The 132,677-nt window shown below is 41.3% G+C and overlaps 1 long non-coding RNA gene across 5 annotated transcripts; it reads left to right on the top strand.

Moving 5' to 3' along the window:
* Nucleotides 1-75,600: 75,600 nt before the first annotated feature.
* On the top strand, nucleotides 75,601-126,850 carry LOC118152787 (uncharacterized). Of its 5 annotated transcripts, none has more exons than XR_004741622.3 (4): nucleotides 75,601-75,688; nucleotides 76,529-76,648; nucleotides 76,858-76,932; nucleotides 124,990-126,850. It is a non-coding gene; the product is annotated as an uncharacterized LOC118152787 (long non-coding RNA). The 5 variants fall into 5 exon arrangements; XR_004741620.3 differs by lacking the exon at nucleotides 124,990-126,850 and adding an exon at nucleotides 83,578-90,577; XR_013534749.1 differs by lacking the exon at nucleotides 124,990-126,850 and adding an exon at nucleotides 77,164-90,577.
* Nucleotides 126,851-132,677: the final 5,827 nt, after the last annotated feature.

Genomic DNA, 132,677 nt, shown 5'->3' with positions numbered 1-132,677 from the left:
TTAAAATTACTTGAGCACACAATTTGAGACAATGTAATTTGTTTTCACTCCATAGGGACATTCACAGAAGCAAGGTAATAGTTTATAAAATAAACACAAAGACCAAAGTTGTTTGAAATTCAGACTGATGTTTCTATCTTTTTTGGGGAGGTAGGGGGAGGTTGTTGAAAAAGATAAACCTTTCATTCATTTTTATTTAGGGCCATTCTTGCCAACAAGGGAAATTTAATCCATTCCAACCACCAAATCATTGACTGTACATTTATTCATTAAAGTAATCAATCAGTAGGAACAGGGTTTCCTTTCTTTTAATATATTAAATGGTAAAAATGATGGGTTCATAAAAGTGTCTAGGAATTTTCATTTCTTATCCTAGGTCAGCTGTCTGCAAAAGTGTAATCTCATCCATGGGAGTTTGACATAGCTTGCCTGCTTTTTCAGTTGTTTCATGTGCACATGTACCATACATGTAGCTTTCTGTATGCCTCTGTGCAAGAAGAGAGTGCTGGCAACAGTAATTCAGAGTAAGGGCACGAGGGAGAACAGAAGCGTTAGAATTTGCACATATCTGGAGACAAACACTGGCACCCTGGTCAGGATGCTGATGCATTCCTCCACCAGCCCCTGCAACTGCTTGCTTCTGGTGTTTGTGACTGACAAATCCACTCATAGCCTTTGAATTTCAAAAGCAGAAATAAAATGAATGCAATCACACAACTACTATTTTTCTGTCTTCATAATTTATGAGGATGGTCTTTGATATTTTTAAAGATGGTTGATATTTTAAAGAAAATAGCATCTTTGGCTGGGTGCAGTGGCTCACACGTGTAATCCCAGCACTTTGGGAGGCTGAGGCAGGCAGATCTCCTGAGGTTGGGAGTTCAAGACCAGCCTCACCAACATGGAGAAACTTCATCTCTACTAAAAATACAAAATTAGCTGGGCATGGTGGCAGACGCCTGTAATCCCAGCTACTCAGGAGGCTGAGGCAGGAGAATCACTTGAACCTGGGAGGCGGAGGGTGTGGTGGTGAGCCAAGATCGCACTATTGCACTCTGGCCTGGGCAAAAAGAGCAAAACTTCATCTAAAAAAAGTATGTATATATGTATATGTGTGTATATATATGTAGCACATTTAAACTTTTTTTTTTGCTGCACAACTTGTACGCAGAAAAGTGTTCCAATTGTAAACATACAGCTCAACAACATTCATGAATAGAACATACATGTGTAGCCAACATCCAGATCAAAAAGCACCATCTCAGGTACCCCTTTCTAATCCTTTCAGTTACTGATCCTAAAACTAACCACCACCTTGACTTCAAATACCATGGATTAGTTTTGCCTGTTGCTAAAACTTTATATAAACACAGTTATATGGCAAGTAGCCTTTTTAAAGTATTTATTTTCAAAGCTTCGTTCAGGCCTGATGTTGCACAATACATTCCATATATTTAAACGATACAATTTGATGAGTTTTGACATATGAATACACCCATGAAACCATCACCACAATCAAGATAATGAACATATCCATCACTCCCAAAGTTTCCTTATCTACCCTCTCCCTGCCCCTCCTCTACTCTCCCCAGGCCACCACTGATCTGCTTCTGTCACCATAAATCATTTTGCATTTTCTAGAATTTGATGGAAGTGGAATCACAGGAAATGCACTCTTTTTTTGGTCTTTCACTCCCTATAATTATTTTAAGATGTACCTACACTATTTTGTGTATCAGTAGTTTTTTTTTTTTTATTGCTCATTAGTATTCTGTTGTTTGGACACGCCACACTTTCTCTATCCACCCCTCTGTTACTAAGTACTTTTTTGCATGTGGCTTCTTTGCTTAACACTATGCTTGTGAGATTCATTCTCAGTAACACATTTATGGAAGAAAAGGGAAAGTTACTAGGTAACATAGCAAGGGATAAGACTCTGCACCAGAAAAGATGAATCGATCTACATTTGTGAGGTCATGGTCAACCTTAAGTCATTCGTATATTAGTTCAAAGCATTTACTGAGCATTTACTTGGTACAAGATATGTGAGGCATTGAGCACATAGGGAAAGGATAGATTGTATTATTGTTCCTACTTGTTTTCTGCCTTCCTTTGTAAGGAGATTATACATCCCTGTCTCTAGCCATGTGGCTTACAGTACATCCCTATATTTTTTACACTTTTCTGCCCTACTTACGTCAGGGGTGGGAAGTTGACTTACTTTGGCTCATGAAATGTGAGAAGAAGCTTGAAGAGCTATTGGGTGGTTTGGCCTTAGCCCTTTTTTCTCTGCCACAAGATCATTATGTCCCCAGATAGGGATTGGGGTGGGGGTTCTTCAGCCTATATTTGAATGAAGGCACACAGAACAGAACAACTGTTGAGACATGGCTTATATAGTTGGTGAGCAGGAAATCTTTGTTGTAGGCAATAGTTACAGATAAGAGCTTGGTCACTCCACACATGAGAAAATAAATTCTTAAATTATTCAATAATTAGTTATGTTTTGATGATAATACAACATACTAATGCACTTACATTTGTTTTTTTTTAACTTTATTTATATTTTTTGAGACAGTCTTGCTTCGTTGCCCAGGCTAGAGTGCAGTGGTGCAATATTGGCTCACTGCAACCTCTGTCTCCTGGGCTCAAGCTGTCTTCCCACTTCAGCCCCTTCCCGAGTAGCTGGGATCATAAGCGCATGCTACCACACCTAGATAATTTTTGTATTTTTTTTCAGAGACAGTGTATTGCTATGTTGCCCAGGCTGGTCTCAAACTCCTGGTTTAAGTGATCCTCCCACCTAAGCCTCCCAAAGTGCAGGGATTACAGGCATAAGCCACCGCGCCTGACAGCACTTTAAATTTTTAAGACTTTTTCAGTTTTAATCATCGCCGATTCTTCTTTTACCAGTATATTTTCTTTACCTTTAAAAGCAAGTTTACCTTTAATTAAGAAATAATTTCCTGCATGCCTCATTTATCTCATTTAATACTTGGTCTCCTATACAAGTGGCCAAAAACATATGAAAAATGTTCAATGTCTATAATCATCAGAGAGATGCAAATCAAGACCATGATGAGATACCATCATACCAGTCAGAATGGCTGTTATTACAAAGTCAGACAATAATAGATGTTAGTGAGGTAATGGAGAAAAGAAAATGCTTATACACTGCTCTAGGGAATATAAATTAGTTCAGCCTTTGTGGGAAGCAGTTTGGAGCCCTCTTTCTAAAACTAGAATTACCATTCAACGCAACAATCACATTACTGTGTATATACCCAAAGGTACATACATATACCCCAAAAGACACCTGCACATGTATGTTTATCACGGTGCTGTTCATAGTAGTAAAGACATAGAATCAATACAGGTGCCCATCAATGGTGGACTGGAGAAAGGAAATGTGGTTCATATATACCATGGAATACTACACAGCCATAAGAGAGAATGAAATCATGTCCCTTGCAGCGACATAGATGTAGCTGGAGGCCATTAGCTTAGGTGAATTAATGCAGAAACAGAAAACCAAATACCACATGTTCTTATTTTTAAGTGGGAGCTAAACATTTGGTATACAAAAACACAAAGATGAGAACAATAAACATTGGAGATTCCAAAAGGGAAAACGGATGGAGGGAGGGCAAGTATTGAAAAACTACCTATTGGGAACTATGCTCACTACCTGGGTGATGAGATCAATCATACCCCAAACCTCAGCATCCTGCAATATACTCATGTTACAAACATGCACATGTACCCCCAGAGCTAAAAGAACAAGAACTTGGCCGGGCATGGTGGCTCACACATATAATCCCAGCAATTTGGGAGGGGAAGGAGGGTGGATCACCTGAGGTTGGGAGTTTGAGACCATCTTGGTTAACATGGTGAAACCCTGTCTCTACTAAAAATACAAAAAATTGGCCAGTTATGGTGGCGCGTGCCTGTAGTTCCAGCTACTTGGAGGCTGAGGCAGGAGAATCACTCGAACCCAGGAGGTGGAGGTTGCAGAGAGCTGAGATCACGCCGCTGCACTCTAGCCTGAGTGACAGAGTAAGACTCCATCTCAAACCCACCCCCAACCCACTCCCCAAAACCCCAAGAACTTGGCCATCTGATTTGTTCTCCTGAGGATACTAGGAGGTTTTAGGGCATGCATGGTGGTGTATGCCTGTAGTTTCAGCTACTTGGGAGGGTGCGGCAAGAGGATCACTACAGTGCAGGAGTTCAAAGCCAGCCTGGGTGACACAGGGAGATTTTTAAATCTTTGAGAAATATACTAGGAGATTTTAGACTGTTTCTTGGAATCCAATGAATCCAATGATCCCAAGAATTTTCCACAATTCCCTCTTTACCCTCTTCAGGTTATGAGCGCGATACTCTCCATTCTTCTTTCCCTACCTGTCAACTCCCTGCTCCTGCATTTGTATTCTGCTTCAATCACAGAATCTCCCGTAATATTAAGAAAGATGGCTGGGCATGGTAGCTCACACCTATAATCCCAGCACTTTAAGAGGGCTGATGTGGAAGGATCCCTTGAGCCCAGGAGTTCAAGATCAGCCTGGGCAACATAGCAAAACCCTGTCTCTACAAAAAATACAAAAATTAGGTGGGTGTGGTGGTGCACACCTGTAGTCCCAGCTACTTAGAAGGCTGAAGTGGGAGGATCACCTGAGCTTGGGAGGTCAAGGCTGCAGTGAACCAAGATCATGCCATTGCACTCCAGTCTGGGTGACAAAATGAGACCCTATCTCAAAATCAAACAGAAAAACAAGCAAAAAAACAAAAAACAGACAAAACCCGCAACATTAAGAAACTACCAGCACCTGGTTAAAATTCCTACCAAAAGGTCTTCCTCTGTTAATCCAGTGAAGAAGGAGGTCTGTACTAAGACAGACTCAAGTATATTTTCTTATGACCACACTACTGAATGGTTAATTTTCTTGTATGATTGTTTTACGCTGGGCCTAGGCTAACTGAAACAGTTGTGAACCTCTCTAAAAGGAGCGCTTAATGTCTTCATACTGTCTGAGAATCCATCTTACACTGTGCTGCAGACTCTACCCTATATTGTAAATTAAAATTTACTCATGAGATATGAAAGTCATGCTCTTTATTTGGCCTCACGATCATGCTTGTCCCTGGATGGTTTAAAGATTCCCATTTCTGTACCGCATGTTCTCACTCATAGGCGGGTGTTGAACAATGAAAACACATGGACACAGGGAGGGGAGCACTACACACTGGGGTCTCTTGCGGGGAATAGGGGAGGGACAGCGGGGGGTGGGCAGTTGGGGAGAGATAGCATGGGGAGAAATGCCAGATATAGGTGAAGGGGAGGAAGGCAGCAAATCACACTGCCACGTGTATATCTACGCAACTATCTTGCATGTTCTTCACGTGTACCCCCAAACCTAAAATGCAATTAAAAAAAAGATTAAACAAATTCCCATTTCTGAAAGCTTACTTCCAAACTTGCACTGACTAACACTACCTGTTTGGAGGAATCATTATAAAAGACTCTGAGAATGTAGCGTATGTGCAGGTGTCGGAAAAATACATTTACCTGGTGATCCTTGGCTTCAAGTCTGGTTGGATATGGAGTGATTTTGTGTGCTTGAGGTGCTCTATCTTTGCTCTATCCTCAGTTGGGACCCAGGAGCAGCACGGCAGATGGGGCAAAGCCAGGCATCCAAGGCCAGGCTCCCTGCGGGATTCCCTTTTCTATCACCTACTGGGAGTGTAGCCTGGATGAAGCTACTTCATATCTCTGTGCGTCAGAGTTTCAACTGTAAAGTGGACTATTTCTTTATTTTTTTCTTTCTTTTTTGAGAAGGAGTCTTGCTCTGTCCCCAGGCTGGAAAACAGTGGTGTGATCTCGGCTCACTGTAACCTCCGATTCCCTGGTTCAAGCAATTCTCCTGCCTCAGCCTCCTGAGTAGCTGGGACTATGGGTGTGCGTGTGCGCCACCACGCCAGGCTAATTTTTGTATTTTTAGTAGAGACGGGGTTTCACCATGTTGGCCAGGATGGTCTCAATCTCCTGACCTTGTGATCTGCCCCTCTTGCCCTCCCAAAGTACCGGAATTACAGGTGTGAGCCACCATGCCTGGCCAAAATAAACGATTTCTAAAATAGTTCTACATACCTCTTAGGTTATTCACGAGGGCTAAAGGAGTTAGTAAGAAGAGCACTTAGCATAGAACCTGGCGCCTAAGAAAGTGCTGTAGAAATGTTAGCATTGTTAGTGGGCTGGATCAGCCCCCTGTCTCTCCGTGGGGTGAGCATCCTGTTGGGATCTGCTGGGGCAGTCCTGTCCGCAAAGGGAATTGTGAGGTGGTTCAGTGATGCTGCAGTTTCATCTAATTCCTGAATAGGACTGGCACCAGGCCATGCTGAGCAGTGAAGTTGGTCTTCAGCAGTATGTGGTTCTCCCCATCAGTTTTTGTCTCATTTTTCTCTTTGTCCCAGTTGGCCAGTGTCTTGTTGATCCAGATTCTGACAACAATGGCAATGGGATGGGTTCACTCCTATCAGAACCAACTCATACATATTTCCAGTTTCTCATTATATGTTGTTTTTTGAGGTGGGGTCTCACTCTGTCACCCAGGCTGGAGCAGTGGCATGATCTCGGCTTACTGCAACCTCCACCTCCCAGGTTCATGCGATTATCCTGCCTTGGCCTCCTGAGTAGCTGGGACTACAGAAGTGTGCCACCACGCTGGCTAATTTTTTGTATTTTTCGTAGAGATGGGGTTTCACCATGTTAGCCAGCACGTCTCATTATACTTTAAATGTATCCAACCAAAGATCTATCCATCTACCCATCCAGCTAGGCAAGTTCAAGGCATTGGGATATTCCAGGAAATGACATAATTTCTGTCTTCAAGAAGCTTGAAATTGATATTGGGTTAACCCAGAGGAAATGACATGGAATGCCAAGAAGTCTGGCATTTGGATAGGCTACTGAGATATTTACATTTTTTTTCAGGGACTATTTCAAAACCTTTATAAGGTTTTGTAAAGCCTCCTCTTCTTATTTAGAAGACGTGATTCCTTATGTAGGTATTCAAAAAGAGCATGAAGTTGGGACTTTCTGACAGCCAAGAAGTTAGGAAGGCAGTGAAAGGGGATTAGGCATTGTAAATAAAAGTTAGATTTTAGGTAAAAATTGTGTGTCATAAGCTTTGCAGTTGGGACTTACCTGCCTTGCCCAAAATGGGCTAGTAGTTGTGCACGGAGGCTCATCAGGACAGCATGAGGACGAGGTGATGATCAGATCCTTCTTTCTGGCTGCAGGACTAAGGATGCTGTTGCTGCAGCTGGCGAGGATGATTACAATGTGGTCCAGACATCTCCAACAAGTCAGGTACCCATCCAATGGTGCTGCAATGCTCATTCTATTTCCAGCAAGTTATGAGAAAAATGTGCGCAAGCATTGTGTAAAATGCCAGCAGTTACCTTTGTGTGGTTTTTCTCACTTGAGATCTCAAAGTCAAGTTGAATTTTTTTTTTTTTTTTTTTTTTTTTTGAGATGGAGTTTCACTCTTGTTACCCAGGCTGGAGTGCAATGGCGCGATCTCAGCTCACTGCAACCTCTGCCTCCTGGGTTCAAGCAATTCTCCTGCCTCAGCCTTTCGAGTAGCTGGGACTACAGGCGTGTGCCACCATGCCCACCTAATTTTTGTATTTTTCAATAGAGACGGGGTTGACCAGGATGACCTTGATCTCTTGACCTTGTGATCCACCCGGTCTCCCAAAGTGCTGGGATTGTAGGCATGAGAAGTTGAAATTCTTAAGTGGCTGTCCCTGTCCTTGGTAGCTGGATATTCACCTCGTTCAGTCCAATGTCTCCCACAACTTCCCAATGTGTGGCTTGGCTCTCGTTCTTGCTCACTAAAAATGATCCCATTCCCACTTTGAGGCTTTTACTCCCCTTCTCACCCTTGATTAGATAATTCTTTTTACTTTCTGCCATACTTTTCTGGCTCCACTTAAAAGTTCTTCAATGAAGCATTCCAGATTGCTTTATATTTTTAACAATCCCTATTTCCCCTGTGAATTTCCAGGCTACTGTGCACATAATTTGGATTACACAATCTAGTCTTTAATTACCTATTGCATTGCAGTGCTGGCTAGTTGTTTTGTGTGCTGGTGTGATTAATTGATCAAGTAGGAAACTCCTGGAAGACTTCCTGTTCCTTACTTGGGCATATCCCTGCACCCAGCACAGTGCTGAGCATATAGTAGTTATCCAACACTTGTACCAGCACATACACTATATACAGTATTGCAGGTATGGATCCCAGCCTTTTAAAGTCTGAAGCTCACACAATTTAAAGAAGCCTTTTCTTTAAAGGAGAAGACTACAAGACTATGAATACAAAATCAGGAGCCAAAGTGGATATTTACATAAATACATCCCTAGGGCCCCATTTTGGAGGAAGAAACCTTCATAGGAGAGAGGCTCTGGAGCTCCAGCAGCCCCAAAATGAACAAATCTAGAGGTGTTTTTGGCCTTCCCAATGCACCTTCTCCATCTGTCTCATAGAAATTGAACCTCAGGCCTCGTTGTCTTTCCCACTGGCGCACCTTCCCTACCTTGGTAAACCGGCAAGGACCTCCCCTGATTTAGTCTGTGCCAGCTAATAGGGCTGGGTGTGTAATTGCTAGGGAGGAAAACCGTGGTTGACAATTAAGCATCAACAGTGTCACTGATCTTTCGGAGAAGAGAAAAGGTGCTTCTAACAGCCAAAGTATCTACACATTTATGTATTTTGTATTTATTATATAAATGTATTTATGCCTTCTATGGCATATGTCATTTAAATTGGAACAGGCAGAGTGTCAAGAGGCCAGGGCTGTATATTTATCATCTGAGCATGGTAGAGCCATTTCCTCTCCACCTAGGCTGTTGTTTGGAATCTGACCAGCTGGTGTCACTATGGGACCATGGATACAGGCATCTTCAGCGCCCTTGGATTCGAAGAATTTTGGATTGGAGTTGTAACCCTGGGAAAGATAACCTTCCTCCCACCCAGCGCCAGCCTCCGCCCGACCTCCCTCTCCCCCTGCCTGTATAGTTTATAAAATTGAGAACTAGCTGACGGATTTAATTTTGATGGAGAATTACCTGTAGGCAAGAGGGCAATCAAACCCATACTGTTAAGGGGCGGTGGGGCGGGGGCAGACAAAGGTAATGAATCTCTTCTGTACATTTAGCAAATGGAGAGTGTCAGGCTAATACTCCGTCAGTTTCTTTTTCCTATGCAATAAGCTTCAGTTACATCTTGTACAAAAGCACTATCTATAAGGGGCTGATTAACCAAGCGGTGCCTTTCCCAAGCTTCTCATTTCCTGTGTCCTTTCTGCTACCTGCCCTTCATCTATTTGGACCATCAAAGAGTCCCAGGTGAAATGGGGATTTCAAATCAGTCTCTCAGTCACAAACTTTGAGCAAATGATGGAGGTTTGGTATGGGAGAAACTCGAGAATAAAAGCTAAGAAGTGCTTTGGAATTCACTGCAGGTGGAAGTCATTTCTGCCTGTGTTTCTTGTCACTGCTGCGAATCATGTACAGTGTTTCACGGACCACGGGGGATCAGATAAAGCTTTCTGAGTTTAAATTTTGTTAAAGGAAGAGTCCTACTGACTCAGGGTCATTAACTGGATAGCCCCAGTTTGCCAAGGCTGCTATAATAAAGTACCATACATCAGGTGCTTCAATAGCTGACATTTATTTCCTGACAGTTCTGGAGGCCAAAGTCTGAGAGGAAGGTGCAGGCAGGACTGGGTTCTGGTGAGGGCTCTGTCCTTGGCTTGTGAATGGCACCTTCTCACTCTGTCCTCACATGGCTTCCCTCTGTGTGCTCCCATCCCTGCTACCCTTTCTGTGTTTACATTTCCTCTTCTTATAAAGACACCAGTTAGCTTGGATAAGGGCTCACCCCAATGGCCTCATTTAACCTAATCACCTCTTTAAAGGCACTGTCTTCAAATACATCTCATTCTGTACTAGGGGTTGGAACTTCAACATAAGAATTTAGGGGAAAAATCGTTTAGCCTCTACCCCCGTCTCCATCCCTTCACTGGTCTGGATTGAAGTTGACCAATCCGAGATGCTGATTATCTTTATTATTTTTCGAGACAGGGCTGGCTCTGTTGCCCAGGCTGGAGTGCATGGTGCGATCTTGGCTCACTGCAGCCTCCACCTCCTGGATTCAAGTGATTCTTGTGCCTCAGTCTCCTGAGTAGCAGGGACCACAGGTGGGCACCACCATGCCTGCCTAACTTTTCGTAATTTTTATAGAGATGAGGTTTTGCCATGTTGTCCAGGTTGGACTCAAACTCCTGGGCTCAACCAGTTCACCTTTCTTGGCCTCTCAAAATGCTGGCATTCCCCTTAGCTCTTATATGCCATTTTGAGTAGTATGGTTCATACTTGCCAACAGTCTGTGGTCTGCCTCTTCAGAACCATGAGAACATAAAGAATTTCTTCTCAATGCCCAGAAAGCCTCCTGGAAGATCACAGAGCCTGGGAGGACAGAGGGACCTGCTCCAGTGACAGGACCCAGGGCCTTGCCCGGAGTTCCTAAAGAGTTTTTGATTGATGCCAGAGTTCCTTAGCTTGGCCTTCTTTGTTTTGTCTTCAGGCTTTTGCTAGAATGCGGTGGTGCGATCTCAGCTCCCTGCAACCTCCGCCTCCTGGGTTCAAACAATTCTCGTGCATCAGCCTCCCGAGTAACTGAGATTACAAGCGTGTACCACCACACCCAACTAAGTTTGGTATTTTTAGTAGGCATGGGGTTTCACCATGTTAGCCAGGCTGGTCTCGAACTCCTGGCCTCAAGGATCTGCCCACCTCAGCCTCCCAATGTGCTGGGATTACAGGCGCGAGCCGCTATGACTAGTCATCAGGCTTAAGATATGCATTTAAAGAAATTCTTCTGCCAAGATGTTGTAAAGTTAACTTATTGAAAATAGAGTTGATGCAAAAACTAATTGAATTGACAATGAATTTTTGCTATGCAGTACAGAAAGTTTTCACCTTTTACCACATAAAAATAAAGTGACATGAATTAAAATAATGTGCAGATGTTACTCTCTTATCAAATTAGCAAGTAATAATGTTCATGTTAGAAAGTATAAATAAACAAAAGGAAGAAAAATCAATTATATACAGATCTTAACATCCAGTTATTTGTTTTTACTTCTCTTTAGGTATTAGCATATTTTACAAAAAAAAAAAGAGAAAGATTACACTATACACTGCGCCCCCACCCCCCGCCTTTTTTTGAGATGGAGTCTCGTTCTTCTGTCCCCTAAGCTGGAAAGCAGTCGTGCCATCTTGGCTCACTGCAACCTCTGCCTCCCAGGTTCAAGTGATTCTCCTGCCTCAGCCTCCCGAGTAGCTGGGATTACAGGCAGGCACTACCACACCCAGCTAATTTTTGTATTTTTAGTAGAGATGGGGTTTCGCCATGTTGGCCAGGCTGGTCTTGAACTCCTGACCTTAGGTGATCCCCTCTTTGGCCTCCCAAAATGCTGGGATTACAGGCATGAACCACTGCATCTGGCCAGTTTTAAGAATATTTTAACTAATTTATTTCATGTCTTCAAAATGCATGCAGAGCGGTGATACATGATAAAATCTATCCCCAGTCAAGTCTAAAAAAGCTCTTTTAATGAGCACAGAATGATTGCTCATGTAGTAAGAGGTGTCCTGGTTGAGTTAGTGGTGGTTTTTCTTTTAGTATATATAAAACGTGGCTGCACGTCACAACCCACAGTGTCTTAGATTTTTGCAAAATATGGTGGTCCATTAGGCAGTGGTAAGTTGCTCAGGTAAATTTAAGGCAAACTCGGAAGCACCCAGTTGGACAAAGTGATGTGCATGGCGGGATGTGGAACTCAGCTTCGGGTCTGCCTGCAGAACCAGGAGCACTTGTGTTTTTGTCCTGGCTCTCCTGTGAAGTTCCTGTGTGATTCTGGGGAAATCCTTTAATTTCTCCCAGTCTCAAGTTTCCTCATTGGCCAAGTGATGTTATCCTGCTTATTTGGTAAAGGATGTAATGATGGTCACATGATTTATAGGTAACAAAGGTCACCTAAGACCATCCTGCAGGTCTGTGCTTGTCTCTGGGAAGCACTGAAGAAGGCTGAGATAATACTGCTCTTTCGGGGGATAACATTTGATGAGATACTGACCCAGTTTCCCTCATTTATCCAGGGGACCTTTTCTGATTCTTTCTGCTTTCTCTGCCCGACTAATAAAAAGTAATGTGCAAAGTGTCAGGAAGTGTGCGAACATTTTTCAGCAGTCGTTTAAGCCATATTTAAAAGAAACAAGTAGAGACTATTAAATTGGTTTTAAGACTTGAGAATTGTTAAATTCTTTTAACATTTGTATTGGACCTTAGCAAAAATGTAAAACAAGAGAAGCTGACCTTCAGAAGGCCAAACATCATTTTGGACATGTTTCCTCTTAGTGTTGTAGATATAACCTTTTAAGGATCTAGTGCCTGATTCCTTCACCCAATTTTTCCCCTGCTCTTCCTCCATCTACACATTTGTGTTTCCTTTTTCTTTTTCTCTCTCTCTTTTTTTTTTTTTTTTTTTTTGAGACAGAGTCTTGTTCTGTCACGCAGGCTGGAGTGCAATGTTGCGATCTTAGCTCACTGCAACCTCTGCCTCCCAGATTCAAGTGATTCTCCTGCCTCAGCCTCCTGTGTAGCTGGGATTACAGGCGCCCACCACACCCAGCTAGTTTTTGTATTTTTAGCAGAGATGGGGGTTTTACCCTGTTGGCCAGGCTGGTCTCGAGCTCCTGACCTCAAGTGATCTGTGTGCCTTGGCATCCCAAAGTGCTGGCGTTCCAGGCATTAACCTCCGTGTTTTCAAATTTTGCTTTTAGGAGCTAGCTTATATTAAATGGTAAGCGACTAATAAAAGCCTTGAAGCACACTCTTCTAAAATGTTTTACATTTTAACTGGGATCAGTGGTTTGAGGTAAATATATATTACGTGGATTTCAGGTCATAATCCTTAAAGAACTTGATTTCCACGCCCCTCCTCCATCATCTTTCCTCCTGAGGGCTGTGTAGGAATATTTAAACTATCACAGTTATGATTGCTTACTTTGCTTTCAATTAAGGTTGCTTCTATTTAGGAGGAAATTTTGCTGTTTTTGTTGTTCTATTTATTTCTTATTACAATTAATTATCAAGTGTCTCTGAAGCTCAAACACATTTTTAAGGAAAACCTCTTTCTTAATGGCAAGGACCCTAAGTCTTACCCCAGAGAGTTATACTTTGTATTTGATTTCTTCCAATGCCTCTTATCTATGTGTTGGAATATGCCCTTGCATTAAAAAAAAACATAAGAATAATACACATGTAAAATAACATATTTTATTGATATTCCTAATTCTTATGTCTGATTCATTTTATTTAAGGAAAAAAAATTTGCGATTTCTTGATTTAACCCTAAGAGTGGCCTCTTTTTGAGTTTAAAAGAATTTCTTTCTCTCTTTGCTATTAACACCATCTGACAGGATTGTAGCCAACAAGCAATGCCTGTCATCTTGAGCAGTGATGGATGTTTGTTATAGCCCAGGCTTGACTAATATTATCTGTGCAGCTATGCTTTCATCATCAAGTCAGCCTAATTTGATGTGATTTTTGGGAAAGAATGTTCTCAACACTGAATGGCCAAATAAAACCACTTTTATTGGGTTAACCAAGGTTTAATCAATAAACACATCAGCATCGCATTTGCTGCCCTGCCCTGTGCTGTAACATGGTTGTTCCCTCTCTCTGGTCATGCATTTTGTACTTATGGAATGGAAAGTTGCTGTGCACAGCAGCTCTATGGCACTAGGGAGAGAGAGGCACATGGATAAAGGCCTCTTTTTTAGCTTGAATTCTAGGGACATTGAGCCAGGTTCTGTCTTTGCTCTATGGGCTTCAGTAAAGAGGAGTGGTTGGGAGAAACAGTCCATCTTTGCTGATCATCCTGCAGCTGAAGAGGGATGAGAGCAGGGAGAAAGGAATCAAGAACTGTCCTTCCTATGGAAACACTAACCATTTCAACAGCCTGAGCGTCACAATGCGATCCGGGTGGAAGAAGCCATTGCGTTAACAGATAGCAATCCACTTGCACTCACTTCAAAGTGATTTCTTTTTCCTCTTGGACTCCCATCGGGGAGCAAAGAGTGAAGGGACTTCAGATTCATTTAATGTTTACTATGCCTCAAGCGTTTCCTTTGATGTCAGTCTCATTTCTCTCATTTTACAACCAAGAAAATACTGGGCTTAAAAGGGTTAAATCACTTGTCCAAGGTCGCATAGATGTCAATAGAAGAATTGAGCTTTTGATTCCTAAAATTATATATTTATAATTTTCTAATTATTATATGTAATTGAAATATAAATATATATAATTTTAATATAATATATACAAATACACATTTGTATATGTAAATATATATAAAAATTTATAAATAATAATAATATATACAAATAATTTTCTAATATATAGGAAAACTATATATAGCCATATATCATTTATATATAATTTTATATATAATATATAATTATATTTAATTTTCTAATTATATATGTTATATACATATAAAATTATATATATAATATTCCTATATATATTAGAAAACACGCTGCTTATTTTGTATAGATAACAGTCCATATTTGTTGAACTTTAAATCTTGTATTATATATATTTTTTGAGACAGAGTCTTGTTCAGTCACACAGACTGGAGTGCAGTAGTGCAATCTTGGCTCACTGCAACCTCTGCCTCCCGGGTTCAAGCGATTCTCCTGCCTCAGCCCCTGAGCAGCCAGGATTACAGGCATGAGCCACCATGCCCGGCTAATTTTTGTATTTTTAGTTGAGATGGGGTTTCACCATGTTGACCAGGATGGTCTTGAAATTTTGACCTTGTGATCCACCTGCCTTGGCCTCCTAAAGTGTTGGGATTACAGGCGGTATTATTGGCTTAAAAAAAAAAAAAACCCTACATGCCTTAAAGGCAGAAGTTACTGTTACAAACATTTGGAAAAGTGGAAGACGAGTGGCCCTTGTAATTAAACATCACTGGGCTTGAAGCCCACAGGTGTGACCTCATGTGACAATGCTGATCTCTCCCCCCCACCTCACATTCATTTATAACAGGGGAATGCTTCTACTGAGAAACTGTGGACGCTACAAATGTTACCTTGGGATAATTCTAAACATATCACATAAATTGATCGCAATGAAGGAATTTTTTAAAAGCATGTTGAATAGTTCTTTAAGGTGTTAATTAATTTCCACACTCTATAATGTTTATGCAATAATAATTTGGGCAGAGAAGTCGAGTTGATAATTTGCCCTATTAATAAAACAGGGTCAAAATTAATAGGCTATAATGTAAAGATGAAAACATTTATAGTTTTCCTTATTGTTTTTACTTGAACGTGCGTAACTCTTGAGTCTCCATTCTCATAGACGCCAGAAAGACACTTACATTTGACAAGTAAAGATAATGGTCTTTTTCTCTTTACAATAGTCCCTTCCAGATACATTGGTTCAATTAATAAACTTCGAATTTCCTAACAGGGTCTTTCCTCCCACTGATGCTTCCCACAATGTCCCCTGAATGAAAGGAGATGCTCATGAATTTCTGGGGAGCTGAGATGCCCTCTTCCTCCTGGGCACTTTGTACCCTGCACAGGGACCTGCTGAAGTGTGATAGGTCCCGAGTGGCATCCTCCTGGTGCCTGCTGGGGAATTCTGTTCTCCCAAACTCTGAGATGTCTTTGGATTGATCCCAGACCTCCTCAGGCCATTGTTTCCTCAGCACTTTCATTTGAAAGTCTGTGGAGGGAAGCAGGGTAGTTAAACAAGCCATGAGTACACAGCATCAGAAGTGCTATGATGGAGGAAGCACTCAGTGCCAGGAAGCACCATTTCCATGAAAATAGAAAGTCGAAAAGCGGTCATTATTTTGCTTTTGCAGGAACCCAGGTGAGTTCTGGCATCAATTTAGAAATCAGGGTTGCTGACTCAGACTCTCCTTTCTGAGAAGGGCTTCCTGTGTAAACTAGGTCTCGAGCTGCAAGTTGAAGGAGATGCAGGAGGCAGCGGGCCAAACTAAGGGATTTGAGAGCTGGGGATGGAAAGGAGGAGCGCACTTGTCAGGTGGAGGCTCTGCCATGTGAGAGGGCCCAGTGGGAGGCTGTTTTGAGAAATGGAAAGGTGGGGGCTGGTGCGGGGGCTCACGCCTGTAATCCCATCACTTTGAGAGACTGAGGCAGGTGGATGACTTGAGCCTAGGAGTTAGAGACCAGCCTGGGCCACATGGTGAAACGCCATCCTTACAAAAAATTTACAAATTAGCCAGGTATGGTGCCATGTGCCAGTAGTCCCAGCTACTTGGGAGGCTGAGGTGGGAGGATCACCTGAGCCCAGGAAGTCAAAGCTGTAGTGAGCCATGATTGCTCCACTCCAGCCTGGGTGACAGAGCAAGATCCTATCTCAAAAAAAAAAAAAAGGTGGGGTAACATGTGTATGATGGGTGGAGCTGGAAGCATCAAGCAACCAGGTTGAAGGAGGAAGCTGGGGTCAAGTTAAGAAAGGCCTTGGTAACCAGGGTAACATTAGTCACTGTAGCCAGTCACTGTCAAGAGCACTGGGAAGCCACAGAAGTCCTGGAAGCAAAGGAATGACATGATCCGATTTGTGGGAAGATGATTGAGCTGTATGTCCACGATGGATCTGAGGGCCTGTTCTAAGACTCTTGGAATTTATTAGAAGGAAGATATCTCATTTTTATGGCATGGATTGGCATGAATGATCATGACACAGAATTCCCCCCCTTTTTTTTTCTGGAAAAATAGAAGTCACCAACATTACACTAAATATTATCAGAAGAGTACTCTAGTTCAACAAACAGATACTTTTATTTTCTATATATTCCATACAATATATTCTATACTTCATAGCTTCTTTCCATCCACACTGCATTGAAAATAAATTATGATACTAAAAAACTCAATGAATAATAACTTGGAGATGAAAACACATAGGCTTAAAGTCTTGTCAACTGGTCCATTACTGTAGGAGCTCTTATTAAGGTTAACATACATGCACCATCTTTCCCAGGCTCAGATCATAATCCCCCATGTTTATGTGACATGTTTTGGACAATAAAAATGATCAGAAGAGGGCCTGGCAAAGTGGCTCACGCCTATAATCCCAGCACTTTGGGAGACCGAGGCAGGCAGATCACGAGGTCAAGAGATCAAGACCAGCCTGGCCAACATAGTGAAACCCTGTCATCACTAAAAATACAAAAAATTATCCGGCGTGGTGGCACATGCCTGTAGTCCCAGCTCTTCAGGAGGCTGAGGCAGAAGAATCGCTTGAACCTGGGAGATGGGGGTTGCAGTGAGCCGAGATCAAGCCACTGAACTCCAGCCTGGGCGACAGAGTGAGTCTCTATCTAAAAAAAAAAAAAATAAATAAAAAGATCAGAAGAGACATGTGATGCTGTAAGACACTGAGATTTGGAGGACAGTTTGCTGCCCTAACATAACTTGGTTTGTTCTGGTGAATATAACTCTATTACATCATAAAATAATATACCAAACATGGATTTTTAAAGTATCTCAATCTCTTATGAAAATGGAAAATCTGAAAACAGTAGTTAACTTGCTTTGACTGGCACCCAGGTAAGTTCTTGATGAAAATGAATGCTTCCTAGGCTTTAGGTGTGCCAGCGATGGGAAAACTGAGGATGATGAGGAAGCGAAGGAAAAAAAAAGAATAGAAGTCTTTCTTCAGCCCTGGCTTGGGATCTTCCCATTATCCCATCCTTCTCCCTTCCCCAGCTTCCAATCTCAATCTCATTAAGCTCAGCAGGAGATATATTGGAAGAATCTCCCTTGAAGAAATATTACTTGCTACTTTCTAGTAAATGGACTAAATGGATTTAGCACCTGGGCAGTTTGTGCTAAGATGCTTATCAGCCCGAGCTGATCTGTTCACAGGTTCTGAGCTCTTTCCAAATCCTGTTTACAGGTGCTTGAATGACAACCGTGAACAAAAATTTCAGTGGAAGTGTGCAAAAGTCAAGCTACAAAAATGCATCTTTGTTTTGATAGTACTGTATCAGTAATTTTGCCCTATTTAAGTCATTATAATATTTAGATTCTGGTATCTCATTGTATCAAAATGCTTTGGATGCCTGTTCATTAAAATTCCCTGAATGTTATTCATCAGTATCCTGTATGAGTTGGTTCTTGGTAGTGATTTTAACATCCTCCATCCTTATTTCGTGTTCTTTTATCCTTTCCCCTATATCCATGTGTTGCAAGGTTTTATCTCTAAAATGCTAATAGAATTGTTACTGGAGGAAGCAGCAGCTATAGAAACAGGCTCTGATCTTTTGCTGCAGCTCTAGTTTCTATGCTGGCAACAGTTGAAAAACTGGAAAGCAAGCTCTGCACAACTGATGACTTGATGATAAGCACAGTGCAAAGACAGTCACAAAACAGGCCAAAACATTTGCTGCCTCAAGAATAGAAAAGAAAAATAATAATACCAAAAAAAAAGAAGAGAAAAGATTTGAGATCAGGGGTCTTTCATCTAAGGAGAAAAGTTCTCTTTTCTGCAAACTTCACCCATCACTGACATTGAAAGCGATAAGTGACATTTAGTAAAATAGTAAATGAAGGGAATGAAGCTTACGGTTGCATGTTTCTTACGATTATGTAGATTATAAGGGGAGGTTGGATGGTTTCTTTAGATCCTTTGGAGGGAAGTCTACAGTCAAGTTAATGAAATGGAAATATAGCCCACAAGGAAAAACCTCTCCTACAGCACAGGGAGGCGTGTTTCCTACTAGAAATCTGCTTCCTGTTTTTCACATTTTTAGCCATTTTATGGAACTATTCATTTATCATGCCCAAATTTTTTGAAGCAGTTTCTGAATATTTGCCTCTTGGATTAAAAAAAAAACCTGCATGGTCATGAAATACAAATTATTATTGAAAATCCTAACTTTTCAGATTCATTCCTACCCTGCTAAACTTTAGCCACTCAGTTCATGTACAGAGATACATTTTTATTTTATTTATCTATTTTTTGGAGACGAAATCTCACTCGTTGCCCAGGCTAGAGTGCAATTGCATGATATCAGCTCACTGCAACCTCCACCTCCCAGGTTCAAGTGATTCTCCTGACTCAGCCTCCTAAGTAGTGGGATTATAGGCACTGCCACCACGCCCTGGAGACTGGGTTTCGTTGTATTGTCCAGGCTGGTTTCAAACTCCTGACCTCAGGTGATCCACCCGCCTCAGCCTCCCAAAGTTCTGGGATTACAGTCATGAGTCACTGTGCTTGGCCCAGAGATACATTAAATATCTCTTATTAATATCATTGGTGTTTGTCTATAGTTATTATCCACAAATGAAACAAGCCAACCACTACCTTCAAAAGGCAGGATGTCTTACAATCGATTCATCAGAATCCCAGTTGGAGTGGCTTAAGATTTTTGTACTTCTCTTTGTTATGTAGCATCAAAGACGGGACACTGGGCACTGCTTGAGATAAAATACCCTGGAAATGGTTTTGGTTTATGCAGAGATAAAGTAGTGTTACTTGGGCTTCTCCCGGCTGTGGGGGACCTCCAGGTCATCTTTCCATACTGGAGAGAAAACACAGTTACTGCATTCAGGTTTATGCTTTTGAATCTCCTTTTCTTGAGATAACTCTGTGAGACTGTCACTGCTCCTAATGGAAGTTGAAGCCCCGCCATATTACACTAGGGAGCCATTGTACCATGCTGGCCTCTGTGAGCGCGCAGTCCCTGTCCAAGCTGCTGTGGTGTTAGATAGCCTTCCAAGTTTCGGGCTTAAGCTTTGGATGTACAAGCATGTTTCCTTTGGAAAATGACTTTTTTTCATTACTGAAATAAGATTGATTTTCCTTCTGTATGTTAGTTACACTTATAAACACAGCTTTAACCAAATTTTAGGGTTATTCAAAATAAGTCATTTCTACAATTTCTACAGTTAAAAGTGTTATGTTAACTACTTTGCAGATGAACACTTCTTCTATCATTTTTCCTTCCCTTCCTACATAAAAGCAAATAGAATCTTTTTTTGGGGGGCGGGGGGAAGGAGTTTTGCTTTTGTCGCCCAGGCTGGAGTGCAGCAGTGGGACCTTGGCTCACTGCAACCTCTAGTCTCCTGGGTTCAAGCGATTCTCCTGCCTCAGCCTTCTGAGTAGCTGGGATTACAGGCGTCCACCACCACGTCAGGCAAATTTTTTGTATTTTTATTAGAGATGGGGTTTCACCATGTTGGTCAGGTTTGCCTTGAACTCCTGACCTCAGGTGATCCTCCCGTCTCGACCTCCCAAAGTGCTGAGATTACAGGTGTGAGCCACTGCCTGGCCGCAAATAGGATCTTTATATGTTCTCTGGAGAAAAGGCAGAGGTTCTGTCCGGGTATGTGTGTGTTTTCCAGAACGTTCTTTTTCATAGCAGTCTCTATGAACTTCCAGATTTAAAGAGTCTGTAAAGATGAAAGCAAATGTAAAGAACATTGTTTCGTTTCCTTAGAAGAGAGGTGCAGAAAATGTGTCTGGTTCTGTTACTTGGATAATAAAATAAATCTTTGGGATTTTGAGCCTCTTTTTTTTTTTTTGAGACGGAGTTTCGCTCTTGTTATCCAGGCTGGAGTGCAATGGCACGATCTCGGCTCACTGCAACCTCCGCCTCCTGGGTTCAGGCAATTCTCCCGCCTCAGCCTCCTGAGTAGCTGGGATTACAGGCACGGGCCACCATGCCCAGCTAATTTTTTGTATTTTTAGTAGAGATGGGGTTTCATCATGTTGACCAGGATGGTCTCGATCTCTTGACCTCATGATTCACCCGCCTCGGCCTCCCAAAGTGCTGGGATTACAGGTGTGAGCCACCGTGTCTGGCCGAGCCTCTTTTTAGAACATGTTCTGCGTTACTCCAGTTAGCAACTTGCCTTTTTTTGTTTTTGGCAGTTTGGTACAGGAAAGCTTATATAGTTTGGTGTTAGAATAGACAAAGCAAAAATTCCTTCCTTTTTTGAGGCCCAGTTCCTCGACTGAGGTAATATGAGCTGCCTCACAGTATTTTGTGAGGGTTAAATGAGATAATGTGTGAAAAAAATAGCATCACATCAGTCACTTCATAAATATCCATTGCCTTTCATTTTATTATCTGACATTCTCTTTCCTTAAGGAAAATCTTACATTAGCCTTATAGTCAATGAGACAAAATGAATGAAGGATGGAAAAAGGAAGGGAGATAGAGAGGAGGCCCGGTGAGGTGGCTCACACCTGTAATCCTACCACTGTGGGAGGCTGAGACAGGGGGAATCACCTGAGGTTAGGAGTTTAAGACCAGTCTGGCCAACATGGTGAAACCCTGCCTCTACTAAAAATACAAAAGATTAGCTGGGCATAGTGATGGGTGCCTGTAATCCCAGCTACTTGGGAGGCTGAGGTAAGAGAATTGCTTGAACCCAGGAGGCAGAGTTTGCAGTGAGCTGAGATTGCGCCACTGCACTCTAGCCTGGGCAACAGGAGTAAAACTCCACCTCAAAAATAAAAAATAAAAAAAAGAGAGAGAGGAATAAAGAATAAAGGCATGGTATCAACATCGCATGAAAACCAGTTCAGAAGCAAAATTTTAGTTAAAATGACTAGTTGGTATCATGCTAAACAAAGTAATTGATTCAGCCTTTAAAGAAAAATTGGTTGTATAACCTTTACATAGCACCTACTAAGTGCCAGGTACTGGTTTAGCCAGTAGGTAATAAAAGGTGAGCAGTTGGGTTCCAGCCCTCTAAGAGCTCAAGTTCTATGGAGAAAGAGACACAAAAATTAATAGCTTCAATACAATATGCCAAATTCTGTAATAGAGAAAACGCTGCATGTGGGTGATGTAGTTAGATTTAGTGCCATGAGCTCCAGTCGTCTCTAGCACATTACATATATTCTGATGCACAGGTTTTCCCTTGTGAGAACTCCTTGTCATTGGATGGATAGTTAGGATAATTTGTTGCTCAGACTCAACTTATTTTGGCTTCTATAAAAAATTATCTGAGCAGTGAGGCAAAACACTTGAGTATTAGGGATAGCCGTACACATCCATTTCCTCAAGGGGTAAGAAATTTTATCATTAATGTTTTCCTTTGAATCAAAAAACACAAACGCATAAAAGATCAGGACAAAAATGAAGCATTTCACCACCTGGGCCTCTAAAATAAGTTGGCAGCTCCAACAAGAAGGTGAAGGTTGAAAAGAGGTCCATCTCTCTCATAGCTTTAAGCAGACCTGACAGTTTCTTATTTAGAGAGAGAGTGTTCCTTAGTTGACATGAAAAGTTTTGATGACACACCGCGCTAATTATCCCCTACTCTCTGGAAGAGCTGAATCCACAACCCAATTCTGGGTGACATGTTTTTGTCCTTCTTGCTATTATCAGTCTCCGCTAACTGGTCGTCACTTCAAGTTAACCTGCAAATACAAACTCCTGAGCCATTTAATGAGACCCCGATCTATGGCCAACTTGAGGCCTTCCTTGCCCATCTCTTCCTCCAATGAACAACAACATCAAGTAATGCTTCCAATAACATTGATGCATCTTTGTTAGAGATGTCAGGTTTAGGGATGTCTGGCCTCTGAAGCTGGCTAAGGCATGAGTCCTTTGCTAGGACAAGGTAGAGGGCTCACAGGAGTGATTAGAGCAATTATTCAGAGCTACCTGTCATATTGAATCAGCTCTGGCCCATGTGGTGGGAAGAGGTGACCTAGACCTGCCTTTTCAGACCAACTATTGCTATTGGATGCAATCTTTGCTTTTAGCATCTCCTTAGATATGCTCGAGTTCCAAACATCTATTGGCAAAACTCAACTTTCTTGCATTTATTTTTTTAGTCTATTTTAATACCCCTGTTACTCAGAGGAGGTCATCTGAGGCTTGTTATGATTTATTTTTCTTCTGCAATTTCTCTTTTATCCTGCCTGACATATTTTATTGCTATGTTCCCATTTGATAAAGCAAGAGTTCTTCTGGGTTATGGAAAACTTCTTACTCCCTTTCATCCCATCAAATCATCCTGAAGAGCAGATAAAAGCCTTTTAGTGAAGCCTGGTATTACTGAAGAAAACAAGAAATTCTCCAACTGTAGAAAAATGGCTTAGATCTGGTGCAGAAGTTATTGATGAGGCAGACTTCATTGTTAATCACTCTGAGCCTTATCATTATCATCATTGTTACCAGCATTAATTCTTGTTTTCACCTCCATTAGGTACTTGTGTGTATGTGAGTAGCACCAGAAATGCCATAGAAATGGAATTGTGTGTACAGTCCTGCCTCTTTCAGCCATGCAATTTAAGGCAAGTAAATTCAAACATGCATTAAAAGCAACGCATTACATTTTGAGTAAAGAACCAACAAGAGCTTGGACTGTAAAAATAATTGAAACATTGCCTTTATGTATAACATTTTATTTTTTTTAAGCGTGAGAAGTGAAGGAAAACCACAAATGCTATACATGTCATCCAGGAGAATGTTTTTACCCCCTTCTTTAATTTCTCAGAGGGGAAATTAGGGCAGAGATGTGACATTATATTATGAATTTATTTAGAAAAGGGAAATAGAGGTCTTGTGTGGCAGGGCATTTCAGCCATATTACCACCAAAATTAAACTTAGGTATCTTGGTAATTTTTTACAAAGTGAGATTATTTTCTTTGGCTGAGGATGAACAGCAGTCATGACAAGATTGGAATAGCCACTCCTTAGTAATCAGAAATATCCTTGATATATGACAAAATATTTGAATCAATCTCAAATATTTGACCGAAACTTTTCTCTCCCTCTGATTTCTATTCACCATAAGTACCAACTCACTCTAGAACTCTGCAGAAACTTCTCTTATTTATGGCCCAGAAACAGCATTTAATAGTTGCTATTATTGCTTGCTGTCATTCCAAATCAACACATTTGTAAGCAGAATTGAAGCAAGATCCTCTGCCAGGATGGATCCAGGAAATAACCACTCATGAGGGTCATTGTTCCTGCTGTTCACCTTGCCAAGGGTAGCTTTTTGGAGCACGGTCATTTACGGAAACCAGCTTTCCTATTTGTGTTAATCCATTTTGCATTGCTATAAAGAAATACCCGAAGCTGGACAATTGATAAAGAAAAGAGGTTTATTTGGCCCAAGTTTCTGCAGATCATACAAGAAGCATGGCACCAGCATCTGCTTCTGCTGAGGACCTCAGGAAGCTTTCAACCGTAGGGGAAGGTGAAGGGGGAGCTGGCATGACACATGGTGAGAGGAGGAGCAAGACAGAGGGAGGAGGAGGCGTGTCACACTCTATTGACCAGATATCTCATGAACTAATAGAGCAAAAACTCATCCTTTACTGCAGGAATGGCACCAAGCCATTCATGAAGGATCATCTGCCGTGACCCAAATGCCACTCACCAGGCCCTGCTTCCAACATAGGGGTCACATTTGAACATGAGATTTGAAGGGGACAAACATCTGAACTGTATCAGCATTTAAGAAAAGCTAGGAGAGGATGGAAATGCACTCAAGCTATGCCTACCATACTTCTCCTAGGGGTATTGCTGTAGGAAGCCAAGACAGTGTCTCATTTCAGGTGACTGAATCATCTGTGCTTTTTCACAACTCAGTCAGGATAGAGCTGCTCCTTCTTTGCCACCCATGATAAATAGGAAAATATTTGTTTGAGCAATCAGGGGATTCAATTTCTTCCAGTACCCTAGAAGTAACTGAGATGATGCTACTATTCTTAAAAAAGACAAAAAACTTCCTTCTTACTGCTGTTTATTCTTTATTTTTATTTGATTAGTGTCTTACATTTGAAGGATATTTGAGTTCTTTTAACGTTTTGATATTGGAAATGATGAGCTTCTTATTTCCACATTTGGAATGACTTTTATTCCAGATAACTGCTTCAAATGATTGCTTCTATTATTTTGTTTTGGTCTTCTGCCTAAAATGTACCTGAAAAATTTTTCAAAAATAAGTTTATTTCTTTCCACAGCCATAAAAGTACATTTTGTGGTAACACTTGACATGCTATTTGCTAATACAGATGCTCTTCTACTTATGATGAGGTTCATTCCTGGCAAACCCATTTTAAGTTGAAAATATTGAAAGTAGAAATTGCACTTAATACACCTAACCTACTGAGCATCGTAGCTGGGCCATCCTACCTTAAATAGATTCAGAGCATTGCAACTACAACCAGGCTTTTGTGGAGTGAAGGAAAAATAAAAAAATAAAATAGATTCATTTTATCATATTGCATGTCACTAGCCAGGGAAAAGGTCAAAATTTAAAATTCGAAGTGTGGTTTCTGCTGAAAAGCTTACTGTTTTTGCATCATGGTAAAGCGGAAAAACCCTAAGTCAAGTCACCGTAAGTCAGGGACTGCCTGTCATTGTCAGCTTATGACTTGAAAGTTCTAGATTTCATAGCTCAAGGCCGGAAGCCCACTTTCTTTTCTTGTCAGTCAGTTTTGAATCCAATAATTATGTACCAAGAAGGCATTCAAGAATGTTAATTTACACTTTACTTACTTTTCTAAAAAACGAAACTTTAGCGTAAATTACGTTTGGATTTATAGTACACGGGATAGAAGACACACTTCCTGCTTTCTTTCCTAGAGAAGGCAAGTAGCCTACTGCATAGTGATAAGACTGCTACCCTCATAACTTCGCATTTGAAACGAAATCTCCATCTCTTTTAGTTCCACACTGTGTGCCAGCGACAGAGATGGAGGCTATTGCTCAAGGTCCTTGCGGACCCACCCACACATTCTTCATAGAATCATGGCTGACAAAGTGACATGCTATGTGTTTTCACAATGACATAGAGATTGAAAATGGAAAAGTCAAATATAAATCTTCATGGAAGTTTTGGTAATTTTTAATAATTTGTTCTTTTGTGGCAGGCATGTGTGAATGATATATTTGTCCTAGAGCAATGCGAATTCATTTCCCCACATCTGTAATATCTGCAGTAAGCTAAATTAAAAATGCATTTGTACTTGTACAGTTAAATGATCATATTTAATGAAATGTCAGAGATGAATCTTAGCAAATAGTCAGGAAATTATTTCAGGGAGTGCAGCATTTCATTACTAGCAGTCAGAGAAAAGCAAAGTGATTAAACAAATGGTTTACTGCTCTAAGGTGATGGCTGTCCAAGAAGAACAGAATGCCAGTGCGTGGCGGTGATAGATACGTGCTGCCTCTTCTGTGCCCACCCTCTGTCTTCTCTGGTCCCCCTCTACCCCCATGGAATCCTGAGTCTGATAGTAACTCAGAGTAGGGGCTTTGGAGACTTTTCAAATGCAATGAGGGGAAAAAGCCATTAGGAAATGGCTATCGTGTATGGGAATCACCTCACATGAGGTCCAGGACCAAGCTTTAGCACTCAGAAAGAATGAATGGTAGCCTTGGTAAATGCTTATCTGTTAGACCTTTTAAGGTATAAGACTCTCAGTCAATCTTTTCTAGATCTGGATAAGAGGGGCAGGTCTCAGAGAAAGCTTATTGGCATCTGTTGTTTACTTCATTTTATTTCCTCTACAGCTGTAACCTTTCCCCTCAACAGAAAGCTTTGCAGGGCTGTTCTTGTGTTTGCCGGCCCTCTGTATAGCCATCTCAAAATATGACAAATGGCTTATTTTGAGGTAAAATATGTTCAGTCTCCTTTAAATGTTTGTATTTCCTTACTGATTTTCTATCTGGCTGGTGTATTTATTACTGAAAGCAGGATATCAAAGTCTCCTACTGTTTTTGTACAGCTATCTATTTCTTCCTTTAATCCATCAATATTTCATTTATTTTGAAGTTCTGATGTTTGGTGCATATATATTTATAATTGTTATATATTCTTGGTGAAATCGCTCTTTATCATTATATAATGTCCTTCATTGTCTCTTGTAACAGTGTTTGACTAAAAGTCTATATTGTTCTCATACTAGTATAGCTATTTTTGCTCTTTCTTGGTTACTATTTGTATGGAATGTCTTTTTCATCCTTTTACTTTTAACCTCTGCATGTCTTTAGATCTAAAGTGAGTCTCCTATAGGGAGTTGAGAGTTGAGTCTTTTTTAAAAAATCCATTATGTTAATTTATGTCTTTTCATCCATTTACATTTAAAGTAATACTGACATGAAAGGACTTACCTTTGTCACTTAGTAATTGTTTTCTGCATGTCTTATAGCGTTTTTTCCCCATTTCTTGACTTCCTTAGTGTTTAGTTGATTTTTTTGTAGTGACATATTTTCATTCCCTTCTCATTTTCTTTTGTGTATATTCTATAGATGTTTTGTGTGTGGTTAACATGGAGATAACTTACAATATTCTAACGTTATAACAATCTCTTCAAATTAAAACCAACTTAACTTCAATTGTATATAAAAACTCTATTCTCTTACAGCTCCACTCATCTACTTTATCTTATTGATGTCATCAATTACATCTTTATGCAATATGTACCCATTATCATTCACAATTATTTTTATGCATTTGTTTTCTAAATTCTATAGGAAACAAAAGGTGAAATTACAGCCAAAATTAAAATAATACTGTTTTTTATATTTGTTCATATATTAACTTTTGCTGGAGGACTTTATATTTTCATATGGCTTTGATTACTGTCTAGCATCCTTTCATTTAGATTTGAAGGACTTCCTTTGGCATTTCTTGTAGGGCAGGTCTAGTGGTAATGAATGACCTCAGCTTTTTGTTTATCTTGAAATGTCTTGATTTTTCCTTCACTTTTGGAGAGCAGCTTTGACAGATACAGAACTTTCAGTTGATAATTTCCGCCCCTCCAGCACTTTAAATATATTGTACCACTACCTTCTCGCTTGCAAGTTTTCTCTTGAGAAATCCACCAATAATTTTATTGAGGACCTCTTACATATGATGAATCACTTTTCCTTGCTGCTTTCAAGATTCTCTCTTTCTCTTTAGTATCTAAAGTTTGATTATAATGTATTTGAGTGTGGGTCTTTTTGGGCTTATTCTAGTTGGAGTTTGAGAGAGTCTTTGTAACTACATGCATTTTCTCAAATTTGGGAAATTTTAGCCATCGCTTCTCCAAATGATTTCTGCTTCTCTCTCTCTCTTTTCTCCTTCAGAACTTTCATACTTGTACTCTTGATGGTGTCTCATATGTCCTTTTGGCTCTGTTCACTTTCTTCATTCTTTTTTCTTTCTGTTCCTCAGACTCAATAACTTTAAATGTTTTGTCTTCAGGTTTGATGATTCTTTCTTATGCCTGGTCAGGTCTGCTTTTGAACTTCTTTAGTGAATTTTTCAATTTAGTTATTTTAGTCAGCTTCTAGTTTTTTTTTTTTAATTGTGCTGATGCCACTCTCTCCTTAATAACTTAATAACAATAGATGATAAGGACTAGGTAACAAGATTGGACTCGAAACAGGTGTGTAGTTCAACCCTGTGGTCTGTCATGTTGGATAACCTGCTATATTGTCATCATATGAGTTTTGTAGAAAACACTTGTATCACTGCAGTAGAGTTTAGGGTGCACTCTAATGTCCTGGAGGGCAGAATTGACAAACTGATATCAGCCATTAAATCTCTTAGGGGTTTACCAGTATAAAGGTGACTTTCTTTCAAAATGCTCTATATTTAAAACAATCAGCTTTCAAAATATTCTTATACAATGGAGAAAATATTGTGCCCTGAATTTTAAAAGACAGGCACTGCCAGGTGCAAGGTTTTGTTAGAGGTTACAGAACAGGACAGGTTAGATTTTTGGCTGGTAGTGTCTTCGTCATCAGAATGTGACATTCTTCCCTTATGCAAGATGCATAAATCATAATACATCTGTGAAAAACCTCACAGTTCTGTGATTCTCTATCAGTGGGCTGTCTCTAAATCCTGAACAAAGTGGCAGCCCGAGTAATAACACATTAGGTTTAGTTTCTGTGTCTCAAGACACAGACTTTGCACGGCAAAGAGAAAATATATTAAGGCAGGGTGCAACCATGAGGCAGCATTGACCTTACACATAACTTAGCTTATTCTTTGCATCGTCCTTAGTAAGGAGTTTGCTTTTTTAATTTTTTAATGAGGACTGGCTCTGTTACGAGGCTGGAGTGCAGTGGCATGATCTTGGCTCACTGCAACCTCTGCCTCCTGGGCTCGAGCAATCCTCTTACCTCAGCCTCCCAAGTAGCTGGGGCTACAAACTCATGCCACCATGCATGGATAATTTTTGCATTTTTTTGTAGAGATGAGGTTTTTCCATGTTGCCCAGGCTGGTCTTGAACTCCTGAGCTCAAGTGATACACCTGCATTGGCCTTCAAAAGTGCTGGGATTACAAGGGTGAGCCACCGTGATTGGCTTATTAGCTTTTTTAAAGTGCTAAAGATTTCTAAAAAGCTAAACAAATTTTAGAGGATTTATAGAAATACATTTTTAGAAAGCTGGACTATTTAGTTATGTTTGATATGTCATTTATATGACCCTAAACAAATTAAAAGAGAAAAAAACTTTAGTCAATTCACTAGTGTACACAAAGACAGATTATATTTTTGATACATTTTCCACCATCAAATTAATGAAATAACTAATTACTTTGATTTCTGTTACACAAAGCCCCAAAGCTGTCAAATGCTAGAAAGTAGTACAATTGAATTTATTTGCTTTTTACAGAAAATGAGGGGCCTTTCAGTATTCCAAACATTCAAAGCAGGTATTGGATACTGGGTTGGTCCATTCTCAGGTTGCTATAAAGAAATAACTGAGACTGGGTAATTTATGATGAAAAGAGATTTAATTCATTCACAGTTCCACAGGCTGGACAGGAAGCATGATGCTGGCATCTGCTTGGGTTCTGGGAGCCCTCAGGAAACTTACAATTATGGTGGAGGGCAATGGGTAGCAGACATGTCACATGACTAGAACAAGCACAAGAGAGAGACAAGGGAGGTGCCACATACTTTTAAATGATGAGAACTCACTCGCTATTTTGAGGACAACACCCAGGGGAGGGAGCTAAAGCTTTCATGAGGCATCCATCCCTAATGTCCCCATGTATCATCACCAGGCCTTACCTCCAGCATTGAGGATTACAATTCAACATGAGATTTGGTGAGGACACAGGTCCAAACCATATCAGGTACCTTCTTAAACTTGTTGGGGAACACCTACAAATAATTTACACATGTGTGGTAAAATGGAAGAAGACAGAGACTCTGTTAAGACAGAGAGTGCAGATAGTTAATCTAAATTTCTTATTTGTTAATTGAGCATAGATATTTCATATATGTTTTTCTTTGCATGCATATAATTTGTTATTGATTTATTTACTCAAAAATATTTTTCAGGTGCTTGAGATGCACCAGGCCTGTAAGGCACTGATTATGAAAGAAGGTACAGATGGAGACTGCACCCTTAGAGAATTTACTTTTGGGGGGATATAGGCCTTAGAGCTGTGATGACTGCAAACATGAAGTGAAGAGCTACAAGAAGCTCAAAGACAAAGGTTAGGAAGTTCAGAAAGGAGTATTGTTTTTTTCTGGGCAGAAGGGTGGCTTTGTGGGAATGACGCTGTTTAACTTGAGTCTTGAAGACTGGGTAGGATTCAGATATTTAGGGATGGAAGACAGCACTGCAGGCAGAATGCACAGAGTGAGCGCAGCCAAGGTGCGATGGGGCGCCCTTCCGAGGGGCGCCCTTGGTTTGAGGTGGAATGCAGGATAAAAGGATGCGAGATTTGGAATCAGGCTAGAAAAGAAAAAAATGTTTGAATTTATTGAGTGCCTGCTTTGCAGCACGCATTGAGAGTTGCTTGTGAGAATGTCACAGTTTTCAACCCCTAAAACAACTGTCTCTAAATAAGTTTATTTCCCCCTTTTGCTGTTTTCTTTTGTAAAGTGTTATTGTTGCTTTTTCTCAGTTGGGGAAACTGAGGTGTAGAGAAGGTAAAGGGCTTGCTGGAGATTGGCTCTTACTAAGTGGCAGGACCAGCATTTAAATCTAGTTTCAACTGACTCTTAAGTACGAGCTCTAGCTCTTTCCCTGCCTTGAGTGAAATCCTAATAAAAAGGAAGGTGAGAAGTCTCTGAACCTCTGAGGACTTTTTTTTTTTTTTTTTTTTTGAGATGGAGTCTTGTTCTGTCACCCAGGCTGGAGTGCAATGGCGTGATCTTGACTCACTGCAACCTCTGCCTCCTGGGTTCAAGTGATTCTTCTGCCTCAGCCTCCCAAGTAGCTGTGGTTACAGACAAATGCCACCATGCCTGGCTAATTTTTGTACTTTGGTCAAGATGGGGTTTTACCATGTTGGCCAGACTGGTCTCAAACTCCTGACCTCAGGAGATCCGCCTGCCTTGGCCTATCAAAATGCTGGGATTACAGGCGTGAGTCACTGCGCCCGGCTCCTCTGAGGTTTTGAGCAGATGAGAGGCACTGTTAGGGGTCCTTGTTTAGAAAGCTGGTGCAGCCTATAGCCTGGGCTGGAGGAAACCTGGTTTTTCAGTTTTATCCTCACTGAAGAAAGGTACTAATTTGTGTTTGAAGAAAATTTAACTTGATAATACACCTTTTTTTAGATGCTACTAGGCTACAGTGATCCCTGGGCACCTGAGTACAGGATTGCACTTACAAAATTGTGAAACTTTATTGAGTGTGGTATCAATTGCCGTGCTCAGTGCATTAACAGACATTAAACGATGAGTAATTATAACAATCTGAAGCTTGGTGTTATCATAATTTCACTGAAAGGAAAAACTGAGGCTTAGACAGTTTTTTCTAAGTTAACAAGTTAAGTCACCTGTTCAAGAGTGGAGCTAATCAGTGGCAATGTTCAAATCTAGGGTTGTTTCCATAATTTTGTACTAGTCCCCTACTATTTGCCCAGAAAAGCAAAGGAATATTAATTTAAAAAATGGGTCGGGCGCGGTGGCTCACACCTGTAATCCCAGCACTTTGGGAGGCCAAGGTGGGTGGATCATGAGGTCAGGAGTTTGAGACCACCCTGAACAACATGGTGAAACCCCATCTGTACCAAAAATACAAAAATTAGCCAGGCATGGTGGCCATGCCTGTAATCCCAGATACTTGGGAGGCGGAGGCAGGAGAATTGCTTAAACCCACGAAGCGAAGTTTGTAGTGAGCCAAGATCATGCCATTGCACTCTAGCCTGGGTGACAGAACAAGATTCTGTCTCAAAAAAAAAAAAAAAAGAAAGCGATGACTGCACTCAGTTCTGCCACCTGTGCAGGTAGCCTCCTTTTGGACTCCAGATGCCACCGAGATTATGTCATCCTGACCCCACTCTGGGATCTTCCTGTCACCAGCCATCCCTCTCCTCTTGTCTTGGTTCACTCCTGAGGGCTTCTTGTGTCATCTTTTATGGCCACCCTAATGTACACAAATCACTTTCACAGACAGCGTCATGAAAATGAGGTGAGCAATTCATCAATGTCTACATATCCTTGATGAACGGTGGTTTGTCTTTGCAAGGCTGGAAAGTGTCCAGTGAATTTCTGTTTGCTGTGGCTTGCTGGGGATTGAAGGGATGATGGTTGATGAGAGGTTTGAAATTCAATCAGCTTGTTATTAGTGGGGGCACATGAAGTTTGAAAATCTTATTTGTCTTAATCTTTCTTTTCCTTTCTTACTTTTTCTTTCTTTCATTCTTCCTTTAATCTTTCCCTCCCTCCCTCCCTCCTTTCTCTTTCTTCTTTCTTTCTTTCTTTCTTCCTTTCTTCCTTCCTTCCTTCCTTCTTCCTTCTCTCCTTCTTTTCTGTCTCTCACTCTCTCTTTTTAAATGTAAGGGGAAAGGGCACACTGGTCAGGCATGCAATGAACTGGTGGTTGGTTTTTGTCACAAGTATTCATATGTCCACTTCTGTTTTTTCCCACCTGATAGTTATCCCAAACATCTAGTTTTTACTCCCTTCTCAAAATATATAATTCATGTAGGTTCAGGGTGTTTATTGACTACTATGTGCAAAGCGTTGCTCTAGGTGTTCTAGTACTAGTGTAAAGAGTCATTCACATTAAGATGGAAAGATGATGACTAAGTGAATGAACAAGATTGAGACGTCTTGCCTCTTGCATTTTTCACATAGGTATTGGTTACTTCAAATGACATGAATGAAGGTTCTCATGTAAAGCTGTAGAAGAGCCAAAGGAAGTCAGTTGCTTTAAGGTATGGTTGGTACTTGATAACTCATAGCACTAATTACAGCTGATATGAAGACTACAATAGATTTGTTAGAAGCACCTGTAATTCCTCTTTATCATGCTTGAATGATATTCTATATGGTTTGGACAGCTTACAGTCTCTCAAGGCCCATGGATAATATACATACATCTCTACACATAACACTTCTTTTTGTCAATCTGGGAAAGAATATAGTGAGAATTGACAATTATGTTGTTATAAAATGAGCCATCTTTTCTCATTCTTGCCAAGTTCCCTTTGTCAACGGGCCCTAGTGACGAGGGAGAAATCTGAAATAGTGATTTTTCCAGTCTATCTTTTGAGTTTGAAGAAACATCGCTATTATTATTAATTTATCCTAGGAAAATTAAACAAAATGATAGCTTCACAGAAAATTAAGCTTCAGAAAATTTCCTTGTCAGATGAGAATAGGCTGAGGATGGTCTTTATTTGGTTTCAGTGATTGTGAGTGAGTGTGTGGGGTTTTTTTTCCTTCCCTGGGGCTGTATCAGACTCTGGGTCCTCAGATATTTTAGGCTTCTTATAAAAGGCAAGACTTTTAAAAAATATTGATGAACTTTGGACTAGAATGAACTTCATGTTTTGGGTAACTTTGGGATTTTGGTGGAGGCTGTGATGGGACAAGGCTGATTCTGGAGTTGTAAACACCTAGGATTTTGTTGTTGTTGTTGTTGTTTGTTTGTTTGTTTTTGTTTTTTTTTGAGATGGAGTCGCACTCTGTTGCCCAGGCTGGAGTGCAGTGGTGCAATCTCGGGTCACCGCAACCTCTGCCTCCTGGGTTCAGGCGATTCTTCTGCCTCAGCCTCCCGAATAGCTGGGATTACAGGTGCTCGCCACCGTGCCTGGGTAATTTTTTGTATTTTTAGTAGAAACGGGGTTTCATTCTGTTGGCCAGGCTGGTCTCAAACTCAGATGATCTTGGGTTGTATCAGAACATCTGAATTCTCTGTACTGGGGAGCACAGCTTTGACTTGGACTCCCTAGGACTGGCTGCACCCAATTGGCTTTGAAGGAGTGGGTGGGAGGTTGAAAGGTGTTTTCAGAATGTTGCATTATTTGACGACATTTTAAATACATTAAACACAAATCACCAACATTGACTGACATATTTTCATGCATCAGGCATTGTGTTAGAGATGAGAACCAAAAAAAAAAGATGTGAACCATGAAAATGAATTACCCAAAGCCACTCCCCAACATTCCTTAAATTTTCTTTTATGTTGTACCATACAGATTATTTTGAGTATACATTCTTAGTCACCAATTTATCTGCCAAGGCAAATAGCTGTAAATGTCCACTTACTAACTTTTCACTTTTAGTTTAGTATTTGAAATATGGTGTCCCACTGAAGCACACAAATTCATGCCTTACGAATTGTTTTAAGAGGATTTGCAGGCAATGAGAAGAAAGCCATTTCAGAGAAGAAGCTAATCAGAATATCTCATAATTGTGTGGGCATTTTAAACACTTTGCAAGCGAGAGTATAAATGTAGAAGCAGCGATCAAAAAATTCTGCTTCATTTCAAGCAGGTGACGTAAGAGAACTAAAATCCATGATTAAGAAAAATGAAATTGTATAAATTATAGCAGAAATGCCTGTCATCACCTGCTAAAATGCCTCCAGGGGGTTAGATTTGGAAAAGAAAATTACTTATCTGTAATTCTTATTCTCTTTAGGTAGCAATTATAATAGATATACACTCTTGGGTGTAAGTCATTGGTGTGAGAACCAGGAGTAGACTCGAAGTCAGCTAAAGAATTATAACCCTCAAGGAAGGCATACCCTGGGACGTCAAGGGCAAAATGTGTATGGAATGTCATTGCCCCCGAATATCATTCTTATCTGACCATTGAAAAGAGCAGGCGAATTTGGTCCCTTGGAAGAAAAGAACAGCCGAGTGGATCTATTATTATTATCATCGTATATTAAATGTATAAAGGTCTAGCCGCAGGCAACATATGTGAGTTGGGTCTACTCATTTTCTCTGTGCCTTTCTGCCGACTTCACCCACTTACTTGCCATCTCCCTCACTCTGCTTTTAGGAAATACCTCATTAAATTTATTTACACTGAAGCCAAGGCATTCATAGTAGCAAGAACCTTGGAGAGGGAGTAAGAAGCTACAGGGCTGGCTGTGGCTGGCTTGGCCACCCATTCCTCCTATGATGCCGGGTGAGCCCTGCCAGCTCTTCTGTGAGCTTTTGTGTCCTCATTCATACAATGACAGGTTAGAGTGCCATTTCTAGGAACACTTTCATCTCCATGATTCTAGGTAAAGAAGACAGGACCATTAAAAAGAGGCCAATTTTAGGGTAAAGTTGTAGGCTAAATATGATACCCTTGAATATGGTCTTTTTTTTTTTTTTTTTTTTTTTTTGAGATGGAGCCTCACTCTGTCAACCAGGCTGGAGTGCAGTGGCAATCTTGGCTCATTGCAACCTCCGCCTCTCGGATTCAAGTGATTCTCCTACCTCAGCCTCCCAAGTAGCTGAGACTACAGGCATGCACCACCACGCCCAGATAATTTTTGTATTTTTAGTAGAGACTGGGTTTCACCACGTTGGCCAGGATGGTCTCTACCTTTGACCTCATGATCCGCCTGCCTCAGCCTTTCAAAGTGCTGGGATTACATGCGTGAGCCACCGCCCCCGGCCAAGGCCAAATATGGCCTTTAAACTTGAGAAGAATCAATGGAGAAGCCACAGAAAACTAGCTTGAGGCATCCATTGGGACCCAGGCAGGTATTTGGGGGGTGTGGGGGTCTTGTTTGTTTAATCTAAACCTTTGTGACAGCTACACAAAAACCCAAGACTGGCCCTAAACGCACCTTCATATACCTTGAGTTGGAACACAATTTACCTAAGAGCCCCTGGGTGAGGGAGCGCTTTGTGAAGCTGCCACTGGGGTGACATTAGTGCCAAGAAGCAATCATTCCTGAAGGGTGACTCCAATGTCTGAAAGAGCTAGGGACATTTCCAGCAATGGCTGCATCATTGCCAAGGAGCAACTTACACATGGGAGTGTTTCTGTTTTTATTTCTTTTTAATGTGTGCAGGGACTAGCTGCTTGCACCTCTTTGAACATAGGGGCAGAAAAAGGAATTTCCTTCTTTCCTGTCTTTCTCACATCAGTCTATGCATCTCTTCTCTGAGGCCATTTCGAGCCAAATGAAAGGGAGAAGTGCTGGGAGGCCCTGTCTGGGTTTCATAACGTTTTAAAGGGAAGGAAAGATCTTTCTTTGGGTGGGAATGTCCAGAGGTTTCCAGGGATAGTGTGCTCCTGTGCCCATCACCTGCTTTGGCTTATAGTCCTAACCAGATGCACCACTAACCAATTCTTCCATCTGGGCCCCTGCTAGGGACCTGTTCTCCCCCTCCCGCCAGCATAGATGAAATTCCTATGCATGTTTGAAATTTTTTATAGTGAGGCATGAGTGTGTATGGCTCAGCTGAGTCCCCGCTGACCTCACATCCTAAGAATTCAACATTGCTCTATGGCCTAAGGCCTGTGGACCTGGGCACAGAGGCCTGAGGAGTGCACGTATGGCCCAGGGAAGTTTTGCCCTTTTCCTCCATTTATCACACAATTTAATGGCCGAACACTGATAAGAGCTAAAGACACAACAGAAAACAAGACACTGTACCGTCTTCAAGAATTTTATTTTCTGTTGGAGTGAGGACATTTCCAAATAAAAACTCTGCAAGATTTGGGGCTGACCCAAACATAAGGTCATTGATTGCCTGGCACCACACCTGCTTTTTCACTGTTTCCAACGTCCCTATTGTGACAACACACAAAGTATGGTCTTGTCCAGAAAGTGGAATCATGTAATTTTGAAAAGCTCTAAAAGATTATTTAATTGTTAATATATTGCTCTGGGGAGTCAGAGCCATCCCCAGGACACAACTCTTTGGAGAAACAATCCTTGACCCTCATGCTCTGACAGTGAGGCCACAGGAGGCAGCAGGAGATGGGACATTGAGTGGGATTCAGAACACACCAGGGGCCCATGTGACATCATTGGCCTGTTCCAGTTGCCCTTTTTCTATCAATATTTTCTCTCTTCAAATGACCTGGGATGTATGCATTTTGGAGCACAGTTCCCTGGAAAATACACTCATGAGTTCCTTCACTGCAGGGATACCTTTTGAGAAATGCATTGGTAGGCAATTTTGTTGTGTGAACATCACTGAGTGCACGTGCACAACCCTAGCTGGAACAGCCTACTTCACATCTAAACTAAATGGTATAGCCTACTGCTCCTCAGCTACAAACCTGCACATCAGGTTACTGTAGTGAATACCATTGGCAATTATAACACAATGGTATTTATGTCAAAACATATCCAAACATAACACAGGGACAGTAAAAATACAGTTTAAGGCCAGGCATGGTGGCTCAGGTCTGTAATCTCAGCACTTTGGGAGGCTGAGGTGGGTGGATCACAAGGTCAAGAGTTTGAGACCAGCCTGGCCAACATAGTGAAACCACATCTCTACTAAAAATACAAAAAATTAGCCAGGCATGGTGGCATGCACCTGTAATCCCAGCTACTGGGGAGGCTGAGGCAGGAGAACCCAGGAGTCAGAGGTTGCAGTGAGCTGAGATCGTGCCATTGCACTCCAGCCAGGGTGACAATACGAGACTCTGACTCAAAAAAAAAAAAAAGTTTAAAATATAAAAATGGTATACCCATAGAGGGTGCTAACCATGAAAGGAAATTGCAGAGCTGAAAGTTGCTCTGGGTGAAACTGTGAGTGGAGTGAATGAGAAGGCCTGGGACATTACTTCATACTACTGTAGACTTTATAAACACTGTGCACTTAGGCTACACTACATAATAAATTAACCTTAGCTTATGGTCACCTTTTTACTTTATAAACGTTTTATTTTTTTTTAACTTTTGACTCTTGAAATAGCATTAAGCTTAAAACACAACCGTATTTTCTGTTCTTGTATCAGTTTGCTGAGAATGATGGTTTCCAGATTCATCCATGTCCCTGAAAAGGACATGAACTCATTATTTTTTATGGCTGCAAACACCGCGTGTTCTCACTCATAGGCCGATGTCGAACAATGAGAACATAGGGACACAGGGAAGGGAGCATCTCACACTGGGGTATGTTGGGGGTGGCCAAGGGAGGGACAGCGAGGGGGTGGGGAGGTTGGGGAGTGATAACATAGGGAGACATGCCAGATGTAGGTGATGTGGGGATGGAGGCAGCAAACCACATTACCACGTGTGAACCTATGCAACAATCCTGCATGATCTGCACGTGTGCCCCAGAACCTAAAGAACAACAACAAAAAAAGAAAAACAACAACAAACAACAACAAAACACAACCATATTGTACACAAATATTTCCTTTCTGTATGTTCTTCTTTTTTCTATTCTTAAAAATTTTTAATTTTTCCCTTAATTTTTTTTTTGTTGTTGTTAAAAATGAAGACATAAACACACACGTTAGCCTACACAGGGCCAAGATCATCAGTTTCATTATCTTCCTCCTCCACATCTTGTCCCACTAGATGGCACTAGATCAAATGTCACTTTCTCATGGAAGCTGACCCTAGCTACTTCAGGTCTTTATGTCATCTCCTATGACAACAGCGCTTTCTTCTGAGATCCCTCCGAAGGAACTGCCTGAGGCTGTTTTACAGTTAACATTTAAAAAATAAGTAAAAGCAGGATAAAAAGTATAGTATCGTAAATACATAAACCAGTGCCATAGTTGTTTATTATCACTACTGAGTATTATGGACTGTACATCATTGCATGAGCTAGACTTTTATATGGCTGGCAGCACAGCAGGGGTAGTTGACACCAGCTTTGCCACAAACACTGGAGCTGTGCTTCGATGTTACCATGGCTACGATGTCACTAGGCAATAGGAATTTTTCAGCTTTATTATTCTACCGGACCTCAGTTGTATATGTGGTCTGTTGTTGACCAAAACATTGGCACATGGTGGTTGGGCGCAGTGGCGCAAGCCTTTAATCCCAGCACTTTGGGAGGGCGAGGTGGGTGGATCACTTGAGGTCAGGAGTTCGAGATCAGCCTGGCCAACATGGTGAAACCCCGTCACTACTAAAAATACAAAAAAATTAGCTGAGCATCGTGGCACATGCCGGTAATCCCAGCTACTTGAAAGGCTGAGGCAGGAGAATCTCTTGAACCCGGAAGAAGGAGGAGGTTGCAGTGAGCTGAGATAGCACCACTGCACTCCAGCCTGGGCGACAAGAATAAAACTCCATCTCAAAAAAACAAAACCAAAAAGCAAAAAACATTGTCACGTGGTGCATGACTGTACTACATAAACTGAGTAAACATGGATGTCCTGTATAGGAGATGGAACTCTTCTGTAAGTGATGTGAACTCTATAGGTCACTTAGAGAGGTCACATGCTCATCTCAGCTGGAGAGCATCTGCAGCGGGGAGGACCTGGCTGCTTCCAGACGTCTCTGCCTGACCCCTGACTCTTGATGACTCACGTCCTCAGAACGACCAGGAAGGCTTGACACTGAGCAGAATCTCTAATTCACCTGAGATTGATTCGACAATCTCATCCTTTGTGTCACTTCAATTTGCAGATCGTTCCATTATTGGCAGCTACTTTTCTTAACTTTTTCCAAGTTGCATTTGATAAATTGTTTCATTCATTCATTCATTTATTCATTTTCTCATTCACTCACTCGACATATATTTATTGTATACCTGCTTCAGGCCAGGTACTCTTCTAAGTGTGGGGGATATAGCAGTGAACCAAAAAGACAAAGTCCTTGCCTTCATGGAGCTGACCTTCCAGCGGCAGATGACAGGCAACAAATATCAGTAAGAAAGTAAATCGCATAAGATGGTAGAAGTCATCATTACTATCAGCCAAAAAAAAGCTGGATAAGAGAGATGGGAAGTGCAGTGGGAGGGGTAACAATTCCAAATGAAACGGCTAGGGTCAGCTTCCGTGAGCAAGTGACATTTGATCAAGTGACAGAAGGAGGGGAGCCATGTGAATGCTGGGGGAGAACTTTGTGGACAGAGGCAGTGGCTGGAGAGGTGGGAGCCTGTGTGGTTCGTTTGAAGCACAGACTTGTCCTGTGTGGCTGGACAGAGGACAGCAGAGGGGCAGAGGGGTGAGCTGGTATTCGCTCACGGATCATTTAAGGCTTTAGGAGTTATTGAGAAGGCGTCAGTTTTCCTCTGAATAACCTGAGACCTGGGAAAATTTTGAGGAAAGGCGTGACATGTCTTATTTGTGTTTTTAAAGGATTGCTCTCACTACTGTTCATTTTTAACCAGAATTTACCTGAAAAACCTGTGGGGGTAAAAGGTGGGGGGCAGGGGCCTGGAGGGAGCCCTGAAACACTATAGGGGCAGGTTTATGGAAAACTTCCTCAGAGAATGGGGTGCAAGAAGTCTTCATGGAAGACATATACATTTGTCCTGAGTATCATTTTAAATATAACTTTGTTAATTTGGAAATATAGCATGCTTACAGAAGAAGGTGGGTAAGTCATAAATGCATTGCTTAATGAAATATAATCAAGCAAATACTCCTATCACCATTGCTGGGGGTCCAGAGATTGAACATTTGCAGACTCAGAGGCTCTTGTGCCCCTTTCTTTTTTGTTCTGTTTTTGTTTTTTGGGGGGATGGAGTCTCGCTCTGTTGCCCAGGTTGGAGTGCAATGGCATGATCTTGGCTCACTATGACCTCTGTCTCCTGAGTTCAAACGATTCTCCTGCCTCAGCCACCTGAGTACCTGGAATTATAGGCACATGCCACCACACCTGGCTAATTTTTATATTTTTAGTAGAGACAGTGTTGTACCATATTGGTCTGGCTGGTTTCGAACTCCTGACCTCATGATCTGCCCACCTTGGCCTCCCAAATGTGCTGGGATTACAGGCGTGAGCCACTGTGCCTGGCCCATGTGCCCCTTTCTAATCACAGCTCCCAGCCTACTCCCCAAAGGCCACCCCTCTCCAGACTCTCATGGAGGTCACTTCCTTGCTGACTTTATCTTTTACTATCTGTGTGTGGATACTGATGCACTGTGTTTTTGCCTACCTTGTTGGGTATCTGGCTTCTTTCTCTCTACTTTATGTGTGTGACTCATCCAGGCTGTTGAGGCTGTGGTTTGTTTTCATCGGTTTATATTTCATTGTGTGACTGTCTTTCCATTTTTTTCTACCTATTCTACTGTTGACAGATATTTGGGGTGTCCCCTGCTATGAATATCCTTGTACAAATCTGATGTCCACATGCCGCCATGTCTGTTAAGCCTATATAACCCAGGACTAGAGCTTCGGGGTTTTAAAGTATATGTATATTCATCTTTAGTAGATTATGTTAGGTTTTTTTTTTTTTTTTTTTTGTTACAGAATCTTGCTCTGTCTCTTAGGCTGGAAGGCAATAGTACAATCACAGCTCACTGCAGCCTCAGCCTCCTGGGTTCAAGTGATCTTCTCATTTCAGCTTCTGGAGCAGCCAAGTAGCTGAGACTACAGGTGTGAGTCACCACACCTGACTTTTTTTTTTTTAGAGACAGGTTGTTGCTTCATTGCCTGGGCTTGTTACAAACTTCTGACCTCAAGCAATCTTCCCACCCCGGTCTCCCAAAGTGTTGGGATTGCAGGTATGAGTCCCTGTATCAGGCCAGATTCTTATTATGAGTAGTAGACTATCTCTTCCAGAACGATTGTATCAATTTGCAATCTTTCCAGATGTGTGTGGGAATTATCCTTGATATATATTCTTGTCTATACTTGGTCATATTACTCTTTTTAATGTTAGCGACACTTCAAAAAGTGGTTTAATTTGCATTTGTCGCCTTACAGAGGAGTTGTACACCTTTTCATGTATTTATTGCTCATTTGCTTGGCCTCTTTTGTGAAATCCTTGGTAAGTCTACTGCTTATTTTCTATTGGCGGATCTTTTTCTTATTGATTTGTAGGGTTTAAAAAAGCATTCAGGATATGAGCAGGATATGAATGACAAGTAGCTTGTCTCACTCTCTGGCTTAGCTTTTCACTCTCTTACTGATGTCTTTTGAAGACCAAGTGTTCTGTGTTCTTAATTTTAATGTGGTCATATTTATCCATCTTTTCCTTTATGATTTGTGCCTTTTATGTCCTATTTTAAAAATCTTCCTCTTCTTTCTGTATTATCTTATAAAGTCTATTTTGCCTTTCACATTTAATCTAGAATACAACTGGATTGATTTCTATGTATGATTTGAGGCAGAAATGCTCCCTTCCACTCTCCCTCTCTTCATTCCTTCTTTCCTCCCTTTCTTCCTTTCTTTTTCTCCTTCTTTTTCTTTCTTCCCTCCCTTCCTTCTTTTCTTTCTTTTGGAATCCTTTCCTTCCTGCTGTTCAGTGTCATCTCTACCATAAATCTAGTGTCCATAGATACGTGGGGGATTGTTCTTCAGATTTCATTTTAAACTAGCTCATTTGCTTTCTCCTTTGAAAGAAAACTCTAAAAACCCCAGGAGTCTGACGGTGGTTCTCAAGTTTGGCTGAGGTTTGGAATCATGAAGATACAGGAGCCTGGGTCCTACCTATAGGGATTCTATCTAGTTCGCCTGGGAGGTGATTTGGTGCTCAGGATCTTTAAACGTCTCCAGGTGGCTCTGATGGGCAACCCTGGCTGAGACTCAGGGGAAAGGAAGACAGGGAGAGCACACTGTTATCATTATGGTTGCCACATAAGAGGTGGGATTCCCGGTGAAGGCTGAATTCCAAATAATTAACAAATAACTTTTTAGTACAAATGTTTCCCAAATAGGGCATGAGACACACTTATGCTAATAATTACACAGTTTACTTGACATTTCTATTTAACAGTGTCCTATATATAAATGACCTTCCTATTTGAGTGCCATATATATATGTATATGTATATATATAGTAGGAATGTCTATATACATTTTTTTTTTCCGAGATGGAGTCTCACTCTTGCCCAGGCTGAGTGCAGTGGCACAATCTCGGCTCACCACAACCTCTGTTTTCCTGGGTTCAAACGATTCTCCTGCCTCAGCCTCTTGAGTAGCTGGGATTAGAGGCATGCGCCACCATGCCTGGCTAAATTTTTTTGTATTTTTAGTAGAGACAGGGCTTCACCATGTTGGTCAGGCTGGTCTCGAACTCCTGACCTCAAGCGATCCGCCCACCTTAGCCTCTCAAAGTGCTGGGATTACAGTTGTAAGCCACCACGACTGGCCTGTGTCCTATATTTTTAGTTACTGCATCTGGCAGTACTCGTTATCATAAAACAATTCTTCACATGCTGCCCTTGTTGGAACCATGGCCTTTGAATACTGTCCATCTTCCCCACTCCATCATGGTGCTGTGTGGGGCTGCTCTTGCTGGACTGATCGCTTTTTGTGTCTCTAGCTGCCTGGGTAGCTCCTGACTGTTCCAGGAAACAAAACACTCAGAACTGGAGTACCCGGTGGCATTACCAAAAATGTCACTCGCCTTAATAGGGTTTCAGACTTAAGCAGGCAAATTTAAGAATAAACAATTGAAAGATTCTTTGGAGATCTGCACAGAAAAAGACTGAGAGAGTAATTTCTTAAAGTCAATGATTTATAGGCCGTACAATTAAAACCAACAGAGAGGATCATGAGCACCTTCTTTCTCATTCTCCCCAACTAGACAAAGTGAAGTAATTTAATTAGTTGGGTGATTCATAGATAGGACGGTGTCATGGATAGCCAGGTTGTAGAAACAGACAACAGAACCTCCCCCTTCCTTCCCATGTCTGTAGATGTACGCATGCCTAAGTCTCTACCACCACTGGAGAGTCTGTCCTTCACCTCTCAGCCTGTCAGGTGTTGCTTTTGAGTCCCTTGGAAGGTTCTAGAAGGAAAAGACCTCTCACTCCCTCACTTGGACTCACACTGTTGTGTGATCACGAGGCTTAGAGTCCCTCACAGCAGGACTTTTGCTTCTGGGTTGTATCAAGAAATTATTCCACTACCATTTTTGGGGATTCCTGACTCTTGCTAAGCACTGAAACACCCATTTATTCTCAACGTTGAGAGATTATGTTGCCTTGAAGGCAGAAAAGGGTACATGCATGAATAAATGGTTGAGGTTGAGTTCATTATACTAATGGTGCCTTTTAAGAACATTATCACCTTCTTATAGCATCCTATTTCATTTGAACAGTAACCCTGCCTGCTGGTTAAGTAGGGCAGGCATTATTTTCCTTCCTTTATATATAAGAAAATAAGCTCAGCACAGTTAAATAATTGCATCAAGTTATCCGTCTAGTAAAGGACAGGTAGCAGAATGCAGGTCCTCTGGCTCGTAATGTCTTGCTTTTTCTAGTACTAGCTCCCCCTGAGAGAGCACTATCTACATTTTCGCGATCCTAACCACCACTTGAAGATCTTGTTCAAAATGTGTAGATTCCTAAGTCCTTAACCTGACTATTCTAATGCAGTGAGCTTAAGGTGTAACTCAAGAGTCTGTAATTGAAAGACTGACCTTAGTGAATTAGCAGAGACTATTGTATTTGTATTTAAAAGTCATCATTGGAATTCTTTTTTTTTTTCTTTGAGACAGGATCTCACTGGATCACTCACGCTGGAGTGCAGTGGTGCAATCTTGGCTCACTGCAGCCTCGACCTCTCTGCTCAAGTGATCCTCCCACCTCAGCTTCCTGAGTAACTGGGACCATAGGTGTGCACCACCACACCAGGCTATTTTTTTTTTTTTTTGTATATTTTGTAGAGACAAGGTCTCACTATGTTGCCCAGGCTTGAACTCCTGAGCTCAAGTGATCCACCTGCCTTGGCCTCCCAAAGTGCTGGGTTTACAGGTGTGGGCCACCATGCCCTGACTCACTGAAATTCTTCATTAAAATTCTGGTGATCTCAGCCACTTTTGGAAACAGCACAAATAAACTGAATGTTTTGCAAAAATTGTTGTTATTTATAGTTTGCTTCACATTAAGTAGCCAGGTGGAAATATAAATGTGGGTTAATTTTTGACTTGTTTGCATGTCTGCTTTTGGTGTCAGTGGGGAATAGTTGAGGAAGAGGTCTCTCTCTTTTAACTTTTGGTCAATGTAATCCATTTATCTAATGAATGTTTACTGAATATCTATGATACACCAGGCACTGTGCCAAACACTGGAGTTAGAAAGTTGGATGACACCCAGTCCTTGCCTTTGAGAGAGAGGCTCACAGTTTACTGAGTAGACTGACATGCATATCTATAGATTATAATACATGTGATTGATGGATTCATAGGGATGTGGATTCCATGTTCTGGGAGCACAGAAGAGGGAATATTCTGCTCTGCTGGGATCAAGACAAACTCCAAGAAGTGAGGCAGGGTCTTGCTTTGAGTTTTTCTTGGATGAGCCTCCAGCCTTCACTCTGTGTTGGATTGACAACTTAAGGACCACTCAACCCTTTCCTGCAGGGCCAACTCAGAAGACAAATGTCATTCAACAAAATTGGAATAATTTGATATTTGAAGTTGAATGGCAAGTGCCTGCCAGCCTGCTGGGTTGCCCACATCCATTGCTTCCTAGGGAAGACCCAAAACTGAGGTCAACACGAACCAGGTGGGCTCTGAGCTTGGGTCTAGCCACTCCCTTTTGTAGTTTGGAGGAGAAAGGTGGTTATTAGGCTGGACGCCTGCAGAGCCCGTAGCACACCTTCTTCGTGTTCCAAAAAGGCTGCTTGTGTATATACAGCCTGATTTCAGGTGTGTGGATGTCAGAGAGATTGATGCCGTCTTCACTGACCTGTGATCACACATCCTTACAGCCCTCCATCTTTCTGCCTTGCTCAGCAAATTCCACAGATAATAACTCCAAGCAGAGCCTTTGGAAAAGGGCACCAAGGACAAACCTGGCCTGTTCAGAATCTAACTTTGAGCTGCTCCTCACAGCTCTTTGTTGCCTTCAATTAAATTGTTTCTTTGTAGAGTTTCCCTGTTTTGTTTAACACAGTTTTAATTCCTTTTCTCTCTACCATGACTCTTTCTCCCCTCTCTTCTTCCTACTCCCCCTCTTTCAACCAAACTGCCTAAACCATTTTTCACCCTTTGCTTTGATGGCAACCACTATAAATAAAACCAGAGCAGCAGCAAGTACCCCAGGAGAGGGGTGAGGGGTCACAGAAGCTGCCCCTGGAGGGCTCGGCTGGGCTCTCTGAAGTCAGATGGATAGCCTGTTTCATGCCCCAAATCCCTCTCTGTTATCCTCCCTGCAGGCACTATTTTTGTTTTTATCGTGGTTCAGCTCCCTGGAATGCAGAGCTCTTTTAGAGGCTGATCAAATGGAGAGGTTTGTGTCTGGGTAGCCTTTCTCTCGACCTGGAGAGAGAAGTTGGGGGTGGGGAAGGGAGGAGTAGATAGAGTCCAGAGGGAGAAGTGGCTTTCTAAGACAACCGCACTGAGCGTGTTTCATCTCTGAGATTCATTCATGATGATGGGGGTGCTTGTTAATGTAACTTCCTGTTTTGGAGGTGTCACTGAAAAATATTAAAGCTTTGAATATTTGAGCTCTGGAGGAGAAATGATGATTTGTGTGTGGCTGGGTGCCTGCAGCAATCCAGAGCTACTGAATTCTGAGTTTGAATGCTTGAATAAAGATGAGAAAATCAAAGTAGACAAAGAAATGAACATGTCTTGACTGCTTTCCTGCGCCGGGATAGTTACCTACACATCTCATTTAATCGCACAGTAGCAGCCCTCTGAGATGCTGTTAGTGTTCTCACCTTACCAATGCCAGAGCTAGGGTCCAGGGAGCTTAGGAGGAGAGCACAGGGCTGGTGAGAGGCACAGCCTGATTCTTAACTCCATCCAACCATCCACTGGCCTAAGAGATAGCGTTTGTGTCTTACTGACTTCAGGGCGGTATACACATTTTGTTGTTACTAGCAAATGCTACGTACTAGACTCTCATTACAAACTACAGCATTATTAGGTGTGCTTGAACAGATATGGCACCTGCAAGTGAAGGGCAGGATAAAGGTTGGATGTGCTAGGCAATTCTTAAGAGCTTTCGGCTTCCCTCCCTCCCTTCCTCCCTTCCTTCTTCCCCGTCTCCCTCCTTTCCTTCTTCCCTCTCTCCCTCCTTTGCTTACCTTCTTCTCTTTTCTCTTTTTTCCTTATTTCTTTCCTTTGTACTTTCTCTGTCTTTTTCCTTTTGTCATTTTTCTCCTTTCTTCCCTCGTTTCCTTTCTCCCTCCCCCCTTTCCCACCTTCCCTCCCTCTTTTCCTTCCCTTCATAGTCCCTTCCCTTCCCTTCCTACTCCCTTCCTTTCCTTTTCTCTCCCCTCCTCTCCCCTACCTACTCCCTTCCCTCCCAGTCCCTCCCCTCCCCTTCCCTCCTCTCTCCTTCCCTCCCCTTCTCTTCCCTTCCCTTCCCTTTCACTTGCTATGGAGTTATGATGTACGCATAGTTCAAAGACGGAGCCTACATCATATCCAGGACACAGTTCCTGTCCTTGAGGAGTATCCAACCATCCAGGGGATGGCCGTATAAGCAAATTGCTCTGATGTCCCATGGCAAGTTCCGTTGCAGAGGTTTACATTCAGTTCTGCAAACAGAGATGAGGGGGCAAATAATTTTGCTTGGGGAAGTTAGGGGAAGATAAAGACAGGAAGTGCCATTTCACCTGGGCCTTGAACATTGGGTAAACGCTTAGTGGGGGCTGGGGAAAAGGCATTCCAGAAGAGATGAAAACGTACTTTAATTCAGGGGCACAGATAGGACCAGGATGGTTGGATTTCAAGTACAGTGTGAGGGCTGAGATTGGGAAGGCAGCCCTTACGTTAAGCCTTCTCCTCCGGAAGGGCTTGGGAAGATATTTTGGGAAGGAATAGATCCTGACCTGAGTCCTGGGGTTTGGGTAAAATTTTGAATTATTACATAAGTCCAAATGTCACTGGGCAGTGGGGCTGTAAAGTCTACAATTTCACTCTTCTCTGTGCCCCTTTGACATTCTCCACAGGGCAACGTAACAAGTCACTCACCTCACAGAGCCCTCTGGGAAAATCCCACAGAAATTCGGAAGTAATCTCTTCCTCCTTGCAGTGGAAACCAGGCTCTCAAAAAGCAGAGTCTATTATTTTATAGAATTGCCCTTGAAGAAATATAGGAAGTTACTGGGAAAGAATTTTTTTTTTTTTTTTTTTTTGTCCTGTGGAAATAAGTGAAGACAAACCAAATGAGACTGAGCAAAGGCTGTTTATTAATTCAGAACTTGCTATGAGGGAGTCAGCTGCCCTCACTTGTCTTTTGGCAGAAACTCAGAGGCAGGTGGAGGAGTGGGGAAGCTTCATAGTGGGGAAAGGGAAGGCTCAAGAGCTGCTGGTTGGATGCTGTCCCCCAAGCTGGAGGTGGCTCACTGCAAGTGAGGTGTCCCATGGGATTGGTAGAGTGCAATGTGGCTTTCTGTGGTTGGTCCTCAGTTGGGAATATGGACAAAAATTAGAACAACTGTCAGTTTTTAATTAAGTCCCGGCCATTTTGGAGCAATTGTTACAAGGGCTTTTGTTTGGCTTCCTGGATTGTTACTAGAGATAGCATCTGACTTCCTGAAAGTCTGCTGTCATAGACAGCAGGCTGGCTTCCTGGGCTGGTTCCTGTAGGTGATGGTCAGCTTCCTGGGCTGGCTGCATAGATTGTGGGTCACTTTTTTTGTTTTTGTTTTTTTTGAGATGGAGTTTCTCACTCGTTGCCCACGCTGGAGTGCGATGGCATGATCTCGGCTCACTGCAACAACCTCTGCCTCCCGGGTTCAAGCGATTCTCCTTCCTCAGCCTCCCAAGTAGCTGGGATTACAGGTGCACACCACCATACCCCGCTAATTTTTGTATTTTTAGTAGAAACAGGGTTTCACCATGTTAGCCAGGCTGGTCTCGAACTCCTGACCTCAGGTGATCCACCTGCCTCGGCCTCCCAAAGTGCTGGGATTACAGGCGTGAGCCACCGTGCCTGGCCACTTTTTAAAATATATGTCTGCTTATTTGTATATGCAGCCTCTGTGTGTTTGTATATTCAGTCTCAGTCCATATGCCTATGTGAAATAAGAGATCATCTCTGGATTTCAGGTGGGCACTCTGAGTGGAGTCTGTCTGGTAGACACCTACAGGAGGAGCTGCACACAGAGCTTCAGAGTGCAGGGCCAAGTTGTGTGGGTGTTCGCAAGGGTGCCAGGCTGTTGGGGCTGGCATGGGGCTGAACTTGAGCCTGCTGCTCCTGGGGGCAGCATCCCTGGAGGAAGCGACTTTGTTAGGACAGCTCTGGAAATGTCCTACATGAATGATTGGCTTCTCTATTCCTTTTGATAGACAGTAGCTTGAACTCCATCCTAATAAAATGCTTGACCTCTTTCAGATGGAAAACAGGAGTTGGAAGCTTATTGTTGCTACTGGAAATAAAGACCAGGAGAAGAAAAGACACTTTGTTTTGAGGAGACCTTATAACAGATGTGCTGTGTAGGCATGGCAACACACGACTTCAATAGAAAAGTAACTTTCCTTTTCTCCACCCTCCCCCAGTTCTGGAAGGCTTGATTGAAAAAAGGAATCTTTTTTTTTCTTTAACTAGTATCAGGTGTCTTACTCAGGTGGTTGAGTAAAATAGGCAAAATATTTTTACGACAGCTGTAAATGGTTTTACAATACACTTTCTGTTTATGAGGAAGGCTGACGTGTTGGGGAGTTTTCATGGCTGTGATGGGCACACTGCGAGCAACCAGCATTTCTTATGGAGTTTTGCTAAAAGGTGTTAATCTTGGTCACAAAGCCAAGTATAAAATTTTAGTGGCTTCTGAAGCTGTCGCTCTTTTTTATGTCCCCTGTCTGAAGCTCTCTGGGAACCAACGAAGTCTGACATAGCTACACATACTTGCTCCTGTGAACTGTGTTTACGAGGCCACGTTCACTTACAGGCAGAGGGAAGATGGGAAAAGGAATAAAAGTGGAAATATCGCTTTTAAATAATTAATGGTGTAAAACAATATTACTAGTGTTTTGTGTAAATTTTTAATTTAAATTGGAGGGTTTTTTTACCCCCAAGTCAAATGACATCTTTTTACAAAGAAAAACTTAAGAATTGAAAAATTGGAAAAAAAAATAACAAAACGAAGATAAGGACCTGCTTTTTAAAAAGGCAAGCATAAATATGTAATGAAATAGAATACATCAACTTCTTTTGCAGGGTCAGGGAGTAATTTTACATTATTAGCATCATCTTTAATAGCCTATTGAAAAGAACATAGTTTAATGATCTTAATGACATAAATTTTTCGAAATTCACAACGTGCTAGAATATTGTAAAGAGGTTTTCACGAAATGGACACCCAAAAGCAATACTGAGAGATGATTCCAATTCAGCAGGAGTTCTTTAAAAAGCAACTGTGAAATATGGCTACAGCAATTTTGTTCTTATCTATGTTAAGGATTCTGTATAATCCTGAACGATGAAGGTACAAATGGTGCATTGAAATGGAAAATTCAATTCCTTACTCTACCCTGAGAGTTCACCTCCTAGCTTTTGTTTATGACACCAAACAAAAGAGATTGTAAAGGGTCGAGAGAGAGGAAATAAATGAGAACGTTTAACTTGTCTGAAAGGCAAGTGACACTTATTATCTGTTCATTTTGCTTTATGAAGTTTTTTTTTTTTTTTTTTTAAACAGGACACGAGTATTTCCACTGGATCTGAAATTAGAAGAGGGAAAATATTTTCAAAAATTCCCCAAATTGGTATGCTATGTCACAGATTTGCTGTGCAGTCTTACAGTGTGTATCTTCCTTTTCTCAGTTAAGGAGGATAATCCACTGTTCTCTTTATCGAACTGTTATGAGGATCCACTGGAAGCGAGTTATAACTTGTCAGTTATTCATTCAGCCAAATGAATGAATACCCATATGCCGGAGCCAGGCATGGTGGTGGGGAAAATAAAATACATGCCCCACCCTCACACAGCTCAAATGTTGAGAATGTCTGGAAAAAAGCACAGGGCAGTCACGATTCAGTGCTGCAAATTCTATCATGGCAGGAATTTTATCCAGCTATGGAAGGGCCATAATCATGCTCTTTAAAAAATTGCCAGGTGCAATGGCTCGTGTCTGTAACCCCAGCATTTTGAGGTGGGCAGATCACAAGGTCAGGAATTCAAGACCATTCTGGCCAACATGGTGAAACCTCATCTCTACTAAAATATAAAAAATTATCTGGGCGAGGTGGTGCGCACCTGTAGTCTCAGCTACTTGGGAGGTTGAGGCAGGGGATCGTTTGAACCCGGGAGACGGAGGTTGCAGTGAGCTGAGATCACGCCACTGCACTCCAGCCTGGCAACAGAGCAAGACTCTGTCTCCCCCCACAAAAAAATTGCCTTGCGTTATTGTTTTATTTTTAAAATTACATAAATTTATTTTTTTCTTTAAATTTTATTTTACGTTCAGGAGTACATGTGCAGGATGTGCAGGTTTGTTACGTAGGAAAATGTGTGCCATGGTGGTTTGCTGCACAGATCAATGTGTTACCCAGGTATTAAGCTCAGCATCCATTAGCTATTCTTCCTGGTGTTCTCCCTCTGTTCCCTCATGCCCACTCCACTAAAAGGCTCCAGCCAGTATGTGTTATTCCCTCTACCCCTGTCTATTCATTCTCATCATTCAGCTCCCACTTGTAAGTGAGAACATGCAGCGTTTTTCTGTTCCTGTGTTAGTTTGCTGAGGATAATGGCTTCCAGCTCCATCCTTGTCCCTACAAAGGACATGATCTCATTCCTTTTTATGGCTGCATAGTATTCCATGGTGTATATGTACCACATTTTCTTTATCCAGTCTATCACTGATGGGCATTTAGTAGTGCTACATAAGCATACACGTATCTACGTAATAGATGATGTATATTCCTTTGGAGTTATACCCAGTAATGGGATTGCTGGGTCAAATGGTCTTTTCACCTCTAGGTCTTTGAGGAATTGCCACACTGTCTTCCACAGTGGTTGAACTAATTTACACTCCTGCCAACAGTGTAAAAGCATTTTTTTTTCTCCACAACCTCGACAGCATCTATTGGTTTTTGACTTTTTAATAATTGCCATTCTGACTGATGTGAGATGGTATCTCATTGTGGCTTTGATTTGTATTTCTCTAATTATCAGTGATGTTGACCTTTTTTTCATGTTTGTTGGCCACATGTGTGTCTTCTTTTGAGACGTGTCTGTTCATATCCTTTGCCCACTTTTTAATGGGGTTATTTGTTTTTTTCTTAAAAAAATTGCTTCAGTTCCTTGTCAACTCTGGATATTAGATCTTTGTCAGATGGATAGATTGCAAAAATGTTCTCCCATTCTGTAGGCTATCTGTTCACTCTGATGATAATTTCTTTTGCTGTGCAGAAGCTCTTTAGCTTAGTTAGATCCCATTTGTCAATTTTTGCTTCTGTTGCAATTGCTTTTGGCATTTTTTGTCATAAAATCTTGGTCTATGCCTTTGTCCTGAATGGTATTGCTTAGATTTTTTTCCCTAGGGTTTTAATAGTTTTGGGTTGTACAAGGTGTAAGAAAGGGGTTCAGTTTCAATATTCTGCCTATGGCTAACCAGTTCTCCCAGCACCATTTATTAAATAGGAAATTCTTTTCCCATTGCTTGTTTTTGTCAGATTTGTTGAGGATCAGATGGTTGCAGGTGTGTATTTTATTTTTGAGTTCTCTATTCTGTTCCATTGGTTTATGTGTCTGTTCTTGTACCAGTACCATGCTGTTTTGGTTACTGTAGGCTTGTAGAATAGTTTGAAGTAGGGTAGCATAATGTGTCCAGCTTTGTTCTTTTTGCTTGGGATTGCCTTGGCTATTCAGGCTCTTTCAGTTTCATATGAATAAAATTATATAAATTTCTTAAAATTTAAATTAAAAAGTTTAAAATAACACAAATAGGATGATACCATATTTGTTAATGTTTTGTGATCTTATTTCTTCTTTTTTGTTCAACTTTAACATACTTCTCTCTTATTTTCTCCTATGTTATCCTCCAACAGATGTTTATAACATAGAATATATCTTTATTTTTTAATTTTAATTTTAATTCTCTTTATCTTTATTTTTCTTTATGCTCAAATAATTGTATACACATATATTTGCATATATTGATATTGTAAATGGAAACATAAAGGTTTTAATCATTGTGTTTTATATAAAAGTAAAATTATACAGTCATAGGGCATAGTATGATTTGATCTACTCTTAGGATTTAAATGAGGAAATTTATCCTCAGGCCATGTAGCATGGAATAATCTTTGGTAGTTTTTATTTCATTCATTCAAGTAGAATAAATAAAATAATGTTCCAACTATCTTTAATCATTGCTAAAACTGGTAATGATAAAGGCAAGAGCTCCTTTTCTTCCTTGGTCTACATGCTGCCCCATAGCCAACTAAAGTAATATATTGTTCAGAATTTGAGTTGATTGATCATATTTACATTTTCCAGAAATTTGCTAAATAAGGGGCTCTAATACCCCTGTAGACAGGTGGGGAATAACCCCCAAATGTACCTGAGTTATATCCTACCCCTCAGACGAATGGTAACAGGGGCCTCCCTGCTCAGGGTTGGTGATGATCAGATTTAGCTGTGTCTATCACTGGTTGCTGCTCTTTGTATTGGTCCCAGTGGTAACTCCAGGCTCTACTAGAGAGTGACTAGTTTATCCATGTGCTCCTTTAAGACCTCTCCATTACACTTAAAAATAACCAAACCGATCCACACATACAGAGGCCCAGTGAAGACCTAACCCTGTCTTCCTTCTGTTCCCAAATGACAAGGACACGGGGAGAGAGAAAGCAGGCTTGAGGGGAAGCCCATCCTTGTCATTTCAGGACATCTTGGCCCTGTGCAGAGCTTTCTCAGAGCCCAAACTTTCAAGTAGTGTCAACAGATTGAGGCTCCCATTTATTGGTGCGTAATGATCAATCACAGAGCTGACCTAGCAAGGGGAATATATAAAGAGTCCCTGGAATATTGGTTTTGTTCACAGAGGAGTGGGAAGGAGAATGAGACAGAAAGAGAGGAAAAGGTAGAGGAAGTGCGAAGAAAAGGAGGAGGAGAAGAAGGGACAGGATGAGGCTTGCCTAGAGCCTCAGCTCCATTAGGAGAGACAGACTGGATCCCATAGTGTGGGATGGTAACTCTCTTCAGTTAATTTTAAAAGCGGCATGAATAACGAGTGGGGAAGGAAAGAGCAGCCAATGAGATGGTTTAGAGGAAGCCATGAGACCCAAGGGAGGAAGTCTGGCAAATGAGGGTGAAGCACAGTTATTAGAATCTCTGGGGGGAAGATCCTGGAAGACTTAGGCTGATCCTATTTTTGTAGGGTTCACTCACACCATTTTCTAGTGGGGCAATTGAGGCATTACAGACTGGCCATCGGTGTTTGTGATGGTAAGTGCTTGCTTTAGTTCATTCATGTTGCTAAAACAGAGTATCATAGGCTGAGTGGTTTACAAACAAAAGACATTTATTTTTCACAGTTCTGAAGGCTGGGAAGTCCAAGATCAAGGTGCTGGATGATTTTGTGTCTGGTGAAGGCCCACTTGCTCATAGATAGCATCATCTCGCTGCGTTCTCACGTGATGGAAAAGTGAACGAGGTCCCTGAGATCCCTTTCATAAGGGCACTAATCCCATTCATGAGGTTCCACCCTCATGAGTACCTCAAAGAGGCCCCACCTCCTAATACCATTACATTGGTTGTCAGGATTTCAATAGATGGGAATTTGTGGGGACACAGACATTGGATCCATAGTAATGCTACAAAGGGATTTTCTTGGATGTTGGTTGCTTCCTTAAAAACAGCAAGAAGGTACTCAGATGTAAAATTTGCAGTTAGTATTTTCTTTTGTTTTAAATTGTTTTTTCATGATAAAATTAGGATTGGCAACCTTAAAAATACTTGACTATTTGTATATCTCTCTTCTGCATATATTTTCTTTCCCTGAGCCCATTTTTATAGTCTTTGAAGCTTAAAAAACAAACATCCAAATGGCCAACCCCAGCTTTTGCTTGACATTCTGGTGATCTTTTTATTTAGCCTGGCCTCAGGCACCAACATGTGGCGATGTGAGGGGTACAGAGGAGTGGCTGTGATAAAGCAGCTTAAAAGAGGTTTAGGTTTTATTTAAGTACAGGGTGGGGAACTATTCTAAGTGTGATAAGCCATTTTCCTGACCAGTGAGGAGCTAGTGAAAGGTAGCCAACCTTCCCCAATACTTCCAGAGGGCTGGAAGCGCTGACTTTCTGCAGCTTGGCAGGAACACTTGCAAAGGCTTCTGACTGGGACCTGCAACTTGCCAGCACTAGTGGGAAGCTAGAAACACCATGAGCCCTGTGTCTGAATAAAAGATTTGATGATTGTTATGTAGACACACATTCAGAGAAACTGTCAGTGCTCTCATAGTAAATGGAGAAATTCTCAGTTATAACATTTTTATTGTTTTCTTATTGATGATAAAGAGTTTTTTGCAGCACTTATCAGAGTCCTTCTTTCTAGACTTGTGAGATTTAGTAAATGAAAAGAGCAGTGTTTTATCTGTCAATTCTGCCTTTATCCCCTTAGCAATATTAGCATTTCCATCCAAATAGATCATGCTTACTTTTTTTTTAAAGATGGATTCTTGCTGCACCCAGGCTGGAGTGCAGCACGATCTCAGCTCACTGGAACATCTGTCTCCTGGATTCAAGAGATTCTCCTGCCTCAGCCTCCCTAGAGCTGTGACTGCAGACATGTACCATCATGCCTGGCTAATTTTTGTATTTTGAGTAGAGACAGGGTTTCACCATGTTGACCAGCCTGGTCTCAAACTCCTCACCTCAGGTGACCTGCTCACCTTGGCCTCCCAAAGTGCTGAGATTACAGGCATGAACCACCATGCCTGGCCATGCTTCATTTTTTCGAATATTCACAGAATTGCGTGTCCATCACTGCAACAGATTTTCATTAGACCAGGAAGGTCCTCTGTACCCCTGTGCCATCCATCTCTCCCCAAATCTCCCCCACCCTCTGCCAGCCACGAATCTACTTTAGACCTCTATAGATTTACTTGTTCTGAACATTTCGTATAAGTGGAATAATCCATTATTTGTCCTTTTGTGACAGGCCTATTTCATTTAGCATGTTTTCCAGGCTCATCCATATTGTAACATGTGCCAAAATGTCCTTCCTTAGTAAGGCTAAATAATATTCTATTATATAGATGGACTATATCTTTAATCATTCATCTATGAATGGCTCATTGGGTTGTTTCCACCTTTTGGCTGTTATGATTAATGCTGTTATGTGCATTGGTGTACACATATTTGTTCAAGCTCTTTCTTTCAGTTCCCTTGGGTATACCCCTAGAACTGAATTGCTGGGCTGTGGGATAAGTCCATCTTTCACCATTTGAGGAATTGCCATGCTTGCTTTAAAAGGAACCTGCAGGGTTTTTACTGTTGTTGTTGTTTTTGAGACAGAATCTTGCTCTGTTGCCCAGGCTGGAGCGCAGTGGTGCGAACTCGGCTCACTGCAGCCTCTGCCTCCTGGGTTCAAGCAATTCGCCTGCCTTAGCCTCCCAAGTAGCTAGGACTACTGGTGCCTGCCACCACAACCAGCTGATTTTTGTATTTTTAGAAGAGATGGGGTTTCACCATGTTTGCCAGGCAGGTCTCGAACTCCTGACCTCAGGTAATCTACTGCCCTGGCCTCCTAAAGTGCTGGGATTACAGGCACGAGCCACTATGCTCGAACCCAACATGCCAGTTTTTCTATGATTTTAATCATAAACAAATAAGTAGAAAAATCTTTTAAATTTCTATTTACCCCTTTGGCCTTTTTTTTTTTTTTTAAATCACCTGAGGTCAGGAGTTCGAGACCAGCCTGACCAACCCTTTGCCTTTTAAATTGGGTAATGTTCATATAATGCTGTGAAAAGCTTCCTTACTATTTGCTTCCCTGCCCAAAGTACAAAGGAAGAAAAAATAGAGAAATTATTTTTTCCATTGAATAAAATGAAAAACAGGAGGGAGAATTCCTTACATAATTACATTCAAGACTGATAGTGTTGGCTGGGTGCAGTGGCCCATGCCTGTAATCCCAGCACTTTGGGAGGCTGAGGCGGGCAGATCACCTGAGATCAGGAGTTTGAGACCAGCCTGGTCAACATAGTGAAACCCAGTCTCTACCAGAAATACAAAAAATTTAGCCCGGTGTGGTGGCAGGCAGCTGTAATTCCAACTACTCGGGAGGCCGAGGCAGGAGAATCACGTGTATCCGGGAGGCGGAGGTTGCAGTAAGCCGAGACAGCCTGGGCAAGAAGAGTGAAACTCCATCTCAAAAAAGCAAAACAAAACAAACAAACAAGCAAAAAGCTGATAGTGAATTTTTTGAGGAATCCAGAAAATCCTTCAAGCCCAGAAATGTCCATACATTTCTGAAGCTTTGCTTGCTCCTGAATATTAAAACAGAGCAAAGGTTTTTCTTTTTATTATTTTGAATCGAAAACCCCAAGATCCTTCATGTAAATCTCAACACTAAGCCCACCTTTCCTTGTCTTGCCCCTTGAATCATTTATTTAAGCGGGCAATAGTAAAAGGTGTCAGCAATTCAGTTGTGAGCTCTGGAAGATTTCTCTGCGCATTGACCTTTAAGCATTTGCATCTTGACAGGTGAGCTGTTCTTATGCTTCCTGTGAGATATGGTGCGGCCAAGGGGTCAGGCATGCTAATGACAAAATTACCATTTACCTTTTACCTGGCAGGCCCAGTGCCTGACATTATAAATGTAGGTAACCTTTCACCTGCAGCTCTCTTTTGCTCTACTAGAGATTATGTCGGAATGAACTTACTTACAGTGGCAGAAGAGTTATGGGGAAAGAAAGACTGAATTTAGTGCATTTTTTTCCCTTTGGGTGTTTTTTGGGGGGATGCCTTTTCTCTTACAATCAGTCTGCATAAAACATTACTGTTCTTGGTGTGGGGCTGGAGGGGGGCGCTTAGAGCAGGGTCCGGGGAGAAGAATGCTGTTTTTGCCATCTTGTGTTCATGATATTTTTGAAGCACAGCCGTCTCTCTCCTTTGTCTAAAGCTGCAGGTATTAATGAGGTTTTACTGGTGGCCCGCCTTCATCTGTAACTGCCATCCTTTTCCTGCTGATGCCAACAGAATGGCATTTCAGGGCTACTGGATACCAGACACGGTTAAGTAGTTAGGGGAATGGGTGACAATTGACAGAGATACAGGCCTCAAGTGGATGCAGAAGAAAATAAAGACGGAGGGGCACCGGCAACAGGAGGGGTCTGAAGAGGCAGAGGGCAGCCTGGCCAAATCAAATAAAGTTAATGAAAAATGATCAGATTGCCAACGTGCTAGGCTAGCCAGTTGATGCTATATACGCTGTCTTTTGACATATTTATTGGTTGGTCTTTAAGGTGTTATAGGATGAGTTCATTCTCTATAAATAACACTTAGCTAAATATCCTAAGACTGGCCCGGGCCAGAATTAAAATTGGAATGCTTACGTCATTGGGTAGTAAGATTCATCATTGAGTGTCTACTTCCTGGTGGTGCTGAGTGGAGAAAAGGAATGGGGAGAGAAGTAAGGGAAAGAAGAGAAGAAAGAGACAGTGAGGAAGGGAGAAAAGGAGGGAGGGAGAGAGGGATAGAGGGAGGAAAAGAGGGAGGAAAGGAAGAAGGAGAGAAGGTGGGGAGGAGAGATGGAGAGGGAGCGAGCAGGAGAGAGGAGAAAGCTTTATTTTCTACTCTTGGTGGAAAACACTTCCAAAGCAAGAAATCCAGGTCCCTGCAGCTAATAAGAGTGGAGGATGCATGGGGCTCTCCTGCCTCCCCACCCTCTTCTCCGCCTTCAGAGAGATGGATGGTTGATAAGGATCCAGGAATCCAGTGATCTCTGGCCTCTACAAAGGCGCCTTTCACTTAGGTTTTCTCAGTAAAGTGTTGCATAGGACTTTACTGACGATTGTGGGTTATGAAATACTTTTGTAAACCAAAATAAAGTTCGAAGACCACCCGAATCATCTGAATGGACCTCCTCCTCTAGGCCAGGGCCCTCCAAATTTAGCCTGAAAGGGTGACTCAGGCCATGATCAGAAGCAGGGGTGGACATGCCTCATTATGCCCTCCTCCCTTTTGGAATTAGGAAAAGCTGACCAGCATGTAACAATAGCACAGACTTTAAGTCTGAAGAAACCTTAAGAAACCTTTACAATCTATGCTCCACAGCCTGCTACCTGGAGGTTTCATGTCCATGATAAAACGCTGGTCTCCACAACTTCTTATTGTAAGCCACACATTCCTTTCTATTGATAATGACTCTTTAGACCAATTGCCAATCAGAAAAATTTGAAATCTGCCTATGACCCGGAAGCCTCCCCACTTCTAGTTGTTCCACCTTTCTGGACTGAGCCAATATATAGCTTAAACGTATTTGATTGACGTCTCACGTCTCACTAAAATGTATAAAACCAAGCTGCACCCTGACCACCCTAGGCATGTGCTCTCAGCGTCTCCTGAAGGCTTCGTCATGGGCCACAGTCACTCATATTTGGCTCAGAATAAATCTCTTCAAATATTTTACAGAATTTCACTCTGTTCATTGACACTTTGTAAATCATGATACTTAGGAACCCAAGAAGTATACTGCCTGCTTGTTTAGCGTGTTCATCTAGCTCAAAGTTTGGTACCTTGTAGTTGTCATATGGAGTAAATCTTCAGCCACAAAATCTCATTGTGAATGTATTCCAGGAAGGAGACCATTTGCAGCATATTCAAATGAAAGCTGGTGCTAATGAAATTATTCTCCTGTAATTAGATGTATTAAATAATGTCCCAGGTTGGTTCAATGACATGGTTGGATTGCTAATTTCTCTTCTTTCCAGACGGGGAAAGAATTCTCCCTGAAGATTTGTGCCACAAATAGCCCCAGAAGCTGGCTGATTTTGGAATCATTGCTGCGCTGAACCCAGAGCTCGCCATGGCATCTTGCTCAAGAAAATTGAGTCTTCCCATTCTTCCTCTTTAAGCTGGTGACCCTGGACGGCATGCTACAGGAAAAGCTTTTTCTGGGAACTCTTGAGCTCAAAGCCAATGTGTTGACAAGGTCCCAGTGGGGACCCCGTTCAGGCTGAATGAATTGGCAGTCATTTCCAGGCTTATCAGATCACATTCTCCTTGTCAGGCTTTATTTTGTGAATCAGCCCAAATTCGGGAGACCAGAATCACAACAAGAATTCTGTTTTTACTAAACAAAGGGCTCAGTCGTGCATTCAGCCATCAAGTTTTCCTTGTCCTTCCCTGGGTCTGGAGTGGTGTGGACTGAGACAGTGGATCTGTGTCAAGTTTTACTCATGGCTGGACCTCCTGGTCATGCTCCTTGGCACTGAAGGAGTGTGATTGAATGTGTGTAACTGTCAGGCCGAGGAGAGTCAACAATACCCGATATTTGCCTTGAATTCTTTACTTAATTTGTTTTATCTTTACTCAAGTAAATCTTGCCTTCAAATTATTTCATTTGATTTACTTGGAAAGGAGCCCCAACCTTGAAAAGTATTGAAGGCATGGCTCTGTTATCCTGGAGGACGATTCTATGTAATGGTGTGGAAGAAGAGAGGATTCCAAAGACATTCCTCTCTTGTCTTTCCACATCAACTGCCTTGAGTCCTTTGTTCTCTTACATGAGCTCTTGTGTCGGGGACACATCTGTGTTTTTAAACAGCAAGGCCTTATCTCTCCCTTGAAGAGGCAGAAGAGCCAACGTACATGGCTTCAGGAGAGAAGCAAGTTTTTCTCCATCTTAGTGAATGATGTTTCTAGAACAGGGTGGATCTCTAAGCACTTAAGGATGATGCTATTATAGAGAATCCTCTATAAAGTGTGTGTGCGTGTGTGTGTGTGTGTGTGTGTGCATGTGCGTCTTTCAGTTTTCTTCTTTTTTTTTTTTTAAGATAGAGTCTCCCTCTGTCACTCAGGCTGGAGTGCAGTGCCATGAGCTCAGCTCATTGCAAACTCTGCTTCCTGGGTTCAAGTGATTCTCCTGCCTCAGCCTCCTGAGTAGCTGGAATTACAGGCATATGCCACCATTCCTGGCTAATTTTTGTATTTTTTTTTTTTTTTTTTTTTTAGTAGAGACGAGGTTTCACTGTGTTGGCCAGGCTGGTCTTGAACTCCTGACCTCAAGTGATCCACCTGCCTCGGCCTCCCAAAGTGCTGGGATTACAGGCTTGAGCCACCGTGCCCAGCCAGTTAGTTTTCTTCTTTTAAGAAGAAAATTAGCAGCAGCATTCAACATAGAGTCCTCATAGGATCAAATCCTTACAACATTTACCTTAGGTCGTTTGGGAATGTGTAAATGTAGTCACTCTTCCAGGCCACCATGGGGTGCTATTTGGTGTACCCCTAAACGCAGGACTTCTCACACTGAAAAGAATAAATAAACTGGAACAGACCTTCTGATTCGCATCAACCGGCCAAGCCTGATCCTTTCATTCCAAAGGGTAATGAATTTTGTGGATTGAGTGGGAAACTAAATAGGCAACCCTCTTTAGGGATGTAGATATCTCTGCTTCAGAAAATGTTTATTGATTCTTTAGGTTCAGAAAAACATTAATCATTTTGCAAAGAGGCAAAGACCCGAGACTCAGAATCCTCGTATCAGGAGACAGGGGAGCTGCTTTTCTTTTTACAGTGAGACTTATGTCAACACATTTCTGAAAATTAATCAATAGTCAAATAACTTAAGTGACAGATTGATCATTCTGGCAGAGACCAAAGTCTCTAAGATGCCATTCAATCAAAACAGCAACAACACGTAAGGCATTTTATTTGACATAACTCAAAGTTCTACTGATCCTATCACATTTAATACGCCTTTTTCCATCAGCCTCTGGAGATAGGAAGATAAAAGTAACAGCGAGATGCAATGTAGCCATTACATTAGAAATGTAAACTTGCAGAGTACTTAACGCTATTTCATCAACCATTTTAAAACAAAAACCAAGGTTACACATTCCATATCTGTTTAAAGTAGACTATGTAAGGTCTACTTTTTGTAAGGTCTTTGAGAGATTATAAAACACTTTTTAAACATCATTTCAATTAAAATCTGATTTTATTTTAGCTGTTTTTTTTCTTTAAAAAAAATTAAATGAAGTTGTAGCCTTGTGATTTTCCTCTCATAAAATGGGCTGTTTTTACTTTCTAATCAACACAATATTTCTTTTTTCATTTTTAGTTCTTTGCAGGTTGAGCCTTGCTGTGAAAGCTTGAGAGCTTTTAACAAAAGAGCTTGGGGGAAGATAGGTCAGAGTTCAAATTCCTGTGTGGGCCTTTTACTGGCTGCTTGACCTGGGCAGGTCTTCCAGTCTCTTGAAATCTCCATTCAAGTGGAAAAGGGAATCAAAGAGTCTGTTAAGATGATTGTAAGGCAAAGATGAGTTAGTTGTGTGCTTGGCGTGTAGTCAGCACTCATGATACTACTCAATACTATGATCAATATTATTACTACTATTACTCCTAATGTTCGAAATGATGATCACAAGGCATTGGAAAATTCTGAATTCTTGGATCATCAAAGAAAAGTTACCTTTTTGGCAGTGTAAGTTGAATGATAGGTATATTATAGTATCTCTAATTCTTAAATATTGTTTATTGATAAGTTATATATACTGACCCTTCATGTATATATGATCTCACTGCAATATTCAATTAACCAACACTTGAGTAGGATGGATAAATTAATTTTTTTTTTTAATTTCAGTAACTTTTAGGGTACAAGTGTTTTTTGATTACATGGATGTGTTGTATAGTGGTGAAGTCTGAGATTTTACTGTACTGATCACCTACCTGAGTAGTGTCCATTGTACTCAATATGTCATTTTGTATCTCTCGCTCCTCTCCTACCTGTCCTTTCTTAGTCTCCAAAGACCATTGTACTGCTCTGCGTGCCTTTGCTCCATAGCTTAGCTCCCACTTATGAGTGAGAACATCCGGTATTTGGTTTTCCATTCTTGAGTTACTTCACTTAGAATAATGGCCTCAACTCCATCCAAATTCCTGCAAAAGGCCATTATTTTATTCCTTTTTATGGCTGAGTAGTAGTCCATAGTGTGTGTGTGTGTGTGTGTGTGTGTGTACATATGTAGTGTGCATATATATACACCACATATATAACGTATACTATATATACACTATATATCTATAACATATACTATATATACACACTGTATATATACAACATATATATATTATATGTATTAACTTTTTTTTTCTTTTTGATTTTAATTTGTAAATTTTATTTTAATAGTTTTTGGGGTAAAGGTGGTTTTTGGTTACATAGATAAGCTTTTTAGTGGTGGTTTCTGAGATGTTGGTGCACCCATCACCCAAACAGTGTACACTATAACCAATATGTAGTCTTATCCCTCAACCCCCATCCAAGTAGCCAAAGTCCCTTATATCATTCTTATGCCTTTGTGTCTTCATAGCTTAGCTCCCACTTCTAAGTGAGAACATCTGTTATTGGTTTTCCATTTCTGAGTTACTTCACTTAGAATAATGGCCTCCAGCTCCATCCAAGTTGCTGCAAAAGACATTGTTTCCTCCCTTTTTGTGGCTAAGTAGTATTCCATGGTGTGTATGTATCACATTTCCTTTACGCACTTGCTGGTCGATGGATGCTTAAGTTAATTTCATATCTTTGCTATTGCAAAGTGTGCTGCCACAAACATGCATGTGCATATATCTTTCTCACAAAATGGCTTCTTTTCCTTTGGGTAGATACCTAGTAGTGGGATTGCTGGATTAAATCCTAGTTCTACTTTTAGTTCTTTAAGGAATCTCCATACTGTATTCCATAGTGGTTGTACTAGTTTACATTCCCACCAGCAGTGTAACAACACCCCCTTTGCACAACATCCACACCAACATTTATTGTTCTTTGACTTTTTAATTATGGACATTCTTGTAGGCGTAAGGTGGTATCTCACCGTGGCTTTGATTTGCATTTTCCTGATGATTAGTGATGCTGAGTATTGTTTTCATATGTTTGTGGACTATTTGTACATCTTCTTTTGAGAAATGTCTATTCATGTCCTTTGCCTACTTTTTGTTTTTTTTTTCTTGCTGATTTGTTTGAGTTCCTTGCAGATTTTGGATACTAGTCCTTTGTTGGATACATAGGTTTCAAACATTTTTTTCCACTTTGTGGGTTGTGTGTTTACTCTGCTGATTATTTCTTTTGCTGTGCAGAAGTCTTTTAGTTTAATTAGATCCCATTTATTTATTTTTGTTTTTGTTGCATGTGCTTTTGGGATCTTAGTCATGAATTCTTTGCATAAGCCAATGCCCAGAAGAGTTTTTCCAATGTGATCTAGAATTTTCATCATTTTAGGTTCTAGATTTAACTCTTTGATTCATCTTGAGTTGATTTTTGTATAAGGTGAGAAATGGGGATCTAGTTTCAATCTTCTACATGTGGCTAGCCAGTTGTCCCAGCGCTATGTATTGAATGTCCTTTCCCCAATTTATATTTTTGCATGTTTTGTTGAAGATCATTGGCTGTAAGTATGTGGCTTCATTCCTGTATTCTCTATTCTGTTCCATGTATCTATGTGCCTATTTTTATACCAGTACCATGTTCTGGTAACTTTAGCTTTGTAGTATAATGTGAAGTCAGTATACCATGTTCTTTTTCCATTCATTGGTCAGTGGGCACTTAGGCTGCTTTCATATCTTTGCAGTTGTGAATTGCTAGGCTGGGTCATTTTAAGTTTCTTATATTCTGTGTGTCATCAGGCAAACAACCAACAGATATATCGTGGAAAGAAACTGTAATTCTGAGTAGTGAGTGAAACCCACAAATAATAATAGTAAATAATGCTTATTATTATTGTTAGTTTTTGAGACAGAGTCTCCCTCTGTTACCCAGGCCGGTGATGTGATCTCGACTCACTGCAATGCCTACTTTCCAGGTTCAAGTGATCCTCCTGCTTTAGCCTTCTGATTAGCTTGAATTTCAGGCACATGCCACCATGACTGGTTAACTTTTGCATTTTTGGTAGAGATGGGGTTTCACCATGTTGGCCAGGCTGGTCTCGAACTCCTGACCTCAACTGATCCACCTGCCTTGGCCTCCTAAAGTGCTGGGATTTCGGTTGTGAGCCACCATGCCCAGTGTAAATATTGATAATAATTATTATGCACGATGGGATCAAACTAAGTTGACTTTTGTCTGTAATATTTTTTGAACTTTGAGACAGAATTGGCATTTACAGTGCACTACCTCATTAATCTGACAAAGCTATTTACTTGTAAATAGGTCACTGGGGATCAGGTGGATGTTGTATCAGTAAGTTTGCGAGGTTAGGATAAGTGATAAGCTTAAATCTCAGTGGCTTACCACACGAAAGTTTGTATCTTGCTCATGCTGGATGTACATTACGATATGGGAGACACAGGATGGGCTATGTAACTTGTGGTACCTAATACCAGATAAAAATTCTGAAGAATGTCAAGACAGTGACAGCAGAGAATTAAACCAAGGTGGGGTCCTCCTAAGTGTGGGGCTTGCACAGGTTCGTGTCCTTGAAACTGGCCCTGGGTAGGGAACTCTGCTCCTTATGATCACTTTTACACCAGATTGTCTGTGATTTAATGTTTACACTTGCAACAGTGATTGCCAAGGCAGGAGGGACATCTGTCATTTGTCACTTTTACTATGAATGGTAGTAAAAGTTTGTTTTCCTAAACAAGTCAAATGGCCACACCTAAGTTCAGAAGGATTGGGGAATTGCTTTCTTCTTTTTATTTCTTTTGTTTTGCTTTTAAGGAGCCAAAGGTTTAATAGGCAAGCAAGAAGGAAGGAAGAACAAAACAGCTCCCCGTACGGAGACAGAGGGAGTGGGTATTTGAACAAAGAGAAAACTCCCGGAGGAAAGTACTTCCTTATCCTGTGCTTGGAAGACAAACTGGAAATAATTGAATGGTGCTGAGGATCACCAGGGCTTTCGTTTTTCATTTTGTGTTGTAACCAAATTTAGACAACTGAGCAAAAGAGCAAGGGTCTTTTGAGAAGTGACAGTGCCCACGACTCAGATCGGGCACAACTGATAACTTACGGATTGTTTTATTTTTGAGATTTTCCATTTTATATTTTCAGGCAGTCATGGACCACAGGTAAACCATGAAAAGTGAAACCACGGATAAAGATGAACTACTGTATAACTAACCTAAGTGTCTGTCAACAGGTAAATGGATAAAGAAAGTTGGTATATATACGCCAAGAAATACTAGTCAGCCTTAAGAAAGGAGGGAATCCTGTCTTTTGTAACAACATGGATGAGCCTGGTTGATATTATGCTGAGTGAAATAAGCCAGATGCAGACAGGCAAATAATGCTTGATCTTACTTATATGGAGAATCTAAAACAGTTGAACTCACAGAAGCAGAGAATAATGGTTACTGTGTGTGGATATGTTGGCCAAAGGATACAAAATTTTGTTTAGACAAAAAGAGTAAGTTGAAGAGCTCTATTGTGACTATAGTTGTTAACAATGTACTGTGCACTTGAAAACTGGGAGGAGAGAGATTTTAAGTATTCTCACCACACAAAAAGATACGTGAGGTAATACGTATGTTAATTAGCTTGATTAAGCCATTTCACAATGTATACATATTTCAAGCATACAGGGTTTCAACAAATGTTTGGTACACCATAAATAGATATAATTAGTATTTGTTAATTTAAAAAAGAGAGAGTTTCTGCGATCACACACTGGGAAAGGAAAGAGGTTTGGTGTAGTCCTTATTCATTAAAACTTTCCAAGTGATTCCGATCATTTAGTCTTTTGGTTATAGTGACCCTGAGGAGTGCTTTACTCAGAGAAATTAGTCTCTAATGAAGAAAATTTAGGCCTGATGACAGATCAGTGGAGGACATAAGTTGAAGCTCAAAGTAGCCCTTCTATCCCCCTAAAAATCACAATACGTAAGATTAGTTTCATTATTCTCTGTACCAGAATTCTCTTTAATATGCTTGATGCGGATCATAAAAGCTTATAGCTAAGAATCTGATGATTTCAAGGTGTTAGCTGACCCAGACTTGGCTTATTTCAATTCCTATTTCAGAGAACAATAGAAAGCTACTTCCTGAGAGTGTCTCCATATATACATTTTTCTGTGACTGAGCCAATGGCCAAAGTGAAAAATGCAGAAGAAAACACTGCAGTGATTCAGGTGGTCACCACAGGCCACTGTCTTTTTTTTTTAGATAGAGTCTCACTCTGTTGCCCAGGCTGGAGTGCAGTGGCACGATCTTTGCTCACTGCAACCTCCGCCTCCTGGGTTCAAGCAATTCTCCTGCCTCAGCCTCTGGAGTAGCTGGGATTACAGGTGCATGCCACCGCACCTGGCTAAGTTTTTATTTTTAGTGGAGATGGCGTTTCACCGTATTGGCCAGGCTGGTCTTGAACTCCTGAGCTCGTAATCCACACCCCTTGGCCTCCCAAAGTGCTGAGATTACAGGCGTGAGCCACCATGCCTCATCACATGGGCCATATTCTGACACAAATAAGCCACTGGAGTTGCAGGTTCAGCCCTGCAATATGTCCTCGGACTCATTAAAGACTGATTTGATGGGCTTTTTCTCATTAAAATTTCTGGAAGTGTAAGTTTGAGCCCTGTGGAAATAAGTGAAGACCAACCAAATGAGAAGAGGCAATGGTTACTTATTCAGAACTTGTCATAACAACGGAGTTGGTCACCATTACTTATGTTTTGTTAGCAATGCACATGCAGGCAGAGGAGTGGGAAGCCACAGTGGAACAGAGGGAAGGCTTCAGGCATGTGCCAATTGAGGCTGGTAGATCGGGGAAGCTGGAGACAGCTTACTAGATGCAAGGTGTGTGGTCTGAATGTGTCTCCCCAAAATTTATATGTTGAAACTTAGTTGTCAACGTGATAGTATTTAGAGGCGGGGCCTTTAGGAGGTGATTAGGTCATGAAGCTGGAACCCTCATAAATGGGATCACTGCCCTTATAAAAGAGGTTGTGGGGGGAGTGCTTCATCCTTCTGCCTTCCGCCAGGTGAGGATACAGCTAGAAGTCACCATCTTTGAAGCAGAAAGCAAGTCCTCACCAGACACCAGGTCTGCTGGCACCTTGATCTTAGACTTCCCACTCTCCAGAACTGTGAGGAATAAATTTCTGTTATTGTAAATTACCCAGTCTAAGGTCTTTTGTTACAGCAGCATGAAAGGATGAAGACACAGACATCCCATGTGATTAGTTAAGAGTGTACATTTGACTTTCCCTGGTTGGTCCTACATTGGAAGTGGGAGCACACATTAGAGATTAATTTCTCAAGGGACAATTAGTGAAGTCCTAGACATGTTGGGCCGATTTTCATGGTTGTTGTTACTTGACCTCCTGAACTGGTTGCTAGAGGTAATGGTCTGACTTGTAGCTGGATAGTGGGCCAGTACTGTAGATAAGGGATTGGTTTCCTTGGCTGGTTGCTGCAGGTTGCTGCAGGTCGTGTGTTGGAGTTCTCTTTTTATATGTGATCCGGCTACTGTCCATGTGTACTCAACCTCACAGGCATTCTCCTCTATTGCAGAGGCACCTGGCATCAGAGGAACTATGTTGTGGCAAGAGAAGGACATGGCTAATTATGAGAAACCTCTGTTTCACTTTAGAATCCACAACCAGAAATGTGCAGGTGAGCAAGAGATATGCAAAGCTCCAACTGGCACAGACCAAGATTCTAAAGCAGAAGAAAATCCTCAGGACTCAGCATGGCACACTTTAAGTACTAAGCTGCTTAAAATATCATCCTGTTTGTAGTAATTTGATGTGTGAAATTCCGGCAGGCATTTACAATTCGGACCCCATTCCTAAGGGATTCCCATTTACCGTCTGTTCGTATGATTTACTCCGAGCCTTTCTTCATGTATGGACGCTTGAGATTGTTAGGTAAAATGCACATATATGCTCAGAGTTGAAGTGTTTATCATCATTACCTCAATGAATCATTTGCCAGCCCTGACAGGTTCTAATGTCCCCCATGCTTTAACGCCACCCACTCTATCTTGCTCTTTGTTCGAAGCGTGTTCTCCTTCCTTCTGCCTGCCAGCACCCCCATCTCAAAATTTCAAAGTAGTCCTCTCATCCATCATTGGGTTTAGCTGGGGCAGGGAGGGCGGGGGTGGCTGGACAGCAGCGGAAGCTTTGTCCACATACCTCGTAACAAGAACAGCAAAATGGTCAGGCCCCTGTTTGCTGGGTGTGGGAGAAGGCAGCAAGAAGGGAGGAGTGGGCCCTGCTGCAACATCAGACCCAGGCTGTTCTCAAGACGTTGATGGTGTGGAGTGGCAGCTCCCTCAGTAAATGTGGTCCCCTTTGCTAAGAAAAAAAAGGCGCTGTTCTCCACGGCTTGACCTCCATGTGCACAGGGCATTCTCTGGGGCTACTCTGGAAAGGGTCCTCATTTCTGCTTTTCCAAACTGGGCGCTTCCATCCATCAAAGGTGATAGCTGAGTTAGGAAAACTGAGTCTGGCCTGGTGAGGCTGCATTTTTCCCATTGCTGGATCAAGGGAGACTGTGATTCTCAAGACAAATTATGTGTTCTACTTTTAGCTCTTTCAACTGGGTGATATGATGATCTTGGGCAAGACCCTTGACCTTTCCGGGTTTCCCCGCTTCCTCTCAGTTTCTCCTCATCTGACCAAAGCATTTTTTAAAAAACATGGCTATGTTATAAAAAATACAGAATAGATGAAAAGAAAATGTATGATCATGAATGTAACCAAAACAGTGTTTCTTTCCATTCTTTTTTCCATGCTTTAAGATTATAGTTGCAATCATTGAATCTCTACCCTAATAGCTTGCCTTTTTGTTTTTGCTGGACATGTTCCTAGGTTGCTGAATAATCTTTATAATTATGATTCTTAATGACTTTACAATTTCAAGACATATTTATTAGTATTTTCCATTTAGATCACCTAGAAAATATACTGGAATTGAGATACAGTAAAAGCCACTGAGAAATTCCCTTGAATTTCCTCTTGTTATTTGCCCATTGAAATATTCAGTGGTTTCTTCTTTAGAGTAGGAAATTAGCCAGTGCCTTAGAGATAAAATGCCCAAATAAAAACAAAAACAAACCTCAGCCCTATACCACCCCCAGACAAACCCCAACACTGGGTAACTCTCTTTTGAAAGTTAGTCTGTCCATATTCTCTAAGTGAAATGTTTGATTCTTCTAACTCTTGGATTAATATGTCCCAAGGAGGAGCCCTTGGGCTTTATTTCTGGGATTTGGTGGTAAATTCTTCCCCTGGATATCAAGTCTCCTCAAAGTCTGCAGGAAATCCTGCTGGGACGTGGAGCTTGTGACATCAGATCTAGTTAGAGCTGCCAAATGCCAGGAACTTCAGATGTCTGAACATGCCAGGAGAGAGAACTTGCAAAGACCTACAAGCAGCACCCAGTTGGATTAGATGTGTGGCTTTTACTGTCCTCTGCTTACCTGGGGAAACAAATCACACAGAAATTATTTGATCCCCGCCCCCACTCCTGAGCATAAAGTGAACAGGTGAGAGAAAGCATCTGTGCTATGAGAGACTCACTCTATCGTGCTTCCTATAAAAATCCAACAGCCTAAGAAGGCTTCACTTTATCTGGGGTGCTATTGCACTGCGTCATATAGAAATACCCATATGAGGGGAATAAAGCAAACGTTTCTTTCCTTTTTTTTCTTGAGACAGGGTCTCCCTCTGTCACCCAGGCTGGAGTACAGTGGCGCCATCTCAGCTCACTGCAACCTCCACCTCTTGTGCTCAAGTGATCCTCCCACCTCAGCCTCCCAAGCAGCTGGGACTACAGGTGCACGTCACCACAGCAGCTCTACTCTTTTACTTTGTAGAGATGGGGTCTTGCTATGTTGCCCAAGCTGGTCTTGAACTCCTGGACTCACTCATAACATGCTGGGATTACAGACATGAGCTACCGTAAGTAGCAAAACTTTTATTTTCGTAATTTAAAACTCCAAATGACAATTTCAGAAAGGGATTTTTTAAGAAAGCATTTTTCCTCTTCTGGATAAATCATTGTTTCCAAGTGAATTCATCATGGCCTTCCATCACACATCATCCTTCCCCCTCCCACCATCCCACACCAGATCCAACTGCTGCTCTCCTGGATTTTATTCTGGTCAGGTAACTGGGGGTCATCCTAATTTTGACTTTTAGTGCTCACATCCAACATTCACATGAGTTTATTAACTGTGCCATCTACAGCTTTCGTATCAATGTGCTTCTCCATTCCCCTACGGTACTGCCTCATTTCACATGCTCATCATTTGTAAACTAGATTTCTGGGTTTCCACAATTTCCTCACTGATCCACATACTTCCAGCCCTGTCTTCACACTGCATGGTGCCCCTTTCTCATGATGACCCAGTTTCTGCCGATCACTTTCCCGGGGGTCATCGTCTCCTTTGTCCACTCATCTCTCGTAGACCACATTGCTCCTCGGTAAATTACACTCAGGATTCTTGGCATGGCAGATGCGGGACGGCATATCTGCTGCCTTCTTCCCTGCCCAGCCTGATCCCCCCTCCTGATCTCCTAAATCAAAATATTACTTGGTGGAGTCCAGGAAGACAAATTTATAAAACGCTCCCTGGGCAATTCTCATGCATGGCATCCATTAGTAATTATTTGGAAACTAGTATTCCAAGAAGCTCAATAGGATGCCATTTATGTCTCAATTTTCCTGTAATCAAGCCTCAGGAAAGGATGCATCATAATGTATTTCAGTTACTGAGCCCCCTTGGGTTGGGTCCAAGATGGAATTCTGTTATGGTTAATTCTGCATAAAAGATTTTGTTTATAGTTAAACTGCAAGGTATTAATATTGCTTGTACCTGAAAAGACTGTATGTGGTAAGCCTTCCTGTGCACTAAAGCAATCATGTTATTCCCCTGTCTTAATTCAGGGCAGCATACCTCCTTACACCCAAGTCTTAACTTCAGAGGAAGAGAAAGGAACAGGAAATAATGTGGTGAGTATAAGAACAAAGAACACTGCCCACAAAATAGCATGGCAAAATGGCAAACGTGGGTAATATGGAGTTGCCAAAGTTTAGGGAATTGATGATCACGTATAATTTCATATTTTATAATTTTACCATCAAACATGAGTTTTTAATAATAAGGAAAATGCTCATTTTATAATGTTCAGGGAAATGTCAGGATGCAAAATTGTTTTTATAATATCTCAGTTGTGTAAAGTGTGTTTAGAAAAAGAACACTTCAAAATACTGTATTAAGTTAATAGTGTTTCAGATGCTGAGATTATTTTTAATTTTTTTAAAAAAATTTCTTGTCCTGATATTTTTAATTTTTTTATAGTTCACAGATACTATGTTTGGAATCGGAAAAATGTAAGCTAACTTTTGATTGTCATTGTTGGAATAGAACAGGAAGCGACATGAAAGTGATAGAGAAATAGGCAAAGAATGGTGGGGAGGGAGGGAAAGAAAAGGGGGAGAAACAAACAAAAGAAAAGGAGAGAGGATATGGGGGAGGAAAGAGTACGGCCAGAGTGTGAGGACATGTTATGTTTAAAGCCTGAGGACACATTGCTTTAAGATTGATTCCATCTTCAAATTGGGGCTTCTGATTTTCTTCTTTCTTTCATTCTTTTTTTTTGAGACAGAGTCTTGCTCTGTTGCCCAGGCTGGACTGTGCAGAGGTGCAATCTTGGCTCACTGCAGTCTCAATCTCCTGGGCTCAAGTGACCCTCTCACCTCAGCCTCCCAAGTAGCTGGGCCTGCAGGTGCGTGTCACCAAGCCTGGCTAATTTTTGTTATGTATTGTTTTTGGTAGAAACAGGGTCTTTCTATGTTGCCCAGATTTGTCTCTAACTACTGGGCTCAGGCAATCTGCCCACTTTGGCCTCCCAAAGTGCTGGGATGTGTGAGCCACCGTGCCCAGCCAGGACTTCTGATTTTCTAAGCAGCCTAGTACTTGAAAGAAGATGCTATAAAATGACTGCCCTTGGCTAATGCACTGGTATTCTCTACAATGACATGTGCAAGCAACGGCTTCTTTTTATCATCGGTATTGAAAACAGCAAAGAGCTCCTGGACATTACTTTGAAGTCATTTGCATATTGATAAGTGAGTCACAAGATGGCTAAGCTCCAGTGTTTCAGGAAAATATTTCCTCATATCCTTTCTGCCCCTCTCTACTGTCCAGAGTCCTCCCAAATCAATCAAAGAGATATGAAACTCCAACCCTGGGGACCAGGATGGTCCTTTGTCCCTAGGGTGAGCCCAGTGCTGACCTGGAGAGGGACTCCAGTCATTGTAAGATTGGCAGATGGATTAGGCCATGAATATGCAGAGGCAGGATGAAGGGAATGAGTACCCAATCCATAATGACTGAATTACAATTTTAAAATGGAGTGAGTTAGATAGTTATTATCAGTGTAATTATTCATAAATGTGCCTAATTATTCATAATTATTCAGAAGCCTATTACTTCCCTGATTGCCATAAGTGATCTCTAAGGCCAATTACAATTGGATTCTGGTCACAGGACTCAGTGACTATCACCAGTCTGTCTTGGTGAATCCAGAGCTTGGTCTCGGTCCTGACAGCATGGGGAGCCCTTTGTGTCATCTGGCCCTTTAAATACACACAACAAACCCGTTGCTTTAAACCCAGCTGATTTCAAAGCCCCCATTGTCTTTTCCCCCTTTCCGGTCCCAAGCTCCACTTATTTGGGTTCAGGCTGTTCCTTCGAGGGCACATGCTGCTGCTGTTTAATTAGGACTCTCTTGTTGTCATTCTTGCATTTGATATCTTAATAGCATTGAGAGTATATGTAGGGAAATAGACAAGAAGGAAAGAACCCTTGTGCACATGAAGGTGATGTTGAGAAGCCAGAAGCCCTGGAAGACTTGGCCATGCTTTAAAGGTTGCACTGTCAAATCAGTGGTTTGAGATTTTCTGCAGACCTAGAGGACCTCGGGTGCAGGTGAGGGAACGCGGCCAGGTTTGACTCAGCAGGCTACAGCTCGCTGCCTCTACACTCATCACGCTTCCGATGAGCATTTAAAACAGTGTGGCCTAGGAAAGCATTTCCAGTTCTTCCAGAATGATTTCATTCTGACCTCAGTGTGGCAAATTGTTGGACGTGGGCTCCGGCTTGATACCAGTCTGCACAGAGCGTCTCGTGACTGCACAGGCGTCAGCGCTGAAGCTGCGGCTCAATTTCTTCCTTTTTTTTTTCCTCCCTGGAAAACATTACAGCAATTACCATATTGTGGGGCAGCATTATCCAGTGGAAATTAGCATATAGATTAGTTCTGGGGGGCAGGGAGGAGAGGTGGGTTAAGAACTTTAAAATCATGTGTCGTTAGCTGCACAGAGTGACGTGCAGAAATCTTTCAGGCCCTGGTAGACCTCACCCTGTGTGAACACCAACGGATCTGATGGGTGTCAGCTGATAATTTCTAGGGGAACAAAGGCAACTCAGTTCTAATTGTAGCTGAGATACACCTACGAATGGGGCAGTGTAAGAAGTTGCAGAGCTGTTGGTGGATTTTAAGACTTTCATCAGCTTTTTGCTGTTGGACAGAGAATCCCTGATTTGGTTAGTAAGAACTCTATATAATTAATTGAAGTCACTAAGTTCACATTTTGCATCTGGTCCAAGAAATGAAAATGGTTAAATTTTTGCTGACGGGGTTAAAAAGAGTATAATCTAGAATTGAGACTTTTTACAAAAGTGTGACAAAAGGTAGTTTGCAAAAAAGGAGACCGATTACTTTCCTACCTTCCATCAGAAGAATATAAAAATAACTTTATTAAAAACTAAACATGTATAAGACCTCCTTTAATCTTTCTAAGCTCTGCAACAGTACAGGAGACAGGTTTAGAAAGTCAATCAGTCGCTTGGTTAAGTGTTTATTGATCATCTACTATGTGTACAACACTATGGATGGTACAAAATATAGAATATGGAACTAATCACCAAAGTTCCCACATACAGTCTTTTTAAGAAGAAGAGAGGGAAAACTTTGAGGACTAGAGTGGTCAAGAAAAGTTCAATAGGATTTGGAAACTTTCTTGACCACAAAGGGTAAGTGGGGTGTGAATGGGCATTTGTGAGGACACTCCAAGCATTTGTGAGGTCATCCTGAGTTGATGGGCCATAGGACTCAGAGGTCAAGGGCAGTGTGAAAGGGGTGGCCTCATGAGGAGACCAGCCTGACAGAACGGAGGGTCTACGTGGAGGTGGTGGAAAGTGTCTACAGAACAAAGGTATGAGACTGAGGCAAATGTCTTAACCTCTTTTAGTCTCAGCTATCTATTCAATTTGAATAGATCTAATAATAACTTCCTTGAAAAATGATCATGTAATAAATGAGATCAATTCTTTTTCTTTTATTTTCTGTTTTTTTTTTTTGAGACAGAGTCCCACCCTGTCTCCCAGCATGGAGTGCAATGGCGGGATCTCGGCTAACTCCAATCTCTGCCTCCCAGGTTCAAACGATTCTCCTGCCTCAGCCTCTCAAGTAGCTGGGATGACAGGTGCCTGCCACCATGCCCAGCTAATTTTTGTGTTTTTAGTAGAGATGGGGTTTCACCATGTTGGCCAGGCTAGTCTCGAACTCCCAACCTCAGGCGATCTGCCTGCCTCAGCCTCCCAAAGTGCTGGGATTATAGGCATGAGCCACCGCGCCTGGCGGAGATCAATTATTTTTCTATATGCAATTTCTGGCATACAGTAAGCACACAGCCTTGGCTTAATTAATTAGTTAAATGTGATATTGCTTAATTGAGTTAGATTTAGAACCACTTAGGGTCTGCTCAGGGCCCAGCGTTAAGCATGCGTCTTTGTGGCAAAAATTGTTGCTCAAATTAGCAACAAATAAAACATGTTTTTTTAAAAAAAATAAACGCAATTCCTCAGAAGAAAATAACACCTTAAATCCTTTTTGGGATCACCTGTTCAGGTATGCTGGTTGGGAGCAGGCTCTGATTCAGATGTAGCAGAAACTGCCCCAGGAAAACAGAAAAGTAAAGGATGTGGATGTGGATGGGTGAACTGGGAAGACTGATGAGCCGGAAGGAGTTGTGCTGAGATTTCTTTTCCCACAGAGACTTGAAAAGATGAAAAGCAGAAGAATATGGCTACAGAGCCTGACAGGTCTACCTGGCTACCAAGCAGAACGGGTCAGCATGGCCGCTTTGATTCCTGGAGACACTACACATTTCAGGGTACATTAGTCCCATGAATAGTCAAGTTATGGGTTGTTCAATGGGGGATGGACATGAGCTGGCCATGTGCACTTGTGTAATTGAGTATGATGTCCTGGGTCTCAGCCCAGAGTCTTCCACCATTCATGGAAGGAAGGCCCCATCAACTAGGCACTTCCGGGACCCCGAAACGTCATCAAGGTGTATTCTTTCATCTCTTTCCCACCCAGATTCTCTAAATGCTGTGCGAGGCAGGAAAAGAAAAGTACAAGGTCTTCCACTTGGAAAAAAGTTCCTGACATGTGGTAGGTGCTCGATAAATATTGTGGAAGAACTATTTGCTGAAAAAGAATCTTCCCTTTTACTCAGTCCGAATCCTCAGGTCCCACAGCTTTTATTGGCCCGTACTGATTTTTAGTATCTATTTTCTAATGTTTATGACTGGTATCAGGTTTTTTAATCCCATGAAAGTCTTCTCTCTGGTGGCTTTTGAGCTGTGGCAGGACAGAGACCTTTTGTTCCTGTTTTCTCTGCAGTGTCCAGTGCTGTGCTTTGCTTAGTGCCTGCATGTGCTGAACAGTGAATGGGCAGCTGTGATCCAGTGCGATGGGCACTAGGTTAGGAATAAGAAAATGCCGGTCTGTCTGTGCTCCGACAGGCAGCATGAGAGTGAGTAAGCCAGCATCTCTCTGAACCTCAGTTGGATCACATGTAAAATACGGATAATAATTCATATCTTATCTATATGAGAGGCTCGAACAAAGTATATTAGTAAAGATGAAATATATCACTGTATCCTGAAGTATTTCAGCAATGACTTTTTGCCTTTGGCTGCGATCGTACCACCCACGCATTATCAGTTTGGTACTGCAGGCATTCCCATTCTGAGAAGAGATGGATCCTCAGAAGCGTTAGTAGGATAGAGGTGAGCTGATAGTGGTCTCTTATTTGCTTGCAGCTGAAATCAGGTGAGGCCAAAGCCAGGAGGACTTATCTCCCCTTCTGATATTGTGCGACAGATGACACTGTTGGCTTAAGAACAGACGCCAGCATAGGAAGCAAGAGATATGTATTTATGAACCTGCTCCCCGACCTCCTTCCCCTAAGAATTGATGCTGGGAAAGAGCAAAAGACAGAAAAGACTATCCTGTGATTAGACAAACAAACCCATCAAGCTACGCAAATCTCATCAGCATAAAGCTGTAGGGCATGAGATTCCATGGAAAAGAATTTCAAGGACCAAGAAACTTCACCTAGAGCTTTTCCTAACTCTCTTCCAAGGAATCTCATGGTATGAGGCACATCACTGTGATGGGGAAGGTGTGGTTGAAAATGTCCAGTTGTCCAGTTACCCACTGAGCCCATTTCCAGTGTTATTGGGGTAGTCTGGTCCAGACCTTTTTCTTTTCATTTTTGTTTTAGGCAGAGTCTCGCTCTGTCACCCAAGCTGGTGTATAGTGGCTCAATCTTGGCTCAATGCAACCTCCGCCTCCTGGGTTCAAGTGATTCTCCTGCCTCAGCCTCCCGAGTAGCTGGGATTACAGGTGCCTGCCACCATGCCTGGCTAATTTTTTGTATTTTTAGTAGAGATGGGGTTTTGCCATGCTGGCTAGTCTCAAACTCCTGACTTCAGTGATCTGCTCTCCTTGGCCTTCTTGCTGTGTCTTTGTTTCCCTCCTACTGGTGTTTTACTAGAGTCCTCAAGCCATTGCTGATCCACCATCACCCAACCCACAAAATGTCACCACACGTATCCCCTGCTTACTTCATTTTCTTGGCAGCATTGTTAATAAGTGGATACGTTTAGTATCTGATAAAGAGGGGAGGGCAAACTGTTCTTTAAAAAGGACTCAATAATATATTTTCACTGCAGTATTATAAGCAGCTCAAATAATACACGAGTACAGGTGAGTAAGATTGGAAAGTCATATTTCACACATCTCAATTCAGACTCGTCTCCCATCTCTCAGCTGCCATCAGTTTGGGAAGACAACCTTCTGGCCACATTTCTGTACCTCTCTGATGGTGTCTAATGACGCATATTAATGAGAGTGTACTGGGTGTTGATCTCTTGATTCTCCCATCAATCCACTTTTTAGAGATTGCAGGTGTACCTCCTTCATTTCACAGAGGTTGATAACCTGGCCACATGTCAGAGTTAACCAGATTCCAAGCCTGTCTTATATCCAAGCCTAGGAGCTTAAGTTCTAGGTACTTAGGTACTTTTTTAGTTACTCTGATACTTCTTCTTCTTCTTTTTTTTTTTTTTGTTGAGACAGAGTTTCGCTCTTGTTGCCCAGGCCAGAGTGCAATGGCGTGATCTCTGCTCACTGCAACCTCTGCCTCCCGGGTTCAAGCGACTCTCCTGCCTCAGCCTCCTGAGTAGCTGGGATTATAGGCAGGCACCACCACACCTGGCTAAGTTGTGTATTTTTAGTAGAGACAGGGTTTCACTGTATTGGCCAGGCTGATCTCGAACTCCTAAACTCAGGTTATTCACCCACCTCAGCTTCCCAAAGTGCTGGGATTACAGGTGTGAGCCATTGTGCCCAGCCTAGTTACTCTTATCCTTCTTACCTAGCAGCTGATTTAGGAATGATATGGTCTGACCACAAAGTAATTTCTTTTAAAAGAGAAAAATTGGGTGATGCCAGGTAAGATTCAGAGAAAGCCATTTTGATGTTGGATTTTTAGTCCCATTAGGACTAACATATGGTGTGTTAGACTCAATCTTAGGTAGAGAAGAAAGGAAATTTTGCATGATTGGTTCTCATGTTGATGGTTGAGTTCAGGATTTATGGCATGGCCTATAGGTGAGAGAATAATTCAGACTTTCAAGCCCTGGGAGTCTGCATTTCGATTCTATCAGGAAGTAAAAACATATTAAAAGTTAAAACCGAAACATGAACACAAACCATAAACGTCAAAAGGGTTGGAAAGTTGAAAAGCTGTGAGAAGGCAGAATGGCGATGGTTGGGGGCTGGGCTTCTTGGGAGGTGGCTGTGCTCTTGGAGCTTCCTGGGCCTCCATGGGGGGTCCTATCTACACCCAATGCCTAACTGTAGCGGTAACAGAATTCCAATAAGGATACAAGTCTGGCTTTAACTTGTGCCACACTGTTAAAAATGATTGTTTGGCAGGAGAGAGAAGAGAGCTCAGGGTAAGGGCTTTGCCATGGTGTTGGTGAAAACTGTCCCTCCCCTAAGGGAACTGTAGGTTTAACCCAGCTGCCTCATCACATACATTTTAAGGATTCCCAAAAGGAGCACAGATGAGGTGGAGATAAGAGATGTTTGCAGAGTGACGATGATTATGGCGATTTTATGACTTGTAGCAACCAAAATTTACTTTATTCAAATAATAATCTAATTATTGGTTTAATTATGCCTTTAAAGATATTAAATGTTTTTACTTTTCCATTTTTAAAAGCTTATTTATTGATTTTTTGAGACAGGGTCTCATTCCCATTGCCCAGGCTGGAGTGCAAGGGCACGGTCATGGCTCACTACAGCCTTGAACTTCTGGACTTAAGCAATCCTCCTACCTCAGCCTCCCAAGTACCTGGGACCACAGTTGCATTCCACTGTTCCTGGCTAATTTTTTGTATGTTTAGTTGAGATGGGGTTTCCCTGTGTTGCCCAGGCTGGTCTTGAACTTCTGGACTCAAGTGATGAGCCCACCTGGGTCTCCTAAAGTGCTAGGATTACAGGGGTGAGCCACTGTGCTGGGCCAGAAATTAAATGTATTTTACATTTGAAATGTAAAATTCAAATTTTACATTTACCTAGACCCTAGGTCTGGCCTAGGGTCCATCAGTCAAAGGTTTGGGGAAGAAATCAGGGTTTTCTTTCTTCCAGTTTCACATAGATAATTCTATTTAACATTAAGAACGCTGTGACTTTCATTCTAATTTAATTTCCCCACAGCAGACAACATCCCACTTAGCATGGATGTTTGAGGATATCCAAACAATGTGGTATCTCGATGCGTTATCCTGACAAGTTCGGAAGAACACTCCTCACTGAGTTTTAGCTCTGTTTTGAGAGCAGTAGCCTCCTGGCCTTCAATGCATTTTAATATCATCTGGACAGTTTGATTCACTAGTTTGCAATAGGGCCTGGGAGTAAGTATTTTTCAAATGCTCCACAGAAGAGTATATTGTAGCTAGAGCTAAAAAACAGATTGTTAGATAAGTAGAAATTCTTGAGCCGTATTACTGATATGCATTGGTGTTTAAAGGAATATGGCAATGGCCCTTTTGTGATGCAAATAGCCTGTCTCCAGCATTCTAATTTCTTTGTTTGGAAGTCTGAATATGAGCACAGTCGTGTATTTCTTAATGACGGGGCTATGTCTCGAAAAATGCATTGTTAGGTGATTTCATGGTCCTACGAACATCACAGAGTGTTCTTACACAAACCTAGGTGGTCCAGCCTGTGCTCTACCCAGGCTGTATGGTATCGCTTGTTGTTCCTAGACTGCAAACCTATACAGCATGTTACAGTACTGAATTCTGTAGGCAACTGGAACACAGTGGCACACATTTGCATGTCTAAACATAGAAAAGCTGCAGTAAGAGTGTGTATTATAATCTCTCAAGGACCCGTTAGATGCGCAGTCCATTGTTGATGGAAACGTGATGTGCATGACTGTATCTAATATTGTGTGCAAGTGTGTGTCTGAATAATATATAATGACACAACTGCACAGGCTTCATTCCATAGGAAACGCTACTTAGCCCATGTAGAAGATACCTGACCCCAGCATTGACAGTAAGTTTTCATTTATACCGATTCATGGCCCTATAATCTTGCAAAAGTTATCACATAATATTTATTTATATTAACATTTAATACACAACTGAGAAACACCTACAAATTCCATGAGTTTTCAGAAGCATTATTTTCCTATCATAGTACTTTTGGTGGGATCTTTTTTTTTTTTTAAACGTTTTCTTATGGATATTTAAAAACACATAGGAAAGTAGAGAAAATGGTATACTCAGTCCCCACTTTCTAAACATCCAGCTTCAACGGCAATCAACATTTTGCCCATCTGGTGTTTTGTCTTTTCTTCCTCCTTTTACCTTCCCATAGAGACAAACATAACTTTATAATTCTTTCACTTTCTTTACAGAATCTTAATAATTGTTTAATAGTGCACTGCCAACAACCCTCACTCATCCCTTGATTGAAGAGGGAGGCTGTAATTCCATCTCTGGTTTGCAAGGTTTCCTTCTAAACCTAAACCCTTAAGCTATGTTCTTGCAGACTGGGACATTAGCAAGATCTCTCGATTGAATTACAGAATTGCATTCCACCAAGGATTCAGTTTTGTACAGTACTTAACATTGAACTACATGACGAGGCACAGGAGTAATGGGTCTTTTCAGTAATACCATCTTCTTTTCCCTTCCGTAAATCAAAGGCCGTATTACAAGACCTTTAGCTATTCAGCATGAATGGAGTTAAAAGTATACAGGGGTTGGAAATAGCCCCCAAATTAAGGCAATTCTGTCATCTCCTGAAGGCTTATTCTTTTGCCTATAGTTATTAATATCAATAATTGAAGAATCTGAGAGCTATTCTGTGATTTGAAACTTTTTGGCGGTATAGATTCAACAGTTTCCATTGCCTTAGAAGCTGAAACAGTGGAAATTACGTGACTCATTTCTGCCCTCTGCCAGTGACCCATATTGGGGCTCTGATGCAATCCCCAGGCAGCTGGGTGCTTTGCCCTCCAACTTTGAGGCTGAGAGTTTATAGGTCACTACTGGCTCTGAGACAGCCTGGACTTTCTTCTGGGTTTGATTCTGGCAATACAATAAAGACACTATTGTAGAGAATTTCCCATCCTCAGGAAGGTCCAAGGGCAACGCTCTTGAACCTGAGCAAACTTGTTCTCCATCTGGGAGCTCAAACCAAGAGGCTGTGTACACTCCTAACCCAGATCCAGTTAACCCCAAGGTTTTGCCACAATAGTACTGAGCCTTCGCGTCTCAGCCTCTGGTGTCTCCTGTGACTTCAAGGAGAATATGGATTTTCTGGATGACTTTGCAAAACAATACTTAAATTTATTTTTTTAAAGCGTTTTCTGCAAATGTGGAAGTAAAGCAAGGAACTAGACAAACGGGAGAAGAGAGAAAACTAAAAATCTGGGAACCCGAATCCCATCAATTTTGGGGGGACAGGTAATGGAACTGTTTTATATTCCAGTTGTGGTGGTGGTTACACAAATCTGTGTATTCAAATTCATAGACCTATGTGCCCAAAGAGAAAAAGCGATTTTTATTGTTAGGATAATTTTTAAAAGAAAGTAAACCGCCAATCAAGGGGAAAAATAAAACACCCAATCCTGCTCATATTTGAAAGTCAAGAAAATTCCTGAATGGGAAACAACGCCTTGGAATTATCAATTATTTCAAAAGTTGTTTAAATTGTTGTTGAATATTTTTTATTTTTTCTTATTGCGTAAATGATATTGTACCGACAGAAATTTTAAGTCACCAAGAATCATATATCCATAGTAAATCATTTGCTTACATTTATTTTTCTTTATTTTATTTTATTACTCACAAGGTCTTGCCTTGTTGCCCAGGCTGGAGTGCAGTGGTGTGATCATAGTTCCCTGCAGCCTGGACCCCCGCCCCCTCTCTTTCTCTCTTTCTTTCTTTTTGGTAGCGGTCAGGTCTTGCTATGTTGTTCAGGCTGGTCTTGAACTTCTGGCCTCAAGTGATCCTCCCATCTTGGTTTCCCAAAATGCTGGGATTAAAAGCATGAGCCACTGTGCCCTTAATGTTTGCATTAAAAAAAAAAATCCTATAGGCTTCAGCGAAGCTTCTGCTTGTCTTTCACTTTACTGGACAAAGGCCAGCCTGGGACAGAGCTTCAGGGAGAGGAGAGAGCCTCCTTATTCCCAGTGTGGGCTGAGAATCATTCACTCCACTCTAGACTTGTGGAATTGGAAGCTGCATTTTAGTAAGACGGCCTTCGGTCATTCAATACTGCACGTTCAAGCTTGCAAGTGGCTGGTTGGGATTTCTGGTTGCCATGTGGATTGCTGCAGAGGCCCGAAACAAGTCCTTCCTCCTCGGAGGGTGGCCACAGAACACACACCCCTGCTGTTCCCCGCAGGTGAGTATGAAGTTACTTTCCCGTCTCTGTCACGTTCCTTTCCAGCGATACGAGATCAGTATATTAGAGTAGTCCAAGGAAACTTCTCTTAACTCCATTTTTAATGTCACAGGCAGTATTTGAGGATTATTTTCTCCTGCCATTCTAAAACATCTGCCTTTTCTCTTAAGTTTAATATGTAAATAATTTTCTAGCCAGTTGAGGGGAGCAACTGAAGTGCATGGGTACAAACAGAATCTGGGAGAAATGTGGACATTTCATTGGAGGTTAATGGAAGGCTCTAGTTAGCCAAGATTGGTGACTGGGGCAGAAAGAGTTCTTGTCTTGCGCTGCGTGGTGAAAACAGAATGTTCCCTGCAGAGGTGCTGTGTTCACGCACTCTGGTGTGGATGGTCTTTCTGGTCCTGGAGGCAGCGGCAGTTCTTCTGTTAGGAACACTTTGTCCTGGGCATGGTTTCTGACTGCTTATGTACAAATGCAATATGGGCCCCAAATGTTGGCACAGAGAAGACTTCATGGCTTGCTGTCACTAGGTGAGCCTCTAGTATGAAATCTCTAAGACCAGCTGGTGTTTCCCTGTGGGTGATGAAGTGACTGGGTCCATATGCCTTTAACTTTATGCAGAAAAAAATCCCAGTAAACGCATGAGTTAGCACCCACTGAGATGACTTCAATCATATATTTTTCTTTTTAATTAATATTTCATGACCAGTTAACCAGCAGTCTGTTATTCCTCTAATAAAGAAAAAGGTATTACAACCAATAAAATATATTTATGGCCTCATTTTAAAGGCTTAATTAAGGACCCATCCCTCCCTTGTGAAAGTCTTTTTGAAAACACCATCAGAAATACACAATATAAATGGGGAAAGAAGCCCTTGTTTGTTTAAAGAAGAAACATATTCTCTAACAAAGGATATAAAAACATGGGTCTGCAAATAAAAAATGTGGGTTTACTTAGTATAGATTTTGTATTTTGTGTCTAGCTTGTGTATGTACAGACATTCTCAATTTTGAGGGATGCTGAAATTTTTGCTTTTGTAAACTCAGTATGTGATATATAATGCAACTCCAACATAAGAAAATAACTCGTTTTCATTCACACTATGAGAAAAGGGATGTAGTGCTTATAGGACCATTTTACATGAGCACAATATACATTTCTAAAGTTATGGCTATCAGTCATTCCAGAAGCTTACATTGTGGGTTCCAGGAGTTGGAATTTGTTAAACGGATCTATACCATTGAAGATTCTCTGCAAGACAGCTAGAGAAAGAGCTCAATGAATTCATTTGGAGGTGGCTAAATATCCATCAGCCAGAGTAAGTGAAGAAATTGTAGAGCAAAGAGTGTGTGTGGAGCTCTTCCTTCGTGTGGTGAGACTCGGTTTTACTTGTCAGAGGAGATGCAGAAGATCCCAAGTCGTCTGCCTACTGCTGCCATCACTCGGGCTGGTCATTGCATTAGGAATTTGTCCTAGCTTTTCCTACTTCGATGAATTACTTTGAAATGCTTTATTATGCTTCACAATATGATTCAAATATAAAAATAAATTCATACCATTTTAAAAGTAAAATAGAAACTTAGAAAGATTCCACTTTATTTAATTTTTCACTTGAGAGAAGGAAGGTATAAAGAGTTTAAATAATTTGCCTGAGGCAACACAGCTAGCTGGTGGCTAAACTGGGACTAGAATTCACCTCATTCTGCCTCGTGATTTTAGCACTGAAAGAAGCTCAATTCCCGTTTGTGCAGCTCATTTGATCAATGGACATTAAAAGTTCTGTATGAAGTGCTAGTTAATTTACTGATTGCCAGGACTTAGTCAACTGGGGTAAATCCAAAATGTGTTAGATACACCCCAGTAAACAAAAATGGCACCTTTTTCAGTAAACTGAAGTTAAAGACATATTTACTTTTAGGCAGAAAGACTATTTGTGAGGCATTATGACAATTACTGAATCTAAATCAGTATAAATGGAGAATTCCGTTAAAGTATTTTAAAAATGGGGTTGATTCTGGTCATTTTGCCAATAAAGTCATTGAATAAATGTTGGAACAAGCTAGAGAAATCTGTACATTGTTTAGAATTTGACCTAGATTGCATATGGGTTTTAAAGAATGCCATCATATTTGTTTTTGTGAGTAATTATCTATAAATCTATAACAATACACTTTGCAAATATGAAATATTAAATGCTGGTAATCCTTAAGTATTCTGAAAGGTAAAATTATTTCCCAGTTGTTTCTGCTTTCCTGTAAAGAGTAATCAATGGGCTTATTTTTATTAGCATTTATGTTAGTTGATGTGTTTACATCTTGTCGGCTCAAGCCTTAAAGAAAAAGCAAAGCAAAATAAATTCTACTGATAGTAATAAAAAGATTAAAGTTGAGAAAGAACTACTTGTACATTCGTGTCGTTATGTGGCTAAGTTGGTTTTGGTGCGTTTTCTGTGTAAAAAACAACAACCAATAAACTAAAGCCAAACCTCCCAGTGGCGTTTTCTTTTTCTGTGGTTGAATGGTGGAAAGAAGGCAGTAGTGTGCCACCTGGTGGTTCCACACGGATTGACATAATAGAGTTCCCCCAATCCTGTATTAACGGAATTTAAAACATAACCAACATTTCCTTAATTACAATTCTTTCCTCCTCAGAAGTGTTTATTTTTCTTATTCTAAAGCATTCTCGTCAGCTACTGTTATTCCGTTTGGAGATCAGAAATATGTTAAAATTAAAACAATCACCTCTAATGTGCTTCTCAGATCATGTTTATCCACAGACATTTGCCATTTGTGTTACACCAATGATATTTAAATTACATTCAGATACCACTGAGGACTAGAAATAAAAACAAGGTGCACAACTGTAATCCCAGCACTTTGGGAGGCTAAGGAGGGCAGACTGAGCGCTGGGCGATATAGTAACACCCCATGTCTACAAAAAATACAAAAATTAACTAAGCATGGTGTGCCTGCCTGTGGTCGGATACTCTGGAAGCCGAGGTGGGAGGATTGCTTGAGCCCAGGAGGTCGAGGCTGCAGTGAGCCTTGGTCTCACCACTGCACTCCAGTCTGGGCGACAGAGTGAGACCCTGTCTTACACATGCACACAAAAGATTGGGAAGGAAGGACTGATTACAATGTAATATAACATTATGCCCTTGTTATGACATGTTACTGATGTCAGTCTGCTAGAAATGGAGATAAAGTAACAAGATGAAGATGAAGTGATCTTGAATAAAGAACGTCAAAGTTTCAAAACCAGAAAGGAATACTTTGTTTGCTATGCCTACACAAAGAGAATCTTTATTCACAATTTATGTTTTTAAAAATTAGGGCTGGGTGCCTGGCTCATGCCTGTAATCCCAGCACTTTGGGAGGCTGAGGCAGGCAGATCACGAGGTCAAGAGATTGAGACCATCCTGGCCAACATGGTGAAACCCCGTCTCTACTAAAAATAAAAAAATTAACTGGATGTGCTGCTGTGTGCCTGTAGTCCCATCTACTCAGGAGGCTGAGACAGGAGAATTGTTTGAACCTGGTAGGGAGGTTGCAGTGAGCCGAGATCGTGCCACTGTACTCCAGCCTGGCAACAGAGTGAGACTCTGTCTTAAAAAAAAAAATCAGAGGAATGCATTTTATTCTTTTTCTAACAGTGTTGGTTTTTTCATTTTCTACTTGAATAGAATGCAAATTTATGCCATAACTTCGAAGATTATAACCTATTGAAAAGCCTTTACAACCTCAAGAATTCCAGCAGGACAGGTTAAGTAACAGCGTGACTGCTTTCAGCCAAAGGTCTATGCAAAACTAGAGCAGAAAAACACAACTTCTTCAAAAAACGTCTGTTTCAGAGAACAAAATTAGGGTTTGACAGGAGGAGAAACAAATACGATTTCAAGTTTCATTCTGCGAGGTGCATTTCAGAACACTATCTCATTAATTGGGCTGATTTAGCACAATTGTCTGAAATTCCCCTGGCTCTGATTTTAAAGGCAATCTCTGCACTAGGACAGAAGACCAAAAGTTAACACCTGGGTTGGTGACAGTAAATGACCATTTCTGGATTTTTTCTTGAGTGATATTAATTACAATACCCCTCACCCAATGAAACTTCAGCTAGGATTTTAGATAAATAAGGCACAATTTGAGGTAGAATGAGAAACGCTATCCCTAGTTGAAGGACAATACAAAAATAGATTCTTGGGCTAGAGTTGTAAGCGGGATCTGCCATACGTATGTGACAGACATACCATAGTCTAGAATGTAAAAGCTTATCTAGACTTAGGAAAGGCATGGAGAGTACATTTTGTGGTCACTGTTGATTGTACTCTTTCATATAGATAAAATGCATGCTGATTAGGCTGAACATTTGATTAAACAGCAAGTTGCAGAAATCAGTGTTTATTTGAAAAGTGAACTGAGCATTCCCATGGATGAATTTCTGATATCTTAATATACAGCCTCTGAACTACAGAATCCCATCAATTTTGTAGTTGGGGTGGCATTATTATTAATATTATAATTTTGAGACAAGGTCTCACTCTGTCACCCAGGCTGGAGTACAGTGGCATGATCACGGTTCACTGCAGCCTCTATCTCTTGGGCTCAAGTGATTCTCCTGTCTCAGCCTCCCAGGTAGTTGTGACTATAGGTACACACCATCAGGCCTTTTAACCTTTTGTGGAGATGGGGGTGTCACTATGTCACCGAGCCTAGTCTCGAATTCCTGGACTCAAGTGATCTTGCCACCTTGGCCTCCCAAAGTGCTGTGATTACAGGCATGAGCCACCATACCCAGCCCTAATCATTTTTGTATAACGCCAGATTGTCTGAATATTCTAGTGAGTGGCATCTATAGTTCTTGGTGCAATATTTGAAGCAAATGTTACAACTCCATTGAACATATGCAAGTCACTGTCCAAAGTCTTACTGATGAGAGAAACCAGCTTCATTGGGTTTGAGTCAAGTCATAGCTCACCGCAGTCTCAAACTCCTGGGGTCAAGGATTCTCCTGCTTCGGCCTCCCGAGTAGCTGGGACTACAGGCATGTGCTACCACTCCCAGCTCATTAAAAAAAAATTGTAAAGATGGAGTCTTGCTATGTTGTCCAGGCTGGTCTTGAATTCCTGGCCTTAAGTGATCCTCTGGACTCGGCCTCCCAAAATGCTTGTATTACAAGTGTGAACCAAAGTGCCTGCCCAGTCCTGCATCTTTTTGACTATTTAGAAAATAGTAGGAGGTGCATGGTGGAGAGAAAAGAGCATTTAACTTAGAGTCTCATTCTGTGAGTAGAAATGCCTTCAGACTTTTGTTTCAAAGAGATTTATTTCTGACTAGAATTCCTATATATTAAGCTAGTTCTGCAACTATCTGTAAGATCACCGAGCAATCATTAGCTATCTCTGGCCTCATATAGAGCCCTCAGAATTTGGGGCATAAAGTAATTAAAGAATAATTACAACTAACCGATTCTGTGGTCCACTTTCAGCTCAAATTTTAAGTAGGAAGCAAGTCTTTTTAACAGAGGGGCTTTTACCTGCTCCTCACATTTCCAATGCTCCTCATGGAACTGATGGTGCCAGAGAGAACAAGGCCACTCAAGTGGACACAGATATAGGACGACAGATCAGAAGGAAGGAGGCTGCAGATCCAGAGTCATCTTTCTTAGTGAGGAGGGCCGGCAGCCAGTGTATTGGAGGGAATCGAACTTCTCCATAGAAATCAAGTCTTGACCCTAAGCCGAGTGTCTGAGAACAGTGTCCAAGAACAATCCTGGAAAACAGCAAAAGACCAAAGATGTCAAACCAGCTTCGTTTTGAAATATTTTTCATCAAAACAGATGCAGAGTTATTACATGTGCCTGAGTGATGGGGAAACAGTGATGGTTATCAGAACCCCAGAACTGGACCACTGTACTCAAGAGTATGTTATGAGCCATGTCTAGTTCTCACTGCTATTTAGGCTGGTGCAAAAGTAACTGCAGTTTTTGTCAATAAAGGTAATTTGTTTGCTGGATGTGGTGGCTGACACCTGTAATCCCAGCACTTTGGGGAGGTTGAGGTGGGTGAATCACTTGATGTCAGGAGTTTGAGACCAGCCTGACCAATATGGTGAAACCTCGTCCCTATTAAAAATTCAAAAATCAGTCGAGTGTGGTGGCGGGTACCTGTAATCTCAGCTACTGGGGAGGCTGAGGCAGGAGACTTACTTGAACCTGGGAGGCAGAGGTTAGAGTGAGCCAAGATCAAGCCACTGCACTTCAGCCTGGACGACAGAGGGAGACTCTGTCTCAAACAAGGAAAAGGAATTTGTTGTAGGTTGAATTTTGTCTTTCCCCACAATTTGTATATTGAAGTCTTAACTCCCAGCAATTAAAAATTGAATGTTGTGTGCAGATAGGATCATTAAAGACGTAATTGGTTAAAATGAGGTCACTGGGTGAGCCCTGATCCAGTATGACTGGTGTCCCTATAAAAAGGAGAAATTTGGACACATAAACATTCGCACAGAGAAGATGCCCATGAATAGGAAGGTAGAGGTTGGGGTGATGTGGCTACAAGCCAACAAGTGCCAATGATCGGCAGCAGTCACCAGAAGCTCAGCAGAGGCATGGAACAGATGCTCTCTCAGAAGGAACAGGACTGCCTCTGACTTCCAGCCTCCAGAACTGTGAGATGATACATTTCTATCATTTAAGTGGCCCTACGTGTGGTTCTTTGTATGGCAGCCCTAGAAAACTGATATAATATCATAGTTCAGCAGTTCTCAACACTTCTTTTTTCATCTTCATAAAGGCGTTAGTTAAATTTGCCAGATCATGTACAGGATACTCAGTTGAACTTGAATTTCAGTTAAAAATCATACATTCATTTTAGTGTCAGTATGTCCCAAGTATTGCATGGAACACACTAGCACTAAAAAGCTATTCACTGTTCAGCTGAAATTCAAAGTTAGCTGGATGGCCTGTGGTTTTTCTTTTCTTTTTCCTGAGACGAAGTCTCACTCTGTCGCCCAGACTGGAGTGCAGTGCCATCTCAGCTCACTGCAACCTCTGCCTTCTGGGTTCAAGCGATTTTCCTGCCTCAGCCTCCTGAGTAGCTGGGACTGCAGGTGTGCGCCACCATGCCCAGCTCATTTTTGTTTTTTAGTAGAGATGGGATTTCACTATGATGGCCAGGCTGGTCTCAAACTCCTGACCTCAGGTGATCTGCCCGCCTCGGCCTCCCAAAGTGCTGGGATTACAGGCATGAGCCACTGCACCCAGCCAACTTTTTTTTTCTTTTTTTATAAGTAGAAGGAATGCACTCTAAGATGATGATAAAAAGTATAGTATAATAAATGCATAAACCAGTAGCACAGTCATTTATTATTATCATCAAGCATCATGAGCTATTACATAATTGCATGTGCTCCACCTTTCTGTGACTGGCAGCACAGTGGGTTCGCGTACTCCAGCATCACCACAAACACGTAAGGCATGCGCTGGGCCACCAGGTCAGGCCCAGGTTATGACGGCTAAGATATCACTAGGCAATAGGAATGCTCCAGCTCCATTATAATCTTCTAGGGCTACTGTGGTTGATGCAGTCTGCTGTGGACCAAAACATCATTATGCGGGCCAGGCGTGGTGGCTCACACCTGTAATCCCAGCACTTTGGGAGGCTGAGGTGGGAGGATCACAAGGTCAGTAGTTTGAGACCAGCCTGGCCAATATGGTGAAACCCCATCTCTACTAAAAATACAAAAAAATTAGCTAGGTGTGGTGGCACATGCCTGTAAACCTAGCTACTTGGGAGGCTGAGGTAGGAGAATTGCTTGAACCCGGGAGGCAGAGGCTGCAGTGAGTGGATATTGTGCCATTGCACTCAACCCTGGGTGACAGAGCGAGACTCTGTCTCAAAAACAACAAAACAAAACAAAACAAAAGTCATTATGTGGTACACGACTGTACGCAGGAGGGTGTGCAAATATGCAAATCATATGCCATTTTATATAAGAGACTTGAGCATCCTTGGAATTTGGTAACCTTGGGGGTGGGGGGGATCCTGGAAGCAATACCCCCTATGGATACCCAGGGATGACTGCATTTGCTACATGTTAAGCTGATTCTACAACTGACTAATGGTATAAGACATTCTGCAAATCATCTGACATGTCTGGGCCTTGGTGTTCTCATTTGTTAAATGAGGGAGCAGAGCTATATGCTTTCAAAGGTCCCTTCCAGCCCTTTATATTCCCTCATTCAAGGAAATGCTTCTTAAAGAAACGTTTAAAAAAGCCTAGTTTATCAAAGCATTAGAAAGCACTTAGCTATTTTTATGGTTTGGATCAAAAATATAAGCTGTCGCTTCTTGGAAAGCTTTATTACCTCCACTTCTTAGCAAAGGCTGAAGTTTACTGTCATTATGTGCCCCGTAATGAGGAGGCCCTCATTTAGGAGGGCGTTCATGATGATGATCACTTAAAAAGATCACTGATTTGAGAAATGGCTCAAGTCTTAATGGGTGCTGAGAATGAAGGCTGAGTGATTACTTCTTTCCTGGGCTGGTAGTGCTGATGTTTGCTCTGTTAATTGTACTTAATTTACTGTGAAGTTTTTAAAGAGACTCCTGTTGCTCTGAGTGATGTTGCTACTGGGTGAGGCATGGAACTTGGAGACTCTTAGTCCAAGCTGCATATGAAGACTCCTGAATTTCTTTCTAAGGAATTTTATTTTATTTAAGTACATTTATTTTATTCTTTGAAAGTTCATTTAATTTTTAATTTGGAAAGTCATTCATGATTGAGACAATTTAAACAAATTGGGAAAAGCCTCAAACCCCGATGAAATTCCATTAGCCAAGTGGATATATTTTAGTAAATTAAGTAATTTATTATATTAAAGAAAGTGTGCTGGAGTTAGCTGAGGACTTTTGTACCTTTTCTACACATTCCTTCTTAGACACAGAAATAATTTTGTCCATCTGTTTGTGAAAAACCAGGAGTTGGTGATATCACCAATGGTTCTTGAAAATGGGACCAGGCTAGGTGTGGTGGCTGATACCTTTAAGCACTCTGGGGGGCTGAGGTGGGTGGCTAGCTTGAGCCTGGGATGTCGAGGCTGCAGTGAGCTGAGATCAAGCCCCTGTACTCCAGTCTAGGGGACACTGGGGGACAGAGCCAGACCCTGGTTTTTTGGTTTTTGTTTAGAAGAGCCAGTCGGCAGTTTGGGATGGTGGAAATGGGAGCGTCAAGAACTGAAGGGAAATGAACGAAAATAAAATCACCTGATGAAAGAGCTGGCCAGGAACAGTGGCTCACCCCTGAAATCCCCCAGCACTTTGGGAGGTCGAGGTTGGTGGATTCCTTGGGCTCAGTAGTTCGAGACCAGCCTGGGCAACATGCAAAACCCCATCTCTACAAAGGAATACAAAAATCAGCCAGGCATGGTGGCACGAGCCACTAGTCCCAGCTACTCTGGAGGCTGAGGTGGGAGGATGGGTTGAGCCCAGGAGGTCGAGGCTGCAGTGAGCTGAGACTGCCTTTCCCTGGATTTTCCTTCCTCTAACTGGGACAGGATGTCTGAAGCCACATGAGGTAACAAGTCAGCAGGATGGTAGGGAAGAAAGATAAAAGTCAGTGTCTTTCACTTCACTGACCCACAGACCATTCTGAACCTCCAACCTCTGGGCATTTTGTTTCATCAGGGGCCTAGTCAGTTTTCGACTTGGAGCTGCATCATAAGAGGAATGATGTATTTTCCTCCAGTTAATCCCATTGTTGAAGTAGAAAGGGGCTGACTTATATACAGAGAAAAACTGACATTAACTGGGAAATAGATCACCCCTGGAACGAAACCATTACCTGGTGATCTATTTTTCCTTGCTATAAAGTGTCTCTTAATTGGAGTTGTTACTTGTTTGACTTCGACAGTTTTATTTTCTATTTATTTTCCACCTATCACATAGGGGTATTTGCATAATCTTCATGGTAAGCTATCAAATATAATTTAAAATAAGAAAAGCCATTATTCATATACATTGTGTTCACATTAGCACTAGCTTTCTTTACCTTGTTAGACCTCAGCCACCTTCGGTTCACTAAGGCAAGCTAAGCCACAAATCAGTGGTCTTGCAATTTAAGTTGTACTTTTTCTCCAAAGAGTTGGAAAACAAGACATTTCATTTACCTGAACCTGGGAAAGTGAGTCTGAGTGAAAACCAGGTGTCTCTGGTTCTTCCACTAAGATTGATTGCTTTGAGTGTCAGCCAGTGCAGGCTGAACATTCCTGACTAATTAGGGTTCCCTTCATTGGCAGGCAGTACTGACCTCACCTTGCAAAGCTCTCTAAAGTGTCTGAGTAGAGAATTCACTCCTCCCCGACATACTTTTGCAGCAATATCCTGGCAGGTACTTTATGTCATGCTGCCATGAACTGCATTGCTCTGCCCCAAGCCCCAGGCTACTGGAAAAAATAGTAAGTGTTCCAAGTTTAAGCTAAATAATACGTTTTTAATGAGATCATGTGGGTTGCGGATCAAAAGCATCACCAAAGGTAGAAAGTTCAAAAAGCCCTTTACATGCACAGTGAGTTTCACCGAAGCAGCTTTCATGATCTTTCTGATAGAATTTTAAAAAGCGCTTTCAAGTTTCTGATCCTAAGTGTTACACTTCAGCAGGTTTTCCCCTTGCCTTTCATCACACAGAGACAGGAGCGCTTCGATGGTAGGGTGGATTTATTAGCAGGGCAATAACAATGCTTTGCCATCTGTGTGCTGCTGAACGTAACAGGGTCTAGGAGCACTTGGGAGTGTTGCTGGGGTGGTCTGGCAAGCTGATAGAATATTATCCCTTCAAAACACTGGGGGAAACCCACTAAAGCAAGCCCTGGCTTAGGAGAATTGGAGTTCCGCTCAAACCATATCTACTTCCTGAGACTTTCCTAGAAATCTCCTCCATGAGAATTAACAGGGGGAAGGAAAGAATAAATCAGTATTTGCTGAGTGTCTATTAAATAATTAATACAGGCTGGGCCCAGTGGCTCACACCTGTAATCCCAGCATGTTGGGAGGCTGAGGCGGGAGGATTGCTTGAGGTCATGGGTTGAAGACCAACCTGGGCAACATAGTTAGATCCTTGACTCTCTCTCTCTCTAAAATAGCCAGGCATGGTGGTGTGTGGCTGCAGTACTCGCTACTTGAGAAGCTTTGGCAGATGCATCACTTGAGCTCAAGAGTTTGAGGTTGCAGTGAGCGCCGACCACACACTGCACACTCCAGTGTGGGTGAAAGAGGGAGACCTTGTTTCAAAAAAAAAAAAAAAAAAAAAAAAAGCACATGTTGGGGCCTTTAGATGCATTATTTCATTTCATAAGAAATTAAATATCTTTATGAGGTAGTGACTGTTAATAATCTCTTCTTCCATTGAACATTATTTGAACCATAAATATAGAATTTATTCTAATCATCCTTGTACAAAAGTAACTTTTTAAAATGTCCATCTTAACCCTTAGGTTCTGTGAGATGAGAGAGCAGAGGCCATGCACTTACTGCTACCATTTATAAGCCCACTGTATGTTGGCTTCAGTATCAAATTCTTTTATACATATGTCATCCCATTTTTTTGTTGTTGCTGCCAGGCTGGAGTGCAGTGGCAGGATCTCAGCTCCCTGCAACCTCTGCCTCCTGGGTTCAAGCGATTTCCCCACCTCAGCCTCCTGAGTAGCTTGGACCACAGGTGCAAGCCATGATGTTTGGCTAATTTTGTGTAGAGATGGGGTCTTGCCATGTTTTCCAGGCTGTCTCAAACTCCTGGGCTCAAGCAACCCACCTACCTCAGCCTCCCAAAGTGCTGGGATCACAGGCCCGAGCCACTGCACCCAACCTGCTAGTGGTTTTTTTGAAACACACTTAGCCTTGTGTTTCACAGGCTGTAGCATACTTGCTCATTAAGGAGACACTGTACCCTTGACATGCTTCTATTCAGGAATCTGTTATGTGCCCTCTGAATGAAGAGACCCCCCTAAACAGGCTTTGTGTACATGGCTGTTTATTCACCCAGGTGTAGGTGGGCTGAGTCTGAAAAGAGAGTCAGTGGAGGGCGATGGGGTGGAAGTTGGTTTTATTGCTGGGGTGGGCAGTGGAAAGTTACAGAAGTTACAGTTCAGGGTTGTTTTTGCAAGCTGGTAGGGGGCCGTGGGAACTGGAGTCACAAGGTTGATGTATCAGGTGGGCAAGTTTGGTTACAAAGTCCAGTTGCCTTATCAGTTGAGGTGGGAATAAGGAACAATAAAAGAATGTCCCAGAGTTAATTAGGTGCCACAGGGGTTGGTCATTCATCTCCTTTTTGTGGTTTTCCAGTTACTTCAGACTTTCTAGTTACAGGAAGCCATCCAGAGGTGTACGTGTGGGTCACAGGGGTTGCCATGGCTTGACTCAGGGTGTGGCCTATGGTGCAGTCTGTTCAAAGAAACTTGCAGAATCCACAGCATTTTATTTGAGGGATTTGTTTAAATGACCATTACACTCATTGGCATGGCCCTTTAAGGAGTTGATCTTCACCTGTATAGTCCTAGTGGCTAGCACCTCTGAAAACTATTTACTGAACAGATTAAGGAAACTGCTAAGTCATGTCATTTTCTTGTGGCAAGAGGGGATTGCAAAATTTATTAATCAATCTGACAAGTTAGAAGGATGAATCGAATTCCTTTTTCTAAGTTTTTTTTTTTTTTGAGACAGAGTTTCGCTCTTGTTACCCAGGCTGGAGTGCAATGGCATGATCTCGGCTCACCGCAACCTCCACCTCCTGGGTTTAGGCAATTCTCCAGCCTCAGCCTCCTGAGTAGCTGGGATTACAGGCACATGCCACCGTGCCCAGCTAATTTTTTGTATTTTTAGTAGAGATGGGGTTTCACCATGTTGACCAGGATGGTCTCGATCTCTTGACCTTGTGATCCACCCGCCTCGGCCTCCCAAAGTGCTGGGATTACAGGCTTGAGCCACTGCGCCTGGCCCTTTGTAAGTTTTTTGATGGTAATTTTTCCCCAATTAAAACATACAGCTAGGAGTTGGGGGGAAAATGACAGGAGCAGAGCCTGTTGTTAAAAGCCATCTGCAAATATACTGCTACTCTACTTAAGGAATCTCCAATGAGATGGGGTATGCTAATTGTCCAAGCAGCCACCACTTCGCAAAGAAGCAATTGATGAGCAAAATGTTTATTTTGCAACTAAAAAAGAGTAGGAAGATTTGTCCCCCTACCCTGAAATTTCGTTGAAAGCCCCAAGTTAGAAATGTCACTGACAGGCATAGTGTCTTTCCTTCTTTCTCCTTTACAGAATCCAGAGTTAGAGGTCGCCCTCTCTATAGGCAGGGCAGGAGACTGACAAAATGAGGCAGTTTTAAGGCCACTGAAGGAAGATTCCATTTTGTGAGTTAACACATGGAGGCTTATGGACTTTAAGTAATTTCAGCATCAAATAAGTGCTGAGGCTCTGGCCTTTGGGAACTCTCTGTTGAGAGTTTAAAAAAAATTTCAGGTGCCACCGTGGGCCTACTAAATTAGAATGTTGGAGGTACAGCCAGGGGAATTTGTATTTTTAAAAACGTTTGGGGCTGGGTGCAGTGGCTCATGCCTGTAATCTCAGCACTTTGGGAGTCTGAGGCGGGTGGATCACCTGAGGTCAGGAGTTTGAGACCAGACTGACCAATATGGTGAAACCCCATCTCTGCTAAAAATACAAAAATTAGCTGGGTGTGGTGGCAGTTGCCTGTAATCCCAGCTACTCGGGAAGTTGAGACAGGAGAATTGCTTGAACCCAGGAGGGAGAGGTTGCAGTGAGCTGAGATGCCACTGCACTCCAGCCTGGTGACGGAGGAATACTTTGTCTCAAAAAAAAAAAAAAAAAGTTTGGTCATTTGTTGGTTTATTCTTTAAATTCTGATTCTTGTCCCTGTTTGGGATATGTGGAAACAGGCAGCTCCATTTTCAGAAGGACTTGAACCTGCCTCAGCCAACCTGGTAGGTATCATCACAAACTCGGTGGTTCTCAAGGGTAATCCTCATACAGGGGCAGCAGCATCACGTGGGAATTTGTTAAAAATGCAAATACTGGTGTCTTACCCAGATTACCTAAAAAGGATCTTGGATGGTGCCTACCAATCTATATTTTAATAGTTTTCCAGGTGATTCTGGTGCTTGCTAAGATTTGAGAAACACCCATCTAGTTGTTTACTGTAGAAATGTACGTATTCCAGACAGGGCCATTTCAAAGCTATTATCAGTTACTTGGAGCTTAGTGTAGATAGACTCTAAGGAGGTGAGGAGAGACGCAGGTGCAGTAGCAGCAGCTGAAGACAGAGTGAGAGAGTGAGGTGAAAGGGGATGAGTGGGGCTAGGAAGGGAGGCAGGTAACTGAACAGTCTACCAGACTTCCCAATTTTGCCTGAGGCCAGTCCTGTCTACCTTAGCTCCTGCCTTTCTTCTAAGAAGTAAATGTCAAAAGTAGTTTTCTTTGAAGGTGACATAGGTATTTAACACCTCAAACAGTTAGAACCCGCCAGACAGTTTTATGAGGTGATAATTTACGTCTTACAAGTAAGTACACTTTGCCCAGGTAAAAACTGACTAGCTGAATTTGGGTTTCAGCAAGGAATTCTACTGAAACAATTTCTTCCTTTTTGAAGGCAAATCTGATTGACTTTTTTTTTAATTGGAAAATTATGCTCCTTTGGCCTCATTATGTCACCAAAATGTTAGGCCATTGATTGGTGTATAAGCCAGAGTGTCCAGGGATTTCTGAGGTTTAAAACGATTACATGAAGGACTGTAGTCTTACTTCTGTGCAGTACAGAATGAACACATTTTTTTCTTTATTTGAAAGTATTCAGGTAAAACATTCCTTTTTCTTCTTTCTAGAAAAAAAGTCAAAATTTTCAAATAACATCCAGTGTGTACCAATTATGTGTTGGGGATACAAGGATAAGATAAACAAGACAGGATTTTGGTGCCCAAGAAGCTTCCAGTCCAGTGAGAAGCCTGTCGTTACCATTAACATGCACATACTCTATTCTCTGTCAAATTTTTCTTTTTGCCCAAGCTATGCCTAGATATTAGTTACATAGTTGCCCATACAACTAGGTCACTTACCCGTAAGAATATCAAGTACATATATCAAGTCAAGAGAGTAACCATCAATTTGGGCACTTCATACAGAAAGAATTTAATTTATATTGTATTGATAACATAGGTATGCAAAGAACTGAGGAGGCAGACGACGGTGAGGGCACTCAGAGACTAGCAATGTGAGGAAGGGCTGAGGAGACACGGAAAAGATGGCATAGCAGACCCCAGAAGCTGGCTCCGTTGGATGGTTCTAGAACCACAATGAGGACTAGTTGGTAGAAACTGGAATCCTAGACAGATGCAGCTATGGCTGGAGGTGTCCATCAAAGTAGAGTGAGAAGGGGAGAATCTTTGGTTTCCCCGTTTGTCTTGTGTTCCAGTCTTCTGTGAGCACCTCCCACTGAACAAATCTAAGTGGAAGCCAAGATGGAAACCACCATCCCTGAGGTGCAGACAGAGCATGGGGAATGTGGAGAATGGATCTAAGAACAAAGTCCAAGAAGGGGCAAACTCCAGCTGTCCTCTGAAGGAACTTCTGGTTCCTTCTCCGCTGGAGTAGGGTGAGAAGGATTCTGGAGAAGTCAGGACCACTCCGTGGGGGGACTGTGGGGAGATGCAGTCTGGTGAAGGCAGCAGAGATGGAGAGGTCCAAGCTGTGTGGGGGCACAAGTACCCCTCTCAGAACGAAGATTCTTGGATTCTCCATCACACCCTACACTGAATCCAAATTATTTTCTTTATTATTATCATTTGCTTTCTCTCCTCTTGCAACACACAATGGTTGCAATCAAGGGATACTCCAAACAGGAGAATCGCTTGAACCCGGGAGGTGGAGGTTCCAGGGAGCCAATATCTTGCCACTGTACTCCAGCCTGGGCAACAGAGGGTGACTCCATCTCAAAAAAAAAAAAAAAAGAATAAATAAAATAACTCAGAGAAGAAATACTTAGCTCAAAGAAAAAAAAAATGTAAACATTGTGGCATTTAAGGCAAACAGATTTTGGGCAGAAGATTCCCCCTGAGACCTTCAATGGGCTCCTGCCTCTCTACTGTAAAGAGTTTTCTACATAGAGGTATGATTCATCATAGTTTTACTAGGACTATTGCAAGCTGAATATGATAGCCTCAGCTCAAGACAGTCCCTTTCCAGGGCCAGCATTTAAAAAAACTAATGTCCAGTCCATTGTAGTCCCATACTTTGATAAAATATAACATATGAAAATTACTAGAAGAGTTTCATAGAAAAAGATATATGATACGCAGGATCAATTGTTTTTTTATTAGATTCAATAGGCATATAGTGACTTAGGCAACGGTGGTGATAGTTTCTAGATTCTTACTCTTGGCTGGGTGCAGTGGCTCATGCCTGTAATCCTAGCACTTGGGGAGGCTGAGGCTGGTAGATCATTTGAGATCAGGAGTTCAAGACCAGCCCAGCCAACATAGTGAAACCCTGCCTTTAATAAAGATACAAAAATTAGCTGGGTGTGATGGTGCATGCCCGTAATTCCAGGTACTCAGGAGGCTGAGGCAGGAGAATTGTTTGAACCCAGGAGGCAGAGGTTGAAGTGAGCTGAGACTGTGCCCCTGCACTCCAGCCTGGGCAGCAGAGTGAGACTCTGTCTCAAAAAAATAAAAAATAAAATAAATTCTTACTCTTGACTCTGTACTTGCCTCCTTGTAGATCAGGCAGCCGGTTTCTGGACAGGTTCTGGTCCACTGTCCACACAAGCCTAGAAACACCATCCAAGATTGTCCTTATAATTGTAGGAGGCCACTCTGAAGGAAGCTCATTTTCCCCCTTCCTGCCCTCTGTGGCCTGTGAGTTTTGGAAGTCATGCCCGAGACTGAACAAAAAAGCAGGATCTGTGAGTTGCGGCGCAAGGATCTGGTGCAGAACAGATCTGAGGAGGACACTTAGCAAATGAGAGACATTACACCCATTTTGCCTTTTTTTTTTGAGATGGAGTTTTGCTCTTGTCACCCAGGCTGGAGTGCAATGGTGCTATCTCAGCTCACTGCAACCTCCGCCTCCTGGGTTCAAGCGATTCTCCTGCCTCAGTCTCCTGAGTAGCTGGGACTACAGGCGCATACCACCACACCCGGCTAATTTTTGTATTTTTAGTAGAGATGGGGTTTCACCATGTTGGCCAGGCGTCTCGAACTGCTGACCTCAGGTGATCCACCCGACTTTGCCTCCCAAAGTGCTGGGAGTACAGGCATGAGCCACCTCACCCGGCCCAATTCTGCATTTTAAAGCATCTCTGTGCTCTCACTCAGTGGAATGCGGTCTGCATCTTTTCCAACTGCCTCGTTTTATGTTCTTTTGATGCTGACAACTTGGAAAAGGCAGCAGACATATCTAAAAATGACAGTTATCTTCAGGGAAAGGAAAATGGCAAATATTAGACAAAAAAAGTATGAAGTAAATTTTTCACCCTGAAGGGCCAAAGAAATCATTAGAGTTATCTGACAGCCACAGTCTCCAGGCACATGACTTGCCCCCTGGCTATCTCATTGCTATTTATATGAGCTGGGATGTCTATCTTGCGGCCAGGGCTCAAATCAGGTGGGAGCTATAGGAACTTAGATATGGCCCAGAGTGAAAGAAACCAGGAAACCCTTATATCTGGCTTTCTGAAGTCCAGATTTCAAATTATTGGAGTTTATAATTAGCTATCTTCTCCCAGCACACACACACACACACACACACACACACACACAGATAAACACACTTTTAAAATTCTCTTTCTCAAAACATCACATTGAGCAAATTAAAACTTCTGGAGTTAATAATTATTTCTCTTCCCCAAGATATTCCTGTTATTTACAGAGTGAGTGGGTATTGAAATAAAAATTGTTGCTCTTTTTCTAGGACAGAAATATTCAAGTAGACATGAATTGGCAAATTCAAAAACCCTCTCTTGCTATCTCTTACACTTATTTAAGTCTATCAAATTTCATGTTTAAAAAGTTGCTATGATTGAAGTGCTATTAGAGTAATAATAATTGAAGTTAAATGCATATCTACAGAATATATTGTCAAATGCAATTACCAGAGGTGCCGGGTTTCTCTCCAGTTGAGGAATAGGTTCGGTCTCCTGCCCTTTATTAAAGTTTAAAGGGAGTGTTGACTTGGTGCTAGGAAAAGGGGTGAGGACTGAGCTTTCTTGCAGCTGACCTTCAGGAGCGGCTGTATTGCCGGCAGCACTGCTCTTAAACATAGCAGAATGCAGAAATGTTTGAGAGGGAATGTTAAAACAAAAAACCCCAAACCAAAAAACCCTCATCGCCAAATCAGCCCCCAAATTCATCTCCCAAGATCTGATTTTGACATGTCTTGATCATCATTCTCCTGGCAGCTAAAATCCTAAGCCATGCGTCAGTGCGTTTATCAAAGAGAAGCTTGACTATATTTTCTTCATATTGTTTCAGTGATAGATTCTAATCACCAGAACTTAAAAACCTGTTCCCACAATCTTTTGACAAGCCAAAGTTTCTCCATTTCAGCCCTTAGCATGATGAAAAAAAAAAAATCAAAAACCTTTGTACGTATTGAAATTCTCACTGCTGCTGAGTATCTGCCTTCTCTCTGAAGATCACATCTTCTTTTTGACTAGGTTGTGCATTTAAGACCTGAAAACTGTGACCCCTGTTGCCTAGCAACTGAGAAGCTCAGCCTCAGCCCGGGTGGGGGAGATGATGGAGAAAGGTCAATGAAGGAGGTGGGCCTGTCCTTATCGATATGCCACTGTGGCAGCGACTTCTATTTCTTTAGAGTAATATATCATAATAAGTTTTGTAGGTCTTTATACTGTGGTTCTCCCTTTTGAATAAAAGCATAACTAAGACTTGAGGGGATGTCTGATATAACAGAAAATGTAACCATAAAAAAAAAAAACCAGAATAGAAATCATCTGACTACTGAGTACCCTGCCGAGCTGCCTGAGGCAGTTACACATTTCCATTGAGTTATTTTATGATCAGGCCAGTATGTTATTGAAATATTATCTCTTTAGCCTTTCTCATTCTGATAAGAAATGACAGGCTCTCAGAACAGCAATACATACAGAGTACAAAATATGGAGCTGTGGACAAAATTCAGCTGGGGTGAAGAACATTGGCTTTGGAGAATTTCCATGAAAACCAATTATCCTTGGGTTGTATTTTCAAATAAGGCATGGTACACACTCTAATGTCCACTTTAATTGTGATGAGAATTTGCAGCCTCCGCTGATGATTACGTGTAGCCCAATTATTGAACAACATTCAAGGGAAATTGCATTGTTTTTAGTAACCTCACTTAAGATGCAATTTTTTCAGCAAATAGTGAAACACTGTAACATTTCGGAAGCACAGGTAAGAGTTACCATCAGGATTTGAAGGGTCATTCAGGAAAGGAAGGGAAGGAGATGAAACAAGGAATATGAAATTTCAAGTTAAATATTCTGAAGGTGGTCTGATTTAGGACGATTTTGGAAATGATATGCAATATATATAATTTTGTTAGCTTATTTATCAACATTTTACCGGAGGATCCTGATCTTATTGTCTACTTCTTGCTTCTTGATTGTTTGATATGTAAAGCATTTCACATAAATAAAATCGATATGTATATATTATGGATATGTAAGGGAGATACATGGTCTCTCGGGCTGGGTGTCAGGAAACCTGTGATTTATTCTCCAATCTGCATCTGACTAGCTATGTAACCCTGGGCAAGCTACAACTTCTCAGGGTCTCAGCATTATCCCCTGTAGGATGACGAACTTGAGCTACACAATTTCTAGCATCCTTTTCTATGATTCTTTTTGCTCCCTAACAGCTACATTTTCCCCTCTGTTCTTTCTCCTGTCGCCTAGATATGCCTAATCACATTTCTTGTTACGCAAAGTTTGATATCTATGTAATTTTGCATAATCACCACTTTGTATGTCTTGAAGACTTTTTGACCTTCTGACAGGTGACTTGTAAGAGGATGTAAATTTAGGTGTTCCCAATTATTAGCATTGTTTTCAGGTTGTATAAACCGACCTTCCACAAATCTGAAGTTAGCATTTTCTTTTGCTCAGCCCAGGCTCCATGAACTTATGGATTCATGGCTGTTTTGTGTTTCTCCTCCCTTCTTTCTTTCTTTTTTCAAACGCATTAATGTAGAAGCAGATGTTGTCTCTCTCCTCACAAATGCTGCACAGTGAATCATCGTAGCCTCTCTGTAAAATTTTAACTTAATGGAGTCCTGGCATTTCTGATGAGACGAGGAACTTAATTTTATAGAACAACCTATTGAACAAGCTGTTCTTGGACATTCCCATCTCAACTAAATGTTAAAAGTATTAAAATTCACATTAGCACCAGAGGAAATTTTGCATGGGTAATCCTTTAATACAGTGTTTTATAGCTCTATTAGCTGCACAGCAGCTGGTGACATGATGAATTTAATCCATTAAAAAATTCAGTAAGAGGTTTAAAAGTCAGCTTTTTAAAACATTATCTTGCTCCAAGGAAAGAGAACTTCTCCTCGCGGCCAGAAACAGGGTGGCTTCACACTGAAGCAGGTACAGGAAACATACCTGCATGCAAAACTTTCATATGCTCTAATGTTTGCACTTAGTGGAGGGCTAGAATGATAAGTGAGAATTCAGGACACAGGCTGAGGAGGGCTGAATGATAAGTGAGAATTCAGGACACAGGCTGAGGAGGGGCTGGAGCGGTGCAACAACTCTGACTCAATCTCCTGCTTCTTTCTTGCTTTTCAGAAGGTTTAATACAGATATTCAATGACGGTGTTATTTTTGAACATGCTAACACTTTTTCTTGTGCTGATGTATGTCTTTGTGTAAAATCAGAAATGCTTCAAGCCTTTATTTAGAGACCTAATTATTTGTCTTATGAGAATTAAGTAAGAAAATATTTTCCCTTTTAATGGAAAACGCTTGATATAAGTAAGCTTCTTTGCAAAGTCAACTGTGTGGAAAGGCTTTGGCCTGAGGGATTTGAGGTCTTACCTCAAAGAAATGCTATAGATTCGTATGTCTATAGGGTAGTGGAATGCATCATGGGCCCAGGACGGCTAAGTTGTACCTTGGATGGCTTAGTGAGTGAGGACCTGTCCAGGAATAGACTAATGGTTTTAACTAGTAGGCTTTGAATTCTTACACTGATCTTTCCAAATGAGACTTTCTCAAAAAGAAAAAAAAAGTTACATTGTCCAACCCTAGTGGATTTTGCAGGCTACTAGGTAGGATTATTGTTGTCAATGTCATGAGTTTGGTAAAAGGAGAATTAGTTTATAACAAATATGTATTTCTGAGCAGAGGCAGTAACAGGTCACCTTGGATCAAATTGCTGAACATCTACAAATGAGTTTGTCACTGAATTCAACCCTCGTGAGTGAAAAAATAGGTAGCTTAACTTAGCAGTGGTTTTTACCTAAACAATTCATTTATATAATTCCCATGATCATGTGAAGTCACTTATGTTATATCCTCACTTAGCATAACTTGATGTAGAAGGGGAATTGCTATTTCTTGTGGTGCAGCTATTATGGATCGTAAGAACAGAAATGAAATCCACTTCATCTGCCTCGCAGGAGATCTGTAATGGTCCCTAAAGTGTAAATAAACCATCAGGTTGAAAATGGAAACAGCCATTGTATTCTTGAGTATTAAAAATTGGTTTATTTTTCTTCAAACATGAAGGGCTTTACTTTCCTAGAATTGCTACCTGGACATGAAAGGTCCTTCCCTCTGTCCCATGGAAGGGGATATGAACATTCTAAAATTATTTTCCATAATCTCTGCCACAAAAAATCCTGCCGATAGTCTGCCTTTTAGTGGAAAATTTGATGTATTAGAAAACAGTTGAAATTGAGAACTGAGAGCTGTTAGCTTGAGTGAAATCTGTTTTGATAATATCTCGCCCTGTGTTTGAGGCTGATTGATCTAGATGCACCTCCCTGCCCCCTGTGCTTTTACAAAGACCCCTTTCATGGGTGTGCAGTAATGTGTTTCTTTTTCCAATCTACATGGTTCCTCGTGACTGAGCCTGTTGTAAGAAGGGTTATGCAGTCTGAGTGCCCGACTAATGATACTGCCTTTTATTAAAAAAAAAAAGGAAAAGAAACACAAACTCCATGAAAATGATTTCCTTATTGAAAAAAATGCATAACCAAAATCCAGACAATAGTGTCATCATAACCATATACACCATTTCATATACACACCATTTTCCTAAGCAAGAAGGATTGGGTTGACATTTTAGATTTTATAGTTAAGGATCAAGCAAATGTAAAACAATGTCATCTCTTTGACAAGCATAGATATGTTGATAGCGTTTAGTATGCTACATCCATTCCCAAAGAGTTTGTAAATGAGAGCAATTTGATCGATTTTTGGTGACTCGATCAAATCACTGGTTTGATCGATTCCAGTGATTCTGAATTGCCACTGCAGGATAGTGCGGGGTGGGCCATGCTGGGTTACTTGACGTGTAATTAGCTAATCCTGGCATGCAAGAAAACCCCTTAGCCACTTCAACCTCTTCTCTGCTTTCTCCACCTCCCAGTGGGATGCTCGGGAATGCTTGACATCCTCCTCCTCTCTCATACATGTAAGCCACACATTGATAGCCTCTGCATACTGCCCCACGGTTGTTAATTTCTTGACTGTGGGCTGAGACCTATTAGCTCAAAAGCTCACTAGTGCCCAATCCAAATTTGGACACATCCATTATTTTTAAAATAGCTCAAACAAGCACATTTTAAAGCCATTTAGAAACTGCCTGCTTTGTATACCTGCAGAACCTCACCCAAAAGCTGTCACCTATTGAAAAGACATGGCCTTTCCGTGATCAAATCCCAAGCTACTGTTCTTCCAATGGGCCCTCTGAGCTCCCTGACCCAGAGACTTCTCACTGTGCTGCTGCGCCTCATCACTAGACATGCAAGCCCCTCTTCTCCCCTCTTCTCCTGGAGAGTTCCTTGTGCTCCCCCACTTCTGAGCAGTGACCTCTGCTTTTTAGCTTCTGAACAGACTTCTGCTATGACGGACTTTCTCCCCATGCAACCCTGTCCAAGCTCCGAGCTTGTTGTGTGTTGCTGTTTCTTATGGTCATACCTTCTTTGATTACCCCCAAATCCCTCAAACCCCTGACATCCTTCTCCCTCCTCCTCTTCCCTACTTCTTCACAATAAACAGAACAACTTTGAGTGCTGTATGCTTACAAGAGAAGGAGGAGGAGAAAAAAGACAAGGTGGAATGTGGAGATTGGGAAAAGGCTGCCAGTATATACACAGCCTTGACTATTGTGAGACAAAGTAACCAACATAAGAAGCCGCGTTTGCCCATTGCTGCTTGAACCCGCAACTCCAATGAAACGCAGCTCTCTGGAAGAACGCCTTGAAGACAACACAGAATAGAGCACACACCCTCCCCACGTCTCTTGCCTGAGTCATTACATTCCTTAAAAGATAAATGACCCTAGCCCTGTTTTTTCCTACACATAAGATAACATCTGACACATCTGACAGATGATGTGATTCTGCGTCCACAATCTGTAACCAAATGCGCTTTAGTAATCTATACCCAGTTGTACTGTCACACCCAAACTTCGATGAGATTTGCACGTACTGAATCTTCACCCCCTGTATCTAAACCGTGAGTTGCAGTACTGCGTTGGAGCAGTCTGACAGAGCTGCCCCCGGGCTGTTGGACTCAGTCTGTAGTTTTCAGTGAGGCTTCTGAATAAAACTTACTGTCATTCTGTAAATGGTCCTGCGTCCTCTGCTGAACAACTGACACAGGGAACGCACATTTGAGTAAGACAAGGGCCTTGTGCTCAGGAAGCTTCAGCCTCTCTGGGTGGAGAGCACAGGTATACTGGAAAAGGGGACAGATGCCGTGGCTGCTCTTCCTGAACCAGTTCCGATAGCCATGAACTGGTTTCTTCCTCTGTTCCCCATCTGCTAACATTCATCCACTTATTATTATTATTATTATTTTTTTGAGACAAGGTCTTGCTCTGTCTCCCAGGCTGAAGTACAGTGGCATGACCATAGCTCACTGCAGCCTCCACTGCCTGGGCTCAGGTGATCCTTCTGCTTCAGCCTCCCAAGTAGTTGGGATTACAGGCATGTGCCACCATGCCTGGCTAATGTTTTAAACGAATTTCTGTACATACAGGGGCTCGCCATGCTGCACAGGCTGGTCTCAAACTTCTGGTCTCAAGTGATCCTCTTGTCTCTACCTCCCAAAGCAGTGGGGTTACAGGCATGAGCCACCACACTCAACCCCACTTCTTTTTTTCTTAGACACAGGGTCTCATTTTGTCATCCAGGCTGGAGTGCAGTGGTATGATCATGGCTCACTACGTCCTTGATCTCCTGGGATCAAGCAGTCCTCCTGCCTCAGCCTCCCAAGTAGCTGGGACTATAGGCATTTACTACCAAGCACATGGTTATTTTATTTTATTTTTTTTTGAGATGGAATCTCACTCTGTCGCCCAGGCTGGAGTGCAGTGGTGCAACCTTGGCTCACCACGACCTCCACCTCCTGGGTTGGCCTCTGCTATTTAGTCTCTAAAAAGTGATTCAAACAGCTGGGTGCTGGAACAGCTGGTGATTCTCCTGCTTCAGACTCCTGAGTAGCTGGGATTACAGGTGTGCACCACCATACCCAGCTAATTTTTGTACTTTTAGTAGAGACAGGGTTTCACCATGCTGGTCTCGAACTCCTGACCTAGTGATATGCCCGCCTTGGCCTCTCAAAGTGCTGGGATTACAGGCATGACCCACTGCACCTGGCAATGGCTTTTTTTTTTTTTTTAAGTTTTGTAGAGTTGGAGTCATGCTGTGTTGCCCAGGCTGGTCTTGGACTTCTAGCCTTAAGCAATCTTCCTGTCTTGCCTTCTGGAAGTGTTGGTATTACTGGTGTGAGCCACTGCATCTTGCCCATTTATTCTTTCATTCTGCAGAGTTTGATTGACTCCCTCCTATGTGCCTAGCACTGGGCACTGGGGTGCAGTGAAGAGTGAACTATAAATTAGATTATGGTGTGGGGGAAATTCCAACCAAATAGGAAGCTATGAATAGAGCCTGCCTTCCCAGGCCCCAGTGGACTGTGGGGAGGGTGAGAAGAGGTTAGACAGCCAAGTTGTTAGGTGCCAGGAGCTTTTTTTTCACTCCTCTCAGGCCTGAAATCTGAGCCATCACGTTTTCTTGGAGAAGTTTTAGAGAGTCGGGCAGGGTGTGGGGAGGCTGCATGTCCCTATGAACACTCATATCACAGTGATCCCAGAGTGAATTCCCAGTAATCCCAGGAAGTGCCCAGGGTAGGACTCCATAGACACGTTTGTTTGGCCAGCACGCCATACCACACAGTCCTCTAAGACAATGATTCTTGAAGCTGATGTGCATGCAGATCACCTGGGGATGATGCTAACTCAGTAGGTCCATGTGGGGCCTGAGAGTCTGCATTCCTAACCAGCACCCAAGTGATGCTGCTGGTCCATAAGCCCTATTTTTTTTTTTTCGAGACAGAAATAGAGTTTCACTCTTGTTGCCCAGGCTGGAGTGCAATGGCACAATCTTGGCTCACCGCAACGTCTGCCTCCTGGGTTCAAACAATTCTGCCTCAGCCTCCCAAGTAACTGGGATTACAGGCATGCACCCACCACACCTGGCTAATTTTGTATTTTTAGTAGAGACAGGGTTTCTCCATGTTAGTCAGGCTGGTCTCGAACTCCCGACCTCAGGTGATCTGCCCACTTTGGCCTCCCAAAGTGCTGGGATTACAGGTGTGAGCCACCGCGCCCGGCCCATAAGCCCTATTTTGAGCAACAAGCTTCTGAGTTTCTTTCTGTCTCTTGGTGTATTAAAGGCACTAAGACATCTTTTTATGAACCAAATTCTATTTGTCTAATGTGGTCATTTACAAAATAACTACAGCATAACTATGAGAGCTTTTGGAAGCATTTTAGGAAACACTGCACTATTAGCCTCATGGTATTCCAATGTTTATTGTGTGTGAGTATGCGTGCACTGGAGTGTATAAGTGTGCTACAGATATCTAGGTGGCAGAGTGTATTTTGCAAAAATAATTGACCACACTGTTTACCATGTTATCTAAGAACTTCATTGACTCCTCTCCAAGAGGTGGCATCTATATTTCTTCCCCTTGAACCTGGGCTTGTGTGACAGTCTTGGCTAGCAGAGCACGGCCACAGTGTGATTTGTGATGTTAGGTCATAAAAGGTGATTCTGTTTCCACCTGCTCCCTCTCAGGACAATTGCTCTGAGCTTTCAGTCACCACATGAAACGTCTGGCTACCCTGAGGCCAGCACACGCAGAGACCACATGGAGAGATGAGAGGCAGAGAGAGGCGCCCAAGGAACTCCAGCTGTTCCAGCACCCAGCTGTTTGAATCCTGCCAGCCCAGAAACTAAACATGAGTGAAAAGCTCTCAAGGCAACCCCGCCCTCAGACCCAGCCACAGACTGATTGCCACTGTTTGAAATATCTCAAATGACAACTGCCAAGTGGGCCCAGCTAGCTAACAGATTTATAAGCCAAATAAACGATGGTTACTAGTTCAAGCCACCATTTTGAGGTATTTTTCTGCAGCAATAGATAACTGGAGGAGTCCTACTGATAAAAATTATTCAGATGGAGATTCTGCGTTTTTATTTTTACTTAGGACTAAGGAAAGGCTTGGTATAATCTTTGTTTGAGAGGAGATAAAGAATAAGTTACTCTTAGAATTTTCCAATGAATGGAGTTCTCATTGTCTGTAGTTATCACCCAAAGCATAGACGCTTTCTCCTTACCTCCCCTTCCGAGGCTAAGGCTGTATTTCGTAAAGCCAGATGACACAATCTGATAAACAAGCAGACACCCATTAAAATGAATGACTGTCAAAATTTTTTCTTGCTTATTTGTTATTAACGACTGAGAATGTGAAGGTGCAATTCAAATAGTTTATTATTGTCATAGGTTTGTGGCAATATATTACAGTTTACGCCTTGGCTTGGAAGTTGATTACAAGTTTTATGAGACTGAGTGCCTGTTATTGGCAATCTTGATGTTTTCTTTTTCCCTGAAACATGTCACAGACAATTGATTTATATGTAGTCAATGATTTTTTTAATACTATATCATTTCAATAAAAAAATTAAAGAAGAAAGTATGTAGTAAGGAGTGGATAGAAGACATTGAAGGCTGCATCAGTCATATGGTGGGCTTTAAAAGTATATTAATAATCTGCATATACTCTGTGAAATCCATCTGAGAACGTTTTATATTCTTTGCAAGAGTCAAAACAACAAGTCATCAGAGACTTCTTATAAACACAGGTGGTGCTTATTAACCGAGATATAAAAATTTTATACTCCTGATGATTAGCTAGACAAGTTTTCATGTGCTCCTGCACTTTTGTGAAATGGTTTTTATTTTCTTTCCTATTTTTTCTCTTAATTCTGATTACCTTCATTCTATATGAACAGCTTGAGTTAGTGATGCAGTGATACCTAAAATATCTCCGACAGATTTTGGGCAAGGGGAAGATATTAGCAATCTATTTTATAATGATCATCATAATAAAATATGACACTCTGCAAATTTGAACAGATATGGCCATGCAGGCTTAATGCAAATAAACAAAGACTTCATATATGAATAGAGAATTATGTTTATATCTACAAATAATGGCTAAATAGGGAACATCTAATTTACCTATTTTTTAATCTGTCATTACTATACATTGCTTAAGTGATTGCTCTTAAAATTGCCTGAGTTGACTGGTTATTTTGTGACTGTTTCAATACATAAGAAGGGCAACGACAACAGCAACACAAAACAAAAGAAAAACTAAGGCAATGACAACAGCAACACAAAACAAAAGAAAAACTAAGAGAATTTTGTGAATCAATAGGGACAAAATACACAAATGAAAAAGTCTTAATTATTCATCCAAATAAGGCTGAGTTTGGAGGTTGGTTTTATCACATTATATATACTCTTTGGGGAAGAAAGAGACTGTAGAGAAAGTTTTTGTAAGAGGATCTCTAAACACTTAAGGAACTATAGTGTAAAGAGATGTGAATTGAAACCTCTGGAGTGTAGGAGAGGTAAGAAGTATAGATGGGCATTTGGAGCATCTAGAGGCAAAGACACTGCATGACATCAGAAAACCTTGGGTCAGAGTCTAAACAGAGAAACATGATTTAATGCATGTTGTAGAGATGATTTATAGGACAATCTTCAGATGCAGGAGTTCTTTTACTATGAATAAGATTTATATCTCACAAGCCTTTGTATCCATTCAATTTCCTATTAAAGGGATGTGGATTGTATATGAGCATAGCCTGGTGTGTATGAAGGTAAGCAAGTAAAAAATACTTCTTTAGTTAAATATATAAACATCTGTCTACCTAGGATTTTGTTTTCTGCATAAAAGATGGGATACCTGTCTAAGATGGGGGTGAACTGAGACTGAAGAATTAAAAAAAGGTGAAACATCAGTGAAGTCTCAGGATACAAAATTAATGTGCAAAAGTCACAATAAATCACTAGAATAAAATACCTAGGAATACAACTAACAAAGGAAGTGAAGGACCTCTTCAAGGAGAACTGCAAACCACTGCTCAAGGAAAGAGAGGACACAAACAGATGGAAAAACATTCCATGATCATGGTTAGGAAGAATCAATATTGTGAAAATGGCCATATTGCCCAAAGTAATAATACTTTATAATTCAGCATTATAAATTACCTATGATGATGGCATAGAAGAGGATGATCTAAAACCATTAAGTATTAATTGAGATGAGATAATAGCTAAAGAAAAATGAATGGTATAAGAAAGTAAATGTATACATCAAAGCGGGGGACTCAGAGTGCAAATAATTGACAGGCAGAAGCCTGGATGATTGGTCCTAGCTATTAGAGGCCATTTGTCAGGGTGGGGCGCCCCATAGTCAGATGAGAACAAAGAAACTTCCACTTGCTGCAAAGAATTCAGTAAGTGACACTAAAGAACAGGTTTCTGGAAAGTAATCACTTTCCACACTAGATAATGGAATGGACTCTTCCAGATGAGATGTTTAAAACTCAGCACAAGTAACTCCAAGTTGGAGCAGGTCTCAGAGAACTTTCACCTCTGAACTACTTGAGGATCACTTCTATTATCACTTTATCCACCCACTTGCTTGGGGAACTGCATAGACCTGTCATCCAGGGATAAGCCTCCTTGGCTGACATTAAATGAACCAAGAACTGGGAGAGGATAGAGGGAGGAAAATAAATGTCTGCTAAAGAAGCTTTGAGCCTCTTTGTTTCTAGTTTATTATCAATCATATTTGGAATTAAATATTTACTAGAAGAAATGTTAAACATAATTTAGGGTTTGAGACTTAGAGACCAAGACTGTGCAGAATATTCAATTAAGACTATTTTGTTCTTAGCAAAGGAATTTCTGGCTGAAGTAGTGGCTCAAGAAAAATGTACAGAGGCATAATGATGGATGAGATTCTTTCATTTATCTGAGTATTTATTGAGCACATACTACATGTCCAGAATCTGAGTCTTAATGAAGAGAAATGCAAGTACTATTTTGAATAGAGAAGTAGAAGTCGATAATATTTGCCGTGTGTTTCAGTAGAGGGAGTGGAGAAGTAAGTGTCAGTATAAAGTGTCTCAAATTTAGCACCTAGGATTTTGTTTTCTGGAGAATGGGATACCTGTCTATTTAAGATGAGGATGAACTGAGACTGAAGAATTACGAAGAGAGAAAACATCAGCAAATTCTAGGGACACAAAATCAATGTGCGAAAATCACAAACATTCCTGTACAACAATAACAGACAGACAGAGAGCCAAATCATGAGCAAACTCGCATTCACAATTGCTTGAAAGAGAATAAAATACCGAGGAATACAACTAACAAAGGACGTCAAGGACTTCTTCAAGGAGAACTACAAACCACTGCTCAAGGAAATAAGTGAGGACACAAACAGATGGAAATACATTCCATGCTCATGGTTAGGAAGGATCAATATAGTGAAAATGGCCATACTGTCCAAAGTAATTTATAGATTCAGTGCTATCCCCATCAAGCCAGCATTGACGTTCTTCACAGAACTGGAAAAAACCACCTTAAACTTCATATGGAACCAAAAAAGAGCCTGCATAGCCAAGACAATCCTAAGCAAAAAGAACAAAGCTGGAGGCATTATGCTACCTGACTTCAAACTATTCTACAAGGCTGCAGTAATTAAAACAGCATGGTGCTGGTATCAACACAGAGATATAGACCAATGGAACAGGACAGAGGCCTTGGAAGTAACGCCACACACCTACAACCACCTGATCTTTGACGAACCTGACAAAAACAAACAATGGGGAAAGGATTCCCTGTTTAATAAATGGTGTGGGGAAAACTGGCTAGCCACGTGCAGAAAGCTGAAACTGGACCCCTTCCTTACACTTTATACAAAAATTAACTCCAGATGGATGAAAGATTTAAACATAAGACCTAACACCATAAAAACCCTAGGAGAAAACCTAGGCAATGCTATTCAGGACATAGGCATAGGCAAGGACTTCATGACTAAAACACCAAAAGCAATGGCAACAAAAGCAAAAATACACAAATGGGATCTAATTAAACTTAAGAGCTTCTGCACAGCAAAATAAACAATCATTAGAGTGAACCAACAATCAACAGAATGGGAAAAAATGTTTGAAAGCTACCCATCTGACAAAGGGCTAATATCCAGAATCTACAAAGAACTAAAACAGATTTACAAGAAAAAAACAAACAACCCCATCAAAAAGTGGGCAAAGGATATGAACAGACACTTTTCAAAAGAAGACATTTATGTGACCTACACACATGAAAAAATGTTCATCATCACTGGTCATTAGAGAAATGCAAATCAAAACCACATTGAGATACCATCTCATGCCAGTTAGAATGGTGATCATTAAAAAAACTGGAGACAACAGATGCTGGAGAGGATGTGGAGAAATAGGAATGCATTTTATGCTGTTGGTGGGAGTGTAAATTAGTTCAACTATGGCAGAAGACAGTGTGGCAATTCCTCAAGGATCTATAAATAGAAATTCCATTTGACCCAGCAATTCCATTACTGGCTATATACCCAAAGGATTATAAATCATTCTGTTATAAAGACACATGCACATGTATGTTCATCATGGCACTGTTTACCATAGCAAAGACTTGGAACAAACCCAAATGCCCATCAATGATAGACTGGATAAGGAAAATGTGGTATATACACACCATGGAATACTATGCAGCCATAAAAAGGATGAGTTCATGTCCTCTGCAGAAACATTTATGAATCTGGAAACCATCATTCTCAGCAAACTGACACAAGAACAGAAAACCAAATACCACATGTTCTCACTCATAAGTGGGTGTTGAACAATGAGAACACATGGATACAGGGAGGGGAACGTCACACACCAGGGTCTGTTGAAGGAGTTGGGGAACTAGGGGAGGGATAGCAGAGGGTGGGGAGATTGGGGAGGGATAACATTAGGAGAAATACCTAATGTAAGTGCAGGGGGTGGAGGCAGCAAACCACCATGGCATGTGTATACCTATGTGACCGTCCTGCAAGATCTGCACATGTACCCCAGAAATTAAAGTTAAAAAAAATAAATACAATAAAAAGAGGTAAAACAAAAAGTGTAACGTTCTGAGGAAAAAAGAAGAGAGAAAAAAAGGCAAGTATATCTATTATACAGATAGGTGGTTTTCACCAAGTTTCTTCTGTAAAACTTCTAATATTCCCTAGTGGTTTACCTGCAGGTAAAACGGCAATTTCAAACAAATAGTGATGAGATTATTTTATTCATATACATTACTCAAATTTGAAAGTTTCTGATAATCACAGAATTTCCATTATATAAGTTGCATGGCATTGTCAATTTTAGAAAATCACAGAAAGTATGGTCAAAAGTGATTAATTGATAATGGCATATTAGCTCCTATAAACTCAGCAATTTCCCAAATAATAAACAATATCCTTGGGACAGAATCTTAAAAAGCAACCGCTTGAAGACACCGGGAACAAATAAAAGCAGGCAGTTTCTAGAGGAGCACTAAAAGCTAAACCAAGGAAGAGAAGAGTGAGTCTCACATTCTTAAGGCTTTTAGCTTGAGGGCAAGTCCTGGTTGTTATCCTATGAGGTTGTCAAAACATGGATGAAAACCCATCATCCTACTGGCTTAAAGAACCATAGGACAGAAGTCCAGGACCACATATTAGCAGTCAAGGATTTTAAAACAGCTATTACAATTATGCTCAAGGGTAGGGGAAAATATACTTAAAATGAATGAAAATATTGGCAATTGCACCAGAGAATTATAAACTATGAAAAAGTGAAATAAATGGAAATTATGTAAGTAAAAAATACAATATCTAAAATTTAAAAATGACCGTATGTACTTGACAGCATGCTGGACTCAACAGAAGCATTAGTGACCTTGAAATTATTCAAGCTGTAGGATAAAGAGAATATAATTTAAACAGAAATGAATTTAAAACACCCATGTGAAACCATAGAAAATATCAAAGTGTCTAATATATGAGTAATTTGAGTCCCAGAAGAAAAGAAGAGGGAGAATTGGCAAAAAAAAAAAAAAAAAAAAGGAAGTACTTGAAGTAAGCTCAATATAAAAAGAAAATATCTAAATCAGCCAGAGAAAAATGACGTTCTATATACAATAGGACAACATTCTGAATATCACTGATTTCTCATCAGAAACTCTGGAGACCAGAAGGAAATGGAATAACTTCTTTAAACTGCTGAAAGAAAAACACAAGCTTTCAATTCCAAATTCTATATTCAGTGAAAACGTCCTTAAAAATGAAGGCAAACAAACAAACAAAAAACATTTTCAAATAAAAAACAAGAGAATTTGTCAACAGTACGCATGCACTAAAATGCTACTGAAGGTCTTTTGACTGAAAGAAAATAATGCTAGATGTAAATTTATATTTTCAGGAAAAAAGTGGTAGAGATGGTAAATACCTGAGTAAATATAAAATAAGCTTTTTCTTTCTTTTACACTACATAGGTCTGTTTAAAGCAATAATTATACAAAATTCTTGTGGGGGCACATACTGTCTACAGATGTGATACGTATACCAGCTGTAGCATAGAATATGGGAAGTATTGTTATCCCCATAGTGTCCAATGAATAATATGCAAGACAGTAAAGCTAGAAAGCTGACTGATAAATAAAATTTTTTATAAAATTAAAAGAATCTAAAATAAGGCAAGAATAGAGAAACTAGAGACCAAGAATTTAAAAGGACAGATGGTGAGTAAATAATAAAATGATTGGCCTAATTCCAATACCAACAGTGCACTAAATATCAATGAACAAAACACTCCAATTAAACTGCATAGATGATCATAGTGGATAATAAGCAATACTTAAATATGTACTGTATACAAAAGTGCTTAATTATAAAGCTATAGACAGATCAAAAGGAAATGGATAGAAAAAGATATATTGTGCAAATAGTAATAATAAGTAGAGTGGAGTGGAACTCATATCAGATAAAACAGACCTCAAGGCAAAGAGCATTATCAGAGATAAAGACATTTGAAAATGATTGAAGAGTTTGTTTTTCAGGAAGTGATAACAGTCTCAAATGTGTTTAAGTCTAATAATGAGTTTCAAAATATTTTAATTAAAAATTGATAGAATTGAAGTAAATTCCATGAAAACGTGAGACCGCAACATGCCTCTCTTAGCAATTGATAAAACAACTACACAAACCAATAACGTCATTGTTGTGGTTTGAATATTTGTCCCCTCCAAAATTCATGTTGAAATTTAATTCCTAATGTGATGATTTTGTGAAGTGGAGCTCAGTGGGAGGTGTTTGGATTATGGGGGCAGATCCCTCACAGATTGCTTGGTGTTGCTTTCCAGGTAGTGGGTTATTGTCTTGGGAGACTGGGTTAGTTCTTGTGGGAGTGGATTAGTTTCCTCAAGAGTGAAAGTTGTAGAGCCAGGACACCCCTCAGATTTTTTCTTCTTTGAATGTGTTTACTCCTCATCTGCTATGTTGTGATGCAGCGCAAAAGCCCTCACTAGAAGCTGGGGCGATGACCTTGAACTTCCCGGCTTGCAGAACTGTGAACTAAAAAAACCATTAAAAAATACATAAATAAAACAAAAAGCCAAATTACCCAGTCTCAGGTATTCTCACACAAAATGAATTAAACCAAACAATATCAGAACAATGCTATCAACCACCTTGACCTGATGGGCGTTTATAGAATGTTATATCCAACAAATGCAGAATGCATTTTCTCAGCTGTCAATGGTATTTAGCGGACTTTAAAATTTCCCATGAGGCTCTAATAATCAAACCGGTGTGATATTTGCGAAAGGATGGACAAATAGATCAACAACACAGAATTGAGCCCAGAAAGAGACCCTTACATTTGGATGAAGTTTATGCAGGAGTTGTCTGTACTTTTCTTTCAATTTTTCTGATTCTGAAATTATTTAAAAATAAAAAGACTTAAGGGAATGTAAAAATGTTACATGATTTTAACAATAACATCCTGGAGTAGATACTAATTGAATGAGTAAAAGAAATCCATAAAACAGCTATGCTAAAAACAATAGTGTTTATTGCTCTGAAATGTAAAATTTCCCAAAGATTCATCTGTAGGCCTTTCTTCCATTTACAGAATAACTTACATATTACAGCTAAGAATGTGTATTTAAATGTGTAATGAAGACTCGTGTTAAAATTTAAAAGCATATGCATTTAAAAAATGAAGCCCCAACAAACCACTTGGGAAAAGAAAACATTCTTAAATAAAAATGAAAGCAAATCTCTAATTACACAGTGCAGCAGATGCTGTTGGTGCTGATCTGTAGCCCCCCTGCCCTTGTCTAAGTTCACTTGCAGCTGAGATGAGCAGCCTCCATGAGTAGTGATAACTTCCTGCCTCAAACCACCATGGCTTTATATTTCTTTGCTTTAAGGATTTCTTCAGTGTGCTTTGCTCACAGGCATGGCTGCCTAGAGTTACTGAGGATTTAACACCCTCAGGAATGTTTACGGACACATATTCCAGCTTCCCCTTTCCTCAATGGGACATTTCCAGGACATGCAATCAACTTTTTTTCAGAGATGGAGCTCCCGTTGCTCATAGCAGTAAACGACTTATTAATTCACTCTTTACTAGCTTTTCTCCTGCCCAAATCACTCTCACTACTTCCTCTTTTATGCTTCCTAGAATCACATTCTAGATAACTTTCTATACTCAAGTGCTTGTTCAGGGTCCACTTTCTGGGAACCCCAAACTACAACACAAATTATCTTAAAATAGTGTGATGAAGATCACTACCTCTCAAAAGTAACAGACTGTGACTAACAGGAATTGGTATCTGATGTAAATTTGTTGTAGAATAAATTTCTATTATTGAAAAAGAAAAAAGTAAGAATTATACAGTTGATTTAAAAGCTTAATAACAAACATAGAAATAATATACAACTTATGCAAATTATACGATATTATGCATGTATTATACAAATAAACCCCACCACAAAATAAATTTGTTAGAAAGCAAATACAAAATCAAATTACAAAATCAAAGAATATGCTTTTTGGAGAAAAGTTTATAAGCAACAAATGTCTGAAAATTCTGATAAACAACAACAAAAAATGAGAGAAGAGAAGGAAGCAAAATAAGAAAGCAATTTTTACATCAGATATTAAATAAATCAAATAATTTAAAGAGAATGGTGTGTAGAGGTCTATTAACATAAGACTATTAACATAAGTGTTAATTTGGTGGCAAATTATTTCCTTTTAAAGGAAAAATGAATTATCATAATTAACTCAGGAAATGAATAACTGAATATTGCTATGAAAGAAATCAAAAATTTTTTGAAGAATAAATGCTCTATGACTTGACTATTCTGACATAATTTTTTTTCAACTGTTTAAATTATAACTCTTCCTAAACACATACAAGCTAATCATAGATGGAAAACTTTCCGATTCTTTTCATAAAAGTAGAATACATTTGATATCAAAACTTGAAAAAGATAAATCAAAGAGGAGAAAAAACGTTGAACAATTTTTCTTCTGAATATGCTTAGGATAATGAAAAATATCTACAATTAAAAGGCAATAGTTTACTAGGCAGTAAAGAGCTAGAGGCATTGCCTTTATAATTTAGAACAAAACATGGATGTATGCTACTGCCACTATCAATTTATGTTGTCCTGAAAGCTCCAGCTATTAAAAAATAGGACCAAAAACAAGGATAGAAGACGTAACATGTTTGTTACTAGGAGAAAAAAAAACCCTTATTATTGTTTGCCAATGGTAGTTTATCTAGAAATTGCAAGAGACCAACTGAAAAACTGTCCAAACTAATAATGTTAGTTAGTTAATTAGATTAATGGTTCTTATAACAAGGAGAGCCTGAATATGATAGATTAAATAAGGTAGAAATCTATTTTCATCTGTCACACTAGTATCAGTCATTCAAGAATGATAGAACTGCTCTGCTCCATGTGGTGATTCAGAGACCCAGGTTTTTTCTATCTTCCTGACAATAATCCCCTAGGATGAAAATTGGCAAATGTTCTCTGTAATGAGCCCTATAGGCTTTGAGATTCATATAGTCTCTGTCACATTTTTTTTTTCTCCCTCTCTCATCTCCTTCCTTCTTTCTCTCCCTTCCTTTTGTATTTATCTTTTTACAACCTTCTATAAAGGTAAAACTATTCTTAGCTCATGGGCCACACAGAAGTCAAGCTACAGGTCAGATCTGATCCACAGGACATAGTTTGCTAATATCTGCTCTAGAATGTTGCTTAATTTTTTGTGCTTAAAAACGATTCATCTAGGGCTGGGTGTGGTGGCTCACGCCTGTAATCTCAGCACTTTGGGGTGCTGAGGTGGGCAAATCATGAGGGTAGGAGATCGAGACCATCCTGGTCATGGTGAAACCCCGTCTCTATTAAAATGCAAAAAATTAGCTGGGCGTGGTGGCGTGCGCCTGTAGTCCCAACTACTCAGGTGGCTGAGGCAGGGGAATCGCTTGAACCCAGGAGATAGAGGTTGCAGTGAGCCGATATTGTGCCACCGCACTCCAGCTTGGTGACAGAGCAAGACTGTCCCAAAAAACAGAAAAAACAAAACAAAACAAAACCCGATTCATGTCAAGCTTGTGTTCCAGGAAAAAAACACAAATGTTTTTAGTGATAACTTGGACGTTGCAAATATCACTTCTACCTACATTCCTGGCCAGACATTTCACCTGCCGAGTTTCAAGGGGGTTTGGGAAATCTGGGTAGCCATGTGACCAAGAAAAGCAGAAAAACACACTTGGATGGGACAAGTATAAGTTACTGGTTAAAATAATTTTTAAAAAATTAATACTTTCCTGAAGTATCAGTAATTTCCAGTTAGAAAATATAATGGAAAATGGGTCTTTTACAAATTGTCAATAGTAAACTGTAAAAGAGCATACCTAGAGCATTTTGAACCGGAAGTGTTCAGGATCTCCCTGAATAAATTTAGGAACATATAATAAATAAAGTAAAAGTTGACAAATTAAAAGAAAGACAAATGAAATTGCTAGCTGGAGAGCTGAATATTTAAGGTATGTATGTCAAATTTCTTAAATTAATTGATAGGTTTAATAGAATTCTAATTAAAATTTTGGCTGGGTACAGTGGCTCACACCTGTAATCCCAGCATTTTGGGAGGCCGAAGCAGGCAGGTCACTTGAGCCCAGGAGTTTGAGACCAGCCTGGGCAACATGGCGAAACCCAGTCTCTACTAAAAATACAAAAATTAGCAGGGTGTGGTAGTGCATGCACCTGTTGTCCCAGCTACTTGGGAGGCTGAGGTGGGAGGATTGCTTGAGGCCAGGAGGTCGAGGCTACAGTAAGCTGTGATTGCACCATTGCACTCCAGGCTGGGTGATGAAGTGAGACCCTGTCTCAAACAACAACAAGTAACAACAAAATTAATGTGAGAATTTGAGAAGATGATTCTGAAATGTATGTAGAAAATTAAAAGGGAGCAAATTCTCAGAAAAAAATATTTAAAAATAAATGAAATGAGTGGGAACTTGATCTGTCAGATATTTAATTGTAGGTGTCTTCAGTCAAAAGGAGGCTTAGGAGACATATATAAAGTTGGAACAGGGAAAACTCATTGCCTCTTGTAACAATTTTTACGTCACATGTTGGGAAGCAGGCAGTCTTTCACTTTCAAGCACTTTCTGTGTGACCTTAGGCAAGTTATTTAATCAATCAGATTGTGAATTTTTATGGCAAAATGAACCGAATACCACATATTTTATAGGTGTTTATTTAGGGTTACAATTTGTTCTGTGCCACTTTACCATCGTTATCTTAGGAGGGAAAAACTTCATCTAACTAAAATGGCATCAAACCCAATGTTCCTAGTGTAGTAAGCCACCTGGGATCTCGATACATGCCTGTGGTTACTGCTGCTGATGACGATAAAGAAGGGGTGGAAGAAGGGGCAGGGGGGAAGGAGGAAGTACGGGAAGAGGAAAAGAAGGAGAAAAGAATTGATATGCTACAGAATTTTACACAGCAGTTCACCTAAGCAGCACTCGCCAGTGTTGGGAAAGAAAGCTGTTCTGAATTTTAGTTCTCTTCCTGGTCATATAATATCAGGAATGTTACTTAATTTCTCTGTGCCTTTATTTTTTCACGGGTTAAATTTAGATAGTAATGCTTACCTTGCCTGGCTGTGATAATAACAGTAACAAACAATGTATAGATCGGTTGTTGTGTCCCCAGCACAAAGTACTTACAATACATTAAATCATTGAATTCACACACATCTTAAGAGGTAGGTACCACCATCATCATCGTCATCATGGATGTTGTTTGCATTTTGACAGAGGAGGAAGCAAAGGTAAAGAGATTTCCTGGCCGGGCGCGGTGGCTCAAGCTTGTAATCCCAGCACTTTGGGAGGCCGAGGCGGGTGGATCACGAGGTCAAGAGATTGAGACCATCCTGGTCAACATGGTGAAACCCCGTCTGTACTAAAAAAAATACAAAAAATTAGCTGGGCATGGTGGCACGTGCCTGTAATCCCAGCTACTTGGGAGGCTGAGGCAGGAGAATTGCCTGAACCCAGGAGGCGGAGGTTGTGGTGAGTGGAGATCGCGCCATTGCACTCCAGCCTGGGTAACAAGAGCGAAACTCCGTCTCAAAAAAAAAAAAAAGAGATTTCCACAACTTGCCAAAAGTCGTGCAGTTATTGGGAGTTGGCATCAGGCCCAGAACTGGGGGAGCTCCTTGCCATGAGGGTACCATCTGCATAAATGCCCAGCAATGGGTACTTACCCAGTACAGGTAATAAATAATAACAACTGTTTATCTGAGTACTCACCTTACAGGGCCAGTCAATGGAAGCTGCACATTGCAATCTAGCTGGTCTGTCTTGTGAAATCTTTATTTAAACAAAGGAGAATTTAAAGGCTCAGTGAGTCCTTGAGGACAGGAACTATGTCTTGTTTGCAAAGCTCTTGGGACAGTGCTTGGCTTGTGGTAAACTTTGAATAAGTGGGGTGATCAAGTTGGTGGTTCACAATGGTCACCGAAAGGTCTAGACAAGTACCTGGCTCTTTGTCAGGCACTAAATACGTATTTATTGATCGAATGAATACTTCAACGTATTTATCAATTTCAAATGTTTTTGATATTTCTAGTTTTTTTTTTCCTACAGTTATGACTTTTTTTTTAAATTGTACTTTGGGCTCTGGGTTACATGTGCACATCCTGCATCCTGGGGAGGCGGGGTGGTTTGCTGTCTCCATCTCCCTTCCCGTCACCTATATCAGGCATTTCTCCCAGTGTCGTCCTTCCCTATCCTGTCAACCCCACCACTGTCCCTCCTCTACCCTTCCCTCCACCCCCCCAACCTAGCCCAGTGAGTGTTGTTCTTTTCCCTGTGCCCAAGGGTTCTCATTGTTCATCATCCACCTATGAGTGAAAGCATATGGTGTTTGGTTTTTTGTTCTTGTGTCAGTTTGCTGAGAATGATGGTTTCTAGATTCATCTATGTCTCTACAAAGGACACAAACATGTCATTTTTTATGGTTGCGTAGTATTCCATGGTGTATATGTGCCACATTTTCTTTGTCCTGTCTATCATTGATGGGCATTTGGGTACAGGGCTGAGGCGGGGCAAGATATGCCATTGTAAAATGTCTTACAGCCTTAAATCAATGTTTCTTACTTAAATTTTGTTTAAAGCTAGTGAATTTGTAAGGGTATGGTAACAGACTGCAATAAAGGAGGTGAAACCTTATTTCACTTCAGGTCAACAAACATTGCTGTTGAGGCATACAATTGATAACCGTTTAGAATTCTGGTTGCTGTGTTTTATTACAGGTATGCATTATAACCAGTTTCACCCAGTGGCATAAATTTGAGCAAAAGTGATGAATTTCAAAGAAAACATGTATTTTACTTGTAGTATTTTCAATTTGACTGTTTTCATTTGTGAATCAAAAAACATTTGAGCTGAGACCATGAGTATAGTGGTACTGTTTTTGATAAGAGTGTTGTGGGCTTACTAATGTTCATTATTTTCAACTTTCTCTATAAATTTTGACTAGAAACCTCTTTATGAGTACACAGTTTATGAGTTCCACAAAATAGAAATGTCTCAGAAAAACATTATTTTATTGGGGTAGACTAAATGATTTGCTGGGCAAAAGCAAAACCACTGAAGACAATAGATAAGTTGAAAATTTGTGCTTTATTACAGAGTTTTGTTTGAGGGCGTCCATATTTCAGAAAATTGGGACTGGTTTCCAGAACTTTGCTGTGCCATTTTAGATTCCCTTTCTTTAGCTCCAGTCTAATTTACTAATCACTGGGAAATGGGGTGCCCCTGAAAGAGAGCAGTTACCCTACTTTATCAACTCTTGGGGAGATGAATCCTTAAAAGTGAGAGAAATATTAGTTGGGGGGTGGAGAGAGAGACGGAGGAGAGAGAGATGGGGAGAGAGCCAGCAGAAGCTGGAAAAATAATGCTTTCCTTTCTATTTTAGCTTCCAAGATCACCCCCATATAGCTGTTCGAGACCTCGATTTATTGAACCTGATGGAGATGAGTGAAGGAATGGTGAGACTGATGATGATTATGATGTGCAGCTTCGCCGAGGTCATGGGCTTGGTTAATTCCCTTCCAAAGGGACGGAAGGAGAGAAGGAGAGCAAGAAGGGTGAGTACAGTCAATTCAGCCCCTCACTTTCAAGCTAAGTGGGAACTGTTGATAATGAATGTCCCTGCTTCCATCAAGGGCATTTCTTCCATTTAACGAGCACGCAGGAAGCAGACATTGCTCAAGTACAGGGTTCAGTTTGCAGTAAGCCACAAATCACATTTCATTTATCAGGCCCTACAGATGACAGGATATCATCGAATCCCTGGAGAGCCATATTCATTAAAAAGAAATCTTAAGTAATTACAACAATTAATTGACTTGAAACAGTTTCTGGTGGATAAGGTTTACATAATTCATTTGCCAGACAAAACAAGCCTGATCGAATCTGGGAACATGCTATTTAGAAATGCCCCTCTATCTGACAAGGTACCTTCATGGAAAGGTGTTTATCATCGGGATCCATTTTTTTTTTCTTAAAAGGAAAGAATAATTTAAAAACAAGAAATGGGAACCTGAAAATGTCTAACAGACTTTTTTGTGAGCCCATAAAATGGTGCTATAGTGCCTCTTTACTTACCGTTGTGACTCAAAGTGATGAATGAAAATGACAATGGGTTGTATTAGTGGAGGCCTCTCTGAGTTTATGGTTTTCCGGATGGAGTTTGAGTTGGATCCAAGACAAAGATCCTCCAACCATTTAGGACAATATCCAAGGCCCAGTCTAAGAAATCCATTATCACCAAAATAAGATGCACAAAGAACTACACTTGTCAAATTAATATTTTGCCAACATTTTCAGCCGTCAGTTGTAAATATTTTAGCTTCCATATTTTAAAAGACGGAGCCTATGATTAAGTTTAGAAAGGAATATCACTGGAGAGCCATAACAAATAACCTTTTATGTACTGCAAAATAGAATTTTCTGACCATTCAGTGGCACATACAACATAATATAACCACATTATTAGCCTTCTGCTATATCAACGTTTCGTTTGGAGAAATGATTTAGAGAAGTTCACATAATGAAACACCATCCTCTAATACTGCTCTGAGGTACCTTATTGGGGTCATAGGAGAATAAATGATGGTAACTCTGAGGAAAGCAAGCAAGAAAAGCCTATACTATAGAATTTTCAAGATTGCTATATCTTATTTCACGACCCCAGTAGGTTTACAAAGACATCTGGCTTTTAGGACTCATAGTCTCATATTAAGGGCTAAAAGTTGGATGGGCATTACATCCAAGAGTGATGGTTTCTTAGGTTTGGTTCTCTCAAATCAAGCCACATATTGGCTAAGAAACTTGCTAAACAGGAACGCAGGACCCAGGGAAGACACATGGAAAAAGAATCATTACGGTAGGGCTTGAGCCTCTGCTGTTTTGACAGGCATTCTAAAACAAGATGACCATCAGTGAGATTCAGAATCATTGGAAAACCTATGGAAACCATCATTCTCAGCAAACTAACACAGGTTAGTTTGAAAACCAAACACTGCATGAAAGCCAACACCACATGTTCTCACTCATAAGTGGGAGTTGAACAATGAGAACACATGGACACAGGGAGAGGCACATCATATGTCGGGACCTGTTGAGGGTTGTGGGGCTAGGGGAGGGAGAAACACCTAATGTAGATGATGGGGTGATGGACACAGCCAACCACCATAGCACGTGTATACCTATGTAGGAAACCTGCATGTTTGCACATGTACCCCAGAACTTAAAGTGTAATAAAGAACTATTTAAAAAAGGATGAAATAGCATATATATATATATATATATATATATATATATATGAAAAACCTGTAGAATACATTTCATTTTTTTGGTCCTTTTTGAGATTATTCTATATTCCGCCTCCAGATTTCCTTTAGCTGTGCCACTTGTTGAAATGTTGCACATTTCTGGACCCTAAACTTACAGAAAGAAGTTGCAATAGTGTGGGTTCTATGCATCCGACAAGCCTTATTGAGCCCCCAGAACTGGAGCTATTAAAATGAATAATGTTCCTAAAAATTTGTTCCATATTGTCTTGAATTTCTTTATGGATAGATAGATTTTTATTTGTTATTCTGTTTTTTCATATTGATAATTGCCATGTGGCTTAAAAAAAATAACTCCCATCTCTTCACTAAGATTTTCTAATTTGTTATTTGTTTTAAGGGATCTGATGGATTGCTTATATGCTTTCTGATGGCTGAGTTAAAATCCTGTTCAGATCATTCCAGCATTGGATTCCACTGATGCTGATGTGAGTTGGCTGTCTCTTTTTATTCAAGTTGTGATTCTCTTGGTGTGATGGGCAATTTCTATTGTATCCTGGACATTTTGGCTATTATGTTGAGCGACACTGGGTCCCATTTAAGTCTTTTATTTTGGTAGGTTGTCACCTCGTATAGGTTAATTGTTAAAGCCCTTGTCTAAACTACTGTGGTTCCAACAGTAGTTTAATTTTCTCTCTTTTTTTCCTCCCCTCCCCTCCCCTCCCTTCCCCTCCCTCCCCTCCCCTTCCTTTTCTTACCTCTTTCCTTTCCTTTTTCTTGTTTTCAGTCTCACTCTGCCCAGGCTGGAGTGCAATGGTACCACCTCCGCTCACTATAGCCTACACCTCCCGAGATAATTCAGCCTCCTGAGTAGCTGGGACTACAGGCATGCACCACCATGCTCGGCTAATTTTTGTGTTTTTAGTAGAGATGGAGTTTCACCATGTTGGCCAGGCTGGTCTCAAACTCCTGATTTCAAGTGATCCGCCTGCCTCGACCTCCCAAGCTGCTGGGATTACAGGCATGAGCCACTGTGCCCGGCCAGTAGTTTAATTTTCTGAGGCTTTGCGGTGTTATTTGTCTGCTTGGTTTACTGTTGCCAGCGAGGCTCTCACTGGTTCCTGCTTGGGCTGCTATAGGGCGTGAGGGTCTTCCTCAGGAGAGCCTCCTCGTGTCTACCTTGGTGGGGAAGCGAAGTTCCCATTGGAATGGGGACCAGGTTTCCCTGACCAGCTACTTGTTGCTCTGGTATTTCTCAGTGGGGTGGAGGAGTCTCAGGCCCTGCAGGGTAGGACAGCATCTCTTCCGGTATTGCTGGTGAGGCTCTGGGATCAGGCATCCGGTCCGCATGCTGTGATAAATGGTGCAGGGTTGCCTCCTGTGGCAGGAGGAATTCCTGTTTATTCCAGCAGAGGAATGAGGCTTCCCGGCTGCCTTCTGTTGCTAGGTTGGGGTGAGGAAATGCTGGGTCTGAGTCAGCAGGTTTGGGTCTTGAGTTGGCTGGGAGGATGTAAGGTGCCCTGCCCCTGTTATGTTCCTCCAGTCCCGGGACCCTAAATCTGGTGGCTTTCATCTTACCATCTTGCGGGGTTCTCGTTCAGTTGCCTCCTGAACACCATCCAGGATTTATAGTTACAATGAGTGGAGAAAAGAAGGGAGAAATGGGTCTAAGTTATGAATGGGTTTCCAAAATTAATTTCCCATGGAAAGTCCCAAGGGTAGATTTTTGAAAATAATTTCAAAGCAAAGCTTTCTGTTGTGATATACTAACAAGTGGCCCCAAAGGTTTTTTTTTTTTTTTTAAAGATAATTTCCTGTGATGGTTTTTAAATGAGATAAGATATATTAATGAATTGTTGTTTCTCTAATGATATTTCTACTTGGAATTATACATCAAAAATATCATGGGGTTTGAAAAACTCTAATCCGGGGAGATGAACCAAAAGAGAAATACTTAGCTAAAAATAAAGAAAGAAAAAGAAAAAGAAATATTCGGGTTTCAGTTTCTTGTTAAATACCCAAGGAAATTCATGTTCTCATTTAGTATGTTTTCTTCTGTCATCCTTAAATGAATGAATAATTATTTGAGACAAGAGGCAGTTTCCAGAGTTTAAAACCAAAAGTTTTTCTGAAGGCTCAGGTCAGTAGTGCATCAGGGCTGGCTGATTAACAGAAATCCCTAGAGATCTTTAAGGAGTCCTTGCCTCACCCTCTAGAAATTTTAAGTCAGTGAAGTTAGGGTTTGGCTCCTGAACATTTTTTTTGTAAAGCTCTTTTTAGCAACTGTGATGATTGACCGCATTTGGTAACTGTATTTAACTAATAAATTGATACATTTCCAAAATGTGCTTGAACAAAAAGAGAAGGCCCTTTGCTCAGGATGACACTTTGTGCAAGCAAAGCCAAAAGAAAAATGGAAATGTTGACCTTGCAATGATTTTGGCCAGAATTATATAAGGGGTCTGGCAAGTAGCATGTGAGACAAATGCCTGGAATCATAGATCTATTTGACTTAGTGAAGACAAGCCTTAGGGAGGATGTGCTAATTATCTTCAAATATTTAAAGGACTACTTTGAGGGAAACTAGAATTCCACTGTTTGGCCTAGGAATCTGCATCTTTAGCAAACTTTCCAGGTGATTCTGAGGGAAACTAATGACCTCACTGGAACATTCCTGGTTATGAGAAGGCTTCATCCAGACTTTTTATTTTTTTAGACAGAGTTTCATTCTTGCTGCCCAGGCTGGAGTGCAATGGGGTGATCTCGGCTCACTGCAACCTCTGCCTCCCAGGGTCAAGCGATTCTCCTGCTTCAGCCTCCCAAGTAGTTGGGATTACAGGCGCCTGCCATCATACCCAGCTAATTTTTATGTTTTTAGTGGAGACGGGGTTCCACCATGTTGGCCAGGCTGGTCTTGAACTGCTGACCTCAGATGATCCATCTGCCTTGGCTTCCCAAAGTGCTGGGATTATAGGCATGAGCCACTGTGCCCAGCCCAGCCAGACTTTTATAGAATGGTTTGGGTGTTTGAGGATGAGAGAGCTGCTGGGGAGAATTCAACCGGGAGCCAATCAAGATGAAAAAGGAAGGGAGGAAAAGAAGTATGGAAACGGGAGAGGAGAGGAGAAGAGAAGAGAAAGGAAAGAAGGAATGAACAGAGGAAGGAAAGTGGGAGAGATGGAAGGAAAGAGGGAGGGGAAGCAAGGTGTGGAGAGCTCACCCCTAATGAAATGCTGGTTATCTGACTGTAATACAGCTCAGCAATTGGAAATAAGGCAGAGAAAGTAGAGTTGCATTCACCGGAAATGAGGAATGGGAAAGGCGGAGAGAGCGGAAGGTCTAGGGATAAAGGGAGTTTGAGTTGTTGGTCAGGATGGAAAGAGAGTTGTTGTTAAGAGAGGATCACAGCCAAATAGAAAGTCAGGTATGTTGAGAGGACACCAACAGACCTCAGATAAGCAGTGAGGCCAATGGGCTAGAGGTTGCCACCAAGGTGAAGGAAAGGTTTAGAAACAGTGAGGAAGCAGAGAGGACTAGATTTGGAGTTGTTGCCACTCTTCATGGTCAGTAAGATGGGGAGAAAGCAGTGTCCAGCATGGAGCCAGCTGGGAAGCCAGAGTTTTGCTCAGGACAATGCTTCTCAAACCCACGTGTGCATCACCATCACCTAGAGGGCCTGCCACAACGCAGCCTTCGGGAGCCTCCCCAGAGATTCTAAGGCAGTAGGTCTGCAAGGGAACCAAGAATTTGCTTTCTTGACTAGCTCCCAGGTGATGCCAATGTCCTGGCACCACATTTGGGACAGTGATGTAGGAAAGTCCAGCCTTCTGTTAAATGGATGCACTTGGAAAGGCTGAGGACAAAATAAACTGTCCACCATGCAGAGGTCCAGAAAGTGGAGTAGGCATGGAGGGGCTGGGGTGGGGGTGATTGGGAGCCTGGGGTCATTGTGGGTTGTGCCTGGGTGACAGTTGGGCCTTTTTACAGGATGGGGTGAGCCAGATGAATTCCAAGGTGTTTTCAAGTAGCTGTGAACATGGGCAGTTCACACTTACCCATAACTACTTACTTAAAATTGGCATCTTTCCATGCTCATTTCACTTTGTAGGTGCTGAAAAGAGGAGCAGCTGGTTTCACTATGCCTGAGAGGGGCTTTGGTTCAGAGCTAGCATGGCATAGGGTTGCCCCTCACAAAGAATGAAGAGTTTCATAGCAGAGGCCTTGGGTGAAGCCTGATGGCATGTAGACTTTATTTTTTTTCTGAAAGCCTTTCAATGACTTCCCATTGCCTTTATGGTAGAATCCATCATGCTATGTGCAGAAGTCTATGACACTGGCCTGAGGCAGTTTCTCCCTTCTTTTCTGGACTCCAGTCACAGAGGATGGATTCAGTTTCCTTGCACTCACTGTGCTTTCTCCAGCATCAAGGTCTTCACACGTATTTGTGGCCTTTCTTAGAACGGGTTTTCTTTTGCTTTATTAGCGAGCTTCTACCAATTCTTCTAATAACAACTTCAGTGTCTCTTTTGGGGGAAAAATTTCTTAAGCATCAAAGTAGGACTCCTTTCTCCTCTCCTTTCTCAACTTATCTTCTCACAGTTGGGTTTTCATGTTTTTTTTTAGATAGGGTCTTGCTCTGTCAGCCAGGTTGGAGTACAGTGGCACCATCTTGGCCCACTGTAGCCTCTACCTCCTGTGTTCAAGCAATTCTCATGCCTCAGCCTCTGAGTAGCTGGATTACAGGTGTGTGCCTCCATGCCTGCCTAATTTTTCTATTTTCAGTAGAGATGGGGTTTCGCTATGTTGGCCAGGCTGGTCTTAAACTCCTGGCCTCAAGTGATCTGCCCACCTTGGCCTTCCAAAGTGCTGGGATTATAGGCATGAGCCACCATGCCCAGCCTCACAGTTGTATTATAATTCTGTGTTTACTATCAGTCTTCTGTTTTCTACCAGTAATGGTCGGATGGTGGAGGGGTGACCAACTCCCTCCAGTTTCCCTGGAACTGCCTTAGTTTTATAGCTCCAAGTCCAGTGTTCTTGGAACCTCTCAGCCGGGGCAAACCAGGATGCTTTGTCATCTTAGTCCAGTCCGCAACACACCCTAGATCTAACACTGTGGTCAGCACATATCACATGCTCAATGTATGTGCATGAAAAAAATATATGTGCATGAAACAAAATTGAGTAGTGCTTAAAGTGGGTAAAAGAGAAATTAGCCCTCACTCTCAATATTCCCCTGACCTCAACAAACATTACTTGAGAAGGAGAATAAAATGGCCAACAGCCACTATTCAAAATGATTTTAGGAGTCTGACTCCAACCTTTCACCCTGAAAGTCAGTGGCTGAATTTAAGACTATAGACAAATAGCAAGATAATATGTAAGCCCAGTCTGCTGAATACGGAGGTGTCTATTTGTTCATTCACCAAATAGTATTTTTTTGTGTTTGTTTGCCTATCCTCAAATTACTCTCACCTCGCTACCAGGTTCACTAGTAAATTTTATTCATTCTCTTGGGAGAGTTTCTGTAAATTACCTAGTGAAATGCAAATACTGTAGTAGGAGATGACTCTCAACTCTATCAGCTGTGATTCTGAAGTGGGGAGAGGAATTAGCATGGGTTCCAGGCTAATGTCTGCAGACACTGGGACTCCTAAGGTGGCCTGGGTCAGGGTATGATGACATCCTACTTGCCTTCACGTGTCTCTTCTTCCTCCCCAACCCCTGGGGACATGGATGTCTCTCTACATAAACGTATGATCTGTGCCCATAAAGAAATGAAGTGCCTTGCAAGGAACACAATGTCCTG

This window comes from Callithrix jacchus, chromosome 4 (genome assembly GCF_049354715.1).
Source record: "Callithrix jacchus isolate 240 chromosome 4, calJac240_pri, whole genome shotgun sequence".
In the NCBI taxonomy this organism is placed as follows: Eukaryota; Metazoa; Chordata; class Mammalia; order Primates; family Cebidae; genus Callithrix; species Callithrix jacchus.
This window is presented reverse-complemented; position numbering and strand designations above follow the sequence as displayed.